General features: G+C 37.1%; 5 protein-coding genes and 1 pseudogene across 10 annotated transcripts; 3 read left to right on the top strand and 3 right to left on the bottom strand.

Annotated features, from left to right (window-relative positions):
- Window positions 1-2724: 2724 nt before the first annotated feature.
- LOC121431896 lies at window positions 2725-15815 on the bottom strand (annotated as a pseudogene).
- Window positions 15816-24214: 8399 nt separating this feature from the next.
- LOC121432178 lies at window positions 24215-32608 on the bottom strand. 2 transcript variants are annotated; one of them, XM_041630035.1, is made up of 5 exons: window positions 32437-32608; window positions 30902-31032; window positions 28605-28652; window positions 25709-25819; window positions 24215-24581 (listed from the first exon to the last, which is right to left on the bottom strand). In XM_041630035.1, the coding sequence occupies exons 2-5, from the start codon at window positions 31001-31003 to the stop codon at window positions 24468-24470; spliced, it is 375 nt and encodes a 124-aa protein (XP_041485969.1). In that variant the 5' UTR covers window positions 31004-31032; window positions 32437-32608; the 3' UTR covers window positions 24215-24467. The 2 variants fall into 2 exon arrangements, with proteins under 2 accessions (XP_041485969.1, XP_041485968.1); XM_041630034.1 differs by having other exon boundaries at window positions 24216-24581; window positions 32486-32605.
- A 3009-nt stretch (window positions 32609-35617) lies between these two features.
- Window positions 35618-46928, top strand: LOC121431806 (40S ribosomal protein S24-like). Of its 4 annotated transcripts, XM_041629519.1 has the most exons (6): window positions 35618-35674; window positions 38975-39040; window positions 39451-39660; window positions 41335-41445; window positions 41928-41982; window positions 46814-46928. In XM_041629519.1, exons 1-5 carry the CDS (start codon window positions 35672-35674, stop codon window positions 41931-41933), a joined length of 396 nt encoding a protein of 131 aa, XP_041485453.1. In that variant the 5' UTR covers window positions 35618-35671; the 3' UTR covers window positions 41934-41982; window positions 46814-46928. The 4 variants fall into 4 exon arrangements, with proteins under 4 accessions (XP_041485453.1, XP_041485454.1, XP_041485451.1 ...); XM_041629520.1 differs by lacking the exon at window positions 41928-41982 and having other exon boundaries at window positions 35621-35674; XM_041629517.1 differs by lacking the exon at window positions 35618-35674 and having other exon boundaries at window positions 38966-39040.
- A 5253-nt stretch (window positions 46929-52181) lies between these two features.
- LOC121431573 (nuclear factor NF-kappa-B p105 subunit-like) lies at window positions 52182-82447 on the bottom strand. Of its 2 annotated transcripts, none has more exons than XM_041629114.1 (20): window positions 81992-82447; window positions 75045-75309; window positions 73340-73438; window positions 67045-67193; window positions 66297-66586; window positions 65676-65875; window positions 65158-65296; window positions 64344-64469; window positions 63624-63716; window positions 63077-63394; window positions 62229-62363; window positions 60847-60997; window positions 60247-60361; window positions 59477-59699; window positions 58621-58709; window positions 57990-58310; window positions 57249-57489; window positions 56341-56516; window positions 55649-55754; window positions 52182-54361 (listed from the first exon to the last, which is right to left on the bottom strand). In XM_041629114.1, the coding sequence occupies exons 2-20, from the start codon at window positions 75261-75263 to the stop codon at window positions 54267-54269; spliced, it is 3285 nt and encodes a 1094-aa protein (XP_041485048.1). In that variant the 5' UTR covers window positions 75264-75309; window positions 81992-82447; the 3' UTR covers window positions 52182-54266. The 2 variants fall into 2 exon arrangements, with proteins under 2 accessions (XP_041485048.1, XP_041485049.1); XM_041629115.1 differs by having other exon boundaries at window positions 81996-82447.
- Window positions 82448-99323: 16876 nt separating this feature from the next.
- Window positions 99324-100580, top strand: LOC121432208 (QRFP-like peptide receptor). The gene has a single exon (XM_041630062.1). The coding sequence runs from the start codon at window positions 99324-99326 to the stop codon at window positions 100578-100580; it is 1257 nt and encodes a 418-aa protein (XP_041485996.1).
- Window positions 100581-113994: 13414 nt separating this feature from the next.
- LOC121431560 (5-hydroxytryptamine receptor 2B-like) lies at window positions 113995-115332 on the top strand. Its single transcript, XM_041629077.1, has one exon. The coding sequence runs from the start codon at window positions 113995-113997 to the stop codon at window positions 115156-115158; it is 1164 nt and encodes a 387-aa protein (XP_041485011.1). The 3' UTR covers window positions 115159-115332.
- The last annotated feature ends 6564 nt before the right edge of the window (window positions 115333-121896 follow it).

Genomic DNA, 121896 nt, shown 5'->3' with positions numbered 1-121896 from the left:
AAAATTACACTATTCAGAATTTTTATCTGAAATTGTGTAAAATATGCAATAAAATGAGGCCGACAGTCTCCCCCTCCCCTCCTTCCCTTTCCCCTCCCCCTTCTCTCTCCCCCTTTCTCCCCCCCCCCCCTCTCTCTCTCTTCAAGACAGACTATACAAGTCCACCCCAACAGGAAGTTGATTTGAATAAAAAGAGAAAAATCCAACAAAAATAACACTGAAAAGTTCATCAAATTTGGTTGTAAAATGAAAAAGTTTTGCCCAATTTCACGCAACAGTTATATGCACGTCCTGGTCGGTATGCAAATGAGGAAACTGATAACATCATCCACTCACTTTTTCTTTTGTATTTTATCATATGAAATATTCGAATTTTCTCCTCATTGTCAAGTGAAACAACGATTAATTCCTCACTGAACCTGTGGAATTTATTAGTAATATATGGTTCAGTCAAGTTGGTCCTTATTGTGAAATACAGTATGTAAAAATGAAAAATTCTATAATTCAAACCATTAAAAACACAGAAGATAGAGTGAGTGAATGACATCATCGACTAAATCATTTGCATTTCACTGAATTGTGCATAATTATTATTAGTTGTTTTTTCAAATAAGCGAAACCTTAAGATGTCACAACTTTCTTATTTTAAATCTGATTTTTGATGAAATTTTTCGCGTTGTGCTAGTTTTTCTCTATTTATTCAAATCAACATTTTCCTGGGGTGGACCTTAGCTTTAAAATACACCCATGACTGTGATTGATACTCTCCTTTCATTCCACTGTGATAGAGAGGACTTGCACCAACTATCAAGCTCTGATGAATTACAACGACTTCAGGAATTATTATTATTCAACACAAAGCCATTTTCCCCTTTATGTATTGTTATTTTTGTAGAATCATCAAGTTAATCAAAATAACTGATCACACGATTCGAGTTCAAATATCTGTCAAACACAATTGATTCTGCGGTATTATTTTCAAGTCTATAATTTGTATTATGTGCAAGAGAATATTGTTTTCCAAGTTTGCATGCAATAGCCATTTTTCGGCACATGAATATAATCTGGGGTGGATCAAAGATTTTCCGAAAGAGGGGGGGGGGTGCTTTAATCTCCCCTCCAAAAAAGGATGATTTATATCAGGAAAAAAATTGACAAGCAAAAAAATAAAGATTCAACTTGAGTATTACCTTTACATATTATGACATATTACTCTTAAAAATAATTGCTATATAAATCTCGAAGGTGGGTGGGCACGGGTCGGCAATGACCAACCTCCACCCCCCCCTAAGAAAAATAAACCACAAAGACAAAATTATCACCGATATGTGTGGCACTTTCTGAACTCCTGGCGTATTTTGACTCTATGATGTTAAATATTTCCCCCTCCAATGTCATTTGAGATTATATATAGGCCTATGCAGTGCGTCCCACAAAAAACGAAACCGAGATTTATCGATAATTTATCATAATTTAATCACAAATAAAATAGATCAAAATAATAATGATCTATCATTGTTAAAGCTTAAGATCTCCTCTTTCATCCTCATACACGCATAAGTGCATGGACAAAAACAATTTGAAGAGGGGACACAAGAAGTCATTTGGCGGGTTGTATCTGGGTTTCAAAAGGAAAACCACATTTTTAAAACTTTCAATCTGCTCTTTGATTTTATACCTCAATTACAGAAAATGGTCAAGAAATAACAAAGTTCTGGTTATTTCAAATAAGGCTTGAATTTCATTCATTTCATATAATGAAGAGGTATAGAGGTTTTATAAGGTAGCGTTCAGACTCACTCGACACTCCGATTTGTTGACAATAGTCTGCACCATCCCGAGTTTTCAAATTAGCGCGCTATTTCTGATCCGGCAAATTATCTCGATCTGAACAATCTCGAGATTATTTGCAATGGAGATGCAATTATCGCGCTAGTTCGTAGGATTAATCTCGAGATTGCAATCCCAGTCAACGTGGGTTTTGCAAAATAGCGCGCTATTTTACGAATTATCTCGCTAATTCGTGGTGCAGACGCACTCGGGATTATTTATCCACGGCGTCAGACCATAATGCATCCATGCCTCGCTCGAGCAGGAATCGCTCTTCTTGCGATGGTGGAGACGGGGTTTCTTGAATCTCGAGATTAATCGCGAAGAGGGCCAATCGGGCTAAAGTCTCGAGATTGAGCAAACTCGGGATGGTGCAGCACCGCCTTTAACAGTAATAGTGCAATAGCTTCTGTGGGAAACCGGTGAAAACACGTTTATTTGATTTGAATTATGGAAATATATTGTTTCAAGGGGACAGAACTTTTTTACTTCTTGACAATTTTCTGTATCAAATAAAAGAGCAGATATTATTTTTTTAGGCATGTGATTTTCTCTTTGAAATTCAGATCCCCCCCCCCCGCCAAATTAGTTTTGGTATCCTTTCTTCAAATTGTTTTTGCTCACTCATGCGTTTATGAGGAATAATCTTCAGATGAAAGAGGAGATCCTAACTAAGCTTTATATTGGTAGGTCATTTGTCTATTGTATTTATGATTCAGATATGATAAATCATCGCTAAATCTCGGTTTCATTTTTTTGTGTGTAACGCGATATATATATATATGTATATACGCGTACATATAGATATATATATATATATATATATATATATATATGTGTGTGTGTGTGTGTGTGTGTGTGTGTGTGTGTATGCGTTCGGGTGTGTGGGTGTACGTAAAGGTGTATGTATGGTTTGAGTGTGTAATGTGGGTGGGGTTTGTGTGTGTGTGTATAAAGATAGAGTCACAAACAAAAATAAAAACATGTTTCATCTGAAATAACCCTTCCCATAAGAGGGCAGCATATCGGAATTGAAATATTTCTGATATATTTCTCGAACGACGCACACCAATAATGGGATCCGGCAAAATCAACGGTGCACATTAATTTTTTTTTATTTGGGCATGGAATGCTACTGGATCTTTCAAGTCTCATGGAAAAGCAGTAATTTGTCAATGCTGGATTTAATGGGAACTTAATTATTTTCCAAAGAAACCCTGTGAGCACTGCGACTGCAACCAAGTTCGCATGTAGTCTGGTTTTGAACCCATGCATGTAGCGCGAAAAATGCTGAGCCCCCTTTTCATATTTTTAGTTTTTGAAGGATATTGGATGAACAACAAAATGATAAAGGTTTAGATGGTGTCATTATCAAGAATCTTGATTCTACCCGTCGTTAACATAGGCGCATGGCCCTGAATAGCAAGGTGCTGCAGGTGCTGAAGCACTCCCAAGATTTTCCTGGGGGTGCTGCGTGTATTATTCTTCAAAGGCAGCCCTCTTTTTTGTATGTCAAATTTCTCATGACAAATGACTTTCATGTTGTAGTGAAACCCTTTTTTTCTTGTCAAATTTACATCAGCTCCCCTTTTAAAAAAATTAATGGAAAAAAATCGTTCCCAGGGCACTGCATGGGCGACAATCCAGATAAGGGGGCACGCCCAAAACACATGGGTGGGAAGATTAACGCCCGTGCACCCGCCCCCCCCCCCAAAAAAAAAAAAAAAAAAAAAAAAATCTAATCAATTTGTAGATTAGAAATCAGTTATGTCGGGAGGAGAGACCCACGGGTCAGTGACATTTCGCTTTTAACCTTCCAGGCACGTCTCGCCAAAACAACTAATGAAGATAAATTAATAATAATGGCAATCATCATAAATCAATGGAAATCCTTCCAATATAATGTTTTATATTTATCCTTGCAGTCGTGTTTTGTGTTTCTTTCGTAGATGTGCAACAAACTCCGGTTCACTCATTCCGAGTCTTTTGCACGTCATGTTGTGTTCTTTCTCTTTCCTTATCACGTACTCTTTTAACCCGATCGGTCCTGACCAATAAGATATATCCCGGATCTTAGTCCCACTCATACATTCTGCTTCATACCTCTGAGTTAGAGCATTCAACTCTGCAATTTCCCTTGCCATGCGCTCACGGCCATACGCCTCAACTTTCTTCCATAACGTCCGATTGAAATGGTCATACAGTTTGAAATCGCCAGCATTCCATTCGTTCAGACGGTCCGTCAACGCGTCCGCTTTTGTCGAATTTGTTTGCGAAGTTTTCGCGCCTTTTTCTTTCCCAAGGGGTACCCGGATTTTACTGTTGAGATGAACGATCGTCCGCAGATCCCAACACATAAGATCCTTGAGGAGAATCACCGACTCTTGGAAGTACTCCGTCAGAAGAACAAGATCCATTTTCTCGTCAAGAAATTTGATATAATTATCCACTTTGATGGGGTTGTACATGTCTTTCTTATTTAAGCCCAGGTCGTAGAGTTCGGGATCCTTTCCACTGAATCGCCCTTTCTTGTTGAGGTCGTACTTCTCGAAATACAATTTGGGATTTCGCGAAAACTCGTCGAGCTCTACTTTGTACTGGCGCTTCATGACACGGTAAGAGTACTGGCTGGAAAAGTGGCTGGCTGCTTCACGGATTAAGGTGACGAACTTGGTGTCCGCAGGCATCACTTTCTTGAAATCTATCAAGCAAATGTGAACAGGGGAGAAAGGATGAAAGGTTAAAGAATAAGGGATTAAGGTCAATGTCTTTACAGTGGATAGCGTTAATGAACACCCGGTTCTTACCGAATTGTTTCAAAACATGCCATCGATTCCCGGGGGGGGGGGGCCACTTCCATTCACGAGTGGATACCAAGGGGTCTCGAAAAGCACCTTAAAACACGTAATATCCATATTCTGAAAATGAACCCCTTAACAAGTATTGGCGTGTGAAACCCTACCCTTAACAAGTATTGGAAACAAAACGAGACTCTTGGCAAATATTCCCTGAAATGAACCCCTAAACAAGTACACGAATGTTTTATTGTTACGGTACCTTCGGTCGTCGGCTTTACCTTATTTGGTTTAGTACGACCCCACTTCTACACCTCGCGCAAATCGGACTCTAAACACGAAGTGTTGGGGCAAAAATGATCCTTCATTTATAAAACATTTTAATTTTGTTTTATCATCCCCGCAAATTAGACCCTAATCACGTAATTTTCCTAGCGAAATAGATACCCTTTTTTTCATTATTTTTGTGTTTTTGACACCCTTATCACGTTACGTACGTAACGTGCCCTATCGTGAAAAAGACATCCTTTTTACGTGTTTTTTTGGTTGCGCATGGTATCCACTCGTCAATGTAAGTGGCCCCTCCGGGATTCGATTAATTCGAACTTATAGAAGCTTAAAAGTGCTACCCAGAAGTTGAGATAACTTTTTGGGGGAAGTTGATGTCTTACTAGCGACAGATCAGATGACGAGATTTTGGATCTCCCATTGACTTCCTTTATGAAATATGTTAGGATGGCATGATGCTTGTCAACTTGCTGTGTATGGTGAAGGAAAATTAGTCGCAATGATAGACTTCAACGAGCTCGTTATCAGTTCATCTCCAAACAATGTCGACATGACGAGCTCTAAGATGTTGTCATCTTCTCGTCCCGGGTTCTCGTCACTTCTAAAGAATAGAGACATGTTGGTGGGATCTGTAATCTGATCATCTCGTGTAAAGATCTAATTCACAGGATGCTGACGTCACGAGACAATATACATCATGTCTGAGGGGCACTTGTAACTACTTCCATACATGACAAATCACGAGGAGACAGCGAATTGGACTTATCTTCCTTTATGTTTTATATGTCATGGCCTGCATCACATTCATTTATCAGTGGTGTCACTGGAAAGCATTAAATTCGAACCCCAACATTACCTGACGCCGAGCCTAGAACTCCAATGACACCCCCTTCAAACTTTGAAGTCTCTTTATGGGCGTTCGTGAGATGAAAACGCTGAGGGGATGTATCCCCCCCCCCCCCCACGGTCCCAAACGTTTGTCTTGTGCACCCCCTTAGAGTGGTACTGCGGGTACGTGCCCCGCATATACGCCACCGTATTTCCAAGATTTCAGTTAAATTATAACAACTGAAGATGACCATTTTTGTCAGTTACTCTGGTTCCCGGATTGCATAGAAAAAAAAGTGTGATTCAAGCTAAAGAATATATGACTCAACTCAAGAGCATCCCAAAAGATTGTCATCTTCCCAAATCCCATATAATTTAAAGAACCAGGTGAGCCTACTGTACCTTCGTAAAAGAATCGTGCATGGTTCGCCAGAATGTTGTATTGTTTTCCCGGGGGGCGGTTTCAGGACTCCCGATGGTTTGAATTTCTCTACTCCATCGATGTAATAATCCCGCACCGGTAGCATGAAGTTCAGATCCTTCTCATCCCCAAAACGATAGAAGATATTCTGAAGGGTGGAACTTGCCGTCTTGTGTACTTTGATGTACACGATGTCACTGGCAGGCGTGCACGTGGACCCATAATGTTGTGACGTCACGGATTCTGAGACACGTTTCGGCGCCATTTCGGGAAGGTCATTTTGGTTGTCGATGTTGGCATCAGAATGCCTATCTAGTGCTAGTGGTTTGATGCTGCGTGATATAAAACAATGTGAATTAAAATGACTTTATATACCACGTATCAAAAAAAATATTTACTGGTGTATAGGCTACATTTGGTAAGCATAAACATGATGATGCAGATATTGCTGCCATGCAGCTCAGTGTACAGGCGTATTCTAAAGTCATTCTTTATCTCCGGGTAGCCAAATGTGGCACAAAATCTATGTCCATTATTGTCGATGCCTTAGTTCGAGCACTGTTGGTTCTCAAAATATCAACAACTTTCTGGGAACGATAAAATCGATTATTTCTATTCTCCATCAAAAGCATGGGAAATTGGTTGATAGCGACCGTGTTTCATAAACATGAACAAAAGATATCTATAGCGACACCGTACATTTGCCGTACCAGGGGCCCGAAATACAAAGCTTAACAATCATGGCAATAATGTCGTAGAACATGTTTCTACGATTGATTACATTGACTAGTGTCAATCATTCAAACATTTATCGCTAACCTTTTGTGTTACGGGTCGTGGGTTCGAATCCCAGCCATGGCGTAATTTCCTTCAGCAAGAAACTGATCCACAATGTGCTGCACTCAACCCAGGTGAGGTAAATGGGTACCGGTAGGAAGTAATTCCTTAAAAAGCTGTGTGCGCTGTGAACGCCTGGCTTAGCCGGGTAATATAGGAGCGCCTTGAGCACCTAACAAGGTGGATTATGTGCGCAATATGAATACCCTTCATTATTATTATTATATGCATGCGTTCAGGGTAGCGGATGATTTTATGCCTAGTTCACACACTGCAAATACTCCGGTGTTGATTTAACACCAGCCCGGAATCTATATGTCCACACTAGAAAATTATTGAAAGAACACCAGTTCGAATCAAACCGATGCTGTTTTAATACTAATTGGTGTGGTATAAACACCTATCTGGTGTTAGACAAAAACGAAACTGGTGTGGACATATAGATTTCGGGCTGGTGTTAAATCAACACTAGAGTTTTTGCAGTGCAGGCAGCAATGCCAATTACACAGTATGAATTGACGCTTCTGATCTTCCTATACAAATTTGATTCAAAGGAATCAATAAGCATTTCATGGAAGGAATTGATCCGACAAGTCCTGTTTTATCCGACAGTTATATTAAAGGTGCTTCTAAGCCAATCAGAATCAAAGAAAAGTTGTCGGATCTGACAACTTGTCGGATGAAAATGTTTATGAAACTCTCCCAGGGTAATGAATTATTCCATACTTGAAATGTTGTGTGAGAGGGGGAAAAATAACAGAATGGTGACGGTTTGAAAGGAATCAAACAAGCAATAAGAAATTCATGGCCGTTTTAAATTGAGATCCATATAAGAGTCCACAGCAAAAAGTTTGGTGTTAACCGGTGAACATAGAGGACCACACCAGTTATTTTACTCCGGTGTTAAATTTACAATGTTATAGTTTAACACCTATAATTATTGTTATTCCAACATCTTTGGTCGTTACATTTACACTCTTTGGTGTTATGTTCAATCTCTAGGGTTTAATAATAATACCTCGGGGTGTGGTCCTCTACAGACATCAAGTGGTGTCAGTTTTAACACCACAGTTTTTTTTATTTACAATGGGCTAACTTTTCCATATACATGATATAGGCAGTAATCTAAATATAACCAAGGCAGCTTGTCGGTTTTTTTTGTCCTCATGAAAGATTTTGATTGACAAAAAACGATATAAATTATAAGAGTAGTCCTTGCCGTGCATTACTATGACATCGACAATACGACCAATTTGAAGTCACCATGTCATGTGTATTTTTACAACTTTAAGAATTCACAAGTTTCCTTTTGTTTGTCCGACACTGATCAACTAGCTGTCACTTATCTACTTGCCTGATTTTTCATGTTCCTCTAAAAACCTTTGTTTATTAATGCTATAATTCTACGAAGTTTGCTTACTAGTTTGGGCTCTTTTCACTCTTGTAGGACTCAATAGAAGCAGCGATGCCGACGTCGTGTCGTATCGTTTCCCTCGAAGATTGACCTTCGGTATCCGTCTTTAGAAGTACCAATAGGTAAACGGCGGCAACGACGAGCAGGGCGATGATTATCTTCCTATACATCGACATTCTGACGTCGCACGGTGGTCACTGACCTTGAAATATCGAATCAATTAAGAGGTGATAAAACGACGATAGCAGGAAATGAAGCTGATTATAACAAAAAAAAATTGATGAATCCTTTATAAAGTTCTATCCGTCGAAATCTCCTATAGGGCGATTCCACACTAGAACTTCAAAAATGTCATAAATTTCAACATGCTTTCAATAAGTCATAAGTAGTGTAATATTTTACTATGATACCTAAATTTTATGAAAATTATGAGTTTTAACCAAAAGTGAAGACAGATATAGTTTTTTTGGGGAGAACAATGGAATTTTAAATTTTCAATAATTTTGCTCATTGAATAGTCAAGTACAAATTCCACCTGAAACAATTATTTGCAAAGCAAGAGAAGATTGAAAATATTGCAGGTCAATAGAATAATATATCATTGATGGTTCCAAATAATATCTACAACATTTTCATGATCCATAATAGGGGCAGCCCTGATTTTTCCGAACCTATTTTTGGCAATGTCCCGTACGACACATGACAATGCAAAAGTTTTTCCTACAATTTTATTTTTGATGATGCAATTTCATAAAATGAGTTTCTCTTTAATTGACCCATGGGTGATCAATTTATCCCATAAGGATCTAATTACTGCCCTTCATTTTTCAATTATTGTCCTATTAAAAAATGTCCCGTACGACACACGCTGTGTCGTACGGGACATGTCCCGTACGACACACAATATAATAATGCATTTAATTGCAGGATTTGAATTCAGAAACCATAAATAGTAGGCATATTTAAATTCATTTAATTGATTTAACATTAAGTGAACTGAAAAAGTACTTTGTTTATCTCCACAGAACATGAAATAGGTGATTCTAAACATTTTAATTGATTTCATGTAGGCTTATTCTTTTGTGAATCCCTTCAGCTAAACTGGTGATTTTCACTGATCAGAGCAGGTTAATTTCTTTTCATTGAGCATGAAAAGAAAACTTTTATAATTATTTCAACCTAGCCGGGAAGATGACTCCCTCTTGCATGCTAATGTGGAATTATTATAAGATGTAAAAAAAAATACATATCAATCATCATGATCATCTATTTGGACTTCCCTTGATGATCACTATTTTTTATATACAGTATTGAAACTCCTTACTTTTTTCAAGTTGTAAAAAAAATCTGGAAAATAAGACAAACCATATGGTTTCATGAAATGCAGATGGGTTTGAAAAAGTAGAACCGCATTTCTTTAGAAAAGAAAATTGTGACCAAAAAAGCAAAAAAAGTGACAGTTGTGACATATATCATGAAGATATACATTTTATATAAAAAATCATAACATCATCATTTTAGCCCCATAATTTATACAAAGTTTCATTCATTTATTGTTTAAATAATGTTTGGATATCATCAATTAGTTCCCTAAAATATAACTTCACACGAAACCTGAAGTTTTTCAGCTCGTAAAAATGCTGTGAACACTTGTTCATTTCCCATCATGAAAAAAATTATAACATATTGCTCCCAATTGTATATATTGAGGTTACTTAATTGTATTGTCCTGAATGACTGCTTATTAAAAGATTATTCATAAATAAGCAAGAATTTAGGGGTAATGCTCCTTCTGATTGATAAAAAGTTCATGTTTATTTATTCAGGCTGCCCAGTACAACACACAAGTGCCTGTACAACACACAAGTGTCCCGTACGACACACATGTGTCCCGTACGACACAGAAGTGTCCTGTACGACACACAATTGTCCCGTACGACACATTATTTTGTTTATGATATATTGACAGAAATATTCACCTAATAGCGGTTTCTAACCTAATGAATGTCTTAGTTTGATGGGATTATCATTATCATCAACCAAATAATGTGATTGAAGAAGTCAAAGTGACATAAAGTAAGAAAGTTTGGCTTCAATTTAGAGATGTCCCGTACGACACATTTTGAATGTCCCGTACGCCACAATGTTCTCGAAAATTATAATTTGCTTTATTTATTCATGAATGTTTATTTTGCTTTCTTTTATAAATGTGTTTGTTCTTGGGTAATTGAGTGTCAATTTGAGTTCAGTTTCTATGAAATTTATCTGCCCAACTCACAGACTTTTGAGTACAAACTTGAGGTTTCTAAAAAAGCCACTTTTTCTGCGTCCGTACGACACATTACTATTTTTAATCTGTATTATACAGGATGTGAATTCAAGTCATGTTAAGTCTTGGTTTTTCTTACACTCTGGTAGTAGTTGATGACCACCTATAGTTACTGGAATATTTTTTGTTTTTTCTTGTCAAAAACTGTCAAATGTTCTCTAAATGTCCCGTACGACACGTATGGAATCACCCTATATTGACAATAGTGAATAAAATGAGGGTTCAGTTGTACAACTCGAGCTGTACACAAAACTCATATATCCTCCTTAATCTCTGAATATGTTGCTTATTTTCTAAATTCAACACATTATGTTACAGTTCGAAATGTTTTGATACTTTAAATCCATCTATTTTTTCATAGAAACATTTTTGGAAAATGTCCGCTCTAATATACTCACAATTTTTGGTTTAGAGTATACCCTATTATATAGACAGACGTTATACTACCGCTATATACAAAACAATTATTCATACTAATCTTGATTAATGCGTCATAAAACACAATAAACAACTAACCCAATCTACATTCTCGAAAAAGCTCAATAAAAATTATTTACCGACCGTCGTCACAATTTCTATCGATTTTTCTATCTTAAAGATAAAGAAAAACGTGGTAATTTAGATATTTAGATTAAAAAAATTATTTGCTCCCGAACGTTTAAGCTAAAAAAAAAAAAAAGCGGTAACAAACACGCCCTTAGTCAGACATGTCAGAGGCGGCGATCCTGGGGCAGGGAACATAGTGCCCCATGCAACTTCTCGAAGCACTACAAAAAGTTTCTACCCAAAATAAAAAGCTTCCTTACAAACGTGTTCAGTGCCAATTTCATAATTCTGAGAGAGGAGACCGTTTTATGAGTTATTAAAGGGATGCTCCAGGCTGTAGATATTTATATCTCAATAATAGAGTAAAATTTACCAAGCAAAATGCTGAAAATTTGATCAAAATCGGATAGCGAATAAGCACGATGCATGTCTTGCCCCGGAGTAGCGAATCGCGGCGGGGACGGATTTTGCAACATAGCAATATCTATCGAAAATGCCCGTCATATCACATTGAACAACGAGAGGTCTTTGTCGAAAATTGGTGATCCGGGACGGCTGATCGTTGCAAGATTCTGAGCAGATGAAAAATTGTAAAAATCTCGTTTGTCCTGAGTCCAGGACGAAACTGCTATTTTGATTCAACGATTTTCGACAAAAGCTACTTTGTCATTGTCATGAACCCGTCATGAAGGGGTTTTTATAACAATAGATTTGCTATGTTGTCGAATCCGTCCCCGTCGCGATTGCGAAACCCCATATTCTTTATCAAGGGCCATCTACTACCGACATCCTCGTAATCAATGTTTTTTTGGAGTGGAGCTTTGTTCTGACACTTTTTCAATAGTGACATCTGCTGTTTCCTATACAGTGCTTAACAAAGAATATTACACCTAGAATCGATTACATTGTTCTCAATTTGAACATGAATAAATTTAGATACATAAAACACATGCTATGAGACAAACCACAAAGTATGTATAAATACAGTCATGTATATAAATTTAAACGGCGATTATTATGAACGCAAAATCCATTTTGATGTTATTTTCTCTCCTATTTTTTTTTCAATTCAATTCAATTCATATCTTTCCATATTCTTTGTCCATCCAAACCGATGCTACAAAAATATACTTAAAGGATATTATAGAAGGAATTATGAGGCTTTTTAAAATCTATTTTAAAAAAATTGTTGGTGCATTGATTGCAATCAAGGATTCAGATTATACTCTGAACAATATAATTAATTATGCATCCCAGTTTTCAAGGAAGCATACACGCGTACCCAAGATATAGAAAAATCAATATCAATCTTTTTAGCTGATAACGTTTGAGACAAAGTTTGCCCCCCCCCCCCCCCCCCCTCTCTCTCTCTCCCTCTACTCCCCTCTCTCTCTTCCTATCCCCTCCCCCCTTTTAGGCTTGGGCATTTTTTTTCAATTTTAAAAGTTTTACACGGGTATCTTCAATTCTTAGTGGTTAGGGTGCACTCTTAAAAAATGTCGGGCAACATACTGTCCACAAAACAATTGGTTCAAACTTTATCAAATTCTGTGTAGTTTTGAACCAATAATGTGTGCTTTGGGTGAAAAATACACAGTATTGGTTGAAAACTATCGAGAGTTGAAATTTTTTCAACCAATTGTTTTGTGGACAGTAAAAACACTAAATAATGAAAAAAGGGTATCGCTTGAAAAGCTACATGTATAGGGTCAAATTTGCAAGGGTATAAAAAGTACACTAAAAAGTTTTTATAAAGGATGTACTACATAACAATTAAGATATCGCTGTACTTGTTTCGAGGTTGAATACAGAGAATACTTGCCAAGGGTGTCGTTTTGTTTCCAATTAATACTTGTTAAGAGTAGGGTTTCACCGCCAATACTTCTTAAGTGGTCCATTAATTTTCAGAATACATGTACTGAAAATACTTCTTTCGGGTGCTTTTCGAGACCCCAAGGTCGCGCGTGGTATCCACTCCCAGGGGGGTATCCACTTGTCAATGGAAGTGCCCCCCAACCGCCGTACTATAATCGGTTGGCCAATTAAGAGTTGGCAACTGCCATGTTATATAGTTTATACACTCTTAATTTTCAATTCTCATTTCTTTTGTATTTATAATACCTGGATAGAAAGAAATAAAGTGATATTCAAAAGGGTGGTAAAATAAACAGGGGCCCGTTGCAGAAAGAGTTGCAATCAATCGCAACTATAAAAATCATGCGCAACTCTAAAAATCATGTGCAACTTGATTTTCAACCAATCAACAGCGCGCATTTTGGACTTGCGATTGATTTTTGGCTTGCGTTTAAACGAAACTCTTTCTGCAACGTGCCCCAGGGCACAACCCATGCGCTTGGTTTGCTTTTAAGCAAACTCCCATCATTTGTTGTTAAGAGGTCATACACACAATGAAAAGTGTGTAAAATTGTGGCGTGTAACGTCGGTAACCGTGAAAATGCACTTAAGTTTCATTTTCAATAAAATTGAGCATGGTTGTTTACTGTAAGTTTAATATAGAAAACGGCGTTGCATAAATTTTAAACATTTTTTACTGTGTGGTTCCTTAATTGTTATCATCATGAACTTGCTTGACAAAATTATGGTTCATTGTGGATATGATGCTAGACGGTACATTATCAGGGGATGATTACACGGGTCACCCCCCCCCCCCCCGAAATAGGCCAATAATTGGGGGTATATACTCCCCGATCCCCGATGGGTAAGCTAACATGATATTGTTAGATCTCGCTATTTCAAAATTAAGCAAGCAACAAGTAAACGTTAACGTAATTAATTCACACTATACAGTATAATTAAGTCAAGATATTTTAATCAGTAATGTTGGTTTAAAACGCATATACCCAGAGCCGACCTTCGGACTTCGCTTTATACACCTATACGGTGTGTATAAAGCCATGGACTTGCTAGTAGGTTCATGATAAAACGAAGACCGGAAAGGTGTAGCATCAGTTTTCTTAAATTTTGTTCATTTATTCATTTATTCAGTTTATTTAAAAACAGGGTAGTCCTTTCAGAACCCAAAGGCATGCTTTACAAAAGAGCTCTGTAGACATAGAAAGATTTACAAAATAAATGAAATACAATCAATATGAAGTAAAATTTAGTACACAATCAAAATTACATGACATCTCAATGCTATCACATTAAATGAAGCAAAACTAAACTTAAAAACATAGATTAAAATCAAAAGACGGTTTAAAAGACGAAGAAAATCATAGAAATAAAAGAAATTGCTTCAAAAACAGGTGACTAAAATTAAACTAAGTAAAATTAATAAATAAGTTATAGAACTGACAATTCAAAAGACAATGAAAATTATTAATACAAAATGGCATAAAGCAGATAGCATAATAAAAATGGGAAATGAAACAAAAAAATACACAAAAGTATCACAAATACATTAAAAAGGGGGGGGGGGCGTCACGATAACATCAGATCAAAAACAAAATGAATTAACCTCATGCCAAAAGACATTATAGATAGGGCCAGTGTTAAAACAATAAAGAGAGTGGCCTGATTTGATCTTTAAACATTTGGAGTGAAGTTGCCGTGCGTCTTTGAGTCTTTAGATTATTGGAGCGATGTAAGAAAAATATCGCTTTTTAAATTCTGTCCTAGGTTTCGGAATAGATAAAGGATTTAAGGTGGAATAAGGAGTAACATAAAAGAGTGGTCGTTTACAGGCAAAACATTATAAATAATGTGGGGCTATTAAGCTTATTGAGTATTTTGAATACGAAAATAGAGTAGTGGTAGTTGATCCGAGTTTCTATACTTTGCCATTGAAGGTAACGTTAATTGTTTAAAAGGATATCCTTTGTGGTACGATAGTCTGCATTGAGGAAAAATCTTGCACATCTGTTTTGCGTCCTCTGTAATTTCAAGGAGCTCCTTGGTTGATTCAATTAATCCTTCTAATGCATTCAATAGCCCGGGTGATTTTACTTGACTCCGGGAAGAGTAAATTTTATAAATCTCTCTTTAATACCGATGAATATTTCCCTCTGAATATGTGTTTCCAGTCTTCGGTCTTCAAACTTCCGTCTCCGTTTTGTGAACACCCCACGAATTTATGATTTTGTGAGTGGGAGAATGTTGAAAAAAAATTTAAAAACGAAAAATATTTCTGGTTGTTATATAGCAAGACGGCAATAAACATCTAAATTGACGGATTTGCAAAATCATTAACAACCAACTGACCAACTTAGCTGTGCGGCTATGATAGAAATCCGTGAACGTTTTTTTTTTCTTACCTTAATCAGTCATGTAGACACCTCAATAAAAAAGAAGAGTTCCGCAGGAATTGCAGTTCTTCCAATTAATCTTATATATTGTCACAACTCCCAACCATACGTTGACGAATCATTGCAAAATATCGACATCCTTGCCAGCGAAGACTCAAGTTTAAAGTGACGAACGACGATATACACCAGTTTCTGCCATTGCATGTATACCAGCCATTATGCCAGCATTCTTACCATTTTATCGATTTGCACAATGTAGGCCTATACAGTGCGTATCAAAAAAAGGTTTATACTTCGAAATAATCCCGTTATTATAGTTGTTATATGCTGAAGCTTTTCCCACATTTAAACATTGATATCGATCTATTAAGGCAAATGACGATAACTAAAACTATCGAAAAATCTTTCCGCTTGAGTAAGCACCACTTACTTTTGAAAATTTCGTAAAAAATGATTTGCGCAGAACTTCATATGACAAAAAGTAGACTTTAATCATGAAGAACACATTGACTTTAGCTAGGAAGATTGATTTGAAGATAGTTTTACCTTTTTAACTTGTAGAGCGTCATTGCACCGCCCCCCTAGAGATATCTAAAAATAAACTTGTTTATAATCAGTTACTTACATGTATGTCCTCAGATCCAGCTGGCACAAAAAAGTAAAGGTTGTGCTTACCTAACATGTTAATTCAGGTGACAAAGTTGTTTTAAAATGTTTAAATGTATCTGTTTTATTTCAATTGGCTAAAATACAAGAGGGATGTTTATGATAATTTGTTCCGCACGGTCAATTAATCAGTTTTGCCTTTTTTCCTGGACACAGCTTCTGCTCAAACCGATTTCTGCGAGCTTTACAAAAATGGACAGTGCTCACTTTAAAAGTGTAACATTCTGTCAAAATGTTTACTTTCATTTGATAGACGAGACCCAAAACCCAAGGATATCACGTGAAAAACTTATCCCCATATAGAACTACTGCATATTTTTCAATTCCCGGGACTTTTTCAGAGTGTAATTTTTTTTATTGATACGCGCTGTATAATCATTGATCATGTTACGTAACTTACAAAAGATTGTGTCGGATCAAAGAGATCGGATATAGATTGAACAGTTTGCCAAGGCGAAGCTTTGCTGCCATTCAAGCACCGGTTACTTCCTAGTCTAGATCTGGACGTAAGTATTTCTTTTTTGTAAAATCCTACATCAGTCCTCCCTTTTCACCTAAGTAAAAGAGGGTGGACTGATGTAGGGTTTAAGAAACAAATAACTGCTAACGTCCAGATCTATAGTTACTTCCCTGCAGACGCTGTTTATCTCTAGAATTACACGCGCCACATGTTATTCTGTCAGAAATTAGATTTAGTGCAGTTATTAGACTAGCCATTTTATGTTGTTCCTGTGCTAGAGCCGTCAAAATGTTGTTTTGTTCTTCAGTAAATTTGCTTGTTTTTTTGCCGTATAAATCAGAATGAAATCTTTTTTTTTTCTTGTTAATGATTCATATCATATAGATTTAACATCTATACATCGGTCTCGACAGTGGTTATCAAAACTAAAGTCTGTTGGCGAATACTTCCCATTATAGCTGATTATTATCATCTTTCACTTACTCGTACAGCTTTTTCACATAAAACAATTATTGTCCCAGGTTTATTAATTTGGAATGATCTACTAACCGACTTTAAAGATTTCAATTCTATATATACATGTACTTTTAAACGTAAATTGAAAACTCATATTTTAAACAAATATCTAAATACCTCGGCTCCCTAGTGTTCCTCTTAACTATTTTCAGTCAACCTCCCTCTGTTTTCTGGGGGGGTTCACTCCTTCTTGTTTCGTTTTTTTTAGGAAATATTTTTTCTCTTTCTCTTTCTTTTCTTGTAACATATTGATATTAAAACAAGTTGACAACTACTTATAATTTTATTAATAGGGAAACTATAAATTACAAGCTTTGCTTTTTAATAGTTTGTCCTTCGTATCTTCATCTTATGGATATATCTGTCTCAAATCTGAACGTTCAATTGTATAACATTTGTCTTATTTATTATGAATAATGGTGATGTATTGTATTGTTTTATCATTAATGATTTACTGTCTTGATTTGATATTTATGAGATATGAAAATAAACCAAACTGAAACTGAAACTGAATTTTCCCCTCGCTCCCTATGCCTCCGGGGGGATAAATTGATGTATTGATGTAAACATAAGTGACAATTTTATTATTTTCAACCCCCCCCCCACGAGTTTTTTCTCTGTTTGGCCCCTAAACAAATTTTGTGTATTTGCTAACAACTTAGCTTATATGGACAAATCTGTATTCATGGGTATTGCATGCCCCCAGTGCAATTAGGATTAAAATACCACAAAGGAATACAATGTTAACACTGTAAATAAGTGTCATCCAAAATTCATCAGGTAATAATCTAAAAAGCCCCGGGAAAAAACATACCCTAAACACGTTTGGCTAGACTTAAAAGAAAAAGCTTTGGAACATAGCCTAAAGAGGTTTGACCCCGCGAGTGACCATTGACCAGTCTTTCAAAACCACTTTTTTTTCGAAAAATCGGTGTTTTCATCCTATACGAGTGCAAGCGCGGCTCGCGTCCAAAACTGAAAAAAAAACTCCCCTATAAACGCGTTTTTGTTTCGTCACGCATGTGTACAATATATTTGACTGCCCCCCCCCCCAGGAGTGACCTCTCCTAGCTTTCCCTCCACTTACTCATCAACTTTACTCCCCCTACACACACTGCCCCTCCTCTCCCCCGCTACCCCTCCTTCAACTTTCCTTCTCATACCTTCAATCACCCCTCCCCCCTCTCTCTCTAGAAATGGGGCGTTAGGGGGAAGTTCACCCTCGCGAAAACGTAATTTTAAAAATACCAGAAAAATAGTTTTAAAATGCTGAAGGTTTGAGTAAAATCCAAGAAATTTATTAGAATTTTATATTTTCTCTGTGACGTCATAGTTGCCCGTAAGTTACATGTTTTGTAATATAAAATGAATAAATTTCAAATTTTCAATGGTTAATGATGCCAAACATTTTTTTTTTCCGGAGTGGGTGTAAAGTGATTTGTCTGTTGATATTCTGAGGGCCAAAATAAACCATTCTCATGTTTAATGACATTTCATTGTTTGTTTTTTTACTATACACGATATAAAATCGGAAAGCTGCTTGCATATACGACGTCACAAATAAACAAAAATCTAGTGACTTTGTGACTTTTTAAATCTATTGTGTTTCCTCAAACCTTCAACAATATATTTTTACTATTTTCTGCTCATATATTTCTACAATGAATTTTTATCAGGGTGAGCTTTCCCTTTCAATTCCAAAGCCAGCGTCAGTCCCCCAATCCAAACATAATTGGGCATTTCAAGAAAGGCGATTTGCAATTAAACTACAAATTCGGGTTTGATTCCGGGATTTGATTGATTTGATTGATTCTCTAACACACCCTCTCTGTCTCACTCACTCACTTCCTCTCTCAGAAACACTATCATATCTGCTTCTATTAAAACAAATGAATTCATTATAATTGGAGATTTGAAAGTTCATCAATCTTAATCAACATTCAATTATGTGTGGACTTTTTTTTGTTCTTCTCTAAAAACAATTTTGATAGCAGGTATTATCAGGCATTTTCATGAAGTTTTAAGACTCAATTAGGCAGTTTGACACTAAAAAGTAGTACAAAGTATTATCAACTTTTAATGATTCAAGAAAGATTCCAAGTGCATAAAACATCACCATTTCTCATCATTCACATCAAAAGCAATATATATATATATATACATATATATATATATATATATAAACCAACAAAACATATGGCTAATTGTTTGCGACCGAACCAGATGATAACATGTAACAATAAGAGTATAAATCAATTTCTTACCATCATTTATACATCTGAAAAAGCCTGGTCATGACAAGCGGCACTACAATGGATTAATGAATAAGTTTTTTTTTTACTAAACTGAGTAAATCAGGTGAACATACTTCGGTGGCTTATAACAATAGTCGGTGAAAAATGACCATGGGTGTAGTCAAAGTGTACGGACCTCCTGCGTGAGAAAGTGAACAAACTGTTTGCAGAGCCACTGGCCCGTATTCTGAAGTCAGGTTTAACTTAGACCATGGTCTAACTCTATGCTAAAATTATGGGAGCTCTTTCCTGATTCATCCATGGTGAAGACAATCATTTATTTATATTTCCTAGACAATTATGAATGATTTGAAAGCCAAATGAGCTGAAATATGATATCCCTACTGTTAGTGATTTATGTAAAAATTGGCTATCCATAATTAAACCACAACTTTAAACCTTGGTTTAAGTTAAACCAGACTTCAGAATACGGGCCAATGCATATAATCAAGAATTAGAGCAAGATACTGCCAATTTAATATAAAACTACATGTTTATTTTTTCATAATGGCATTTTCTTTCTATTGCACAGGAATCTCCAACTGAAATAATGATAATAATAAAAGAACACATCACGACACCTTAACCTGTCCTTCATTTCAAATAAATCTTAGCATTGGTTTTCAAAATCTGGGCAGGTACTCGAACAGTGTGAAATGAAAAAATGTCAGCTTTGATAGTGCTCCTTTGCAAGAATGAAAATAAAAATTATGGAGAATAACTACTTGTTAACTCTATGCTATAAATCATCATATAAAAATCACAATCTTAAAATATAACAGATTCATATTTTATGCATATGTTGCAATATCAATCTTGTGTTGCAGGGCCCCTTTGTACATTAGTTTGCTAACTGAAAGTGCAACCCTGTTAAAATAAAACATGAATAAATAAATACATAATAACGGCAATATTTCTCTATTTCATACAACAATAGAATAAATATTATGAATCATTTGGTTTGTAAGGACAAAATGATAATACTTGAAAATTTGAAAGTCGAAAAAAAAAATGTGCATGTACTACTGAAGGTGGTTTTTATAGATTCATGTCCTAATACGTTATGTGAAGAACATATACCAATAAAAATATAATTTCTTGTTAAATTTAATGACATTAATAACAAAAATATTCCCCTTTATATAGCACTTAATACACCGGAACAACGTCTCTAAGCGCTTTACAGATATTATTACGCCGGTCATCAGATCTTTGCATGCCCGCATAAAATGTATGCACCTTCTCCACTCCCTGGGGAGCATTCCAACAAGAGCTCCAAGACTCAATTGCTGGGCATACTACATAGGCTTTCGCATCCTACCGGGTACCTATTTAACACCTGGGTGGAGAGTGGCAGAGTGTAGATTGACGCCTTGCCAAAGGATGCTAGGCCATGGTGGGATTCGAACACATGACCCTCTGATTACAAGGCAAGAGTCAGAACCGCTACACCACGACATTTCCACATTACAACAACTATTGCACATTGTCACTCCAACGCAAATATGTGTGCTGGTTACACTTCGTAATTCCGAAGGTTCGTAATTCTGAAGCACGCAAATTGCCTATACCTCTATGTTCGTTAATCCGAAAACGTAAAAGGGTTCGTTTATCCGAACATTTGTGGCGTTACTCCTAAGGTTCCTTTTTCCTAAGGTTCGATAGTCCGAAAAATGAAATAAGGTTCAATGGTCCAAAGGTTCGTTAATCCGAAAACGAAATTCAGTTCGTTGTTCCGAAGATTTGTTAATCCGAAAACGAAATAAGGTTAGTTAATCATTTAGTTTTCGGACTAAGGAACCTTCAAAATTACGAACCTCATTTCTTTTTCAAATTAACGAACCTTCGGAATTACGAACCTTCGGAATATCTGAACCGTCTGAATGCGGTAACAAAGCTTTGGAATTACGAATGTATGCAGTGTGTGCCAATGCTGGTGAGCATTGGACAAAAACTGAGGAAGTAGTTTGCTCTGTCGGGGAGATCGGGGTTAGTTGGAGCGCGGGGTAAGTTGAAACAATATAATTTTCTTAATGCCTGAAAAATAAATGTATGCAATACTGCCCTCAATTAATTGCTATTTATAATACAACAGTGGAATGGAATCCCAGTGCCCAGAATATTCAAGGCAATGGAGTCATTGTATTCAGTAAACAATACTTCACACAGACTACAACAGTTTAAAGCCTTACAGAAAAATAAAACTCTTGGAACAAGTTAGCATATATGAAAATATATATATAGTATATGAAAATAGCAAACTCAAAGAATAAGATCGGCAAAAGATTCAGAACAATTGGACAAATGATAAGAAAGCTATGAGCATTTTTAATGTTTGATCACTAATGACATGGGCATCCTTCTATTGACAATGTGGCAAATATTTGATAGGTCACACCCCAATTACTTTTTTAACATAGTTTACTTAAATTGTCACTTTTAACAAGTCCATGCATAGATCAGATTTTTTTTAAACTCTTTCATTGGAGGTTCTGTAATCGAGGTTTTATAACCTCTGTCGGGCAATTCCATGCTAGAAAAATCAGCTATTTTCGCAACATTTTTCAAGCTTTTGTCAAAACAAACAAAGAACTTCAATTTGTTTTGTGGTAATAATAGAGTACTACTGGGTAGACGTATGAAAAAATGACAACCAACAAAAACATACTGTCCATGAGTGAATTAGAGGTGAAAATGTTGCATGTCGTACGGGACATTTCTGAGTCCCGTACGACACACAACATTTTCGCCCTTAATTCAGCCATATTAAAATATTTCTCGTTGGTAATCAGGTTTTTCACATGACTACACACTATAACTTTATTATTGACCAAAAATAATATTTCATTTCTCAAGCAATCAGCTAAGAGACTTGAGATTGTTGACAAAACGTCCCCTACGACGCCCTATCATGGAAAAATAGTTTGTACATAGATATTCGGGTATGTTTTCAATGTGCAAGAGATTTGTACTTGTGTGACATCACACGTTGCCAGTAAGAACTTCTCCATGGTAATAATGATTTTGACATTCAAATGCTCCTAACTTTGATACTGTTGTTCCAATTGTTCTAAATTTGTTCATTGATAGTATTCTTTGATTGTCTGATTTCATACAAGCTAACTTGTTCCAAGAGTTCTATTCTCCTTTAACAAATGTCTCCATTCTCAAATATCATTTTATCATAAAACTTGAAATAAATCTAGTCACTGATCTACATTTCCAAAATATAGATTTTCACTAACATGGGTCCTGTAACACAAAGGTAATAGTGATTAATCACTAAATGTAATGGCCTATTAAGATCACCGTTGCATGTGCATTTTGCTCAGTAGACTGACCAGGAACCAATCAAAATTGTTCTTTCAAAGTAGTGATTAATCGCTAACCTTTGTGTTATGGAGCCCTGATCACTTTCTTTACACAGTCTTTATATAAAAATGACAATTGTGACTAAGTGATTGTGACCAAATATCATTTTTTACATCAGTCTACGTTGGTGTAAAAATAATTTTAAAAAATTTGCAGTGATTTTGTGAACTATCATTCTGCCGACAATTACAAGTATTTCTTATTGGAAATTACTGGTGTTAATGATCATGAAAACAAAGGCAATGTCAAGAGTATAAAGAATAACTTCACCGTTTTTTCTTTGGGGGGGGAGGTGAGGGATAATTCAATACCCATGACAACATGTTTACCAATATTGCCTATTCAAATACAAAACTTTTTCTTGTTTTCTAAATTGCATAAAATTTCAATTAAATGATCTCATGTCTGAAACAACAGTTTGAAGGAAAAGACCACCACAGCAAAAATGTTGTTTTCAATAAATAGAGTACTAAGCATTATGCTGAGAATTTCATTAAAAAGTTGGATGTTAGAATAAAAAGGTCACAACACTTACACACAGTACTGTGCACAACACGGTAATAAACAAATGAGCGATCATATGACGTCAGACAGATAACCAGACATCCATGATTTCTTTTGCATTTTATTATATGAAATATACAATTTTGCAGATTAACAATAAAGGAGCTCTTCAATGAAACACTATAACTTGTCACAATCGCAATAACACATGTTCAGCGAGGAATAAAACCTTATTTCACATCATAGCGAGGAATAAAATGCGATATTCCATATATTTCACATGATCAAATACAAATGAAATGAGTGGGTGACATCACACACGTTACCTCATTATCATACTGACCATGATGTGCATAAATTACTTATGGGGGAGTGTTTCACAAAGATTTAAGTGTAAATTAGAGTTATGTGTAAAGTTTAAACGCTGACGCGGACATGTTATTTAATGGTTGCTTAATATGATTGATAGATATGCAGTAGTATGTATCCCATACGCATGATCTGACCACTGTGGTGATGCGAAGTGTGACTTAAAGTGATTGGTTAACATTGGTTTGACTTTTAAAAAATCTGAGCTAGAAGGTCACACTTGTCACCTGTGTCTGTGACATGTTACAAAAATGAAGCACTGAAAAAATTGCGTTTGAAAATCATTATTTAGTCCTTCAAAAATTGAAATATAAAGTGACCGGAAACACCATCTTAATTTCATCCCATACAGTTATGTGTACTATTTAGGCATCTATAAGATGCCTATTTACAAAATCTGGGTTTGCCTTGTAGTTTTAGCTTTTCATTCTCAATAATGGTTGTTTTCAGGGTTTATTAGTTCTAATACATGCACTTGTACACATGTTTCATCTTGGATTGAGAATTTTTTTAATTGGCTGCTCACAAAGTTAAACAATACCTTTAAGCCACTATATCTATGTGAAACACCCCCATCATGAAACATCTTTAGAAAGGTAAAGTTTTACTAGAAATAAACCATTTCCATATTTTTTTCAATTAAAACTATGAAACAATAAAAGTGGTCTAAAAAATAAGCATAGCTGCCAATTTGAGGAGTAAAGGATCTATGGCATCTGAATGTAGTACGAGTCTAGTTCATTACCAGAATATCTGTAAAAATTGATTCCAGGAGAATGCAGAATCCAAAGAAGTAAAGAAACCATGATTTTTCTTTCACCAAATCCCCTCTTCTCAACATAGGTATCTATAGGAGAGAAATAAACAGAGGAGAGAGATATGATTTATTTAAAAGAAATTGTTGTTCCCTCCTCCTTCTCCATCCTTTTCTACTCCACCTTCTTCTCACTCTCCTCCTTAGTTACCCCTTTCCTTCTTTTCCTCTTACTTCACTTCTCTTCCTCTCCCTTTCTTCTTCCTAATCTGTCCTTCCTTCCATCTGTCTTTCACTACCTTCCTTTTCCCTTTCTCTATCCCCCTTCTTCCTTCTGTTGTTCTTCTCCCTCTTCCTCTTCTCCTTCCCCTACTTCTTTACTTCTTCTTCCCCTCCACCTGTTCCTACGCTATTTCTTATTCTTCTCCTTTTCCTCTCCCTTATTTCCACTGCTTTAGTACCATTAATGAAATAACATATATTTTTTTGTAAATCATCATCAATCTATATCAAAATTATCATCAACATCAACATCATCATAAAAAACATCATCGTCCTCATCCTCCTTGTCATCATCCTCATCTTCACCTTTTGATAGTCACATTTTCTGTGATGGTAAATAATAATTTGATGGTAATAATTTATCTGATAATTATTTATAATTACTCATAATGAATATTATTAAATCAAATTCACTCATGGCATCATTATCAATGAGCATTTTGTTACAAACCTATCATTATCATAATATTCCCTTCTCCCTCTAACCTATGTAGTTACTGCCCCCCCCCCCTTCCTTGTTATTCAAACCTATTTTGCCGTTTTTCATATATGGTCTGGATTGTCTTACTGTACTTTTAATTACTAGTACATACGATTAAGATTACTATAAATTTGTCCTAAGGGACTTACAATTACAAGCTCCGCTTTTTAATAAGTCCCTCATTTTCATTTTCACATGCTAACTTTAATCTATAATTTGTCTAATCATCAAAATGTATCTGGAACAAAAAGAATTGTATATATCCCATCTATTTCCTAAGAATTTGTTAATTAATTATTGAAGTATTCTTATGACCCTTATTCTGTTTTGAACATTCATACATATGTATATATATATATATATATATATATATATGTTTGTTATGTTTATTATCAGAAAATGGAAGTGAAATAAACTAAACTGAAACTAAACTGGATTGTAATCCCATAATACTCACTAGAATGATTTCAGCTGCTACGAGACCAATAAGACAGCAAGCCATTAAGAAATACAGGAAACCATCTCGTTTAGTTCTTGCTCCTTGATAGAAGCATAGAATCAAAGCGACCTGCAGAAATTGTATAAAAAAAATAGGAATAGTCTGAATTGTTGACATGGTAACAGCAAGTGAGAATATGCTACAGCCAAATGTGATGTTCAATCATTTGTTTGACCCAATGTAGTGCTGAGGGCTTGAAAGATCAACTGTCATCTTACCCCCCCCCCAAAAAAATAATAATAATAACAATAATAATCAGTGTGCAAAAGAATGTCCTTATCACAAGTTCTTGATTCAAATAAAAAGAGAAAAATCCAACAAGCAAAACACTGAAAATTTCATCAAAATCGGATGTAAAGTAAAAAAGTTATGACATTTTTAAGTTGTGCTTAATTTCACAAAACAATTATACATGTATGCACATCCTGGTCAGTATGCAAATGAGGGTACTGATGACATTCCTCCCTCACTATTTCTTTTGTATTTTATCATATGAAATGTGAAATATTCTAATTTTCCCCTCTTTGTCCCATGTAATAAAGTTTTATTCTTCAATGAATATGTGGCATTACCATTGTTATAACAGGGCTCCACACTAACCCATTTTTTCTACTGGTCCAACCTATTCATGTCGGACCAGTAGATACCCAGTTTTTCAAATTTTTACTGGTCCGAACCTAAAATCTACTGGTCCCAAAAAATAAAGAAAACATTAAAAAAAGGCGCAAGTTTATTTTTCCAGCCTTACGTTACCCCCCCCCCCCCATGAGCTGAAGGAATGAAGGACAAAAAGAAAGCAAGACAGAAACGAAGAAGGAAAGAAAGAAAGAAAAAAGGAAGGAAGGAAAAGAAAGAAAGAAATAATAAGAGAAAGGAAGGAAGCAAGGGAGGAAAAGAAAGAAAGAATAAAAAAGGAAGGAAGTAAAAAAAGAAAAGGTAAAGAAAGGATAGATGTGAAGGAAGGAAAAAAGAAAGAACTAAAGAAGGAAAGGAAGGAAGGAATAAAGAAGGAACAAAAATAAGAAAGAAAAGAAAAAAAGAAATGAAGGAAAGAAATGACGCAAGCAATACAGAAAGAAAGAACAAATCCAGAAACTAGTAAAGGAAAGAAAGAAGAAGCAATGAAAAAGAAAGGGTTAAAGAAGGAAAGAGAGGAAGGAAGGAAGGATTGAAAGAAGGAAGAAAGGAATTAAGGAAGAAATAAAGGAAAGGTAAAATGATAGATAAAAGCCAAAAGGAAAGAAATAAATAAAGAAAGGAAGGGAAGGAAAGGAAAGAAGCAAGCAATATAAAAAAGAAAAGGTAAAATAGATGAAAGGAATAAAAAAAAGAAAGACTGAGAGACAAAGAAAAGAAGAAATAAAAAAAGGGTAAATAAATGATGGGTGGAAGAAAGAAAGAAACAAAGAAAGTAACGAAGAATGAAGGAAAGAAAGGAAGAAGTGAAGAATAAAGGATGTATGGACTCAAGAATTAAAGAAAGAAAAATATCAAAAAGAAAGGAAAGAAGAAAGAAAGAAAGAAAGAAAGAAAGGAAGGAAGGAGGAAGGAAGAAAGGAAGAAAGAAAGAGAAAAAAATATTTTTTAAAAGGATAGAAAAAATGAAAGAAAGAATTAAGAAAAAAGGGAAAATAAAAAAGAAAAACAGTAACAAAAAAATGAAAGAAGAGAGGGAAGAAACAAAAAAAAGATAGAAGGAAAGAAAGATAGGAAGAAAACAGAGGAAGAAAGCTAAAACTATCATCATAAATAATTTATCAATTTCTTTTTGGCTCAATTAAAATAGCTACGAAAGAAAGTCAGAAACCAAGTGTATCAACACACCCATAAATGCATGTGTGGTGCTAATATGTATTCAGACGATATCACCCAAAACCCGATCTGTTTGAACCAAACAGAAGTGAAAATTTATCCTTTTACTGCTTACAAATGACTGAGTTACTCCAATTTTTAGGAAATATGGACATTATAAGAGCCTTTCATGAGTATGAACCGTGAATTTTGACAGTTCTGTGAGAGATTTCTGCCAGAGTTTAGCCAAGCTTCGTTCGCGCAGCCAGTAAAGAATTTACCACATGGGTTGTGTGGCTGGCTACATGTACACTGTATCTGCTCTAGTAGCAATTACGTGCGAATCATTCTGTGTGTATTCTGTGTGTAACTGACAGAATTCAACGGGGGAAAATGGTTTGCAGTGAATTTGACCATTTCTGGAAAAGTTATTGGCCGAACAATGGGTTTTTATGTCGGACCCTTAAAAGTTAAAACTTGCTATTTTTGGAAAAATTACTGGCCCGACTATCATATTTTTTACTGGCCATGTCGGACCAGTAAATCTTCCTATTTCTGAAAATCTACCGGCCCGACAGCGATTTTTACCGGTCTGGGACCGTCGGACTGCCGCTAGTGTCGAGCCCTGGTTATAACATTTTATGGTTCAATTAAGTTGGTCCTTACTGTCAAATTGGTAAAAATGGAAATATTGTACAATTCAAACAAAAAAAAAAAGAAATACAGAGTGATGAACATCATCGACTCTCTCATTTGCATGTCACTTATTGTGTGTATACGGTATATATATATATATATATATATATAAACATGTTTTGTGAAAAAAAGTGAAACTTTAACATTTCTTATTTTACATCCGATTTTGATCAAATTTTCTGCATTATGCTCATCTGATTTTCCTCTGTTTATTCACATCAACATTTCACTGGGGTAGACTTGACCTTTAAATATGAAAATACTAATCATAATATCTTTCACATTTTCCTTCTTTGTCAAATCATGTTAGATATATGATAACCGTCATGAATTAAATGCATTTTTTTTAATTGCAGGAGATACTCACAAGAACATTGATGATGATGACACCGACAAAACTATACAGGATACATTTCTGTAAAGGAGAACATTTATTAGTTAATTTACGATTCTATTCATTGAACAGTTGAGCATTGTCACAAAAACACTGAGCATTAAGGGACAGCATGGTCTAGTGGTTCATACTCCCACCTTTAATCCAGAGAGTCATGGGTTTAAGTCCAACCCACAGCACGTATTCTGAAGTAAGGTTTACTTACGCCATGGTGTAATGCTGTACATGTTTCCTATGCTTTGTTTCCTTGTATTTTGATGGGGAAGAAAATTATTTCAGTTTCATTCCCAGGCGGTTATGAATGACTTGAATGTCAAAAGTACTGAAAATTGAACCGGGATTCTCACAGATTCGTGTGACCACTGGCTTTCCATAGTCAGACTACAGCTTTAGTCCAGAGTTTAAATGAAACCCGAGTTAAGAGTATGGGATAAAATGTGAATTCCCTTCAACAAGAAATTCTCCTCCATTGGTCAGTGCTGAAACTTTACGAAGTATCTGGCAAGACTCATTCCTTGAATACACTGTGCAATAAAAATGGTAGTATGGATTAAAGCTGGATCAATTCTAAATATCAAAACCTTTAGATAGATAGGATATATGTATATCATGTGATATGGATTGCATGCACTAGAAAGGATCTGTAGATATTATTATCAATTACTGCAACCACTAGCCCATTGACCAACGGTTTCATACAATGTTTCAACAATCTAATATGTTTCATCAAACTCAATTTCTAGAACAGACTGTTGCGGAAAGAGTAGGAGTTCAAATATGTGACCCAGTACCACAAAAAGTTGCACTGTGTGATTTTCAATTGGAGCTAATTAAGAGTATTTTGGTCAGAATGTTCACATTTCAGATTTCAGTGCTTTCTGAAAGAGTATAGTCTCCCCTATTTACTGAAAATTTTTGGATTTACCAATCAAACCTTAAGTGTCATTCTTTAGTGTATATTTGTGTCTTTTTAATTTTGAGCTAATTGTAATAATGTTTTGTTTTCGCAAAAACCTGAAAATTGATCTCTATTTGAACGCTGATAAATTTAAAACAGGATAACTTCTAACATTGATACTTGTTCAAACTAATGGAATAGATTTACCTAATTAGTGTGTGAACTTTGGGGACAAGCTGATAACTCCTTCTATCAAAATTCTATTGAATTTTAAACTTCTTTTTGTCTGCAATACACAATAGTGGAAGAGTAAGTGCTCTTCAATAGTAATTTTTAATCCCCTATTCTAAAAAGAAGCTTTCCATGGTAGTGAATATTCTCCTCTTACTTGTGTGGGTTAGGATCAATCATTGTTCATGAGTAATATTTCATTATAAACCTTAGAATCTCTTCTTTCAGAAGGGATATTGAACTAGAATTAGTTTCTGGTGAATTTTTGTGGTGCCTGGTCAAATATGCAACACAGAATTTGAAATGCATGTATTTTGGTAGACCAAAAGCTTCTGTCTCTGTTTTGATTGTTCCGCTGAACTCTGTTGGCTCCCCTCACCAACTACAGAAATTGAAGTTCTAACTCGATCTGTACAGGGACTCAATGGCCATATGTTTATGTATTAAGTTCGGATAAGCCAGGGAGTAAGTCACTGTTTTTGTTTTCCTTTTAACTTTTTTATTCCCTGATTTGGTGCATTTCAGGCCCAAATAGAATAATAATCTTGATTTTGGTCGAGTTCTTTTTTATATATTTTTATGAAATAAAGACAATAATCAATCCCCGTCGGGGGGATTTTGCATTGTTAATCCCCTAATGGTGGCTGCACCATAGCAAGCCATCTGTGTACGAGGAGAAGTAAAAAAAAATTAATTTTAAAAAGTTCCAAGAAACAGCTGTCTAGTCTTTTAGGTGAAAGTCAGTCGGGATAAAGGAGAAGTGTTTGGTGAGAGGGTCTTGAGTTCAAATCATACCCCAGGCATTAATTTACCGCAGCAAGAAATCCATCCTTATTTTGCTGGGGGCTTGGCTGAGCACTTTTTCCTTGAAACGCTGATCGTGTTAGCAGCAGCTCTGCAAAGGCCGGTTAACTACATGTATGCTGCATTTATCATTGAATGCTTTAAGTTGATTAGAGCACTGTCTAAGCAAGTATTATTATCATGTTTGGAATTTGGTTTGACTGCAATTTTTTTTCTGGAACAGGCCCCAGAACAACCAAATAAAACTTTAAGAAACTAATATTGTTCAGATCCATACACCACTCAATTTACAAAGATTCTTCCTATCCCCTCCTCCTTCAAGCAGACTACAACTTACAGCACGAGGGCTCTGCGTAGAATCGTAATACATGGGTGACTGTGATGGGGCTCCTTCTTCTGCTCCCTTTGGGGCACCAAAGATTGGTTCTTTCTCACTCATGACTGAATCCTCTCAAAGCAAGACAAGCTCTGAAAGCAAAGAATAAACATAACATTGATGTAATGGTGTCAGAAGTGCAAGAATTAATAGAAAGCTATCCCAGAGTAAACTCAACTTCCTTCAAGCTTCTGAACATGCTGATCTACAATAATTGGCATGTAACAAACTTGGCATGTAAGTGTTTATGTAAACATTGGATGGGTGGCAGTTTCCACGACTACAAGGCCCGTATTTGACTTCAAAATGTATATGTGATAGACTGAGAGAAAAATGTTAATTTGATTGGGGATATAATAAAACAATATTGACTGGCCTCGGGGCGATACAACATATTGCCCAAACTAGATTTCTATCGCCCGAGTCCTAAACGAGGTTGATATCAATTTAGTGAGGGCAATATATGTCCTTTCGCCCCCAGGCCAGTCAATATTGCTATTTACCAAATCAGACATCTAGAGCAAAAATCGTCAAAATTTAGATATTTTAAAGCTTAAGAATGAGAATCTAGTTTGTCATGTTGAGCAGACTGGGCCTCTGAAATTTACCATTGTGACATAATTGAAATGACGCGTCCCTGGCCTAGGGACGCAGTATCCAGCATTGTCTCAACTTGATTACCATTATGACGTATAGCACTGCGCAGTTCAAGGATGCGTAGAATCCCCGGATTCTGACAGTTGTCGCGCAACAATATTGATGAAACATCCCCCTGGTTCAGTGGTTGAAGCGGGACATTTTAGCACTTGATTTTGCCGCCCTCTATAAGCGTCACGTAACTAGGTTGCATTAACAATGGATCCAAGATGGCGAAGACAACAAATGTGAGTAAACTCTCTTCTACTTTTATTTCTTCATCCCATTTCTGCAATTTTTTTTCCTTTCAGTAAATTTTTTTATGCCAAACGTTGCCAACCGATATTTTTACCCATGTACAGAAGTGTTAACGTCACTCAGATTCTAAATATATTATAAGGGGCAGTTTGGTGCATTTGTATAGTTGCATTTTCCCTTCCTATGTGGGACCCTATACGTACCCGCGCCAGGCGTTAGGGGGTAAAGGTACGATAGTACTATGATTTTTACTCCCGAACGCCTGCAGGCTAACAAAGTTGACGTTGACAAACATAAAATTAAAAAAAAAAGATTGGGGACTTTGGCTCCTTAACGTTATGTTCAATGCCATGGGCATGGCATTGCCAGCTCTCTCTGTCATCATTCTTTAGCGTTAGCCTCCCCATGCAAAGAATTACTAAACCAAGAACGACTTGAAAAGAAATTTTATATGCGAAGTGATCTAAAAAAAAAAAAGTGAGCCGAACCCACGCGAACATTCATGCGTGGGACTTAGTGGGGAAAGCAGCACGGACGGGAAATTGTCATCAAATAAAATTGACTCTGGCCCTAACTCTCAGAATAATCAACTCTGTGCTTACTATAAGTAGTAGTAGAAATAATGTTAACTTCCGTATTTCATATCCATACCTCACAAATATGCAGACCGTCCGCTGAGCCTGAGTTATCGATCGCGATCTGAGAGTGATAAGAGAGTGGATCTCATAGCTCAACAAGAGTTTGTTTGGGTTCCTCTGCACGCACGTGACACGTCAAAATCACGTGACACAGTTCCGCAATGAGGGGGGCCCAAGGGGGGGTGGCACGGAAATACAAGAAAGGTGCATAAATTCCTTGAGGGGCCCGCGAAAACTTCGTTCAGTGTCAGATCAGTGAATACCCTCTTCTAGTGCAATATGACGCCAGGGATGACACCCTGCTTTAATTTTGTTCATCTCCATGCATTCCGAGCAGCGAAATGAGCCACACTAGGATAAGTTTTGATGGGGCCATGGAATTAGGATGTGGAGCAAGGAATAAAAATCAATAGAAAACAATTTTTTTTTTCAATCGTGAGCGAGCAAAAATTTTGACCCTCATGCGCAGGTAATTTAATTGTAATAGACTTTCTTAATTTTAATTTCTGGATGAGCTCATTGGAGATATTACCGAAAGTTTTGAAAATTAACTGCAATCAAAAGTATGATTTCTTTGTGTAAAAAGTTCACATCAGTTTTATGTTTTATGTCAACCTACATACCTATCGTGCACTGATGGAGTGAATTTGACTAAGTGAAAGATGTATCCACTCGCAGATGTCAGTGGCGGATCAAGAAGGAGGTATCGGGTTTATAAACCCCCACCTCGGGCTCGATCCCTATAATAAAAAGGAGTATGGGATCACTGCGAGAGTCGCGCAGGCAGCTAGAACAGTGGCAGATTTACAGGGAGGAGGGGGGGGGGGCGCATGGCTCTATAAGAAGCAGGGGTGCTGCATTATTTTCCATACGCATATCCCCAGGAATTAGTGAACGGCGTGACAATTAACTTTGGAGAAATTTAACAAAAATAACTTACTTTTTTTTCCTTGTCAAATTTACATCAGCATTCCCAGTGCAAAAAAAGGCGTTCCCAGCTAGTAAGAAGCTGCTACGTCGCGCAGCTCGATCGGGCTCGATCAGATCATCGTTGGGTCAACCAACTTATCCCCCTCTTATATAGCAAACAGCTATATAGATCCAGGGGCAGCGATCCTGGGTGTCCGGGGGCACTATGCAGTGTCCCCCACAAGTTTTCAAGCACTGAAAAAGTGTCCTTTTTATGCAAAAAAATGCCCCTCACGAACGTGTACTTTACCCCTTTCATGAGGTGGACCCATTTTAGGTGTTAATTAGTACCCAGCTCGTATAAGTGCCAATTTTTTATCAAAAATGCCCCCTCTCGAACGTGTTATGCGCCCCTTTCTCCTGAGAGGCCACGTTTTAAGTGCATGTGAACAAGTGCCATTAGTTTTCTCGTATCATTGCAGTGCCTATTTTTACCAACAATGTCAATCCCCTCAAGAACTATGTTCTGTGCCCCTTTCACCTGAGGACCTGTTTTGTGTGTGAGCTATTGCCCATGCACTTGCCATCTTGTAAGTGCCCTTTCTAGAACCAGCTGGTGCCCCTTAAATTTTACCCAATAAAAGCTTGCCCCTCACGAATGTTCTGGGCCCCTTTCACCAGAGAATGTGTTTAATGAGTGCCCCTTTGAAACAAGAAAACAATATTCTCAACCTATAAGAATGATACCTTAAGGTTCACGAGTCATGTGAATGGGGACATTGAAGCAGTTGCGTACAGATGGGGGGGGCTTCCTCCCCCCCCCCCCCAAAAAAAAAGGGAAAATGAAAGAAAAAGAAAGAGAGAAGAGTGAAATACTATTATTTTCTTTTAAATATTAATTTCAAAATCTATCGCAGAATTGGATTTTTGTTATTAAAATGTCAATTTTTGTAATCGGTGATACGCCATAGCCCCCTCATAATTTTTCGGCTCATTACACCACTGTAGATAAGTCATTTTTTTAAGACAGTGCCCTTTTCGAAAGAAAAGGTACGTGCCATTTCCCTGTGCCCCCCCCCTCCCACTTTCAACAGTACTTTGCTCCGCCGCCCCTGACTAGATCCGCCACTGCATGGGGTTTTACGGACACCGTGACGATCTCTTATTTAAAGGAATGGTAAAGTTCAGTTTCAAGGAATGGAAAGTTTATGGAATTGACCTTAGAAAATGGGTTTTGCACGCGAATAATTACAAGACATTTGGGCATGTATTCATTGTTAGTTTCTAGATTGAAAAGGGCTTTTCCAAAAGTTATGGTAAACAAAATAAGAAAAACAGACTACACAGCACTAATCTTGAAATGATTCTGTTCTAGATATTTTGCAATTTCTGCATCTGTATAATACGTAACCGTTAAAACATACGGTGTGCTCCTTGGAAGTGAAGACCCTTTTTGTTGTTGCTTGTTCATAGGTTTTTTTTTCAGTTTTGGACGCGAGCTTCGCGTGCACTCATTAAGGGTATCAAAAACACCAATTTTCAAAACGTTTTGAAAGACTGGTCAATTGTGGTCGATCGCAGGGTCAATAGGACCTATCTTTTTTCTAAGACTAGCCAAACGTGTCATTTTTCCCAAAGCTTTCTCCGCGGGGTCATATTCTGGCGACAACTTGTTTAAGGGGCCACAATGTATAAGCCTGCGAAAAGCTGTTTATTTGGTTATTTTGCATACAAAGAAAAACTCGTTTAGGGGGTGTTTGGAAATGATTTGGCGACGCGTGCGTACAGCAATATTAATTTTGACTGGACCCTGTGATTTTTTCGTGCACGAAATTTCTTTAATTTTGGGTTAAAACCCTTTTTTTGCTTGTCAAATTTTTCCTCGGGCCTACATAATGTTAGAAAAAGATCAATATTGGTCAAAAGTGGATACAGCACCTTTTGATTGGAATCAAGCTCTGATATGTTCACCGTTTTGCCCCCCTTTTTTGTTGCTTTTCTTTCCTTTTGTCATTTTTTTTCTGAATGATTTTTTTTTGGGGGGGGGCATGGCCCCAAAACCCTCATCTACACGAGAGTATCCCCATTCATTATGTTATTTTCGGTTTGGGGGGTAGTGGGAATAATCAAGATGGAAAGTGCGCTATATAAATCTTATGTATTATTATTAAAATTTATTTATTATTAAAATGAAAATGTTAGAGTTCAGTGAAAAAAAAAACAAAAATAAAACGCCCTCTATCGAACAACAAACGACAGTCTCTTTTCGGTCACTCAGATTACCGTGAAAATGGTAAATGAACTCATGAAAATATATCAGTAAAATCACTTGTAATCTTACTACTTAAGTTATGTTTGAAATATCTGTTGTAGAGATAGAAATATCTTGATATATTTTAAGTGGATTTCGTCCAATGTCCGTGCGTTTATGAATTAGAAAAATTCTGGTGATTTTAGTCGCTTTCATTTGACCGAATGATTTATACAGTTCGTGGATCCTAGTCTGTGGGACTAGGCGAGCACATTCGCACATTGCAGCCATTCCAGAATTTAATAATCTAGCGGGATTGTCTTTATTTATTGCACTATGCAGGGTTCACCCTAAGCCTAACAAGCTCGAAGGCATGAAAAGAGATTCTTGAACTTTCGTAATTTTCTTTTGTGTTCGCACCGTCTGAGCTTTGAAAGTTTGGAAGAAGAATTTAACGGGAGAAATCAGTGTCAATTGAATTTGATCGATCATGATGACGGCAGTTTTTTTTTTGTTTTTTTTTTGAGAAACTGCCTGTTTAGTGTTGAGTTGATTAAGTAGTGCACTATGGCAAGTTCTAGACTATTAGCCTTGTCCTTGTCTGCGCATACATGTATTCTGCGTGATTCTAATTTCTACTGACTGTCATCATGAGACATGACTGTTATTGTTAAGTCTGAAGATACGCAACTATCAGTGTATCACAAACTTTAACGTGACTAGATCTAATATTCTAGGCAGTGTATACAGCCACACGCGTGTGTCTTTACCATCCAGCCACACGCGTGTGGTTATATCCAGAACACCTATCTGTGGATACTGCCACACGCCGCCAGTAATAACAGTAAAACACGTGTGTAGGTCTGACCGTCTATATCACGATCAAAATAACCTCATTTCTTCATTAAATTCTTACATTCTAAACCCCTTTGATATCCTTAGATCATTTCAATTTCATTCTCACCGTCTTCTCTCCTTGCTTTTCTTGTCAAACAGTCAAACGGTCGTCTGTTTAACAGCAAATTCTCTTTTTCTACTTGTGTCGATTCTGGCTTCCTTCGCGGTACGGTGGCAGACCCATACAGCGTTAGCGCAGCGCAGTAGACATATACAGTTTGGGTTACGTTTACGTTTGGTATGAATAATTTTCGTACCAAGCGTTAAGCATGCACGAATCCCGAGTTTCGTACGTACGCACGTACACGCACATAGCCTAGAGTCAGTAGAGAATCGACACAAGTAGAAAAAGTGTGGAAATTTGCTATTTAACAGGCGGCCTTTTGTAACGACAAGAAAAGCAAGGAAAGAAGACGGTGAGAATGAAATTGAAACGATTTAAAGAAATCAGAGTGGTTTAGAATGTAAGAATTTAATGAAGAAATGAGGTTATTTTGATCGTGATATAGACGGTCAGACCTACATACGCGTTTTACTGTTATTACTGGCGGCGTGTGGCGGTATCCACAAATAGGTGTTCTGGATATAACCACACGCGTGTGGCTGGATGGTAAAGACACACGCGTGTGGCTGTATACACTGCCAATATTCTAATGCATAGATCTAGTCATAGATAACCGAGGGAGACAATCTCCCATATTGGAAACTTGCTTTGCAAAAGAACAAAAGAAACAACACCAACTAAAGTATGATTTTTTCCACCCAAGGCATAGGCCACTCATTCAATGAACAAGGTTATAATATAACCTTGTTCTCAGTTATATCTCCATGTGTGACAAAATAAGGGTGGCAATGATTGGCTTATTTTCTCTTTATCTTTGGGGCAAATGCTTGATTTTTTTACACTGACAGTTTCCATTAGTCTTGTTAATTCATACTGCTTGGCTCTTATTTAAATTTGATTCTTTATATCATTTTTCTTAATTGAAAATAGAGATCAAAAAATGAAAATTTTCTTGCCATATTACTTTCCACCAATAGAGGGCTTACACAAAAATATGCCCAAAATTCAAGTTTTTGAGCGCTCTGGTGAATAAAAAAATTATTCCCACATTACTAATGATAAATAAATTAAAACTGTATGAAAATTAGTAATTTTGGTCACAAAAGTGATATTTTAATGATTTTTTAGAGTGTGTGCTCTATACAGCATTGGCATACCATAGTCCTACCTGTAGATTCTCCACAGGCCAGATGGTAGCAGTGAACAAGTGGCATAGGCCTACTTTTGTCCCACCGAGGTCAGAAGCCCATTTGTTTTGAGTGTGGATGACAAAAATCCTTATAAAAACAAAAGTAGACGGTGAATTTTTAAAGTAGACGGTGAAAAGGGGTAATATTTCATGAGGAATCTGCTTATCACATTTTTATTTGCCGCCAAGGTAATCCTTTTTAAGCAAATGTAAACAAAGAAAATTGGTCTCCAAAACTGGAGACTGTCTCTGAAATTGGATACCAAAATTCTTTATGAAAGTCCCTGATATTGGAGATAATCTCTCTCATGGGAGACAGTCTCCAATATTGGCCGTGCGCCTCTACTGACTGGTATTCAATTACCAGCATGTCACCTGGCTGATCATTAACCTTGTAAGCATATATGCGAGATGTGTCAACAAATGTTAAAACCTCAAAAACATCAACAAATGATTATTGAAAGTTGACTTACAATGCTTGTGATATAAACCTTTTTATTATTAAAAGCAAAGGAATGTTTGACAATTTTTTCCAGGAAGGTGGGGGGGGGCAATGACTTTTTTAATTCAAATAACTGATCATCAGGATAAGTTTCCCCCAATTTTGGAATTGCACAGTTGCTGAGCAGCATAAGTCAAAACAAAAGCATGCATGTACGGTAAATACAAAATTTAACTTATGTTTTTAAATATCTTAGTGATTTGAAATAAAAAAGAAATCTCAATTTTGGCAATTTCATTTCAAGAAATTATTTTAGTAGACTTTGAATATGTAAGAATAATGAACAACATTTCAGGGATATAAAGTTTATCTTAAGGATTGCAAGATATTGAGGTAGCATGTTGCTGAAAAGAAATAGAACATCATTTTCATAAATTGTAGGTTAGATCTAGTATGAGAAACATTGTTTTTGAGAGGCCTGTCATTTATTAAAGAAGATGAGCTAGATTTTAAAACAAATATGCTGTAGGATTATCCAAAAATTAGATATTGTTAACTCTTTGTGTGCTGGGCCATGAACCCCAATGAAGACTATAGTATATTAAAATTAGTATGAGAAAAGTTAGATTCATAATTACATCAATGTTTTATAAGAATACAGGTATTGGGCAAAGGTGGAAAATCTGGGAGAAGTTGTGATTGGAATTATTGTTGAATCTTTTTGTTTGTATCTTCTCCATTATGCTACAGGGGGAAGCTATCACGATCAGAACAAGGAAGTTTATGACCAACCGCCTTCTCAACAGAAGGCAAATGGTAAGTCGAACTGGAGAATACCGGGGGGGGGGGGGGGGGGGATTCCTCTCTTTTAATTTACACATTGCAGATGTTGATCTATGGATGATGTATCATTTTCTTTGTTAAGCCAGAAGTGTTAAACTATCAACACTTTTTTTTATGGAGCTTTCTTTCCTGGAACCCTAGATATTAATGTAGACATGTACATAAGTCTAGTACTGAGTAAACCACAATACTTTGAGTTCGGTTTGCATACTTGTTGCTACGTCTGGAAGGCTCATGGCAAGTTTTCAGGTTGTCAAAAACAACCTTTGTTTTCAATGATTGCATAAAACCCTAATGTTGATAGAACATTTTGTAATAAGAACATTGTGAAAGTTACCATAATTGTCTTGATGTTTAACGTCCTCCATTGATTGCCTCGATAGGTTGTTGATGTGATCCATCCAGGCCAAGCCACCGTCAAGAAGACGGAGATCCGCGAGCGCCTTGCCCAGGCCTACAAGACCACACCCGATGTCATCTTCGCCTTTGGCTTCAAGACCCAGTTTGGTGGCGGACGCACCTCGGGATTTGCCCTCATCTACGACACCCTGGACTTTGCCAAGAAATATGAACCCAAATACAGATTAGCAAGAGTAAGCTCTTGTTTTTTCACTTGTTTGAGTTAGTTTCAACCTCATACCTTCGCCATGGTGTTCAAAAAGCAGCATAGCTCAGTAGGTTAGAGCGCCTGTTTCGGATAAGATTGTAGATCTCATCATGAGGGGTTAGAGTCCCACTCATGCTGAAACACATCTTACGAAATTATGATGTTCTAGCGTTGTTTGTGAGCATGCCTCATCGCTGAATTGCAGGTGTTATTGTAGTTGGAAAACACTCTGTCCATCGGAAAGAAGGCAGATGTTGGTTGCACGTAAAGGAGAGTTGCAATGTTAAAACCAATACACTATTCATCAAATCGTAGGGTTAGGGTGTTCACCCGGTGTAATGCAACTGCCAGCCCTGGCAAAAATCTGTAGGTCAAGTCAATCTTTCAGTTAAGTTGCCTTAATAATCAATGTAATGGTTGTGGGCATTAAGGGAATGACAGGCAAAACTTTACCCCAAAATGGTACCCATATACAGATGAGCAAGAGGAGCTCTCTTTTCTCACTTGTCTGGTATGAGCTTTCTGAAACAACTTGTGAATTGGGAGTTGACCAAATCTGCAGCCAGTATCCTGCAATTTTAAAGGACATTGCTCGCTGATAGAGTTGTATTCTAGTTTGGAAAAAACCCTGGCACAACTGAAATCCATAAGCTAAATTTAATACCTAGATGTTACAGTGTAAGTGGTTAGGTGTATGCAATCTGGTGGGTGTTTCGTGAAGCTGTTCATAAGTTAAGAGCGACTTTAAGAATGAATGGTGATTCTTTTTAATGGCAAATGGTATATTCATTGGCGATGGTTTAGCGCAAGAAAGGTTCACCAGTTCTTAAAGTCGCTCTTTTTGATCTTGAATGACAATCACAATGTTTGTTTTAGCGCAAGAAAGGTTCACCAGTCGCTCTTAAAGTCGCTCTTAACGTATGAACAACTTTATGAAACAGCCCCCTGATGTGATTTTTTTTAACCCATGTGCTATTTTGACCCACGTTTGTGAATAAGCAAATTCTGACACCCAGAGATTGAAATAACCTGGAGCATCAAATAATATAATTTAAAGAGAAATTCCAGTAGTTGCAGTTAACACTGATTTCATGAGAAAGTCTGTAAAACAAGGCTTAATTGCCAGTATATCATCGAGGATCTAGATCTGGTACAGTTACATTAACTGGACTTTGTGAAATCTACGCTGAAAAATGTTCACTCCGAAAATCCCCAACACAGATAAGCGCACGTGGGACAATGTATAATTATTGCTTAGGGCGTCGGGCCCGACGCCCTACCCGAATCCCGTGCTTATTTGCTGATTTCTCAGCAATTACACAATTTCTTCCAGAATCCTTTGGCACATGCATTTTATTTATACAAACAGACACTTTAGTGGTCATTTCATTGGATTCTGTACGAACTCATTTTGATATCGTTACCAAAACTAGCATTTACCTTTAAGCCATACCTTTGTTATTTTGGATCTTGAACGACAGTCACAATGTTTTGGAGTCCTTATGGGAACTTTATCACTCTTTTGATGTGCTATTTGATTTCCAAACTATTGGACTTGGACCTTTATCATTAAAGTTTTTAATGTAAACAGAAATGGGGAAGGGGACCTGAAGAAACTGTAAAGGCAAATTTTTATTTTCTTTATTTCTCTCTCTGATAGCATGGACTTTACGAGAAGCCCAAGACCTCATCCAAGCAGAGGAAAGAAAGGAAGAACAGACAGAAGAAGGTCCGCGGAACCAAGAAGGCGAAGGTGACGGCAGGCAAGAAGGTATGATTCACACTCCATTGTCATTCTTTATTTCTGAACTTACGGTAAAACTTGATATTTTGAGGAAATTCCTTATTGCCTTGTGAGTAAACTTTTAATTCTGGAATAATTTTGAGTTTTTAATCATTTGTTTCATGTTAAAAAGCTAATATTTTCCAAATGTTACTTTGGGCTCAGTAGTATAATGATGTTTTATAATGTAAGTATACAATTTAGAAAACACATTACAATTGATTGTAAATGTTTATTGATTAATTCGTTTTTCTTATGTTTTTGTGAATTAAGAATTTGTTTTTGTCTGCAATTAGAAATTGAGCATCATGTAATTAATTTAAAGGGAGAATGTAAAACCTGGTAAAACGTAGTAATAGTGAATTACTTTATAATGAACTCTAGCCTTTTCACCTCGTGAAATGTATTCAGTGGTTTTAGTTTTGTGTTAAAGTGAAATTGACAAACTCCCCTTTTCTCTCTTTTTATAGCGTTGATCATTTAACAAAGAATTTTGAATATGATCATGGACCTACTCAACTTCAGGTATAAGTCTACATTTGCATGACAGCTATGGGTGTATAAATACACATTTGAATGTACTATTGTGACAGTGCATCCATACATGTATACCTGCTAATTACTAATGGCACAACTGCATTGCTAGCACCTCAGTTCATGTAACTTAGTAGGGTGGGCATTGATGTAATCGGTTTGGGTGCTTCCCCCCCCCCCCACTGAAGTTTTGTTATCATTTTTGTAGTGAACTCCGTGACAATCGTGTACAGCATACAAGGGCTGATTTTGACACCTTATTTTTGGCCTACACCTAATAAATTGCATTACGATTGGGGTCCGTATCGGTCTGTGTCTTGAAAAGATTACGCTGGGTAGAGGGACGAGAATTGTTCAAAAGAACACTAGAAAATCTCATAAGAGCCCAGAAAAATCCCCATTCACTTTATTGCTAAAACAGGGTTCCCACAGTCATGGAAAATTTGTGGTCATAGAAAGTCAGGGAAAAGTAATAAAATTTGTGAAATGTCATGGAATTGCATTTACCTCTTGGCAATGGCAGCTTTCCAGTTGGTCGTGTCTTGCAACTCTCATAGTCTGCTATTATAATTGGTTTCATGATTTCCATTTTTCTCAGTTTTTTGACATCCCAAATTCTATATAACTCCTGGGATGTCACAGGGAGTGAAGGAAAGCAGCAATTTTGTCATGGAAAAGTCAGGGAATTCCTTTTTAAAAATTTCTGTGGGAATCCTGTAAAAGTTTATCCATCATTTCAAATTCTGGCAGTAGGTTAGGATTAGTAGCCCCTGAAAATAACAAAAAATATATTTTTGCTTGATCCTAGTATGGTGAAATATGTCTTTAAAAGCCCCCCCCCCCCCCCCTCTATCTCAGGTAGACAAGAAAACTGATATGTTTTAGTAGCTAGAGCTAGTCTAATGGCCAGGTTAATTGTGAAATTTATTCAAGGCAAACCAAACCTTTGGTCTTTATAGACTGGTAGTTCTTTCTCTACAGGTGCTTACTGATTTTCAAAATGCAAACTTGTCCACAACACAATGCTGCACAATAACCATGCTGAAGTATTGGCTTGCAATGTGGTGTTTGGCTTTTTAAGCCAAGTATCGAATCAGATTAATACATGTATATTTATTTTGTTCATTATTGCATTAAAAGATTAATACAAGTTTTTATTTCAATATGATTTTATATTTTGTTTAAATTTTGTTTTGTTTTTTGTACTACTGTTAAAGTGAGACCAATACAAAATATGTGCCATTGTGGACTTACAGGCATGAAATCTAGTAATTGGTCTTGTGCTGTAGCCTATGGTAATATTAAAAGTGGTCCTGCATATTAACTTAGCATGCAAAGTGATAAATGCAGTATACATGTACATGTAAGCATGGAGCTACTACGGATGGAGATCTGACTCTCTCGATTGCTTCCCCATGCGCGGCACCACTAATCCCCTCGCACACAGCAGGGTGATCCATCACGGCACTTTCACACTTACAGGCACAGGCTGCTCGTAAATCAGATAGGGAAAGTTGATCGAATGCAATTTAAACACTGATATTCCGGCCCAATGGGTAATATTAATAGAAAGAAAATTTTCAGATCATAATCAACAAAATATCATCAAAGTTATGTTTAGATCTATCTTTTCAAATGCCTCAATTCAATTTTTTTTTAACGGTTTGGAGCTGAGGCCTGTACTGTGTGAATGAGCTGAGCGCGCAAGCTTGGAGCTCTGACATCACACTCACCTTCAACTAACACAATAGGAGAACGTGGGGCACCGGAAGATACTTGACGATTCAACAATTACCCATAGAAATGTCCCGTCTCATGGATAGATTCGTCGTTTCATTTTTAAGACCAAACAAATAATCTTACCATCGAAATCAAGTTTGAAGTATGCTTTTTCCCCTCATTATAATTTCTAAGAGAGGAGCGTACAGGAAAAAGTTTAAATAAAGCAAGAAAGACAGACATGCATAAATGACTAATATCCAACTTTCTTCGTCCATACTGTGGCTTGGTTGAATCAGATTCTTACTTATTTGGCATGTATGCCAGGAAAGGGGATCATCTCAGACGTTCAACCATACATCAAAGACGTACATCAGTTGTCTGTACGAAGCAGGCTCGTACTTGCGCCTGATGGCGCGCCAATTGCTGTTAGATCTCGTTTCTTTGCCTGAAGGAAGCAATAACAAACGATTAACAGAGGAATTGGAAGAAGGATCTCCATCTGTGTTAGCTCCATGGTTTAGGCATTAAAAAGCTTAATGGTTACATGTGTCTTCGAATGCCTTTAATTTTTTTGTGTTATATGTATAAATAACAGCAGGTGCCCATTCGATAAAGAGATCCGACTATGGTAACTTTACCATTATGGCAGCTACTATGGCAACACAGCTCAGCGGTCAATCACAATCAAGATTTCCATGGTAGTTACCATAATGGCAAAGTCACCACAGTTGTAGGTCTTGATGAAACATGGCACAGCAATTAAACTTTTTTTTATTTTGCTCTGCTCTTGACGATGAATATTATGCTTTTTTATTTTGGCTGTGGGTTTTACGCTTCCCTTCCTGTAAACTTCATTTCATTGAATGCATTCTATGATTTTTTTTTCCTTTGTAAATGCATGGTGATGATTTAAACTAACCCCAGGGTAACCAGGGCCTGTATTCAATTTGATACTTCCGCCAGAATTTTAAGTATTTTACTCAGTATTGTGCTTGAATAAATTGCTTAACCCTTTTTTGTATTTTGGCTATCTAGTTTTTTGCTCAAATCAGCCGCCTACCTGGCTAAGTCTGGCGTGTGTGCAGTTTGCAAACTTTGTACAAAAGTATACGCAAAGTCAACCATGCTGTGCACGGCTGGATACATGCATTGTGATTTCTTTGGCTTATGACGTCACAGTAATTCTGCTTAAAAGTTGGCTTGATAAAGAAGTGAATTGAATACGGCTACATGCATTTTGCTTAGCCAAGTAAAATGCTCTTGGAATTGAATACCGGCCCAGGACCACATATATGTTACAAAACTTAGCAAAAGATCATACGTGTATTTAGGGTGCTACATAAGCACTTGCCCGATTGCCCAGGGCAAGTTACGATTGATTTGGGTTAGATTCTGGTAAGTGTTTTGAAGTAAAAACCAAAACTACCTGCCTGAATTGGGCAAGCAAAATTCTCACAGTAGAATGACCAAAATAAAGGTCGATGATATGAGATTGACCCTAATTTTTTGTCATGGCAATTAAGATAAAATCACTTTGGAAAAAATGCAATAACAAGGTAGATCAGTTCATGTCAAAAGAGAGAAAAACGTCAATGGTTTTTAAAACTGCAAAACTTTCTTTTGAAGAGGTAAAACTTTTTTTCAAGGATTTTTCGGGCAAGTGAAATAGATTTTTGGACAAGCATATTCCAACTATTTAAAACTTTACTTGCCGGACTTGGCAAGTGCTTCTAAAAGGGTATGTAGCACCCTGCATGTAGTACTGATTTCTTTTTCTATAATTGATCATTATCAAGCAATTAATTGTTCAAGTATCTAGGAATCAATTGCTAATCTATGTTTTGCAAGACCCTTGAAGGCTTGATCCCGTAGAATAAAGGTTTGTATTTGTAATCAGTTGCAAAATCAATATGGGATTAATTACAAACCCACATTACAGGGCCAAAGCCCAAGGGTGTTGTGCAGTATAACGTTGACATTCACTGGTAAAAGAACTTTTTAAATGTCTAGCAACCCCAAGCTGGTATTTAAGTCTTTAAAGTCCCTGGCATGTGGGGAAATGTAATGCAAAGAAAATGTTGATAAATATAAACATTCACCCCCCCCCAAAAAAAAAAAAATTACACTGATGAAATGTTGTGAAGTCTAAAATATCAAAATCCAGTAGCAGGGCCCATTGAAAAAAAGTACCATGAATAAAATACAACTCAAATTGAACTGGTCAGTTGAAAGCTTGCATTTAACCCTATCTAGGCCGGGGTATTTTGGGAGTTCATATGGCCGGGGGGGGGGCCTCCCAGGCCCCCCCCAAGATCTCGGCCTTCGACCGCGCGATTGGCCGAAAATTGGCATACTGGTTGCCTGGGACATAATCTCCAAGATTGTATAGTAATTTTTTTTGTGCCAGTCGCTATTAAGTGATTATGCTAATTCATGCATAATTAGTATGCGAAATCATACTTTTTCCTCTAACTCCCTAAATAAAGCTCCAAATGTACTAATTTTTGGTATAGAAACTCTTTGTGGTGTTCTTAACAAGTGTACATGAAAAAAATTGCGATATCAAATCATTTTCTTATGTATTTTATTGTTTTTTGCAATTTCTTATGTATTTCTTTGTTTTTTTACCTTATTTTTCATTGTTTTTTCAATGAAATTTGTTGGGGACTCTTCTGTGATCATAAAAAGCATAAAATAAATACATTTAGAGCAGCAAAACTAAAAATAATCATACATTTATGAATTTTGGTTGAAAAACACAATTTGCATTGACTTTGTACACGAAATCACGTTTTTGATCAATTTTCGGTCTGACATGCACTTACATAATGTTGCGTAATTTGGGAACCACGTACCCGGAGGACGCAAAGTTGGTCTCAAAAGTTGCGCAAGACTTGAAAGTAAAAAGTCAGCGAGTGGCGCGGTCAAAAAATTTCGCGCGGCAAAAATATTGCGCGATTTGTTGAGGGGGGGCCTCCGGCCTAGATAGGGTTAAGCACAACCACCCATTTTTTTACTTACCCCTATTTTTACACCTACATGTATTTATATATCAGATGCTTATTATGTATTTTTGTTTCTTTTTCTCTCATTTCTGCAGTAAACTGGCATTCCCCCTTACACATCATGCAGCCGTATTCTGAGATCGACACTACTCACCACACATCACTCAAAATCACTGTGTAACTGTTAATAAATGGATTAACTAGCAGGAATACTTTGTCTTGTTTATGTCTTTTTTACTGTGTATATTGGACTGGGATGTAGTTTTGGCCATATTTGCCGGCCTCGGCCTTGACCCTAGTCACGTAATGTGTACAAAGTCTATGGGAGTAAGTTTTCTCCAGCGGCCACGTGACTTGGAAGTACCGGCCTCAACTACCATCCACGATTATTGGGACTCCCAAGGCCCTGTCTTACAATGAGTTGCACTCAATCTGATCAATCACAACTATGGAAAGCCAGCGATCTCAACATCTAAACCGCATGTTTGTTCAAAATATTTTCCAGATATGATGTATATTTATACATCATTGTTTTCTTGAAAATTCAGTGTGCTTCTCTTCATTTACAAAGGACATTGTGCAAAATTTCCTGTGGTAGAAATAATGACAAGAATGGGTTTCCGTATAGCTGAGGTTGATCGAATCAATTGTAACTCTTTGTAAGACGGGGGCCACAACCACTTGAAATTGTAGTATACATGTAGAGTCAAATGACAGTGCTGCAGAAGTCAAGTCCAGGGGAGTGTTTTCATGAAACATGATTATTACAGATTAATTTGCTGTGAGCCAATCAGATGCTAGGATTGTTTTAGCTTAATCACTGAAAATCACTTTCATGATTCACTTGCCAGATTCAAAACTCTGACCCGGCTGGTCTCAAATCCTTTTATATCAGGAGTTATTTCTGAAGTGGGGCCACAAAATCTGGGATTCAGATGTAGACTTGGACGAGTGATTCACTTTTAAAAATAAGCTGCATTTTCCCTTCTCATTTAAATTTCAGCCCATTTAAATCAACCAAAATCGTTAAATTTTATGAACAGTGCTCATGTTTATGTTTAATGTCCATTGGATGAGTATTCAATGTGAATGATGTGGCATGAGCATCTGCATTCTAAGATTTTCCATGTTTTGATTTGGTCTCTGAGTTTGATGGAAAGGACTTGACCACTGCACTGCGATACTGGATGCTTGGTTTTCTTTTGCTTGTGCCTTATTGTTGAGATTTTTGTTTGACAGCGATAAGAAATTGATTTAGGAATGCATGTGTATGAGCTGCATGTGGGAAGGCGATGATACTGAACATCAATTAAAGAAGACGGAGATGATGTTTGAAGTTTTGGACAGTGGTATGAACAGTGGCATAATTGGTTTACGGTACACCATGTGAAAAGTCCTTGATGGACTGAGATGAAAGTGAAATGAAGAGGTGGGAAAGTGGAAGTTAGGAAGTAGGGTATCTTGTGGACAAGAGTGCAGTCCTAAGGAGGACTGTAAACCAGTAGGAGTGGAAAACTTGAATAGTAGGCAGGGTGAGAGGCTTGACTTGAGTAGAAGGCTGGCTTGAGTCGGGGAATGGAGCTGTAGAGCGGGAGAGGAGACTTGATGTTTCTGGCAGGTTGACTTGTCCGTCTCTTGCGAAACAGACTCTAGACACCAAAATTAATGGTAGACATTCGGTTGGTTTTGGAGTCTTGTCTCGTTGGCTTGACTGTAGCATGAAAATTATGATTCAAGTGGTATGTGTATGAGTGATTGGTGTTGTGTAATGGAACACTTGTGTAAGCTGCTAGCATCAAGGGGGTACTCTGGGCTGAAAACAAATCCAAAAATAAATAAACTGGGCAGTTCTTGATTTTTTAACTTAAAGGACAAGTTCACCCTAATAAAAAGTTTGAATAAAAAGAGAAATACCCAACAAACAATACTAAAATTTCATCAAAATCGGATGCGAAATAAGAAAGTTATGACATTTTTAAGTTTTGCTTAATTTCACAAAACAGTTATATGCACATCTCAGTCAGTATGCAAATAAGGGAACTGATGACATCACAATCTTTTTTTTGTATTTTATCATATGACATAATTTTCTCATTGTCCTTTAGAACAAAGTTTTATTTCCTCAGAACATGTGGAGCTACCATTGTTTAACATTTTATGGTTCAGTCAAGTTGGTCCTTATTTTCGAATCCGTAAAAATTGAAATATTGTGTAATTCAAACAATAAAAAACAGAAATAGTGAGGGGCGTCATTGATTCTCTCATTTGCATGTGACTTAACTGTGCATAACTATGTTGTGAAAAATAAGCGAAACTTCAAAATGTCATAACTTTCTTATGTCCGATTTTGATGAAATTTTCAGCATTATGCTTGTCTGATATTTCTCTACTGAATTGAATCACAATTTTTCTGAAGTGGACTTGACCTTAAAGAAATATTTTGTGAAAACAATCATATACATAGAATATGCCATACATGAGCTGATGATGTCGTGTCCCCACTTTCATTTTTCTAAAGTCATTTATTTATTACACAAAATCGTAATTAATTCATATTTTCATACAAAATAAGTTGTGATTATCTTTCACATTGAATCGATTAATATTTTTCATTCTCGGTAGACAAAATTTGAATATGTATAATTTCATATAAATACAAAAGAATACATGTAAGTGGGGATAGGACGACATCGGCTTGCTCATTGCGTACAGGTCACTCAGACTCGGGAGAAATTCAACTTCAAAAAAGTCTACGTTTTGAATAATCTGGTGGGTGTTTTATAAAGCTGTTCGTAAGTGAAGAGCAACTTTAAGAACGACTAGTGATCCTTATTTTCAGTAAATGGTTTACACCATTGGCGATGGTTTAGCGCGTAAGAAAGATTCACCAGTCGTTCTTAAAATCGCTCTTAACTTACGAACAGCTTTATGAAACGGCCCCCTGGTCTAAACAATTGCCTGACTTGGGCAAATATTTGACTTGCAGAATGTCCACTTTGGTTGAGTTTCCTATATTTGTGAAGACTTGCCTGGAACTATTTAAGCCTAATAATGCAAGACTTTCAAAAAATGCCATTACTTTGTTATTCTCTGTCAACCACACTTCCTCCTTGCATTTTTTTTTTCATTATTTCAGCAACTAAGATCAACGTACTCTCTTCTTTCTACATCTCTTCCCTATGTCATTCTTAAATCCAGGAAGTGGGCCGGCTTCTTTTCTGTTCAATCTCTCGCCCACCCCCCCCCCCCCCAACTTTGGAACAACCTCCCAACATCTCTTCCAAAAACGTTTTAAAAACACACCTGTATAAACATATGTAGAGAACTTTGTATCCTATGGAAAACCAAATTACTATTGATCATTGTCCGATTTCGATAGGCTTTCGGTGTTTGGTTTGTCTGATTTTTCTTTTCAAATCAGATTTTCAGCCTGGAGTACCCCTTCAATTATTAGATTCCATGTATGAGTGGTAAATGGTAGGGGGTGATTCCAGGGGAGATGGGGTACAAAATCTCATGTGAAGGTGGCCCATTAACTGTTGAAAGATGCGTATTGGTGTGCACAGGCAGTCTTGTGGGTTGTGACAACCCCAAAGGAGAGGATGGGGGGAAAGAGGCTTTGTCTTTTTAATTCTTTCTCATTTTAATGTGTTCCCAATAATTTTCAGTGATCTGTATACCTTTACTTTCCATCTTCCTTCTTTATTTCTTCTTTGTTCCATCCCCTGTATGTATTCTCATTCACCCCCAACTTTCTCTCTCTCATTCCGAACCCCAATCTATCTTCCCCCTCTCACTCGCCATCCCCTCTCCCCCCCCCCCCTAATCTATTCAGCCTATTAAATTCAGCAACAAACTGGGTATTTCCCCCTCAAATGTAGTTGTTTCTCAAGCCTTTAATCTCAAGTTACCAAGTATCAACTTTACATATTAGCATAGCTTTCTTTAAAAAAAAATTATCTGATCACATAAAGGAAATACATATACAAATAGACATACACATCCAAGAAAAGCACTCCAAATGTGGATTTATGTGACATGTTAATATGCACTCCTCAGAGAAAATCATCATTTCCACTTCTTTTTAACACATGGCTATTATCAATGTATGTATAAGCCATTTGCATGTTCATCATAAACACTAATGCCCTATTCTGAAATGAACATATTTCTCAAGGTTTCAAAGCAACCTTACCTCATCTCTTAATTTTTTTTCTTAAATAATATTTGTTTTCATGTTATTGTAATTTTAGCCAAACATCAAACTGAATTAGGTGCATCAATAGGATAATAAACCACTAAGGCTTTTTGAAATGTTAATTAAAAAAAATAATGTACACGAATGTCTGAAATCGAGAATGCAATATTTTTATAAAAACACAGCACATAACCATTACTTGTTCGATAGCATGTATGAGTGGAAAAGCATTTAAATGATAAACATTCCATAAAGGCTTACACTGTATTGTATAGATGCTATACAGGAAGGTTCTAGAAACTCAATTTCACTATTTACATAAAACTTCATTTTGAATTTAATTCACACATGCATTCACCGACATATCTTACAAAACCCGGTAAAAGCAAAAATAGTTTGTCCATTTACATGTAAATACAAAGGCATTCAAAAACCAAATTAAACATATTTATACATACAGTGCATCCCACAAAAAAACGAAACCGAGATTTATCGATGATATTTCATAACTTAATCACAAATACAATAGACAAGTGACCTACCATTGTAAAGCTTAGAATCTCCTCTTTCATCTGAAATTACTTAGATTATTTTTCATTCACGCATGAGTGAGCAAAAACAATTTGAAGAGGGGATACCAAAAAGTCATTTGGCGGGCTGTATCTGGGTTTTAAAAAGAAAATCACATTTTTAAAAGTTCAATATCTGCTCTTATTTGATACCTCAACTACAGAAAATGGTCAAGAAATAACAAAGTTCTGGTTATTTGAAATAAGGCTTGAATTTCATTAATTTCATAAAATTAAGAGGTTCTGCAGGCTAGCATTCAAACTCACTTGACACTCCGTTTTGTTGACGATCAGCTATTAAGTCTTTTGTTAACCATGCGATAGCTTCTGTGGGAAACCGGTGAAAACACGTTTATTTCATGAAATTATGGAAATACAAGCATTGTTTCAAGGGAACATAACATTTTTTTCTTGACCATTTTTTGTAATTAAGGTATCAAATAAAAGAGCAGATATTGAACTTTTTAGGCATGTGATTTTCCTTTTGAAATTCAGATACCCCTCGCCAAATAAGTTTTTGGTATCCTTTCTTCAAATTGTTCTTGCTCACTCATGCGTGAATGGGAATAATCTAAGTAATGTCAGATGAAAGAGGAGATTCTAAGCTTTACATTGATAGGTCATTTGTCTACTGTATTTTTGATTAAGTTATGACAAACCATCGCTAAATCTCAGTTTTGTTTTTTCTGGGACGCACTGTATAAATGAATATGTCTTTAATATAAATTCATTAACGTAGATATATTAGCATTATATATCTATGTTGAAAAACACATTCATTCAGTTCCCAAGTTGTCACTGTGCATCTACTTTATAAACAGAAGATTCTCTTGAAGAAAGGCATGTATTCTGGACAATGCAGCTCAGCTCTGGCAGCAGCTCAAGCTAAATCTTGGGTAATAAAAGTGCGGCTTGGATTTTTTTCCCCTCAGTCAAACGGTGGAATATAAATGCCTGATATCATTCATAATGATTATACTATTATTATTATTAATATCAATCAGGAAGGGAAAATGATATAATGCAGCTTTTAATAAACAATATCTCTTATTTGAATTAAAGCAGTTTTCTCTCATATTTTCTTCATACCATCATACACATAGATCATGATTGGAGCTCTAAAAGTACAACTATATACATTGGTTTGTCATTATATACTTCATACATGTATTTCAATCCATAACAAAAAGCAAGCAACAACAAAAGTTGAAATGTACTATACATTACATGACGAAACAAATAAAAACACAGAAAAATAGATTGGAATTTTAACAAGTCTCTCCCAAAACCTAAATAGTACTGCTTAACAATTCATCTTGTAAACGAACGTCAAATCATTCATAATTATTTACATATTTATCACGTATCGGTTGCTATCAGAGCACAACCTTTCAAGATTGATTTACAGGGCTAGGGAGAGTTTTACAATTCTACTCTTCAAAATGTTCTGCATATTACAACATGGGGCATGAAGCAGATAGAGTTGCATCAAAACTTAAACTTTAAATATCAAGCGCAAGCCCCAAAATGCACTATTTGGATTGGTTGGAAATCAATTTGCGAATGATACAATCAATTGCAACTCTTTCTGCCAAAGGGCCTCGAGATAAAATTTTCTTATCTCTCCATGCATTACACAATGTTGAAATATATATGCGATGTAATTTGTTTTGGCAAGTTATTATACATCGATCATCACATTTATCGATTCCCTTCCCTAATATCAAAAAATTAAATGCAATTCTCAAGAAACTGTCTTGAAATTTCCTTTCAACAAATGATACAGATAGTAAACATTACAAACAAAATATCCAATGAAAGTATCAAATGAAGATATACTATCCATTGGATTCTAGAAAGAATTTGTTTCATAACATCTTTTACAAAAATTTAAACATGTCAATAAAGGAGTTTGATCTGCAGCTTAAAGAGAAAATCAAAGAAATTCATACATGGAAATCATCTTACAAATAATTGTTCCCACTCCCAAGCCGTGAAAATGCAAAAAATTGGGGAAAAAATCTTACCAATTTTTCCTAATCGCTTGAGAGCTACAACTTTCCCTATTCTACATGTCTAAAATTTGTGCTACATGTACACTATTAAGCTACATATTATTATAAGCATAAACAGGATAAGATCAATGATTTGCTTTTCCAGTGAATTCTTAAAATCTCTGATAAATTTTCTACAATGTACATTTTCAGTTTTAAAATTTATATTTCCACTATTCAAGTGAACATCACAAGTGAGGTAACGAATGTCTCTTTTACAGCATCCAAAGCACATTTCATTTAATGAGTATGACCAACAAAAAGTCGTCTGCTTAAATTCACAAACTTAGAAATGCCAACCCAGCAAACAAAACAGCAGTATTTTGAACAATAAAAGCAGAAGGTCACCCTGATGATAAGGATGTTCTATCAGAAGCAGAAAAAAAATAAAGGAAATGTATTGCTGATAGTTTGACAAAAATCCTCTACTATCCAATAAAGATAAGACAAACAAAACCGAAAATAGGGGTGATTTCAAATCAAATCATAGAGGTGTCGTCACAATTTTACCATTAGCTGCAAATTCACTTTGCTCCTACCACAGGGCTTGCAGCAAAGCAGAGTCTTGATTTTGGCAATCCTAGCATTATTCAGAACTTCCAGTAATTCCCTTGTTGTACTTTCATAATTCATGCGAAAGGTGATTTGCTATAAAAGAGATTGGGTCGTTTTCTCGGATCGCATATTGTGTAGCAACTCAATTGTAACAGTGGACAGGATGTACATCTCAATGAACGGCTTGATGTTGAAGCTGATGGCCGTCGGATAGATTCATCATTGCCAAAGACTGATGCATTGAACTGTACCTCTGAACCTCTTCAACTGTGAAATCAACATAAGAAGAGATAGATAGATGAGTCAACATACAGTAGGGTGAGGGTCGGGTGGCCGGACAGTTTTATCCTTTTGAAGCCTTCTTTTCTGTCTTTGGATTACACTAAAAATATTAATTCAATACTTGTAATCATCTTTTATTTTGTTCTTTATAATATTTCCTAACATTTTGTACTAAAAATTGATGAAACTTCGCTTGTATTTTCTTCCAAATGACTTTCTAAAATTGATCGTCCGGACACACAACATCTCATTTGCATTGTCCAATTCAATATAGCAGGAATACTGATTTTCTTGCATTCAAATGCTAAACAGTTTTTCTTTTAAATCTACAACCCTTGATATGATGAAACAAATGTGTAAAACTATGCACATAGACTTTTGATTTAAGAGACCCTTATAATATTAATAATATGGACATTTGTAATGCGCCAGTATCTACCACAAGAAAATGTTCATGTCCAAGATGCTCATAGGGCAGTAAAAAAAATATATATCTATCTTGTTCTTACACAAGTTTTTTCCACCATTAGAACTGATCAAAAACTTTTGAAATTATGATAAGACCTCAATTTTTTACATGCTTATGGACCTGAATGATAAACACTATGTCCAAGGTGCACAGAATACAAACTTGGGATTTCAAAATTGATGTAAAGATTTGAAATCTTAAGGAGTAAGAAGAAAACAGGTAAAAAAAATTATCGCAGTTAAAAAAAATACAAAATTGGATATCAGCATTATTGTAAATATTTGGGATCTCGAGGAGGAGTTCGAGGAAGAAAAGTAGGAGATGGAAAAGAGATGAGAAGAGGAAGGAGCAGGGTGAGGAGGAGGAGCAGGAAGATAATAAGATTTCATGTCATTTACTCTGCTTCAAATTCAACACACTAATCGAAGGATCCACTTCAACCCTGGGTTGAACACTAATACCCTACCCTAAGAACCCTACTGCAACCCTAACAAAGACGAAATTAAGCCTGTAACAATTAGCGTATATCCTGCATTTGTTTTTGTAGAGGTTTATCATTACCTTCACAATTTATATTTATTTACTTATTCATGCATGTTCACAATGTACAATGTAAAAGAATACACAGATAATATATAACTATATATAAAACACAAGTAAATAATGAACATACAAAGGTGTTGCAACATAAGCTAAAAGCTTGATTGGTCGAAGCACCTTTAAACTGGTTTTGCATCCAAGAAAACAGGAGCAAATGTTGTGTCACCAATATTGGTATATTCATGAGAATGATCTCTCTTTACCTTTCTCTTGCCTCCAAGAGATGGCCTGATCTAGTAAGGTCACGGCTTCAAAGTGATTCATCGATGACAGGACATCTCGCAGCTCTTTGATTGTTCCGTCCATGGCCTGTATCAAAATAACAATGCAGCTGTTAATAATTATAATTGGATTTATATAGCGCTTTTTCCAGAGGATACAAAGCGCTGTTAATTGCATAAGACAAGTTAAGGTTTATGGTTATATAAGTGTGTTTTGAGATGTTTTTTGAAGAGGTTAAGAGAAGAGAGGTATCGAAGAAATGAAGGGAGTTTGTGCCAAAGACGGGGGGCAAGGGTACTGTTAAGGTGATATCTGATTGCAGACATCATGCGATAAATCCTAGAATTTGGGGGAACAATTTATTAATTTTTTTTTTGAAGGAGGGAGGGTTGTAGAGACCAGTGCTCCCGAGAGATCGCATGATCTTTGTCAATGATCTGTGACGTCAATGATGGAATAGTGCACTTTTTTCATCATTGACGTCATGGAATAGTTAATTTTCTTCAGTGGGCATTTCATTTTCAGCATCATCGCAAAATAGTGAGAATATGTTTGGTCACATGATGTTATTTCAACCAATCATCGTACAGGATTTAATTTATGTAGGATATGATACAACCAATCATCGTACAGGATTTAATTTATGTAGGATATGATACAAACTATTACTTACCTCAAACTGTTTGAAGATAACTGCAGTTGGGCTGGGGACGTGTTTGAGAAAGTCAAGCATGTTCGAGAGCCCGAGTCGATTGGCTAGGGTGAACCAGCTCTGAGTGGTTGGATAGTTCTCATCTAACATGGTCGCAAGCTTCTCAACGGTGGTTTCCGACAACAGGCCAATATCTCCTGCAGAAAACAAATGGAACATTCCTTGGATAAAACTAAATTATTTTTTTGCTTGGCCATGAATAATGCATTGGGGGTGATGCAAGAAAATATTTGCAATCAATTTCAGCTGTGGTAAATCAATTTCCACTCCTTTCTGCAAGAAGCAGGGCCCAATTGCACAAAGTTACTATCATAGTTACTATCATAGGCGGCGGAAGCGGGGGGACGTGTCCCCCCCTAAAATTTAGGTGGGGGGGACTGTCCCCCCCCTAAATTTTTTTTTTTTTTTTTTTTTTTGCTTGTCAATTTTTTTCCCTGCGTCCCCCCTAAATTCATGTGGACCCCCATTGAAACGTGTGTTGTCCCCCCCTGAAATTTAGGTTGATTACTTTTTTTTTTTTTTTTTTGCTTGTCAAAAATTTTTGGAGCACTTGTCCAATTTTTTACATGTGTCCATCCCAAAATTTCAGGTAAGACACCCCCAAAATTTTTTTCCTTCCGCCGCCAATGGTTAGTATGCCATGCAATGGTCACTACCATGGTAGCGATGCTCATCAGCCAATCAGAATCAAGGATTTCAGGGAAGTAACCACTGGATGGCACATTTACTATAATAGTAACTATTGTGCAAGGGAATCCAGATCAGTGACCCGTGTCATATAACTAGTTATAATAACAAATTTGCAGTAACAGTTAAAAGCTATGGAAATCCTTCTGTCTGATGGTAATAAGCCAGTCATAACCAATTACCTTTAGATGTGATCAGCGAGCTTCCTAGCATTCTGCTTTTCACTCTGGGCCATGTTCGCTTCAGTTCCAGGCCTGAGGAGTTGATCTTCTCTGAAAAGTATCCTTGGTCCCAGCTATTGATTTTTACATGGTCCTCGGACTGGATGGACCCGATGGAACTGGTGGTGCTTTGAGTCTCAATGTAGTCATAATCATCTGAGCTTATTTTCCTAGTCGTATGGCCCGACAAGATTTCTTTCATCTATGTTGATAGAAAATAATTAAAAGAAATTTTTAGCTCACCACACCAAAATTGACAAACGAAATAAGTCATTTAAGGCGCAATTTTCACGGGACAGATTTGTAATTATAAAAAAAACGTTGCATAATAGCCACTGCATGCACATTTGCAAGCAAAAATTTTATTTCTCCAATTCATCATTTCATTGTCACTCCCATATGCTTACATGATCCACATATGAAGTCAATCCGTCAAACGGTTCTTGAGTTACTGCAAGAGAGAAACGGGACATATGAACAAACAACCCCTTGAAGAAAACAGACAAATTGCAAGATGAAATGCTGCCCAGTGCTCAGTTGCATAAAAGTAACTATCATGGTAACTTTTTCATGCAATGGTATCTTTTATGGAATCCTTGAATTTGATTGGTTGTTGAGCCATGTTACCATGGTAGTTACCATTAGATGGCAAAGTTATAATAATAGTAACTTTTACGCAACAGGACCTAGATCTCAGGTTACCTTTGCGCTACTAGCCAGCTGATAAGGTGTTTTCCCATGCTTCTCCTCCTCCTCTTTATCCTTCCCCTCGTCCTTTTCATCCTCCTCGCCATCACTGTCATCCTCCATGTCGCCATTCTCCAGCTTAGGGTCGGCTCCTCCTGCTATGAGGAGCGTGGCCATAGCCCGAAGGTCAAGGCTGCTGGCCAGGTGAAGGGCAGAGTCACCGGAGAAAGTGACGGCATCGACGTCAACCTTGGCCTCGATGAGGAGGTACCCCAGGATCAGGAAGCTCTCGACCTCGACGGCGTAGTGGACGGCTGTCCGGCCAGTCTTGCCATCCTGGAAGGCAATCAAGGTCAAGCTTTTATTAAACACCGATTCCAGTTGTGATAACAATTTGAAAATGAGCAAAATTGGGATCCAATAAAATGGCCACCAAGTGTTTCTATGTATTGATAAAATATGTGCCCAAATGACTTTGGAAGAAAATGTGTGTAATTGCTGAGAAATGGACAGGTAAGTGTGGCAGTCTTACCAGATGCCGGGTCTTTTTCCAGGAAATGAAAATATACTGTCCAACATGCGCAATATATATATATATATTATTATAGTATTATTATCAGGAAAAAATGTACAGGAAAGTACTCACAGGTATGTTTACATCTGCCCCTGCAGACACAAGCATCTTAAGAACATCAAAGTTCTTTGAGATGACAGCCAGGTGAATCGGTGCCAGGCCTGAAGAAATGAATGAGACACAAAAACAAATAATTGAATCGATCGCAATGATATGGTCCACAGTTTAGAGTCCCACCACAGCAATGACCTACAACAAAAATACTCTGTATATCACTGGATCACGCAATGCTCCACATGAGTGCTGGATTCCATTATTCGTATATGACTTCATTATACTATAATTTCTGTGATTAAAGTGACCGTTCTTCAAGGGGAATGAAACCTTGGAACAAGTAGGCTTGTGTCAAAACAGAAAAATTGAAGAATAAGAACAAAGAAAGTTTGAGAAAAATCAGACAAATAATGAGAAAGTTATGAGCATTTGAATCTTGCAATCATTAATGCCATGGAGACCCTCCCATTGGCAATGCGACAAGGAGGTGTGATGTCACATGTGAACAACTTTCCCTTTGATGGACTATAAAATACCCCTAAAATGTCTCTTTTTAAGTTTCTTTCCACATTTTTCAGATCTGACAACTTGTCGAATGACAAATGACCGGAGGCCGTAACACAAAGCTTAGCAAATGATCTTGGAATATTTTTCTACGATTGATTCCATCGACTACAATGTGGAATCAATCTTAAAAATCAAACGTATGATTAATCGCTAATATTTGTGATAAGAGGCATTTTAAGTGAAATATATACTAAAGTAATGGGGAAAAATGTTAAAAATGCATCTTTTTCGGACAAATTAGGATTAGACCATGTGGGATGAGACCAAATGGAAAGTAGATTGAGTGGCAATTGACCACACCACATACCATCATAGTTGGTCGGGTTAACATCGGCTTTGATCGGCTGGACAGCTGCCTTGGCCTTGGGGCCGTGAACAAGGAAAGTGATGCCCTCCGTCATACCGGTCCTGGTGGCCAGGTGGAGTGGGGTGTTCCCCTCGTGGTCCCGGAGGTTGGGGTTAGCACCGCACCGCATGAGCACCTCCACCATCTTGGCTTGCTTGGTGAGAACAGCCAGGTGCAGGGGAGTCTGGGAGGGTGAGATAGATGGAAATAATTGTATTACCAAAGCCACAATCATTATCATCAATCAACACTTATCATAATAATCATGGTCATGATCTTTGCCTTCACCAATAACCATCAACACAACACCATCATCGTCACCATGAACACGTCCAGCACGATCACAATCATTGTCAACATCATAATCATCATAACTGTTGCTGCCATCATAATCATCATCACCACCATCATCACCATCATCATCCTCATCATCATCATCCTCATCATCATCATCACCATCATCATCACCATCATCATCATCATCCTCATCATCATCACCATCATCGTCACCACCATCATTATCACCACCATCATCATCATCGTCATCACCACCATCACCACCATCATCATCATCACCACCATCATCACCATCATCATCACCATCATCATCACCACCATCATCACCATCATCATCGTCACCACCATCATCACCATCATCATCACCACCATCATCATCACCACCATCACCACCACCACCATCATCAACATCATCATCATCATTGCTGCCTCACCTGTTTCATATGGTTGGTCTGATTAACAATGGTCTGATCTGGAATCTTGATCACGGCGGACAGGAGTGCATGCGTCACATCATATTTCTTATTGATAATGGCAGCATGAAGAGGTCTAAAGAAGTATTAAATCCAATAAGAATATGCATATGAAATGAAATATAAAGCAAAATAACATTGACCTATTAAAGGGACAAATATCAATATGACTAAAATGTTTTTATTGTCCTTTTAATAATCCCATTCTATTCTTCCACAATCTTATCAAACATTGTATTCTTAATGCAAATTGTGAAGAAAAAAAAACTTCTAAGAATATGGAAAAGGCATTATAAAATTGGTAGATTATAGTTAATAACGATATGGAGTTAAGTTTGAAGGGCAATATATTATTATGTGATTCAATGAATGAACATCTGTTTCACAAAAGTAAAGTCCAAAAAATACATAAAACATGGAACTATTAGTAATACATTCATCTCTTTATCCAGACAAGATGTATGATTTGATTAAACAGTACTTGTAAACGAGACCTATCAGGGTAACACAGTATCTCACAGAATATTCAGAAAGACTATATTTAGTCAATTCTTTACTCACGTGTCGCCATTATCATCCTCGACCGCAATAAGATGTCTCTGTACAGTGAGGATCGTTTTGATGTCACCTGTCGCTGCATAGTCATGAAGAGCATTGGCCGTTACCTGGGCAACATGCCACGCCATTGAATCACTGTCAATTGTGATGTCATCTGAAATGATAAAAGGCATTTTCATTACAATGATATAATCACATAGAAGTGGCCAAGGAGGACTGAGTCAGCATAAAACCTTGATCTATATCAAGGTCAAAGAATACCAGCAAAGTCTATGATTAGACATCAAATACACCGATAGAAGAGGAAAATAGATATGTTGAAATTATAACAATATTGCCAATTCCATAAAGTACATGTGTGAAGATGTATGCCAAACCTATTTATCATCTGGAAGCGCTGTGGTGTAGTGGTTCTGACTCCCGCCTTGTAATCAGAGGGTCGTGTGTTCGAATCCCACCATGGCCTCACGCCCTTTGGCAAGGCGTCAATTCATACGTTGCCACTCTCACCCAGGTGCTAATTGGGTACCGGTTGGAAACAACCGTCATTGTGGTTGGTTTAGCAAGTGTGTGCCTAACAAGCTGCTTGAAATGCTATGAATCCAGTGACCGGGTAATAATAATTGTGAAGCACTTTGAACAGTCGTAGATTGATAAAGCGCTATACAAATGCCAATTATAACTATTATCATTATTATTATTAAACCTCCTGGAAATTATTGGTCTCCGTTTTCTGGTCCGTAAGAAAAGTTGCGATGCTCTCTTAAGGCTCTGTCATATTGTTCCATGCAAGCCTTGCGGGTGACTATTTTTGCTACCCCAGGGTTGCCCGCAGGCATCCCGCATTGACAGTTTCTCACACGTTTCTCGCACGCAGTTGCCCGCAAGCCTGATTTGCGCTCAGAAAATTTTTGAGCATGCTCAAAACTTTGTTGCGGGTGATCGCTCGCAACTCATTCCGCAGGGCTTGCACAGGACGATGTGACAAGGCCTTTACTGTTATGGCTAGTGCATTTCATAGAATAAGGAAGACATTGAGAAAAAACAGGTGTTAGAAGTTGATTATTTTATGGAATAACAGATTTTCATCCCGACTAGGACATTCTGACCAGATGGGTGTGTCATGAAGCTGTTCAAAGGTTAAGAGTTACTTTGAGAACGACTGGTGATCCTTTCTTGTGGTAAATGGTATACACCAAGTTGTTCGACGGCAGCCCATATGGAAGGTTTACCAGTCATTCTCAAAGCCGCTCTAACTTATGAACAACAGGGGGGGCATGTGGCAGAGGGTAACCCCCCCACAAAAAAAATCAAAGTACCATGGAACTTCTGACCATAAAAATAAAACTTATCGCTGAAAGGAAATCTGAAACAAATATTCTCACCAGTTTGGACGTTTTTCTCCTCTGTGTCCTTGGGCCTTGATATACCCTTTGGGATGAGGTCCAAGACAGTGGTATCCTTGAGCTCTGGTGGTGAACCGCAATCATGTACAATGTTGGGATCAAGCTCAAAAGCATCTGAATAATTGAATTCAATAATCCCACATTAATACGCATGCAGCTATTAATGTTACGTACTTGTGGTTGCTCAGTTCAGTTCAGTTATTAACAATTCCATACAAAAAACTCAACATTTTAACATGAATCCACACACAATAGAAAGGCAATGCTTACATTTCTCTATATTCATGGTTTATGATACAAATGATAGCATAAGCATAATAAAGGAATTAGGGAAATGCCAAAAAAGTCAGATGGCTTGTTGAGTTGCCTACCCAATGGTTTCATGAGAAAGTTCTTAAAATCAAGGTTAATGGTCAATGTACCATTATAGATTTAGACCTTGTTCATTTCATACATAAACTTAACTCTGTGAAATCATGAAATCTAAGCTGAAAATGACTGATGATCACCAACACAGATTAGGCTCATATGGTAAAGTGTATTTTTACTGATCTTGAAAAAAGGAGAGACAACCGACTGGAATGCCAGGATCATGCTGTCCATTTAAAAGTAATTACACATTCTCTACCAGAATCATTCAGCACATATTTTATATTCAGAAATATACAAACACTTGGGTGGTCATTTTATTGGAATCTGTTCAAACTCGGTTTAGATTGTTACCAAAACTGTGTTTGATCGTGATAAAACTGGGGTTAAATCATATAACTAGATTGAAAAAACGTTGTTAGGACTGGGGTTAAGTGGTGCCGAGACCGATGACTCACCTGAGCCCATACAGTAATTGTTCTCTCCCTCCATCTTAACATGCTCTCCACTGGACTGGCCTGCCATAGCACCTTGCATCGGTGGCATCTGGAAATCCATCTGAACTGGCATGCTAGCTGGCTGCTGCTGCTGTATTTGTTGCCGGTGTTGCTGCACCTGAAACTGTTGCTGTTGTGTCACTTGGGGTTTCCTCAGTGTTGCTATGCTAGGCAAGGGCTGGTGGTTCTGTGAGCCTGTTGAAGTTGTGTATACCATCTGCTGAGAAGAGTTGCCATTAGCGACAACCCCCGACTGGTGGCTGGGGATTTGTTGCGCCCCTGTGAGTGAACATGAACATTTCATAAAAATCAGATGAAAACAAGCCTTTGACTCGCTGCATTACAGTATAGTCGGAAACGGAGGAAATGCAATCCTGAATAAGCTGAAAGCAAAGAGGTGAGTCATTGGATTGGATTCTGACTTGCTGCATACAGCTTGGTATTTCCATTTATTAACTGTGCATAGTATATTTCCAATGGAAAAAAATAAATGGAAAAATGTCCTCACCTGATTGTGGCTGTGAACTGGAAGTGTTGGTCTGGTTGAATTGATAGTTGGACCCACCATACCCCATATTAGGGTTGTTAAACGGGAATGATGCTGAAAAGATGAATAAAGAGTGAGATCAAATAAATACAGAATGAAAACGAGCTAAGGGTAGATCCATGCCTGGAACAAAACAAATCTATTTCATATTTCATGGAATTGCCCAATAATAATAATAATATAATAATCCGCTTTTATATAGCGCTTAATACATCGGAACGACATTTCTAAGCGCTTTACAGACATTATTACTGAGGTCATCAGATTCAATCAGTCATTCTCCCACACAATGAGTGCACATCCTCCACTTCCTGGGGAGTATTCCAGTCAGTCGCCGGTGAAGCGCACACAGTACTGGACAAGCTACAATAACTTACACATCCTACTGGGTACCCATTTAGCACCTGAGTCGAGAGTGGCAAAGTGTGGATTAACACCTTTCCAAAAGACGCCAGACCATTGTGATATTCGAACACACAACCCTCTGTTTACAAGGCAAGAGTCAGAACCACTACACCCGGCTCCTCCCCAGCAATTAAGCAACCGATTTGCCTGAAATCTCAGGTTCCTGGCTGACCAAAAGGTTTGCAATGATTACAACATAAGCTGCAAGAGATAAAATATTTTTAGATCCCAAATGAATTTCCCAGTAAACAATCCCTTGAAAGGAATACCACTCACTTGATCCTCCTGCTCCTGCTCCTCCCATGCTACTGTTTCCTCCTAAACCACCTTGGTTGTACGAACTGCTGTATTCATTGAAGTGTGCCAAGTGCTTCTTCCGCTTCCGAAGGATCCCTTCTCGATCTGTAATCAAGGAACAAATTCAGTCTCACCTTGAATTTTTTGTTATTTTCAAAGATCAGTCATATGCACTATTAACAAGGTTCCCAGCTTTTCAAGAAAACAGAATTCACTGATTTTTCCCTGATGAAGTTTAAGAATTCCCTGATAATTATTTAAACCCATTCCCAGTTTCGCATGTTTTCTATAAAGTTGTTGCAGTGAATTACATGTATTTGCAGTATAAGCACAATAATGCAAAACTAATTAGTACCACCATAACCAGTCATTCAATGGATGTTGTTTTGATATGCAACAAAATATAACAGAGTCTGACTGACTACCGTGCTTTCAACTTTAGGGCTGATCAAATTTCCTGATTTTTCCCTGATTTGAGGTATTTTTTATCAAATTCCCTGAGTTTTTGCTGACTGGAAAAAAAGTAAAATAATTTTCCCTGATTTCCCTGATGGACTGGGAACCCTAATTAAGGATATTCCAACCTGCTATAACTAATTTGCGACAAATTAGCTTGGTATTTGATTTTGATTGGGATCCTCACCAAAAGAAATTTCATGTAAAATCACTAAAAAATATTTAAAATTTTCATTTTTCAAAGCATAACAGTTTGGGGATTATCATTAACTGGTTGAAACCAGTTGTAACCCGTGGCAGCCAGTTGGAACTGGTTGAAATATGATGCAGCATTTACCTGGAACCTGAGGATGGAAGGTGAATGGTTTGGGATCGCTGGTCTCATTATCCGACCTCCTCTTCAGCTGGACGTGGACATACACTGGCTTATCGATGTTTATATCTTTATAGGCTGGTGTCTTAAATACAATTGCATACTGCAAGGAGAAATGGGGAAAAAACATAGAATATTGAAAAAAAAATCAAAAGTTATGAAAAAGCACATACAATGTAAAAAGGCTTTAATATCTTAATATGCTTTTGTCTGAAATACAATTACATAGATATAGAAAAGAAACAAATTACTTGATGATGATGGTGATAATGAAGATGGTGAGGATGAAGATGAGGATGATGCAATGAGGATGAATACGATGACAAAGAAAATGGCTGATGAAGACAATGATAGTGATTGGGATGTCGATGATATTGATAATGATGATGATAATAATGATGATGATGACGGTGAGATCATCTATCATGAAAATGATGCTGAAGATTGGAAAAGAGAAAAACAACCACAACCTCATCACATACCTGTCTGTGAACATCGGTTGGACCAAACTCGGCCAAACTCTGCCAGACCATCTGTCCGTCCGGCGAGATCTCAAAGAACTTCACCTGGATATCTTCCTTCTGTACTTTATCGCAGAGCAGATAGACCTCCTCTCCCCCTGTACAGCAACCTGCGCTCTTGTCCATGCGACAGATCTTGAGGGTCGTTGCGTTGGGTGCCTCTGAGATGGACAGGGACACAAAGAAATTCACAAAATATGAAGCTTATGCATTGGTAGTGTCTATGTCAATCAGACAAATTTATGCTCTTTTATAGGAAATAAGACTTTTGTTTAATACTTCCTTCCATTTGTCCAAGTAGGGATGTATGGAGATTGATTAGGAACACTATTCTGAAAGTGATGGAATATATGAAAAAAGTTGGTTTGTCAACGGTTCTTTAGTCATGGCGGCAGTGAGCCACTTTCAGGTACAAAGTTTATAATGATTCCTATAATTGACCTGTCAAAGACTGCCACCAAAATTATTGTAACAAAAACTGAAGGGACAGATAAATGATCCAAAAACATCCTGCCTCTGGCAACAACACAAGAACGGTGGAGAGAGGGATACAGAATTGAGAAATATGAAAAGGATTCTTACTGCTATCAAAGACTGGCACCGAAATGACCGGGTCAAGAGGCTGGGTGAAGTGGCCCTTGCTGTCCGGAAGGTATGTCTGAAAGCAGAGACGGACAACGCTAAGGTCCATGTCTTTAGCCATCTCCTTGGCTTTCTTCTCAATCTCCGAGTCCGACGGCTCCATCCAGCGATTCTCTCCTTGGGAGATGTTGATGAGGTCTTTGTAGAGCCGATGCTGGGCAAGGATCCGGGTTTTGAGGGTAGGGACTACGTCCTTGCGCGTCACGTGAAGGATGCCCAAGTTCGGGAAGCTATGTAAGCAGAAAAACAAACAAAAATTATCAGACTGGAATAAACTGCACCAAACTTCTTAGTCGTCTGTCAGGCAGTTGTCTCTAATTCTAATTGTTTTGAAAAAATACAAAATTATTTAATGTTTCTGTTCATCACTGTTGTAAGTTATGTACATAAATTAAACAACCTGTTAATATTTCAATGAGAAAAAGTATCATAACCATGTTACTTTGTTACACCACAATCCCTATTGATTCCTGTCCCAATGATCCCTATTCTTGGGAAAAAGAGGGTCTAGATTATTTGAAATTTCATCATTTTACATTCCAAAAAATTTAAAAACATGAATGTAGACAAAAATGCATGAAAAATCTGGAAGGGAAATACATGATTGTTTGACGTTACATCAAAGACAGAATTTTTTTTTGAAAATTTTTGAAATCTTCCCTGAATATTAATAAGCAGTAGATATTACCTTGCTGTCATATCCTTGGGCCCTACTTGCACTGTGCATAGCCCGTCCTTACAGTGCTTGCCAACCAGAGAATGTGCATGGGGGCGGGGTGTATCTTCATTGGTTACCAGGGAAACAACTATACGGGCGGGTCCTTTGTAATTACAAATCTGGAATGAGAAGGATTAAGATAGAAAGAATAAAAATTGTAAGTGGAATGTCTCTGACAGTCTCGCCTGCATTACGCAATTCGATATCAGCAGTGCTGACTTTGAAAACAGCTATTGAATAATTATCCACATATAAAGAAACATTCATATAACAAATTACTATGTCCAGTGACCCAACATGACCTTTGACCATGATCATGTGACCTATTCAGATGTTTGCAAAACAATCATTCATAATAGTTTACCCTTTTGTCTATGTTTCATGAACTAGATCCATAAACTTTATGCCAATTCAACAAATACCCTCAACAAGGCCAAAATTCATTGATCTTTATACATTTTGTAAATGACCTTTGATCTTGTTCATATGACCTGAAATGCATACAGGATATTCAGGGATACATGGTTGCTCTTATGCCTATGTTTCATGGTCTACAGTGTGTCGATCCATAAACTTTTTAAGGTATGATGAAAATGCTACAAATACCCCCAAAGTTCATTGACCCTAAAGTGACCTTTGATCTTGAATTTGACCAGAATTTTCAGTAATACTTGATTACCCTTTTGTTCAATTTTCAAGAACTAGGTCCACATACTTTTATGTCATCTTTAATGACGACATTTAAAAAGCTTAACCTTAGTTAAAATTTCAATGTTGATTATGCCGCCACCGCCGTCATCGGAAAAGTGGCGCCTACATATTCTCGCTCTGCTACAATGTACAATGTATGCAGTGCGAGACAAAAATGAGATGTAATGTATTAAAATTAGTTATGGGTATTATATGAAATGTTTATCATAAAGTGAGTGCTTTAAAAGTACAGATTTCATGCCCATAGTTTTTAACTCTGTTTTACTGTTTTAATTCAAATTCTGGTCTAAAGTTGTGATTTGTAACTTTCAATGATTCCAATTTTTGTCCCTCAAAAATAAATTGCAAGTTAACAAAAAATAGTGACTAAAGAACATATTCATTTGTTTTTAACAATCATTTTCGGAAGGCCAAAATGCATTCAAAAGTAATATACAAGTCACATAAGATGTACAATGCACTCTACATATTAAAATGTACAAGATCTACATGTACACATCTATTGTACACATATATACATATTACACACTACATGTCATTATTACAGAATGAAACCTCTTAGCAACGAATGATGTCATGAATATGAAACCAACACTTGATACGCTCCCACAAATGCTTAATATAGAACATCAACTACATCTAAAGTGTACTAAGAATCTATAATATGGTACTGTATGGACATGTGCATGTACATGTATATTTTTATGGGTATATATGCATGTATACACCAATAAATAAAGAAATAAATGTAAACTGTTAATGTACTGTATGTTTCTACCACTATGAAAATTTCACCACATATGTCAAGTGTTTCTGGGGTAAACAAAAGTTTATAAAAAAGTGTACATATAAAAAAAGTGTTTTTTAATAATGTAGCTCTGTTGCTGTCACATCATTTGAGCTTTAAAAAGTTATTTATCAAAATAACAGTATGTACCAGATATGCCAACCTCTGGGAATGAAAAACTGTATTCTGTGATAAAAAAAACTGTATTTTCCTCCAAAAAAGTGTATTTCATAATAAAATGTTTGGCGCACACGCTCATCGCGGCGCTCACGCTGCATGCAAGCTAAAATGTGCACTGCTCATGCAGATGAAAAAAAAACACTGAAACATATCTCACCCTGGTCTTAATAACAAAATGATTGAAAAAACAAGTTACCTGAAATTACATCGATCTAATAACCATATTTTTGTACGTTTTATGAAATAGAGAGATACATGTATAGAGATGTTTTTTCTCAATAAATTTTGATTTTGTAAAAAAAAACATACTAAAAACGTATTAAAAATGCCTAAAACGTACTGGTTAGCAGGTCTGTATGTACATGTATATTGAACAATGAACTTTACAGGCAGCAACAACAAAAGAAAATTATGTAAAAAAGCAACCTGTATACTCGGTGCGAAAAAAAAAATATTTGGCGATTCTACGATTAATATGATTTACATACAATTTTTCTCTTTTTTTATATTTAAGGGACTTTTTTCCTTTACAATACACCCTAATGTACATGTAAGCCTTGCCAGGTAAATGCACCCGTTTACACAGACATGCCCATACGTTTTGAAATCATACATTTGAAGTGGACAGTAGTGGTCCTTCAAAACAAACGTGAACTTTGATCTTGGAGCTTCATTCAGATTTTCAAAGAAATGCAAGCAATACTGTCAACTCTCCATCAGGAAATGGCATAGAAATAGTTTTTACTGCAAATTACTGTTGATAGCTACCATGTACATCAAAAATGTACATGTATGTCTATATACTGTACATGTAACTATTGACTAAACTCTTTTGAGTACCATTATTGTACTGTACATCATCATGATGACTTAAACTGGATAGGAGCAAAATGACCCATGCACTGTATACAGCATCAGTGAGGGGGAGTGAACTATGTGTGGTCTCTCATTGATTATAAATACATACATGTAGTCTTAAAATATACGTTTTCAGACAGAGAGTAAATTGACCTACAATTGTATTTGTAGATATAGAGAAACTAAAATGTTTTGAGAAAAAGGTAATTGTTTTGCTACTTGGTAATATTGTGGTATGAATGTATTAAGTAGTTAATTAGCATATAATCATTCAAGTAGGTCTATATACAAGACTACACTAGCATTACGGGTCATGAAACTGGACAGGTATGAGTGGTTGAGGACTCGAGATGGCGCTTTTAGTTCGTATCTGCTTTAACAGGGATCTTTTCAATTCGACTGATTATGATTCTGCCATTGGATGAGCCTTCTTCCAAGCAACAATACTTAAAAGTACACTTGCAGACCTACCAACCTCTGGGAATGAAAAAATGTATTCTGTGATAAAAAAACTGTAATTTTCCCAAAAAAGTGTATTTCATAATAAAATGCTTGGCCCACACGCTCATCGCGGCGCTCAAGCTGCATGCAAGCTAAAATGCACACTGCTCTTGCAGATGAAAAATAGAAAACATTGAAACATGTGTATATCTCACCCTGGTTTTAACAAATTGATTGAAAAAAAAATCAAGTTACCTAAAATTACATTGATCTAATAAGCATATTTGCGTACGTTTTATGAACTAGAGACATACAGAGATGTTTTTTCTCAATAAATTTTGATTTTGTAAAAAAAAAGGATTTTTTTTTACATATTTTTTATACAAAAAACGTGTTGCTGTATTTTGGTTTCAAAAACATACTAAATACGCCTAAAACGTACTGGTTGGCAGATCTGCAATCGCCCATGAAGGTTTATCTGTGTTAGCGATTTTCAGCTTCATACAGAGTACTCTCATTTTGGTTCCAAGACATTTGCTTTGATGGAAGATCTGCACGTACAAATAAAGCCAAATTTTTATAAAAATCTAACCTCCAACACCAAATAAACCCTGATCCTTATCTTCACATTATTCTGAACCAAAAACTCTACAGCGGAATAATTTTGCTTTACCAATTTGAATAGCATTTTTGGTCACAAGAGAAAAGCTCTCAACTAAGTAATGTACAGTCCTATGCAAAAATATGCTATACGAAAGACTTTTTGCATAGCAGTCTTTGAAAAATGTGGAGCAAATTGGGATGCGATACCAGGAAAATCATTCCCTGCTCTAATACAATCCTAACTCTAACCGCATGCCCTCTGAGATATTATGATGATTATGACCAGTGCAAATGTTGCAGGATCAAATGTCGTGTCACTCTGATTTCAGCTTCACAAATCACAATACTAGGCCTACATGTACATGTCATTCTATGAGGATATGGAAACAAATAACCTTGATTTGGAAGATATTCTTTCGAAACCATTGCAAACTGGGACAACTCAAGTCAGTTTTTTTTTAATCAACAAAGAATGAATAAAATGCAGTACAATAAAATCAGTTTCATTTTTCATACATTATAAGAGGGATCTGCTGATAAACACAATGAAATGCAACCAAGAAAATGAACTCCAATATGCTGTCCATCCATATAAGAATCCATATAAGTTAGATAGGCCTACTTGTAGTTTCTGTTTATCGGCTCCATATATATTTTATTATGCACAAATATAAAGAATACACTGTATCACATGTGTACTGTATAGTGTTAACTATTAATACTTTTTAATGGTGTTATGAATACTTGCCTTTAAAAAAATATCAATTTTTTCTCAACATAATAATCCCTATACTATATTAGGGAATTGAGAAGTAATATTTTGTTGAGGAAATGATACTCAAGATTCCTTCATGGACATGAAAAGGAATGAGACAGTTTAATAAACAAATACCATAAATAGAGTTCTCATTTTTCCTGTTCTTGCATAATTTAACTTGTTCTGCTAGCTATTTTATGATGATGATGAAGCTGAGTTCGGCAATGTCACATCAGTTTTAACCCTATCTAGGCCGGGGTATTTTTGGAGTTTATATGGCCGGGGGGGCCCCTTGAGATTTCGGCCGTCGACCGCGCGACCGCGCCGAAAATTGGCACCCAGGTTGCCTGGGACATCATCTACACAATTGTATAGTAATTTATTTCATATGAATCGTTATGTGATTATGCTAATTTATGCATAATTAGTATGCGAAATCATACTTTTTCCTCTAACTCCCTAAATAAAGCTCCAAATGTACTCATATTTGGTATAGGAACTCTTTGTGGTGCTCTCAGCAAGTGTACATGAACAAAATTGCAAGATCAAATCATTTTCTTATGTATTATATTGTTTTTTGCAATTTCTTACGTATTTCTATGTTTTTTTGACCTTTGCGTTTTCATTGTTTTTTTCAATGATATTTGTTGGGGACTCTTCTGAGATCATAAAAAGCATAAAATAAATTCATTTAGACCAGAAAAAATAAAAAATCATACATTTATGAATTTTGGTTGAAAACACAATTTGCATTGACTTTGTACACAAAATCACGTTTTTGAGCCATTTTTTGTCTGACATGCACTTACATGTACATAATGTTGCGTGATTTTGGAACCGCCTACCCGGGCGACGCGAGATTGGTCTCAAAAGTTGCACAAGACTTGAAAGTAAAAAGTCAGTGAGCGGCACGGTCAAAAAAATTTGCACAGCGAAAATATTGCACGATTCGTTGAGGGGGGTCTCCGAGGCCCCCCCCCCCCCCCCGGCCTAGATAGGGTTAATCACCGAGACTATCTAGAAAGAAGCAAGAGCTATCTTTACAATGTACATTAAAAAGTCTGAAAAGCTTCAAATGGGATATTTTTAGGGCCTGATTCCGGGAATCTTCACAACAAAACGGTGAATTTTCAGCAACTTTTCTTTCCTGTATTGCCATTGATTGTTATACCCAGTGGTTGCGTTTCGGGACACATGACTTTTTACTCTCAATTTTGAAAAGTTTGTTTTTTAGCACAAAATGTAAGAAAATATAAAGTACAAATATTGATGGTGATAATAAAGAATTATCCAACATATATTTTTGGCTTATTCCTTGGTTAAAAAAAAAACAAGGCTTCATTTCTGTTAAGTGTCCAGACACCCAACTCCCCATCCTAAAACGATTTTCACCCAACATTACACTGAATTTCAAGAGTTTTACAGTGTATACACTGTACATGTATGTGCTGTACATACAATAAATATCAAGTCTAAAATGCTTGAAAGGGGAAGCTGTTGGGGCCTGAAGACTGGCACCCCTGTGTTAAATGGCATGAATTCAGTAGCTTTGTAATATCTTGCCAATATTGATTAAACAACTTTTACACAACATTGCCCTGAAATTAAAAATGTGTAAAATGTGCTGTACAAAATCTTGACAACAATTTTGAAATGATTCCATTCACTTAAAACAATATATCTTGCTTTAAACAAGTTTTACACAGCAAGGCCAAAATATTCAAGATCGATTAAACAACCAGGATACAGGTACAATGTATGTACCTCAACAGAAGGGAAAGATCTTTTTTCCTCACCAACTGTTCTAGCATTGCACCTCTATAATAAATGGCTCGATTTCAGTATTATTACAGTACATCTTGCCATTGATTAAACAAGTTTTATCCAACATGGCCCTGAAATTTAAGATTGATTAAACAACACTTTACCTCAACGGAAGGGAAAGATCTTTTTCCTCGCTGGCTGTTATGACCTGGTAGACCACCATGAGACGGACCTTCACAGCCATATCGAAATCGAAATCCTCGCTGTAAAAAAAAATAAAAACACATTTGTAAAACTGACCCCCAAAAAATGTGTGCAATAGTTCAAATTTATGTTTCCTACGTGTACACAAAGGAGGAGTGCTGTTTTAACCGAGGGGGGGGGGCACCTTTTCACAACCTACTGGCTCATCTGCAATATGATGGAAGCTTTAACATTGCAGTAAATGGCAATTTTCCAAGGCTCTTTTGGGCAGACACGGGGGAAATAGCCCCTGAGCCTGGGTCAATTTTTCCCAATGGGGGGGGGAGGGGGGGGGGCGGGGGAGGAAGCCAATTTTCGTAAATGTATGTGTACATCTACATGTACAATATCCACAAACATGCCTGCAGTATTTACAGAGCAGGCAGAGGCCGTACTGAATAATACTCTATAATGTATACAACATTAACATTTGGAAAATCTTTAATAATCAAACCCCTATTTAGATAATTAGATTTATTAAATCATTTGAATACCAACCATTAGAAAGTATGATCTATAGTAATTTGATAGATAGTCTACATGAAGTAAAATCATAAACTGTTAATTTCCTTCTTCCTTTTTATAAATTGCGCTGTCGGAAATGAAGTGGGAAAATAACAAATCTGCTAATTATCGTGTCTATGTGTCGTTAAAGAATAGTATACGTGCAAAGAACTGCCCCTGCGTACAGTGACCATCGTATGGAATGCTATCATGTTCATTAATTTCATTATGAGTAAATCAATTATGAGTTATGAGTTTCTATTCTGAATGTTCCCTCTTATTCTCTTCCCGCCTTTCACTTTCCCTTTTCTTTTGATTATCTACACTATTGCTTCCCTTTTCTCATCCTCTTGACCTCTTCCAGTCCTCTCTTCTCTCATTACTTTCATTATCCCTTTTCTTCATTATTGCCCCCCCCCCCACTGCCCCCACTCCGGGTTCAGAGGAAACGCATGCGGTGTTCCTAAAATGTCCGGGAAAGGGGTACTTTTTCGCGGGACAAGTCCGGCCAGGGGATTGGAAAAAAAAGGGGTGTATTTTACTTTTCACCCGGAAAATTCTTTAAAAAGGGGGTGTTTTTTGTGAATTTGTGAATACCGGTAATATCTACTTTTATTATACCCACAGTCATGGGTGGTGGAGCAGAAAATTGTCTTTTCGTGTTGGAGGGGGGAGGCAACAATAGACCCCCCCCCCCCATGAACTAAGGATGATCCTCTGCCCCATTGTCCCATGCCCATATTGAAATTCAAAACTGACCCTCTCATGCTACCTTAAGAAACTAATCATTTCTTGAATATACATACATCTTCCCTTGCATTTTATATTCAAAGGAGCTAATAAGTATTGTAGCATCAGCAAGGCTTTAGCTTTTGGTACTTTCCTACACTCTCTTCAGTTAATGTTATTATGTTGTCAGCTGTATGCATTTATTAAGTTGTATTTTATGTTTCATCTTTTTTAATGTAATATCTTCCCCTCTGATTATTCATTGATCTGTTGATTGCAATGTATCACATACACTGTATCATGTTTTTAAATAAATAAATAAGTAAAATATAATAAGTAAATTTTAGATTATATTTATAATTTGAAAACTTAAAAAGAGCTTTCATCACCCACCTGTCTGGGTTGTTCAAGTATTTTCAGATGTGGCCTGGATTCCTCCTCTTGTAAACCCCTCATGACTGGGAGCTGCATCAGATCGTTGCCGTCAAATTCCCCGTCGCCTCCGATGGGTATGCCCACCTGACCGTTCTGGTTGAGCAGTTGGTTGAACATGTCCGGCGGGATCTCGACGGACTGCATCGAGTCAGACTTCTCCTCCGCCATCGCCGCCATGTCTGTACGCGAACGGTGCACTCCGACTTTATAATGGTATCAGATACTGGTAACAGAGAACAGAAATAGAACAGAGATATATGAACATATTAACCAGTACCGTGTATAGCATGCATGTGCAATACATACTCAGAACTTTGCCAGCCAGGATAAGTTATTGAAAAAAGTGCTGAAATTGAATCCAAGAGCATTGCTGCCTAATACAATGCATGCCCTTAATGTGGATTATATGCCCAGACCATGTGCTACATGTACAGCACAAATGAATTAAACATGTAGGCTTATGCATATGACGTACAATCTTTCTTAACATGGAAACTAGCAATGTTCTGCATCCATGTGCGATGTAGAGTGACAATGTGTGCATGAGTTTGATGCATTGAAGAGAGTGTCTAAAATTAGAAAATACTTACTCCACACACAGTATGATAGGTGAGCAAGCACGTTAATTGAAAGTAGCTAGAGAATATTCTTGGAAGTGCTTGCAAGATGTCTATATTTTTTAAACTCAACAATCCTATCAAATTAATGGACTATCCTAATAACCTAATTAAAGCAACGGTACTTTAGCGAATAAGTTATTGACAGACATGGAATTGAAACCGATTAAATTCAGAGTCAGATTATTCATGTACTGTACATGCACTGAACGTTAAAGGAACACGATGAGAAATAGGCTACATTTTCTAATGGTTGTTTTAATACATGAAACAATGCATTAAAAACTTTGGTCTGCATAATTTGCCTATGGATGCGTACAGCACAAGCACCAAAATCTGTTAAATATAGTCTCATGTAAAATATGCTCTTCAATATGGTACAATATTGTATGGTCTCCACAAATGTGCAAAATGTAGTCAATACATGCAATGCAGAATGCAATCATGCAATGTGCAATGATAATGTACAATAAGCTACATTAAGCCACTTTTCTATGATCAAAATGTTTGATGAAGTGGGGAAACCGTCCTATTAAATGGAGTGTGATATTCGGTCAGTCAATTTTGGGCATATAAATAGAAATACCAGTAATTTTTAATTATAATTATATGGCTTTTTATGTCATTGGATACCAGAAATATTCCACTTGTAGATGTAGGCCAGTATATACAGACAGATTTCAAAGCTCCCTTCCCTTGTATAGAGTGCTACATGTACATGTACTTGTATTAGATTTCAACGACCCTAGGCCAATGATCTTCATAATCAGGAAATTATTTTTTACGTTTGTCAGGAAGAACACTGGGTTGCAGTGATTTTAGAAATGGTAGCAGATGCTGAGGAGTCATTAAGACGAGGTCAGCAGGACTAAAACACAGTATCTATTTCAATTTTTTTTTTCTTGAATGAAATTAAATTTTTAAAAGTTCAAATATTGTTTAATGTTCACTATAACCTATTCTAACACTTAACTGACACAAAAGTACAACATGGAATAACAATGGGTTTTTATAGAAAGCTATTTACATGTATGGAGAAGAAATAAAATATGTATGTGACCGGCCAACCCAAACCAATATTATACATCTACATGTACATGTACATGTATTGTATTAAAGTTATCAACAGTTAATTTCCTAAGCTTTAGAATTAAGATTAGTTAGAATGATAAATCTTAGTTATACTCATCAAATTTGTTTGTCATAGAATGTAGTTCTAAACAATTCAGTGAGAGGTTGAGACCTTTATAGAATAAGGAGATACATGTATAAATGTGTTTGGTGTTCAAACTCTTGTATCTTGTTTTCATCTATTTAACTTTGAAACTAAAAATTTGACAGTCGATATAAGAAATTGTATTTTCAGATATTTATTTTCTCATGTTTACTTTATCATAAGATCAAAAGGTGAATTACTTTTTTGGGGTGGTATTCTGGAACACTGTCATAACTTTTGTCATAAATTTTATCATTTCTCTCCGAGATGCGACACCGCCATGATTGTCACAAATCAGTATTCTGAACATTGTCTTTTCTCTGTCATATCTGTCACAGTTCCATCTTTTCGGAAGCAATCCATCAATATCATCGTTAGATCCCAGTGGGAGCCCTTCTAGCCAATAGGAAGGCCCCATGACAGGTAGGGCGTATCCCCAATTCTGTTGCTGGCATCGCGCAACTACGCGAATAGTGATGCGCTTAATTAGAAAGAGAGACAGGGAGCTGTGAAGGATTTTAGAGGAGAAGTAGAAAAAGAAGGAAAACAGACAAAAAAGGGAGGAATTAATAAGTACATAGCCCTGGCCTAACTAATTGTAGCATGAAAAAATAATTCGAAAAAATGTCATGGATGATGAGTGAAACTAATACCACAATTTAATCTAAATAATATCATTACCGGTATATGCTTGACATTCAGCCGGCAGGGTATCGGAATATTTGATACTAAAAGATATGACAAAATTTATGACTGCTACCCCCTGTCATAAATTTTGTCACATTTTTGTATAAAAGGATTACGCCCATCTAAAGCCACGTATTTTTGGTGAGCGCTAAAAAGATGAGACAAAATTTATGACAATTTTTGTGACAAAAGTTATGACATCCACCAGAATACTGATTTTGTCATATCTCTGAGAAAAGATAAAATATGGAGAAAAGACAATGTTCAGAATACCGCCCGAGGACTTCTCTTGCAATTTATAGTTGGTTCGGAGGTGACATGTCACATACATGTACTATCATCTTGAGTTACCATACAGTATCTTTGAAACATCAAAGAAATGACAGTATTTAATGCTAGTGGCAAATGGCTCCAGGTCCTAAAACTTATTTTAAGATAAAACATAATTTGAATGTCATAAACATGAAGCACAAGCACAATTCCCTTTGGCCGGGGTATCTTGCCTGGAAGTTATGGGGTTAGATTCTCACGGTTGCATATCTGAGAAGTCTATCCTCCAAAAATTTCATGAAATTCTATCTAGGGAGTTGACCAGTATGCAAAGTCTCACCTGCATTTATACAAAATTCAGTGCTGACTTTGAAAACAACCAAGATGTAGGCCTACATGTATAATACCCCCCCCCCAAAAAAAAAAAAAATATAAATGAAATTTTAAAAATTTATAACAAAATAATAAATTGGTTGACCTTTGACCGATTCCCAGTGACCTTATCAATTGTTTTTGATAAGCTCCACCTTTAAAAAAAAAAAAATCCAAGTAAGCACATACATATAGCTCATGATGCCAACTGGTGATTTAGTATACAGTACATATTAAGCACCAGCTGTATTAAAAATGTATGTTCTGGATTTCTTGCTGTACATGTGTATCCATTTTCTATTCAATGAACATCAACATTTCAGGTCACAAGCTTCATTGGTTGTGAATGAATTTGTTTCATTCAAGTGCAATATTTGGGGCCACATCAATTTTTCCTCAAACAACAATATTCTATTTTAAGAACTTCATTTTCATGTATGTCTCTTCATTAACATGTAGCATACACTTCAAGATAATATACATGTAGACTGGGATTAGATACACACACAGAGGGAAAAGCCAGAAGAGGGAAAGAAAAATAAAAGTAAGAGAAGATGAAGGAGATTATGAGAAAAAAAATAAAAATAAGCAAAAGGCAACTGATGGAAGAGGAGAGAGGGGGGAAAAGAAGAAAAAGAATCAGGTGAGATGTGGGAGAAGAAAAAGATGATAAGTGCATAGCAATATCATCTAAAAAATAAATAAATGAAAATTTTGATAACAACAATGAACAGACATACAGACACAGTAGTCTAGAAAGATCTAGGATGTAGCTCTAAATAATAGTTCTACATGTGGCTAGACAATTGCATTCCAATCAGAATCTGTAATGTTTAATTTCAGAATAAAATAATTTGGAAAAATCAAGAAAAAAAACTTAGCTCTACAGGGAGGTTTAACAAAGCAAACAAATGCAATTCCATCTAACGGTCAATTGAAACATTTATTAGAGTCCTTGTTTTGATAAAAATTTTGACAAAATGTATACACTCTACTCAAAATGAATCATATTACAATGTTTTTGTATTCACCAGAGCGATAAAAAACTTGAAACTTCTATTGGTGGAAAGTAAAACTGCAAGAAAAAAGTAATTCCTAAATCTCTTTTCTCAATTTTGAATGAATGATTAAAAGAATATACTTTACTGGTCTTAAGAACCAAGACTAGAATCACTAGATATCCCGTATGTGATCAATAATTGTAATGAAAACTGGGCAATCCTGTACTTTAGGGGTCTAAATTATTTTAGGTTGCTAACTTCAGGCAACAGCTCCACGATTGTTGTTAATGGTAGTTCAGTAGTGCATATATGTGCCGGGCCGTTAATGCCATTATTATAGGACTAGATCTAGGCCTACTAGTATTACCGTGGCGTTGGTTTGACATAATACTCTTCATCCTTCACCCATAAGTGTATTATGCCCCAAATAATAAAATCTCCTAACCAAGGCATGAAGGCATGCTGCATGGCATTCTTCATTGCATACCCCCCCATGACTAGTCCTGGGTCACGTGACAACCCTACGGCTTTAGGTATACCGTTATTCTATTTCTATACCACCCCCCCCCCCCGCCCCTATATATTGCATGATGCCCCATTGGTAAATACAACTTTATATCTCCTACATAGGCATGTAGCTGTATACTAGTAGTCCTATAATGGCATAAACGGCCCACCATACCTGGCACGTACGTACGCACTACTGAACTACTGTTCGGTCGAGGAGCTGTTGCCTGAAGTTAGCAACCTAAAATAATTTAGACCCCTAAAACACAGGATTGCCGAAAACTGAGTGTCAAAAAATCAAGCATTTATCCTCAAGAACAAGAGAAAATACGCCAAACAGTGCCTAGATCTACAGAACTTTACAAAATACACAGGCAATCGCACAGGAATTTTTTTTTTTTCACCACACGCATCCCCTCCCCCACCTTATTTTTTATTTAGTTTCTCTGATGACATCCGTGGGCATGGCAGAAGCATCTCTAAAATCTATACCTCTAACTTATCTGAAGAGCCAAGGTCAAGGAAGATCAAGACAAGTCAATACTCCCCAGTAAACTCGAGACTCACTCACAGTCTCACTCTAAAGTTAACCTATTTTTTCACTTTTCAGTTTGACCACACACGCATAAATCATTGACATTGTCAATGCTTTTTTTTTGGGGGGGGTCGCATCTACCATTTCTGCTAGCCTGGTACTGGAGTCTATTGGAATTTGTCTAAATCTACCCCTTCCCTACCTCAAGTGATTTTTTGTGCAGGCTCCACTCCACTTCACTAGCGCTACACTATGCTTCACCCACTCAAACATCAATCAAGCCCGTGATCCCGGGGGGGGGGGGGGGGGGGGGCACTCGACCAAAAAAGTGGTAGGGGTGTGCAGCGGGTGAGACAAAAAACGGGGGCCTTGGAGCGGGCTTATTGTAAAAAGGAGGGTCCTCAGAACGGGCTTCGGAACGACAAATGTTTGTGAAAACGAGGGTCCTTGGAACGGATCGCCAGCGTGTGAGCGCGAATGCATCCCTACGGAACGGTAATGCGTGCATGATGCAGCTAGCGCGGCCTCCGCCGGGGAGCTCTGCGGCCGCTTTTCACCAAAATTGCAGCTCATTCAACGCGATCGGAGCGGCGTAACGAAAGATATGCGAAGCTTTGGAGCGGATTTCTCTCTTCTTTTTCCTCGATAAGAAGAAAATGCTATGCCTTGGAGCGGCGTTCTTTGTTCTTTTTCTCAACAAGTCAAAAATGCTATGCCTTGGAACGGAAATTTGAGTGTAAAAATGGGGGTCCCCTCTGCGGCACATACCCACTATGCATTATATACTGAGTACCCCCCCCCCCGGCCCGTGATCGCGTGAACTCCAAGTGACAAAGGTGGGAAAAATGCATATTTATTGTAAAAATCCTACAGGCTACACCGAAATGAGCTTTAAAAAAATAAGCTTCTTATTCTTTTTAAGCTCGTTTCGGTGTTGGATTTTTACAATAAATATGCATTTTTCCCACCTTCATCAGTTCATGACCTTTGTTGTCACTAGGAGCATCAGAGCGAGTTCACAGGCTTGATGTTCGGGTAGGTGGAGCGTAGTGTAGCGGTAGTGAGGTGGAGTGGAACCTGCACAAACATCACTTGAGGTACATGTACACTCCCACTTTTTTAGTTTTACCGGTCACAATTCTGACTCACTATTACCATTTACCGGTACCTGTTTTAGCCAGAGAACATCATTCACTGATTCAGTGGACCGAATCTTATACCCTTTTCATAAACCTATCCTCCAATTAGCCGCCTAAGAGTAATGCGGATAATTCAATAAAAATTGCGTTCATAAACTCCGAAAATAAGCCGCATTATTTTTACGAGCGCCTGTCCTGAAAAAGGCGGATAATCACCATGACAACTGGACACGCCCCCTCCGATGCGGTTGTGTTGGAAAAGGGTGACCTTGTGACCGCACCATGGCAATTATCCGCATTATTTGGAAATGCGTTCATAAACTCAAAATCTTATCCCAATGCTGCTATTAACCGGATAATAGCAGCATCAGAGTAATGCGGATAACTCTTGTCCTCCTCCAATTTTTATGACCAAATTATGCTGCTAATAGCCGCCTAATTCATTTTAATTGGGTTTATGAAAGGGGTATAAAGTTCTGAATTGTGATAAAGTTCTGAATTGTGATTCAGCTCAGAATGGCAGTGGCACCCCCTTCCCGGATTTTGTCAATTTTTACTCACTAACTTGTCTTCAAAGTTCAAGCAAAGCCAGAGAGAAGTCACAGATATCAGATTCAGAGACTGACAGTGACACAGTGACAGTGAGACTGAGAGTGAGAGGCTCGACGACAGCGCGGCTTAAGCAGAACTTGGCAAAAAATTCTACTGCACTGTTCTCCACTCCAAAGAAGTCATGTCAGTACCGTCCGTAGTTAGAGAGAGTTGGTAAATTCGTCGTGGCACTCGTCCGGCCAATCCAGATTCACGGCACTGTTCTCGTAATTATCCCTTAAAAATCGCTTGTACTCCAATGTCACTACCGTATATTACTGCAAAGTGTAAGCTTATGAGTGATGAGTCAGTTGAGTTGGTAATCTTGGAGCTTAAAAATTCCCTTTTCTCGCAGGCATGCAGGCAAGTTCGCTAATAATAGCATACGAAATGACCTAATGAGACGCGTCGAGAAAATCGGGACTTTCCACCTTTGCTGAAATAACGGACCGAGAAAAATGATGAGAGTTATGGTAAGGTAGCTGCAATGGGCATTGTTGAGGAAATCATTTTTAAATGGCGAGTCACGGGGGGGTCAAGCTTTGATGCTGGAATTATCGCTGGCGGAGAGGGGGGGGGGAGCAGACAGCAGTAATTTTTTTTAAGATAAAAAGATGGAATATGAGAAAAATGGAGGAAGTAGAGAGAAGGAAGATGGAAGAATAATATAAAAAGTTGCGGTCACCGTGATCTGTACAATGACAGAAACTATTATTTTCCTTCCCCCATCAATATCCTGGCGCCCCGCCCTTGGGAGTGATCTTTGAACAGTCAACTCCCTTCAAGTATCCCTTCAATCTTGCAGTGCGTAAAAAGAAACATGGCAAACTTCTTTATCACCACTTGTATTATGGATGACACTAGAGATTGATCGGGGAGATTATTCTTCCTAATTTTCAAAAAGTGACAAGTCAAAGCGGCAGGGGCTTGAAAATTTTACTTTGAAATAATAAGAAATAAAAATGGAGGGATTTATAACAATAATTTGCAAATTATTTGTGCACTCGTTGAATACATGAAAATGAAAAAGCCTAAAATGACCGTCAACACTTTTTATCGCATATAGAGAACATGTAATCTAGGCAGGGATGGATTTAACTTTTACAAAGCCGGGGGGGTGGCCCGCCTGGCCGTAAAAAAAATTCATTCAATTTCCCCGATTGGCTAAAAGCAAAATTTTGTTGTTCGGTTGTTTTAGGGGTAATCTTGTCAAATAACTAAGTACATCTTAGTTTTATTCTAACAAACATCTCATAAGGGCTAATTAATTATTGCGAGCGTGATTTAAGCTGAGTCTTAAAAAAAATCATGGCCTACTTTCCGACCATGGTATCTTATGAAATAAGCAAAAAGCGAAAGAAAATCATTTTATTTCCTAACCTTAAATGCGTTCAGGGTATTTCATTTTGGAATAAGGGAATTTTTAGTTATTGAAGGGTATTACCCCCCCCCCCCTCTGGATCAGTTTCCTGGATTGAGCATTGTTGTATTGTGTTTAAACACGTGAGGGGCAGAAATACCTATTTAATACAACAATCTATAATTTTGTGATAGCAAAAAAAAAATAAATAAATAAAAAGAAGGGAAGAAAAAGGGAGGAAAAGGGAAAGGAGAGCAAGAAAAGATTTTAAAAGATAAGAAAAGGAAGAGTGAACGAAGAAAGGGGCATCGAAGGGCCCTGATATGAAAAAATTGAAACTTTGATAAAAAAACATCCCCGATCAGTCAAATGAATTGCTGTATACACAGGCGTGGCCAAATTATGTTCAAACATCCCCTAAACGAGTTTTTCTCTGTGTGCAAAATAACCCATAAACATTTTTCCGGGCTTTATTTTACACATCATTTTGGCCCCTGAACAAGTTTTCGCCAGAATATGACCCCGGGGAAAAAGCTTGGGGGAAAAACATACCCTAAACACGTTTGGCTATTCTTAAAAAAAATCTTTGGAAAACAAACATACCCTAAATTTGACCCCGCGATTGATCATTGACCAGTTTTTCAAAACTACCCTTTTTTTTAAATCGGTGTTTTTCATACCCTTGTAACGAGTGCACGCGTGGCCCGCGTCCGAAACTGAAAAAACACCCCGGGGGGGGGCCTTGCGTGCGTACAGCAATATATTTAACTGCCCCCCCCCCCCATCCACCTCTGACTGCACAAATGCATACGAAGTCCCTACGAGCCTTTTGGGATTAATACCATTGCTCAATTAATTTAAACTGGCTTAACGCTTATCATGACTGTGTGCCATATTTGTTGGTGTATTTTTAATACGGTTCGGTAAATACGGGCGTCCCCGGAATAAGCGATAATTTCAATATTATAACGACGACCTTGGTCTAGACTTTAAGCAGGCGTTTCTTTAAACTATTTCATATCCGGTGTTATCTTTTTCAAGTAAAAAATGCTTTAATTGAAATTTTGATCACACATTCTATTTTGAATAAATATTTTGTTGCAATGCTGATAAAACTTTGATTATGAAGACTTTTAATTGCTTATTTTCAAATGATTACAACAACCAGTTGACTGGTGCGAAATTCAATCCGACCAATCTCGGCGCGCGCGAGGAGGGGAAACTTTGGGGGAAACCCCGTCTTGAAGTAAAGCATTCTACCCGTGTTTTCAAAACCAAAATACTGATCTCCAAACATTATAATACATCTCTACAATTAAATATTGTTATTCAGCATGCTGCGTAAAGAACACATTCGCAATTCGTTTTCATATTTCATTTTCAATTTCACTGCATACAGGATGAGGCTTAATGATATCTAGACGTATATCGATTTTCATTTGCTTTTCTCCCCCCCCCCCCTCCGTCTCGCTCCCTCTCTATGTCTGTCTCAATCATAGAGTTTGGTCATAGAGTAAATAGCTATATGGTTTGATAAAGCTCAATTCAGCTTAACCCTAACCAGGCTGGGCTTTTGGATGGTGTTATTGAATCACTTATCAGTCCCCCTGGAGCCGGGCCCTGGTCGGACTGAGCTGGAGACCCCGTCCGCCGATCACGAACCGAAAATTGTCAACAAAATATAGTATGGGATATGATCTGCAAGGCTCTATGGATACTTTTTTCGAAGATAGGATTTTTTATATGAATGAAAAAAAAGGGCTCGATCCTAGAATGCTAGTTTTGAGTGTTGATATTCTTTATACCATTGCTAACAGTAACAAATGAAACAAAAATCTTGCTTGAAATGAATTTCTTATGTATTTCATTGTTTTATGAATTTATAATGTATTTCTTTGTTTTAGACGTATTGTTTTTATATTTCGCCAGATTGATAGTAGAATAATTTTTGCAGCATAATATGGTAAAATCAATTACTTTCAGCCTATAAAAAAATATAATCATATGCCTATGTTTATGAATAAGATGAGAAAACTCAATTTATATTACTTTATACACAAAATCACGTTTTGGAGCAATTTTGAGTCTGACATGCGCTTACGTATATATAATGTTGCGTAATTTTTGTACCGCATCAAAAATTTGGTCTCAAAAGATGCTCAAGACTTCAAACTAAAAAGACTGGCGTGGTCGAAAAACTTCGCGCAGCGAAATGGTCGCGGCGGTTTTAGTGTTAACAGCCTTACATAGAACAATATTAAGTAGGACCCTATACACCGGGCCCTACTCTTTTAATTGATCGTTGATAATCACAATAGATAAGTTGACTGTTCATGTATATTAGAGATTCTCTTAGAATCAGACACACCACTCTTGCACTTCCCTTACTCTTCATAACTATTTCTATTAAAGTTGCACTTGCATCAGCTTCGATCCATCACTTGCCGATAACTACGACTAAACATGTAAGCCTGACTTTTGACTGTACTTCAAATACTTGTGTATTAAAAATTTGAACCATGTATACCTGAATTGGAATTATTTCTACATGTTGACACTGTTTTCATCATCTTTTGTTTTGTTCTGTGCATATACATTGTATCTACATGTGTGTAAACCAGTGGAAAAAATAATTTCCTTTATGGACAATAAAGTCATTAAATTCAATTCAATAATAGGTAAGATAAAGTGCCAGAAAGAACATTCAATTTTATTCACCACATGAATATCAATAAACGCCAAGCGGGAAAAATCAACAATCCGGATGTACGTGACGGGAAATTATTTTCAACAAACAAATATTCTTATCATTATCAATATTTTTATGATGATAGGGTCATAGTAGGTCCACGTACACTAAATGCTGCTTTATTCCAAACCAATGTCATTTTCACCAAACTTTGCAAAGTTGTAGAGAAAGGTATACCTAAGAGGTGCAAACATTAAAAAAATAAGGGTTCACGTGCTTGTTTTCAAACTATTAGACTTTTATTAGAGCAAATATGCTTTTTTAAACACGCCAAAAGATTTGTATCCATGTGAGTCAAAGTTCCAAACCACTCTACCATTTATTCAAACTCGGGGTCATATTCGTCATACTTTGCAGCACTACATAGTAAAGTATTCTTAAATTGTAGAGGAATTTTTTGAAAAATGGTCCATGGAATAATTCCAGTTTATTAGCTTCAATTCAATTCAATTCAATTCTTTTATTTCATTTCCATTCAAAACATAATACAAAGTAATATAAAACAATACAAATCAAATACAATTTTACAGAAGGGCATTCTTACTTCGTAAAAAAAACAGTATAATATAGAGCATAAATGGATATGGAAATGAGGGGATCCACTAAAAAGCAAAGCTTGTAAAATTGTGGATCCCCCTTGGAAAAGAAGAAATTATAGTCGACTTACTATATGCGTACATGCATGTATTACAGGAAAGAAAAAGAGAAAAAGAAATCATATTGACGGAAACATAATAACTGAACAAATGCAAAGCTTTTCACACAAAGAGGTCTTCGTTGTAAAGGATATGTTGCGCAAGACAGGAAAAAAAACAGAGAGAGGGGATGACAAGACAAAACAAGAGACAGGACAGTACAAGACAACTAGTTTTTAAAAAGGAGTAAAACTAATAATTGGAAAGGGCTGACCATGAACCTGCTTGATCTGGTGAAATAACAAAGGATATGACTGGACAATATAGATGAAAAAATAATAAAATAAACGTGAAAAAATGTAAGGATTATAATCAAGATAATGAAGTGTTAGTTCCGTTGCGAAGAATTATAGGAATTAAGCAGGATACGTTTGAGTTTACGTTTGAATGAATTCAAGGAGACACTGTCTTTAACATTATTAGCGAGTGAGTTCCAGAATTTAGGACCGTTGAATAGGAATGTATTTTTGGCCAGTAAAGTTCTGTAAAGTGGGATGTGAAGTTCGTCAGAGTGTCTCGTGGGGTAGTTATGATAAAATTGATTTTTAGGGAACATGGCATCAAAAAATATGGGGAAGTGCATTATTATTATAACTATACATGAAGTGCCCTAACTGTAGTAAATACAGGTCTTTGACTTTCAACAGTTTACTTTCTAGAAAAAGTGGGTCCGTATGAGAACGGAAACATGTACTATGAATAATACGAAGTGCTTTCTTTTGCAAAAGCAACAATTTATCTAATAAATATTGATGGGTATCACCCCAAATAAGAATCCCATAGTTCAAATAAGGCAAGATTAAGGATGAGTAGAGCATGATTAATGATGTGGAGGGAATGCAGAATTTTAGCCTATTAATAATACCAATATTTCGTGAAATTATTTTGGATATATTTTCAATATGATTTTTCCAAGAAAGTTTACTGTCAACTGTTATTCCAAGAAATTTGGTGTAAGGTACCATTTCTAATGGGGTATTATCAAACATAATGTTCATCGGTAACTTGTCTATGGAATTACTAAATAACATGTATTTTGTTTTGTTAAGGTTCAAAGATAATCGATTGGCTCTTATCCACTCAGTAACATTAATAAGTTCAGAATTAATAACATCAACTAAAGTTTGTGGATTCTGATGAGAAAAAAATAAGGTCGAATCATCTGCAAACAAGATAAGGGATAATATTTTGGATGATCTACAGAAATCATTTATATAAATTGTGAAAAGAAGTGGGCCCAATAAGCTACCCTGGGGGACTCCACAGTTAACATATTTCAAATTGGAGTTATGATCTTTAACAAACACGTATTGTTGTCTGTTAAGTAAGTAGCTCCTGAACCACTCCAAGGCCTTCCCTCGCACACCATAGTGAGATATTTTTTTAAGTAGGATTTCATGATTAATGGTATCGAAGGCCTTGGAGTAGTCCAGGAAAATACCCACAAGGTGACTAGATTTGTCTAGAGCATTGACTACTTTGTTGACAAAATTCATCAGGGCATGAGTGGTGTTGTGCTTGTCGCGAAACCCAAATTGAACATCAGATAAAATATTATGCATTGACAAAAAAATTTCTGTTCTGACGTATACTATTCTTTCAAGGATCTTAGAAAATGTGGACAAAAGAGAAATAGGTCGGTAATTACCGACATCCAACTTATCACTTCATAAAAAAACAACTTCATAAAAAAACCAATCGTATTTGCAGTATTTAAGTGATGGGAGAAAAATCAACAGTATCAACTCATACCTACAGCTGATTAATCGCCTGTTCATCCATTGTGACGTAAGCGTGCGGAGTGTAAAATATGAGCAGATCATGATGCGCACAAACATACATGTGGAACGTCCTTAAATGAATGAATAAAGGTATGAAATTGAACATATTATTATGCATAGTAAATTGATGAAATGGACATGCATGTAAAGGGATGAAATAGAACATGCATAGTAAATTTGGTTTTAAATAAGTTTATATTTTATAGGTTAGATGGGATTAAGTGTGTGCGCCCTCCTGCCAGCCGTGCGACGAGTTATCAATCCACTTTTTTTTTAGTTCTAGGGAAATTTTTTTAATAAACCTCATTTCATGTAGTAAAATACGAAAGAACAAGTGGGGATATGACAACAGTTTGCTTATTGAATACGCACGAAGACATGCATGCACAGAACCGTTTCACCGAAATAATGCAAATCTTTAAAATGTCATAACTTTGTTATTCCTTTTCCGATTTTGATGAAAATATTCACTGTTTTGTTTGTCTGATTTTTCTTAGTCTCTTAAAAAAATATGATTTTACTATTTTAAGTAGTGGAAATGGAGATGACGAACGAAGGTGGTGCATGTGACAATGATAAAGATATGCGATAGAGATGATGATATATGGCACTGACGGAGATATCCATTTGGTGATGATTTTATAGACAAAGGAGGAATGATTTCATAATTCAATCCAATGCTTTGTTTAATTAACATTCAAACGTGATACGAATTGATATAATAATGATATATAAATTGATGATATTTACGCGTTGGGGCGCGTCGTGGTCTAATGGTTCTGACTCGCGCCTTTCAAACAGAGGCGGGTCGTGGGTGTTTTCATTCAGCAAGAAATTTATCCACACTTTGCTGCACTCGACCCAGGTGACGTGAATGGGCACCCGGCAGGATTAATTCCTTGATTGCATGAACGCTGAAAGGCAGTTCGAGCTAAAGCTGGGGTAATAATAATAACAACAATGCGACTTGGAATAGATTATTGTTGTTACTATTATTATTAATCATTATTATTATTATCATTGTTATTATTATTATTGTTGTTGTTATTATTATCATTATTATTGTTATTATTATTATCATCATCATTATTGTTGTTGTTGTTATAAATCAGATGAAAATGAACGGAATGACATTTAAAAGACATTGTATAGAGCATGCAGTGGCGTACCGTGGGTCACGGCATTGGGGGGGGGGCACCAGCAAAAATTTCGAGTCACTTAGGGAGCGCGCGAAGCGCGCTCAGTTGTCAGGTATTCTGACCTAATAGAGATATTTTAAGGACATGCAGGATATGTATCTCACTGATTAAATAATGCGAGCGCGAAGCGCGAGCTGAAAATTTTTGATATTCAGAGCTAAAAAGGGACATTATAAGCAATTTTTTTGTAATCATGATATGTAACTGTGTCGCTAAACAAACAATGCGAGCGCGAAGCGCGAGCTAGATTTCTTTATACATGTATATATTGAACCTAAATAGAGAAATTTTAAGGACTATATTTCAAAATCCATTAAGAGTATAAATATCTCACCACAGTCATCTAATGCTAGTGCCATCCTTTGCTGATTTTGTTAGAATTACATCTAAACACAGTCATGAAGCACCTTTTGTAGTCATTGTAATCATGATTATCATACGCATTTTACTAATCAAATACTGCAAGCGCGAAGCGCGATGAAAATTAAGGAAATTTAGACCTGAAGAGGGGCATTCTAAGGCTTGTTTGTATGTATTCCCTAAGACCGTATGTATTTCACTAACCAAATGATGCGAGCGCGAAGCGCGAGCTGACATTTTTTTATTTATTGACCCCAAACATGGATATTTTAAGGACTATGCTTTTTGTGAATCCATTAAGAGTATACCTATCTCACCATAGTCATCTAATGCCAGTGCCAAGCGCTTGCCGATTTTGTTACAATTACATCTAAACACATGAAGTACTTTTTGAAGTCATCATTGTAATCATGCGTATCATACGCATCTCACTAATCAAATACTGCGAGTGCGAAGCGCGAGCTGAAAATTTAGGATATTCCGACCTGAAGAGGGGCATTCTAAGGCTTGTTTGTAGGAATTCACTAAGACCCTACGTATTTCACTAGCCAAATGATGCGAGCGCGAAACGCGAGCTGAAATTTTTTTATATTCAGATCAGAAAAATTGACATTTTAAGAACTGATTTAAGGAGTTCATGAAGAGCAGAAATCTCACCAATTCACTAATGCAAACGTTAGCACGGACAGGAAATTTTTTATATTAAGACCTTAAAATAGGGCAATCACTTTAAGTAATCATGAAAAAGAAGAATATGTCACTACATAAAGCAATAATAACTCGAATTGCGAGGAAATATATTTGTGTATATTGATTTGAAAACGGGAGGTTTTAGTACAACATGATTATATATCTCGTTAAACAGTCTATGCGAGCACCAGGAACAATGAAGCAAATAATGTTTCATAAAGTAATGAAAAAATGCTTCTTATGTAATATAACATACAACATAATATAATATAACATTATAATGAACAATAATCTATTCTTTCCCCACTACGTTTCTCCTCCCTTTTCCCTCTTTTTCTCCCTTTCTCCCTTTCCCCGTTTTTTTTTTGCCAGCCGATTGGGGGGGGGGCACGTGCCCCCCATGCCCCCCGTAGTTACGCCACTGAGAGCATGGATATGAAGAGGGTCCAGTAAAGGCAATGGCTGTAAAGTTTTGGTTCCCCTTCATGCCTTGACTGAAAATTTAAAAAAAATATTAATAGATTTGTGCTTTGGTGTGAAAGTTCCTTATCCTCGCTGTATATGGTTGTCATAAACTGCAAATCTGGCTCGACTTGGCCATGAACCTCATCACATTTTCATAGTGTGGTAAACAGTATCTCGGAAAAGCAGAAAAAAATAATATACACATGACGCCTCAATAACACTTGATCAGAAATAAGAAACTTTTACACCACGTGCACAACCCACTTCAATCTCCCGAACGACTGTCGACTCGGTAGAAATACAATGATATCCGGAACCGGGGGGGGGGGGCACTTCCATTGACGAGTGGATACCATGCGCGGTCTCGTCAGGGGGGCAGGGATACGTCCCTTGCATGGGTTGTGACTCGTCGATGTGGGGAGCAGTCTGCCCCCTCTGCCCCCCCCCCCCTCCGGAGGTACGCTAGTGCCAGGTACATGTACATCATTGGGTACGGCCCCATGTCCCACACCTCGCGCAAATCGTACTCTAAACACGTAGTGTTAACTGTTGGGGCAAAAAGTGCATCCTTATAAAACATTTTAGTCTTTTTTATACCCTCGCAAACTTGACCCTAAACACGTAGCTTTCCTAGCGAAGCAAATACCCTTTTTTTTCATTTTTGTAGTGTTTTAGACACCCTTATTATGTTACGTACGTAGCGTGCACTAACTCGAAAAAGACATCGTTTTTACGTGTTTTGGGGGTCATGCATGTATCCATTCGTCAATGTAAGTGCCCCCCCCCCCGATCCGGAATCAAGCTCATCGTGAACAGCAAGTCACATAGTAGTAACACAATCCTTCATACTAGAGAGTCCGAATACCCCAAATATCTAGAGAACCATTGCCCTACTTTTTGTATCCCAAGCACATTGTTTTGCGATTGTCATTAATGATTAAGGTTAGTGATGGACGATTTTACAACCTCAATGCCATGTTTATGTATAGGGCCTACATAAACAGTATACTCAGTATACTGAGTTTGTACATTTCCTATAAACTACGAAACACCGAAACATTGTTATAATCGATAGCATAAGATTGGTATCGACTTTACGGAAATCTTTTACTCTTCACGCTCGCATCGTTTTGTTTAGCAAGATACCCGTCTTTTTTACGATTATCAAGCGTGAATATACTGCCCCATGTTTATGAATCAATCTAAACAAAAATCACTTCACGCTTTGTAGTTGCAATAATTCGTCAGAATTTTCTTTCTTTATTTCATTTATTTTTATAGGCAATGATTGTCGCCAAGTTTTCTTGTATTTATCAGATACATGATTTCAATTTCATGATGGTGATGATGATGACGTTGGTGATGATGACGGTGATGACGATCATGATGATGGTGATGATGGTGATGATGATGACGTTGGTGTTGATGATGGTGATGATGATGAAGTTGGTGACGATGATGGTGATGACGATGATGATGATGATGATGATGATGATGATGATGATGGTGATGATGATGGTGATGATGATGATGATGATGATGGTGATGGTGATGATGGGGATAATGGTGATGATGATAATGATGTTCATGATGTAGACGTTGGTGATGATGATGATGACGATGATAATGGTGATGATGGTGGTAATGAAGATGATGATGATGATTCTATATAGGAAGCACGAGATATATGAAAAAAATATATAAATAAAACAAGATGAGGAAGAACAAAGAATATTCAAATTCGTAATCAAGAAATACGTTTCACACGAAACAAAGCATACAATAATAAGTTTACACCAGACTTCATATTTTATTGAAAAAAATATTTCTTATTAAGTTATAGGTCTACCAATAATAGAAATAATTAGTTTGTTTTTAAGAAAAGGAAAATAAAATTATTCATTAGTCAAGTGAAGAAGGGAGAACGCAGTTGTATAGATGAATGTTTTTCAAAAGGTTAATATGATATAAATAATTGAAGGTCACTCTTTGCTATCAATGGAAAAATTTGCTGGTAAAATTTGAGCCCCCATCGCGATTGAGAAGAATAATATCAAGCAGTTGATTGGTGAGCGAAATGAAATAATTCATGCAAATGATATTTTTTGTATCTAAAACGGAAGCATACAGAGAAGCAATCGCAAGAAGGAGTGAGAGTATCCAAAGATTGCTACGAGAGCTTGCAGAATATATTCATTGGAGTAATAAAACAGTGGGTGAAGTGATTCTTTAGTCTCACCATGATATCCCGTGCCTTTTATTCACGTTATTTCCTGATATTTTTAAATGGCTCTAGCAACTTAATTTACTATCAGTCATGCAGATATAATTCTTGGATTATATTAATATCAATCAGTATCATATAATCATGCTTTACTTTTTTCAATATTCTGTAAATCAATATAAGTCGTTTTAGATGCCGACGCCCCTACATTTTCTATGCTTTCTGAAAAAAATCTTATTTGTAATATATCATTTGTCTGCATTTTCTGTATTTTGAAAGTCATTCTTTTATGTTGACGCCCTTACTTTTTTCTTTCAGTTTCAATGAAAAGTTTTTTTTCTGTATTAACAATAGTTGCAACGAATCCTCTGTCAATCAAACAGTAAATAGCTGCAATAACTTTTAACAAAATTATTTCATGAGTCAAACTATCTGTGTATTTCTATTCATTACACTGGCATAAAGGTGGCTTGCCCCCCCCCCCTCCAAAAAAAAGAGACAAGAGAGATTTAAAAAAGTATATATATATATATATATATCGCCCTAACTACTAACCAGTCTCTGTGGTCTAGTGGTTAGGGCACCGGCGTTCAAAGCTGGGGGCCCGGGTTCGATTCCCGGCAGAGACATTTTTTCGGCATCACCAATTTTTCCAAAGGGTAGATAGCTCTGGGGAACCTTAATTTAAGCTACGCCTACCATTGTTCTCTTCATCCATTTCTTTACACAATATTCAAAATAAAAGAGTTGCCAAAGCTGTTGTACATGTATAGCTTCACACACATTATATATATATATATATGTATATTATATATATGGGAGAAGAGAGAGAGAGAAAGGTAAATGAAAAGTGCGAAATGTGATATCATTTTTGAAATATATTGTCAAATCTATCACCACAAAAGCTTTTGTGTAGTAATAATGTCAACATATTCTGCTCGCGATTGAATTTTGTAAAATTTTGTTTCACACACCATATTTTTGGCAGTCCCATTTTTATTCTATTTTTACGCTACTGATTTTTTTTTTCTTTCTTTTTTTTTAAATTCATGCATGATAATGACCACCCGTGACAAATTATATGCAACGGTCAGGGAACAGGAGGGCTGTAGGCGACTTCTAATTTTTTCAATACACGTGTTTAAAATGTAAAACTATGTCTTTTTTGTTGTTGATTTTCTCATGGCAAGAACCTCCCTCCCCCCCACCCCCGTCCCACGTTTGGCCGAGGCCTACTTCCACTTTCACTTTCAAAACCGTTCCCCGGTCACAAAAATTCCCAACTGTAGAAGCGTTTATGGAATAAAGACACTTCTCAATGTTCTTTGTTGTGGGAAAATTATGCGTATGCATGCATGAAGAGCGCATGCGTACACAAATCGGCCCAAATTTACAAGCGTGAATTTAAGAAAGTCACTTCTCAATCAAGAAGAACTTCATTGTGGGAAAAGGAATTTTTAACCCCCCAAAATATATACATCGAAACATTGCACGTGTATGCATGACGTGCGCATGCGTACACAAATTAGCCAATTAAAACGAATTAAATTAGCTAGACCTTGATCTTAGAAGGTGGAATTGTATCTTCTCTCAGGATAAAAGATGGAAGCATCAAAGAAGGTTAACCCGTTACTGAGACCGACATTTTCGAAGATTTACAGGATTCTTTTTTTTTCTTCAACATATTCGTTTCATACAGGCACAGGACGGGGTAAGTAGACAATGCACGGTAGGTCTGCCTATACAAATTTCGCAAGATAGTAGGGGTATTTCAAATTTCAAGCTTCGTGATACCTTTGATGTTGTCTCGTAGAACCTTGCGATGACGCTTGGCAAATTTCAAATTTACATTTTGGGGTGGAGGAAATAACATTATCTAGGGAAAATCTGAGTTATCTTATTGTTGCTTGATTTGAGATGATATTTACTTCTTATTTCCGACTTCATCCGATTTTCCTTAAAATATTACATATTTCAGTGCTTTGAAGTGTCAGGCGCGGTTCTAGTGGGAGCTTTGTGGACTGAAGCCCCTCCCCCCCCCCCCAAAAAAAAAAAAGAAGAAGAAAAATGGGTGTTGGACGAAATTGGACGAAATGACAAAAGACCAAAGGGCTATTGGGTGAAGTGGCTTTTTATGAAAATCAATTCGTCGCACGCACCACGAACCGTCCTCTCTGCGCACTTCGATGCGAAAGTTAGTTTGGCAGAAAACGCTTTTAAAGAAAAGCTTTTTTAAAACCAGCAATAAGTGCACCTACAAGGAGAGCAAATTGTTCGTTAGTCCGAAACGAAATAAGGTTCGTTAATCATTACGTTTTCGGACTAACGAACCTTCGGAATTACGAACCTCACTTTGTTTTCGGACTAACGAAATTTCGGAATTACGAACCTCATTTCGTTTTTAGACTTACGAACCTTTGGAAAAACGAACCTTCGGAATAACGAAGCTTCGAAATTACGAATGTATGCGCCCAGTGGCGTACCGTGGGTCACGGCATTGGGGGGGAGGGCATCAGCAAAAATTTTGAGTCACTTAGCGAGCGCGCGAAGCTCGCCCAGATGCCAGGTATACTGACTTAATAGAGACATTTTAAGGACAGTGCCATTAAACGGATATGTATCTCACTTGTCAAATAATGCGAGCGCGAAGTGCGAGCTTAAAATTTTTGATATTCAGACCTAAAAAGGGACATTATAATCAATCTTTTGTAATCATGATACGTACATGTCTCGCTAAATAATGACCCCCAAACAGGAATATTTTAAGGATTATATCTTGGGAATCCAATAAGAGTATACTCATCTCACCATAGTCATCCAATGCGATTGCCAATAAGCGCTTGCTGATTTTGTTAGAATTATATCTAAACATGCACATAAAGCACTTGTAATCATGATTAACATGCCCATCTCACTAATCAAATCTTGCGAGCGCGAGCTGAAAATTTAGGAAATTCAGACCTGAAGAGGGGCATTTTAAGTCTTGTTTGTAGGAATTCACGGAGACCACGTAGTTCACTAACCAAATGATGCATGCGCGAAGCTCGAGCTGAAATTTTGTTATATTCAGATCAGAAAAGGGAAAATTTAAGGACTGACTGTAGGAATTCTTGGAGAGCAGACATATTTCACCAATCCACTACTGCGAACGTAATCACGGACAGGAAATGTTTTACATACTATTGTACATAAAACAATAATAACTCGAAGTGCGAGGAAATATATATTGGCAGTTTGGTGTATATTGACTTGAAAACGGGAGGTTTTAGTATAACAGGATTATATATCTTGGTAAACAGACAATGCAAGCACCAGGAACAATGAAGACATAGGCCCTGAGCAAATTATGTTTCATTAAGTTATGAAAAAATGTTTCTTATGTAATATAACATAGCATAATTATGATATAATATAACATTATAATGAACAATGATGTCTTCTTTCCCCGGCCACGACGTTTCTCTTCCCTTCTTCCTCTTTTTTTCCCTTTTCTCCGTTTTTTTTTGTCAGCCGATGGGGGGGGGGCAGAGGCTGAATACTTCAGAAAATTAGACAATGATCATGACAATGGTACAATGCTCCTCCGTGTATTATAACGTGGGGTATGAGTCATATTTTTTCAAAGCTAGACTACATTATTAAAGGTCAAGTTCACCCCAGACAAATGATGAGTTGAATGAATAGAGAAATAAAATTAAAAAAACAACTCTTAAATTTCATCAAAATTTTATGTAAAATAAGAAAGTTATGACACTTTAAAGTCGATCTCCTGGCTTCAAAATTCAATACTTACAAGCAGCTTTTCTTGGAAAGAGTTTCATCGGTAACTTTAAAGGACAAGTCCACCCCTAATATAAGTTGATTTTAATAACAGGAGAAAATCCAACAAGCATAACACTGAAAATTTCATCAAAATCGGATGTAAAATAAGAAAGTTATGACACTTTAAAGTTTCGCTTATTTTTCACAAAACCCTTATATGCACAGTTCACTGATATGCAAATGAGGGAGTTGATGATGTCCATCACTCACTATTTCTTTTCTTTTTTATTGCTTTAATTAAACAATTTTTTAATTTTGACAGATTTAACGATAAGGACCTACTTTACTTAACAATAAATGTTAAAACAATGGTAATACCACATGTTCAGAGAGAAAGAAAGAATTGTTTCACAGGAGAATGGGGTAAACATTAAAATATTTTATAATTCATATAATAGTATACAAAAGAAATAGTGAGTGGATGACTTCATCAGTCCCCTCATTTGCATGCCGACTAAGATGTACATAAGTGAAATTAAATTAAGCAACACTTCAAAATGTCATAACTTTCTTATTTTACATCCGATTTTGATGAAATTTTCATTCTTAGATGGATTTTCTCCTGTTATTCACATCAACTTTTATTAGGGATGGACTAGTCCTATAAAGTTACTGATGAAACTCTTTCCAAGAAAAATCTGCTTTTAAAGGACAAGTCCACCCCAACAAAAACTCGATTTGAATAAAAAGTGAAAAATTCAACAAGCATAACACTGAAAATTTCATCAAAATCGGATGTAAAATAAGAAAGTTATGGCATTTTAAAGTTTCGCTTATTTTCAACAAAATAGTTATATGAACGAGCCAGTTACATCCAAATGAGAGAGTTGATGACATCACTCACTCACTATTTCTTTTGTATTTTATTATTAGAAATATGAAATATTTTTATTTTCTCATCATTGTCATGTGAAATGAAGTTTCATTCCTCCCTGAACACGTGGAATTCCATTATTTTAACATTTTGTGCTTCAGACAAGGAGGTCCAAATCGTCAAATTCGTAAAAGTTGAAATATTGTATAATTCAAACAATAAAGAACAAAAGAAATAGTGAGTGAGTGACATCATCGACTCTCTCATTTGGATGTAGCTGGCTCGTTCACATAACTATTTTGTTGAAAATAAGCGAAACTTTGAAATGTCATAACTTTCTTATTTTACATCCGATTTTGATGAAATTTTCAGGATTGTGCTTGTCTGATTTTTCTCTATTGATTCAAATCAACATTTTTCTGAGGTGGACTTGACCTTTAAGTATTGAATTGAAAAAAAGGAGATCGATATGGGATTAAGAAATGCTTGGCTCATTGTTCTAAAGAGGAGTATGCAGTATATAGAGTCAGACTTTCTTGGAACCATGGCAACTGCACTGTTGATCATGTATTAACGAAATAGCACTGTACAAGAAGGAGAAAAATATGTAAGTATCTAATCATAATATGGCCCACTGATTAAAATGTTTTTATATTAGCAATTCTCAATAAAAAAAAAATGGCCCCTTGATGAAATTGTTAACCTCTTGCCCATGATAGCTCCCGATATATTTTCAGATAAGGAATATGAAAGCTGCAAATGAAATTTCGTTTTAAGATGAAGAAATCAATGAAGGACCTGAAAGCCTTTCCAAGAGACACACTTGTATCAAAACATAGTATGACTGATGACATCGGCGCTCTGCTTTAGTCTAAATAATACATGGAAGAAAATTACATCGACGATAAATATTGATTTTTTTTTAAGAACTCGAATCAATTACAGAGACATCATCAAGGGGAAAAGCAAACCTATACGAGTAAGGTCAATGCCTGATATATCTTGTCTAATTATTATTTTTGTCTGTTTTGTGCCAGATCAGAAGGGTGTTGTTGATTTTATTTTCTTCTCAAGATTCGACATGGTCGCATTGATCAGACTGTTCTTTTATTTTCCTCCAGGTTTCTTCGTTGACCAAAGACCATGGACCTCTTGAGGAAGGTGCAGCTGCTATGCCTAGCTCTCCGCTTGGCGATGTTCCTTGGAACGTCCAATGCCGTCTCCGTATCGTCCTCGACACCAAGCACTGTCATGACTACAGAGGAGAGTAATGGGACACGCGCCATCTCTTTGGAGGATCCTGATGCCACCGAATGGTTCACCCTTGAAGATGACAATGATGTTTTCCTAAGTGACTTGAATCAATCGCTTATTGAAGAACTTGGCAAGGAAATAACAAGTTCTGATTATGTTGGCGGTAATGTCGACAGAATCGCTGCATGGTCTTGGTTTTCAATTCGCTGGACATGGGTTGTGATCTCAGAACTAGTTGTTGGAGTCGTCGGAATCATCGGAAACCTCTTGGTAATCACTGTTCTCTTTCAGCGGCGTGCTAATAGCCGATCTACCGATACCCTCATAGGCGCACTCGCTGCGGCGGATCTCTTTACTTCAATTGCGTTGCTCCCTGTAAGGTCCGCCAAGACTGTCCCACCCACTTGGCTTGGACAGATCTATTGTAGAGTGATCTGGCAGGCCCTTTACATGTGGGTTTGGGCCATCATGTCAGGATTTCTGCTGACTGCCATCTCTGTTGAGCGTTACATCGCGGTCACTCACCCGATCTACTTCAACAGGATCTTGACCAGACGGAGAGTATCTGAGGTGGTTGTCATTTTGTGGATTTGCGCAGTGATAGCCACTGTCCCTTCTTACTTTGTAATCGAAGTAGACAATGTCCGTCATCGATGCACCGTTACAAAAAGTTTAAGGTCACCTGCAATTCAGACAGCTTACGGTGTCTACGTTACATCCATTCAGCTGTTCATACCAGCAACCATCATGGCCATTACTCAAACCTTAATCGCCATCAGGCTCAATGCCCATTCAAAGCAATTTGAAGGTTCTAAATCGTACCATCTTGCCGCTAGTAGAGCCGTCATCAAAATGATGCTTGTCGTCATCATCGCATACGTGGCCTGTTGGACGCCGAATCGATTGCTCTTCTTGCTAACTAGGCTTCTCCGTATTCGTACCGACGTGAAAAGTCAGATTTCTGAGGCCTTCTTCATCCTTGCTGCTGTCAACTCCAGTATCAACCCAATCATCTACAGCATCCGTTACCAGGAGTTCCGCAATGCTGTCAAGGATTTGTTTGCAGGAGGGAAAGTTCGAAGTAAAGCGATGTTCGATGCTCCTGTTGAAGTTAATACCGAGCTTACAAATGACGGAACTGCATAAACGAATGGATGTCGCGCCACAAGGGGCAGGGGCGACATATGCCCCCGAATTAAGAAAAAAGCTCTCAGAAAAAATGGGGAAATGAGGAAGAAAAAAAGTAGAAATGACGTCATTAAAGCCTATCTTTAGTTTAGGTAAATCTCCCAGAAGTGCTTGTCATTTCAATAATTGAATACTAGATAACTGTTTTTGTCCAAAAACGGTTGTGGTGTGAAGAAAGTGTACTGATTTTACATCAAACTTTAATTCTATCGGTTGCCTGAACAAAATGAAATATTTGCATATTTGTATCTTGTTTGACACCTTCTCAAGCATTGAACGGGCTGAAAATATCAGGATATATTTTGTAGTAGCTGTCTAATATCCATCTACTATCTGCAAAGAAAGTGCTCAACCTGGAATTTGTGATAAAAATAAAAACATTGCAGAGAGAGGGCGCTAGATTTAAAATCAAATCCTAACAACTACCTGAAAATGCCATATAAAAAACAATAAATGATAATAATATAGGATTTGTATAGCATACGTTTTCGCACAGCTTTTTGAGGATTACTTCCTGCCGGTACACATTTACCTCACCTGGGTCGAGTGCAGCACAGTGTGGATAAATTTCTTGCTGAACGAAAACACGCCATGGCCGGCATTCGAACCCACGACCCTTTGTTTGAAAGGCGAGAGTCAGTGACATGAAAATCTATCGTTCGAAATAAAAATCTGAAACAGAAATAATCCGAAATTCGTTTTGCCCAATGTGATAGTGGGCCCGGCAGCCAATGTGCAGTGTCTGATCGACGTTGTTCTGAATCGCTGAACGCCAAACGGGATAACAGCCACTTCCTTCTTTTAACCTTTTTCTTTGTCTGACGCGGCGGGGCTTTGAACCCCCGACCTCCCGGTTGTGAGGCGGACGTTCTACCATAGTAGGTCCATGGTTCTACCAACTGAGTCAACACGCCGGTATATATTTGAATTTCAATAGGTCAAGAGGAGTTCAATAATAACTACTGCGCTTTTGCAGTATTACAATGTATAATGATAGACGAATATAATTCAGATAATTCACATGACCTTTCACCAAAGCTTTCGGCAGGCATTAAAGCTTGTGTATAGTTTTGGTAAATCCACCAAAATGCACCTATCACTATTCCAATTCATTGCTAGCTAATATGAATGGATATGTCCTATAACAGTTATGATGTGGAGGATATGAAATGAAATGTGTTTTAAATGATAAATTTTTGCGATTTTACAAGGAAATTTAACTTGATCGGGTTACCCGATCAAATTAAAATATCTGTGTGTTTTTGTCTTTCAATTAAATCCTATTCCTAATCATGAAATGGGCTGAAACTTTCAAGATATGTTCTTTGTCTGTAACTTTTGGATATCTAATCACTAAATTTATAAGATAAGTGCTTGAATGCCCATTTTTTAAATTTAAAACAAGCATCGCCGAGAGAGGGCGCTATATACCCAAGATTTGAATATTTGAAATTTTCTCAGAGAAGTGCAGTTGGAAAAATATATAACGGTCTCTACGCTTCAGTAAGACTGTCATATTAGATGATATTCAATTATCAATCACATTATTGACCCTTTACCAAAGCTATACACAGGCTTTAAAAGAGAGGTTGGGCCTTTTAATTCGATCAACCTATATTATAATTATATGAATGAGAAAATGACGTCGTCTTTGGAACGACCCCCTTCAAATATCATTGCACCACCCCTGCTCTCAACAATGTTTAAGGTAACTCTGGTTTAACTTCTATCTACCAATCGTTTCTGAAGTAACTGTTGCCAACACTTTTACCTAATTACATGCGAAACTTTAAAGTTTGCATTCGATTCACAGACAAAATTGTCAGCATTCTATTTGCCTTTTCTCTTTTTATTCACACCTTTTTAGGGATGGGGTTGGGGTAGACTTGATGACCTTTAACTTCAGCAAATTTGTAAGAAATGAAATGTCACAAAATTTCATCATTATGCATATTTGCGATCAAGATTAGCTTATTGGTATAAATGCCCGCAATGATCAGATGTACCCAATTCTTTTGTGTATATTGCTCGACCTAATTTGCATTTCATGCCATATTAGGCAAGGTCTATCCGGTATACTTTATCATTCTGAAATGAGAAAAATCATTACTCGGAGATCTTTCTTTTCTTCACAAAACAGAATATAGGCATATTGTGTATACACACAAAATATATTGGCTTTATTTTATGATATGCTTGAAGCTTACTCTTATGATAACCTTAAAGAGCATCCACAAATTTATGTTGAGTTGGCCTCGATGAACTCCTGGAAGTTTTATATATGATTTCTGGGCGCAAGACGGATTTCTTTTTGACAGTAATTTAATCGCATAATAATGTTACTTTCATAAATATCACGAGCTTTGATGTCGCACTTAAGTACTTATATGTGTCGTTTGGGAAGGCCATACTTAAAATAATTTTGGACAGTTATAGTGCCGCTTCTAATTGCACAAATTAGCTAATTAGTGTTTGATGATGTGTGAAGAAATACAAAAGATATTTGTATGTAGAGAAGATAAACGGTATTTCAACATTTTTTTTTCTCTTTTTTTCAAATCTGATGATCTTTCAAAACTGATGAAATTTAAAAGCTGCCATGTTCGTGATATCGGTAGAAAATTTGTCCTTGCTCCATCCACTTCAATCCCTCATGTAACATGACCACTACATTAATTCAAAAGCCGATGGGAAGACCATAAGGACATAAATGATGCACAGAGTCCTACGGCGTACAATAACCTTTTTACGATTCTTTACATAAATGGTAAAGGGTAGGGTAGGCTTTTTATGGTAAAGCTTTACCTAGGTTAGGACATAATATTGGGGAATATAACTAGCCTTGGCTAACCATTAACAAAGTATTTTTGTCCTGATTGCGACCATTGTTGCATAAAATTTAGCAAGCTTGTAATAGACGCCATCCACCCGTCCTTTACCCTTTCTCAATCCTCGGCAGCCCGGTCGTGTTATTAAGTTCTTCTCTTTGTTTCTTGTCTATTTTCTTCATATTCTGATTTTTCAACTTAGCCTTTGGCTCTATCTTTATTTCCCCGTTTCCTTTTGCCTCTTTCTCCCATCTTCTCGCCATTCTTGCCCATGTCATTGAGTCATATCTTGAATTTATATCCCCCTCTTGCTAATCATGCTAATGTATATAGGCTTATTAGTATTTCATGATATTTTGTACTTCCTCACATGTTGTTCTTTCCTTCCTTTTCCCACTTTCCTTCCATTTTCCCTATTTAATGTTCTTTCTTTCTTTTCTTTTTTTCTTTCTTTCTTTCTTTCTTTCTTTTTTTTTCTTTCTTTCTTTTTTTTCTTTCTTTCTTTCGTTATTTCTTTCCTTCTCTCTCTTTCTTTCTTTCTTTCTTTCTTTCCCTTTCGTATCATTTTTCCCCTTTCCCTTGCCCTTTCTCTCTTTCTCCCTTTTCTCTTTTTCCATTTTTTTATTTTCCCGATGAAATCCGCCAGGGGGGGGCAACTTGCCCCCCCTGTCCCCGTCTGTTACGCCACTGGGCTACACATAAAAAACTGTGGTGTTAACCGGTGTACATAGAGGACCACACCAGTTATTTCACACCGGTGTTAAATTGTTGGTGTTAGTTTTACACCTGTAGGTGTTATTACAACACCATTGGTTGTTACATTTACACTCTTTGGTGTTATGTTCAATCTTTAGGGTGTAATTTTAACACCTCAGGGTGTGGTCCTCTATTAATACCAATTGGTGTCAGTTTTAACACAACAGTTTTTACAGTGTAGCAGTCGAAGAAGAGAGCGGCAAAGCAGAGAGGGTAAGTGGATAGCTCGTTCAGCAGGCTTTGAGCGAGTAATATTTTTTGTTACTAGTCGTTCGTCATATCAGACACGGGGCTTTGTCTCAAGGTTGGAGGGGATGGCATCGCAGGTGCCTATGCGTCCCGGGGGGGGGGGCCACTTATATTGACGAGTGGATACCATGCGCGACCAAAAAAACACGTAAAAAGGATGTCCTTTTCACGATAGGGCACGTTACGTACGTAACGTGATAAGGGTGTCAAAAACACCAAAATAATGAAAAAAGGGTATCTATTTCGCTAGGAAATTACGTGTTTAGGGTCGAATTTGCGGGGATGATAAAACAAAATTAAAATGTTTTATAAAGGATGTCCTTTTTGCCCCAACACTACGTGTTTAGAGTCCTATTTGGGCGAGGTGTATAAGGTGGGGTCGTACTAAACCAAAGGTATATAAGGTAAAGCCGACGACCGAAGGACCCGTAACAATAAAACATTCCTGTACTTGTTTAGGGGTTCATTTCAGGGAATATTTGCCAAGAGTATCGTTTTGTTTCCAATTCTTGTTAAGGGTAGGGTTTCACACGCCAATACTTCTTAAGGGGTGCATTTTCAGAATATGGAAATTACGTGTTTAGGGTGCTTTTCGAGACCCCATGGTCGCGCATGGTATCCACTTGTGAATGGAAGTGGCCCCCCCCCCCCCCCCGGGCTATGCGTGGCAAAGGTAAGAGCCAGAATCCTATTTTTAGACATAACAATGTTCGATGTATAGACTCCCTCCATATCTTCTTTGGACTGTCGACGCGTCACAGTGCCACTTCAAGGACGAAAAGAAAATAACTGATGAAATACATGACAAATAAAAGACACTGAAAACGTTTATAAGGGGGCATTTGGAAGAAGAAATTAAATGTTTTCTTGAATTGGATTGATTTTTTTCTTTGGTAAAAAGGGACGATATTTAAATGCTTCAAAAAGTGAGGGCAGAGTGCCTCCTCCCCCCCCCCCCCCCCCGATCGTTGCCCCTATAATAACGCCTTCTACATAGGTAAACGGGCTGTATGCTTATGATTTCCGAAAAAATATCAAGGTTTTTTTTAAGAGGCTACGATGCAGATGCTAAAAGGGAGTCCGTTATGAAATCGTTCGATATTCCCAGATCTATACTCAGGAGCAGCTTGTTTCCCACATAAAGACAATGATACGAAACATACAAGGACTCAGGCCTCCCAGTAAAAACGCTAAAAAATGAAGAAAAAAATAATTAAATTCGAAAAATTTCCATTCAATAAATGCACAAGGAACGCGAGCCATAAGTGATTTCTTCTTTCGTTGCCCCCATGCACCCCTATTCTCTATCTCAATATGAAATGACCGAAAAAAAACTTGAAGGAGAATGAAACCTTTGGAACCAAATAGGCTTGTGTAGAAACAGAAAAATCAAAGAATAAGAATAAAGAAAGTTTGAGAAAAATCGGACAAACAGTGAGAAAGTTATGAGCATTTGAATATAGCAATCACTAATGCTATGGTGATCCTCACTTTGGCAATGCGACAAGGATGTGTGATGTCACTGATGAACAACTTTCCCTTTAGTGGACTATAAAATACCCTCAAAATATCTCTTTTTGCTTTTTCTTATGATGATACAAACTCTTTATCCATGATGTATTCTTAAAAAATATGTATTACATGCCCTCATGTAAACAGAACACATTATTTATGGATAGATGTGATAAAAGAGGCAATTCTAGTGAAATATATACCAAAAGTAATGGGAGAGTTGTTCACAAGTGTGTTACGATACTGCAACAAATAACAAGTAAATTTGATTTTTAATTTTCTCTTTTTTTATTACAGGAGATAATTATACATAAGTAAAACAAATAATGATCTTACATAAATCTCTTGAAGTGTCCGATGTAAAATCCCGAAGTGATGATGCTATATCCAAGTAATAGTCCAAATGATAAAATCCCAGTTGACTGGCGAAAATTCACAATGATGGCGATGATGAAACTGATGTTGAAGTCCGATGAATAATAAGAGTCACTGCGACGAGTTGAAATGTCCGTGAAGACGATGTTGATGATGATTAACAGTCAATTTCAGCAATCCATGGGTTGAAGCGTGTTCATTGAACAGGTTGATGATCTCGATGAGAACTGATAATTTCTCTCTCAAAATAACTGCAAACAGTTCATTGATGCATAAACTGCTCTGATCTGATCTGGTGAAGTGATCTCATATGATGTGATGTGATCTCCTGCTCTCATATGATGTGATGATCAAGTGATCTAATATGATGTGTTGGTGTGTTGATCATCTTGAAAAATCTGCAGCTTTATACTAATTACAAGTGTTCTAGAATTCACTATAATGGAAAGTTCTAGCATTGCTTTCCAAAAGAACTTTCTCCTTTCAGGAGCAGTCAAAATCCAGAACACTCCTGAATGACCTCATTGAAATCAAGAGTGTCAATAACATAGCTAAGCCTATTGTTCCTAATCTCTATTCAGAAATAACAATACAACTCCTTGGCCTTTTAAATAGGCAAGGCCTGCATAATAAAAAGACATTCTTGAATGTTCTTTACAATTCTTGGCTAACCTTAAAGGGAAATAACTAATAGATGAATGTAATTGCTTTTACAATTCTTCTAAAATTATTCTTATATGTAACACCTCCCCCACCGGGAAAAGAAAGCTTTACCGTAGTAAAGGTTTCTTTAAGATTACTTTTTCTTTTAACTGTTCAAAGTCATCTTGATAAATCATTTACATTTATCGTGTACAAAAATATAGTACTTAACGAACATGTTAAAATAAATGAACATCAAAGATGTTTTCTTCAAATGACACACTTGGTCAAAATCATGAATAATTTCACTTTTTATACTCTTGATAGAGCATCAGCAATTACATTATTCTTTCCCTTTATGTGTACAATTTTCAAAGGGAATGGTTGGAGCATTAGGCTCCATCTATACAGTCTTTGATTCTTTGTTTTAAATTTCTCCAAAAACACAAGAGGATTGTGATCTGTATAGACTGTAATCTCTCCATTGGTTAGATACACCTCAAACTGCTGAAGGGCTAGTACGAGACTCAGGGCCTCTTTTTCAATAGTTGAGTATTTCTTTTGAAACCGATTGAGTTTCTTAGAGAAGTAGCACACTGGTTTTTCGATGCCTTCTTCATCTTCTTGGAGCAATACTGCTCCTACTCCAACATCACATGCATCAATTGCTACTTTGAATGGCTTTGTGAAGTTTGGAGCTGCCAAAATAGGCTCATTCACCAAAATGGCCTTTAATTTCTCAAATGATCTTTGACCTGTGTTGTACCTATTGGCTGACTAGCCTCTCGCTCAAAGTATTCTTTCAACATGTTTACATGACAAACTCTTTGAGACTTTCTTCGATCAGGGTACTGATCACATAGTTGACATCATTCAATTTCTTTTTGACTATGTAGGGACCACTAAACCTAGCTTTCAAGGGCTCACCTTGCAAAGGCAACAACACTAACACTTTGTCTCCAGGCTTGAAACTTCGCTCTTTTGCATTTTTATCAGCTTGAGCTTTCATTTTTCCCTGCGACTCTTTCAAGTGTTCCTTAGCCACATCACAAGCTTTTGAGAGCCTTTCTCTAAACTTTGACACATAGTCTAGAAGGTTTACATCATCATTCTGAACCATAAACCTCTCTTTGATAAGCTTTAGAGGACCCCTAACCTCATGACCATAGACCAATTCAAATGGACTGAAACCTGTGGACTCATTCGGGGAATCCCTAGTTGCAAACAGTAGGAATGAGATCCCTTTATCCCAGTCATCGGGATAGTCTTCACAATAAGCCCTAATCATGGTCTTCAAAGTCTGATGATAGCGTTCTAACGCTCCTTGGGACTGTGGGTGATAAGCAGAGGACTTGATCTGCTTTATTCCCAACTCCTTCATAACTTGCTGAAATATTCCTGACATGAAATTTGACCCTTGATCAGATTGAATTTCCTTCGGCAGACCGTACCTAGTGAAAAACTGCACTAACGCCTGCACCACTGTCTTTGCAGTGATACTCCTCAAAGGTATCGCCTCTGGAAACCGTGTAGACAAGTCCATAATCGTCAGGAGAAATCTGTGACCCGACCTCGTTCTGGGTAAGGGTCCGACACAATCAACAAGAACCCTAGTAAAAGGTTCATCAAATGCAGGAATGGGTATTAATGGAGCAGGCTTGATAGAAGGCTGTGCCTTACCAATAATCTGACATGTGTGACATGTCTTACAGAAATGCACAACATCTTTGTGCATCTTAGGCCAATAGAAATGCCTCATAATTCTATCTTCTGTCTTCCGAATACCGACATGACCTGCCATAGGTAACTCATGAGCCATTTTCAGAATATCTGTGCGGTAACAAGGAGGAACTACAACCTGGTGAATTATACACCAATCTTCATCAGCTGGTCTCCGGGGAGGTCTCCATTTCCTCATCAAAATGTCATCTTTGACATAAAAGCACTCAGGAACCTTATCAGCCTCAGCCTCAGAACATGCTTTCTGTGACAAGCTTTTTAATTCTGGGTCTGCCTGTTGTGCCTGTACTAGGGAGGATTTACTAAACAAACTATCATTGTTAGCAACAGAGCCTTCAACACTATCCCCATTCAAATCCTTGAAAAAGGTTTCAGCTAACCAGACATCAGTACTCTCCTCTACATCAGCAGATTCCGCATCATCCTTTTCAGCTCTACGAGTCTGAGACCTAGTAACAACACAATCCGGGAAAATCCCTGGAAAATCTTCCTGCAACAATTCAGTTTCAGCTACCTCAACGGGCTTTTCCAAAACCACTGGAGATGCAACAACTTTATCTCCAGCCAAGTCGTTACCTAACAAGAAATCAACACCTTTCATGGGTAATTCTGGAACGACACCAACAGTCACAGGACCACTAACTAGGTCACACTTTAAGTCGACCTTATGCAAAGGAACCGACATGAAATTTGGGCCAATACCTTGAACTAAGACGTTGGCATTCTCTGAACTCTCCGGAGGAAGAGCCGAATCCCCTGGCACCATCAGGGACTGTGCAGCCCCTGTATCCCTAAGGATCACCACTGACCTACCAGCAGCACCAGTCGAACAAGGGGATACTTCACCATCATGCAAAAAACTTCTAAAAGTTTCATCAACCTGTTTGACTTTATCAGCAAATACCAGAGAAACACTCTCAACATCTTGATTGGGCTCTGATGGAACAAACTCCATCGAGGGAACACTTGTTTGCTTGACAAAACCCATGTCTTTCTTAGTTTTGGTTGGCATTCCAACCAATTTCCAACATGATTCTTTCAAATGTCCCGATTTATGACAATGAGTACAAATTTTGGAACTACGACTCTCAGACCTTTTGGTTGATTCTGTGCCCCCACTAGCCTGATTCTTGTTAGCGTCTTTGTCCTTGCTTGCATATTTTCCCTCACTAGGTTTATTGTGGGATTCAAATGACCCTTTACCTTTCTTTTTCCAATAATTCTTGAAAGGAGGCCTATCTCCACTACCTTTATGTGTGACCTCAAATTCATCAGCTACTATGGCTGCTTTACTGACTTCAGTAACTCTATGGTCATCTAAGTGAGATTTAATGCCAAAAGGAAGACTCTTTTTGAATTCTTCTAGGAGGACAACTTCCCTAAGGTGAACAAAATCTTTGTCAACTTTCAGTGATCTGTACCACTTATCGAACATCATTTCTTGTTCCCTAGCAAATTCAACATACGTCTGGCCTGTTTGTCTTTGCATGTTCCTAAATTTATGTCTGTACGCTTCTGGTACCAACTCATATGCATTGAGAATTGTTTCTTTCACTGTAGCATAGTCACATGATTGCGTTTCAGAGAGCGAAGAATAGACTTTTGCAGCCTTTCCAACAAAAACACTTTGGAGGAGAAGAGTCCAGTATTCCTCGGGCCAATTCAGTCTCTTGGCCACTTTTTCAAATGACACAAAATATTTATCAACTCCCTCTTCATCAAATTTTGGCACAAGGCGAATATTTTTCGCCACATCAAAGCCTTGGGGAGATTTATCTTTAACAGAGTTAGTATTAGTATTTGCATGAGCTAACTCCATTTCTTTCAACTTTAACTGGTACTCCAATCTCATTTTCTCCATTTCAATGTTTTCTCTGATTCTTTCCTTTTCAATGTTTATTTTCTCCTTTTCAAGGTTGATTTTCTCCTTTTCCAATTCAATGTTTGCTAGTTGGATCTGAGCATCATCTGAAATATTGATAGAAGTTTCAGATTCCTCTGTAAGCTTCATGTGACTAGCTAACAAGTCAATTATCTCTGCCTTCTTTAAACCTGGGGCTAGAGATACACCCAAATGATCACAAACTGTTATCAAATCATCTTTCTTCAGTGACTTCAAATGATCATATGACAATTCTGTCATTGCAAGAAATTCTTCAACATCAAATGTAGCCATAGTGAATATACACAAATACAAGCAAGTAATAACACAGTACAGTATATTCTAGAACTTTCCAAAAATTTCCAAAATGTTTCCAATTCAAATTGGCTTTTGTTTCCTGAAAAACTGGTTTTAATTTCAAATTGGCTTTAAATTTGGTTTTCGTTTCAAATTGCCTTGGCTTGTACAAATTTGGTTTTCGTCTCCCGGACAAGCCCCCAAAATTATTTGTTACGATACTGCAACAAATAACAAGTAAATTTGATTTTTAATTTTCTCTTTTTTTATTACAGGAGATAATTATACATAAGTAAAACAAATAATGATCTTACATAAATCTCTTGAAGTGTCCGATGTAAAATCCCGAAGTGATGATGCTATATCCAAGTAATAGTCCAAATGATAAAATCCCAGTTGACTGGCGAAAATTCACAATGATGGCGATGATGAAACTGATGTTGAAGTCCGATGAATAATAAGAGTCACTGCGACGAGTTGAAATGTCCGTGAAGACGATGTTGATGATGATTAACAGTCAATTTCAGCAATCCATGGGTTGAAGCGTGTTCATTGAACAGGTTGATGATCTCGATGAGAACTGATAATTTCTCTCTCAAAATAACTGCAAACAGTTCATTGATGCATAAACTGCTCTGATCTGATCTGGTGAAGTGATCTCATATGATGTGATGTGATCTCCTGCTCTCATATGATGTGATGATCAAGTGATCTAATATGATGTGATGGTGTGTTGATCATCTTGAAAAATCTGCAGCTTTATACTAATTACAAGTGTTCTAGAATTCACTATAATGGAAAGTTCTAGCATTGCTTTCCAAAAGAACTTTCTCCTTTCAGGAGCAGTCAAAATCCAGAACACTCCTGAATGACCTCATTGAAATCAAGAGTGTCAATAACATAGCTAAGCCTATTGTTCCTAATCTCTATTCAGAAATAACAATACAACTCCTTGGCCTTTTAAATAGGCAAGGCCTGCATAATAAAAAGACATTCTTGAATGTTCTTTACAATTCTTGGCTAGCCTTAAAGGGAAATAACTAATAGATGAATGTAATTGCTTTTACAATTCTTCTAAAATTATTCTTATATGTAACAAGTGACATCACACATCTTTGTCGCATTGCCAATTTGCTATCTCCATAGCATTAGTGATCGCAATATTCAAATGCTCATAACTTTCTCATTATTTTTCCGATTTTTCTCAGACTTTCGTTGATCTGTTTCTTTGATTTTTCTGTTTTCACACAAGCTATCTTGTTTAAATGGTTTCATTCTCCTTTAAACATTGATACAAGAGTAGCGTGTGCGCATATGCGGATTTTTTTTTTGTGATGACCGCCGACAGGATGCTGTGCGTGCAAAATTAAAACTAATCTCCGACTGGCTCCAGGCTTGTATACGTGCGCGTGCGCAGATAATCGGCCAATCAAAATTTCCTCAATCGGATCAGAGTTATGTAATAGCTTAACCTTACCAGGTAGTTCTTTAGATGATAAATATGTGGAAAAATAGGAACGCCGGCATTATCATTATTATGTTAGAATATTCTTCAGTTCTTCAGACTCTCTCACTATCGAGCCCTCCTCACTCTTCTACGCCGCGGTAAGTTCTTCAGTTACCTTTTTTGTATCTATTTTAGACTTAATCTATCAAGGAATGGTTGATTGAAGTAATACTCGAGTTAAGCTGAAATAATGTTTAGCCTATACCATATAAGTAAATGGTGTCATAGTTGGTGTATAAGTTGTGGTAAAATTTTGTCCGAAGACGTTTACCATAAATGGTAGGATGGTAGGTAATCATGATATTTCAGAGCTGACATACGGGTTAAATTCACACTAATAATGTCTGAATTTAAAATAATGGCTCTAGACCTTTTTTTGCGAGCATGGAATTGGGAGAACGGATTGCGACCAATTCGAAGAGTATTATCTGTAGTATTTACTCTTTAATTCATGTGGCGTAGTTTCAAGACACCTTTCAAATAACAGTTTCTTTTGAACTTTGACAGACGATTGTCTCTGAAAGAAAAATATGTAGTTGAAATTTAATTGATATTATACAAATAATGCATGGAGCCGAGTGCGTTAGTGGATGCAGAGCGCGCGAGGTTTCTTTAGATAGGTGCCGCACTGTTCACGAGCCGCTGGCGGCGAGTACGCAGTGTGCACCAACTGAAGAAACCGAGCTTTCTCTGCATCTACTTTTACGCACGACAGAGCAAGTGCATTATTTGTTTTATAAAATAGCAACACAGAAAAGTTACAGTACAGTTTGTTGGACTTCTCCTGGAACTTCTACCGCACTGGTCTGCTTGAGCGTGAATGTCAATTTTCGTTGCGCACCTTTTGCTCTGCCGTGCAACGCACAAGAAAATTTGGATGTCATGTGACGCGTATTGGAAAATCGCGATGCTTGAAATAATACACCTATTTTATATAAAAAAAATATCTCCATTATTTTTGCTCGCCCCCCGCCCCACCTTTCCAAGGCCAAAGAAAGACCTAAAATTTTCAAGGTCTTCCAGCATGCCCAGTGGTTTCTATTTTCACTGAGTTTTATGGTCTTTGTAGAATGGCTCCAAAACCCCCTAAAAGAACTTCTGAAGACTGACTGATACTTCTTGTCTTGTTGAGCAGTAAAAATAGTGATGTTTCAATGTTCTTTCAATATCATTTATATGTTCTTTCAGAGATCTTTGATGAAAAAAAACCTTTCGGCAATCGATTGAAAGATTTTCACTCGTCTTCCAATGATCCCGCAACGGTTTTCAGTGATCTGTGAAGATAAGATGTAGAGAGATTGTCGAAAGATCATGGAAAAATTAGACCATTGAAAATCACTGGAAAAACAATGAAAGATTATTTCCTGAAAGACCGCTGTATAACTATTTGAACCATTTCAAAAAGCTTTGGAGACCACGAATGCCATTGAAAGTTCAATTCAGAATCATGTAAGACCTATCTCTCCCTCTCTCTCTCTCTCTCATAGGTTTCTTAACATATCGTTAAGAATGGATGTATCTAGGGTGGTGAAATTGCTCTGTATAACAATGATGATGTATCTTGAAATCTCTACGGTCGTTTCCATGTCGTCCTCGACGTCTGATGCGGTCATTACGAACACGGTGACGACCGAGGATAGTTTGGGGGTCTCCGACGTGACCGAAGGGTTCACACTTGAAGATGACAACGAGGTTTTCGTAGGTGAACTGAATCAATCGTTGCTTGAAGAATTTGACGAAGAAACAACAAGAAGTTATGATTATGTTGGCGGTGATGCCGATAGGATGGTTGTATGGTCTTGGTTTCCAATTCGCTGGACATGGGTTGTGATCTCAGAACTAGTTGTTGGGGTCGTCGGCGTCATCGGAAACTTCTTTGTAATCATCGTTCTCTTTCAGCGTCGTGCTAATAGCCGATCTACCGATACCCTCATAGGCGCACTCGCTGCGGCCGATCTCTTTACTTCAATTGCGTTGCTCCCTGTAAGGTCCGCCAAGACTGTCCCATCCACTTGGCTTGGACAGATCTATTGTAGAGTGATCTGGCAGGCCCTTTACATGTGGATTTGGGCCATCATGTCAGGATTTCTGCTGACTGCTATCTCTGTTGAGCGTTACATCGCGGTCACTCACCCGATCTACTTCAACAGGATCTTGACCAGACGGCGAGTATCTGTTGTAGTTGTCATTTTGTGGATCTGCGCAGTGATAGCCACTGTCCCTTCTTTCTTTGTTATCGAAGTAGACAATGTCCGTCATCGATGCACCGTGGCTAAAAGTTTACGGTCACCTGCGATTCAGACAGCTTACGGTGTCTACGTTACATCCATTCAGCTGTTCATACCAGCAACCATCATGGCCATTACTCAAACCCTAATCGCCATCAAGCTCAAGAACCAGTCAAAGCGATTTGAAGGTTCTAAATCGTATCATCTCGCCGCTAGTAGAGCCGTCATCAAAATGATGCTCGTCGTCATCATCGCATACGTGGCCTGCTGGACGCCGAATCGATTGCTCTTCTTGCTAACTAGGCTTCTCCGTATTCGTACCGAGGTGAAAAGTCAGATTTCCGAGGCCTTTTTCATCCTTGCTGCTGTCAACTCCAGCATCAACCCAGTCATCTATAGCATCCGTTACGAGGAGTTCCGCAAGGCTGTCAAGGGATTGTTCACCGGGCAGAAAGGTCAAAGCAAGGCGATGTTTGAAACTAGTGACAAAACTAAATCTAAGGATAAGGTTACTGCCTAAAACCGATGCAACAAATCACTTTGCACTTGAAACATGATAATTTGAAGGTAAAAAAATGCAAATGCGGTTCCCTTGGGTATACTTCAAATACACCCCGACCCGTCGAAATGCACCTGGACCTCTTTGAAAATTCTAACTTGTAGTAGTCAAGTTTTACCCTCGAAGTGTACCAGTATATGTAGGATGAAATGGATTATACTCTAGTAGTGCAAGGAATGAAAAGCATGGGTTTGTTTGCAGTCCCTTGCAGTAACCTGGAGCATAGGTTGATTAAATGATAAGTTTATTATCTAGGGTCTCTAGCACAACGGGTCTCTGACGTACAGATTGGGGAAGGGGCTTGGAGCCATGGAACCTCACAAATTTTCACGACCAAGGAATAAAAGGGAAAAGGAAAGGAAAGGGGGATATGATATTATTTACTAAATACTATGTCAAAATCTATCATAAAATTTGATTTTTGTATAAAAAAAGGTCACACAAATTGTCGATTGCTTCCCTACGTAGCAGATTTTGATTTTTTTCTTGTCCCACATGCCATTTCTGCTGAACTTATTTTGGCACGAAATATTTTTGTGAATAATATTTAAAAGAGCACCATAATTCTTGATAATTTGCTAATTCAAAGTATTATAATGACATATTAAATGTAAACTCTTCCGATACGAATTTACATTAATCAAAACAACATTTCCTTTAAGTATTAAAATGAAGAATACTTGCTTCGTGGCTTTGGATTTTTCACACAAATTTCCTGTTTTGCCTTCGCCAAGCTACAACATATCAATGATTGGGAGAGCTTTCGGAAAGAACAGATAAATAACATACCATTTTCTTACCAAAGAAGCTTTTTTCTTCGCCCTTTTTCCAATTTTATTTTGGGAGGGGGTGGGGATGGTGGGGGAAATATATTTGCAACCCTCCTTTGACAGGGGGCGACTCCTTTGATTTAATCATAATTATGTTTTTTCTCTATCACATAGCAATAAACAAAATGGATGACAAAGAATACTTACACATCCCCCAAAAAAATATTTGAAAAACGCTGTTAAGACTTTTTTATGCACGCTAATTAAGCCCGTCACTCTAACAACATGTTTTCTTTATTTTTAAGTTATAAATTTCATTTCAAATTACCTTTTACAAACTTCAATAAGTGACGGGCTAAAGCAGCGTGCTTACATTTTTAAATATCGTTTTTACAGTATCCTCACGGGGCTGATTAGTAAAAGTCCCATCTTATGATCCATGTCAGATGGGACTCTTGGTTATGTTCTTACGGACTTGATGGCTCAGTGGTAGAGCGTACGTGAACGGGAGGTCGTAGGTTCGATTCCAGGTTGAGTCAGCCCCCAAAAAATAAAAATGGGACTTTCCACCTTTATTTTGTCAGGCGCTCGATATATATATTCATGCAGGGCCCGCCTGGAGATCATCAGAGCTGACGTGGCTACCATGGGTAAAAATATAAATTATTATCATTATTACTGTACTACTACTACTACTACTACTACTACTACTACTACTACTACTACTACTACTACTACTACTACTACTACTACTACTACTACCACCACCACCACCACCACCACCACTACTACTACTACTACTACTACTACTACCACCACCACCACCACCACCACCACTACTACTACTACTACTACCACCACCACCACCACCACCACTACTACTACTACTACTACCACCACCACCACCACCACCACTACTACTACTACTACTACCACCACCACCACCACCACCACCACCACCACTACTACTACTACTACTACTACTACTACTACTACTACTACTACTACTACTACCACCACCACCACCACCACCACCACTACTACTACTACTACTACTACCACCACCACCACCACCACTACTACTACTACTACCACCATCACCACCACCACCACTACTACTACTACTACCACCACCACCATCACCACCACCACCACTACCACTACTACTACTATTATCATTATTATTTTTGTTATTATTACTATTATTATTACTACTATTACTACTATTATTTTGATTATTATTGTTATTATTATTCGTTAATATTTTGTCAATATTACGTGTTTGTATATATTTTTGTGGTCTTAAGAAGAATGTTTGAGATGTCGTGTATATCAACTTAGTGTTACGGTGATTCGAGGAAACGAAGGAGGTGATTCGGTAAAGAGCAAAAGGTAAAGGCCTGGTCACACCACCCGAATGGTCAAAATTGGGGGGAAAATCGAAAACATAAAAAAAACAATCGAAATCGAAAATGGTGAACGGTAGCGAGCGGTGATGATTTTTTGTCTCTCCGCTCCACGACCGCTTCAACAACGCTCGGGTGGTGTGACCATGCCTTTAATATAAGAAAATTGCCCCCGAGTCTATTAGTGTCATTATTAGTGCGGTGTTTGTTGTTTATTCTATGCAGTTAAAACACTGTTAAAACGCACTCGATATCATCTGTTGTGTTGTTATTCCGCGAATGCGTGACAAAATTATACATAAAATCAAATAAATACAAAAATAATAATGCGAATACGAATCATATTTCAAAAGGGATTGAAAATTCGTACAAAACAGAAAATGATAAAATAGAAATCAAACAAAATGTAAAATTTCTGAACAAGTGGAAGGATTTGTACCGATATGGTTTACAAGTACAGTACATTGTTTGCAATGTTGTGCAAAGTATCCACAATAAAAAAAAGCTGCACCGTATTCATACTTTATGTGTATATAAAAAAGATTGCTTGATTTGAAATGTTGTCAGTCATGCTTGTTTGGGAAATGATGATCATGATGAAGGTGATGATGGAGAGGATGCATGATGGTGGTGATGATGATGATGACGATGATGATGACAATGGTGATGATGATTAAGATGCCAATGATGGTGATGACAATGGTGATGATGACGATGATGGTGATGATGATGATGATGATGATGGTGATTATGATGGCGATGATGGTGATGGTGGTGAAGATGATGATGATGATAATATTGGTGTCGATATGATGATGTTGGTGTCAATGATTACGATGGCAATGATGGTGATAATGATGGTGATGATGATGATAATGATGAATTGATGATGACAATGATGATGGCGATGATGATAATGAAGATGGTGATAATGATGATAACGATGACAGCGTCTTTAATGGTGATGTTGACTACGTCAATGATGATGATGGTGATAATCATGATAATGAGCGTGTCGGTAATGAATGGAGATGACTATTACTGATGCTCGTAGGGGTAGTGGTAATGACAAAGATGGTGGTAGAAGTGGTGGTGGTGATGGAGGTGTAGGTGGTGGTGATGGTGGTGGTTGGGGTGATGGAGGTGGTGGTGGTGGTGGTGATGGTGGTAGTGGTGATGATGGTGGACGTGATGTTGGTGGTGGTGGTGATGGAGGTGGTGGTGGTGATGGTGGTGGTGGTTGCAAAAGAGGTGGTGATTATGGTGATGGAGGTGGTGATAGAGGTGGTGATGATGGAGGACGGTGATGGAGGTGGTGATGATGGAGGACGGTGGTGGTGGTGATGGTGGTATGGAATTGGTGGTAATAGTGGTCACGGTGGTAATGAAGTTGGTGGTATGGAGGTGGTAGAGGTTGTAGTTGTGGTGCACATGTGGTGGCAGAGAATGATGAAGATGATTATGATGGAAGTGTAGAAAGGAAGTACAGAAGTAGTATAGGGGAACATATAGCGTCTTGATAAACCCTTTTATTCTAACCAATAGAAATATGAATTACGATACGATTCTTAATATCAATCCAATTATAAAGCAAAAAAAATATAAAATATGGATAATAAATTTATGGATAAATTCAAAACAGTAGAAATGTAGATTAGATGTAAAAAAAACCAATATAAATATGGATTATATAGTAGCATGTACACTACTGGAAGAAGAAAAATGAATAGTTGTGTAACTGAATTCTCCATCTGAGATGTCAAAGTACAAGCGTTTACCCCCCCCAAAAAAAAAAAATAATAATAATAATAAATGGAAGGGTGTGCATTGCAGACATTGACGGAAATGTTATATCGATGTAAAGAGATTCTGATAATTGTTTTCAAAATTATGCACAAAAATAGTTTAAAAAGTGGAAAATTAGTCCTCATGACCTCGGCAGTTTTATTGTAAAAACACACAAACTAGAGAAATCACGACACAGAAGATAATTAAACTAACCTTTGTGAGTTCACGCGATGGTTGTTACCGAGTCACGATTCGTTTTTATTATCTTGATTTTGCTCGCCGTAATTATTTTGATTCTTAAATCTTGATATGATAGGCCCTACGTGTAAATTCCGAGTCAATGCTCAGGATGAAGCTAAATATGACTCGGAATGACCATGAAGCGAGAGTGAAGAGCTCTTTGGCCCTAATTATCCCTCTATTATTCTGACCAGTCAACTGATGTTGTCATGGTTTCAGGGCAATGTGAATGATTTATTATGCGGGGATACTGAAGTAAAAAAAAGGTTTCCCTTCCAAAATGTAAGTCGCTTTTGTCCCAGGTAATTTGACAAGTAAAAAAAAAGGGCTTCAACACAAAATGTTATCATTTTCCATACATTTCTCCAATTTTACACACCTACCAGAATTCCAAGGGGTGCAGTGCTGCCTATGGAAAATAATACACGCAGTACCCCTGGGAAGATATATGCACCCCCGCTTCCCAGGGCCATGGTTTGTACCAGTGACGTGAGAGGGCACGTCCCTGTTTGTACCAATACGTTCTGGGGAATCAGATGTTTTTAGTTTTTATTTGTGTACCCATATATATTGTTAAGTCATATAGTTTACATCCGATTTTGTGCAGGAAGTAGTATATTATTGTAGAGATTCTTATAACATATATATATATGTTATAAAAGCTGTAGTACGTGTATAACTTCACACATTTGCATACTTTCTCCCATACGTGTACTGTATCAAAGCGATAGCTTTGTTCCAGCTGAGGCATGGCGGCTTGTCATTGTTCAAACCCCAACTTCACCCGACAAAGGAAATTATAATTGGTATGGTGTCGAAAATCTGTCTATCTGACGGTCAATCGGATCGGGTTCGCCGTAGCCACTAACCCGTCTCTGTGGTCTAGTGGTTAAGGCACCGGCGTTCAAAGCTGGGGGCCCGGGTTCGATTCCCGGCAGGGACATTTTTTCGGCATCACCATAGCTCTGGGGAACCTTGATTTAAACTGTGCCTACCTTTGCTGTGTGTGCGTGCGCGTGTGTGAGAAATACATGTACAACAGCTTTGGCAACTCTTACATAATGTTGTGGAAGAAATGAATGAAGAGAAGAAGGGTATAGTCATCTTTGGGAAACCTTAATGATTTAAGCTACGCCTACCACTGTTCTATTTATTCATTTCTTTCTTTCTCCCTCTCTCTATTATATATATATATATATACTTGGTCGGCTTTTATTTTTTCTTTTGTCTTTATAATCTTCAGGGGTGTGTCCACTCGATGCCAATGAATTAGACTGGGATTTCTGCGATATCTTAACTAAACTGTAGCTCATCTGGTCCCTCATCATACTCCTCTCGGAATGAGATGAGGGACCAGTCGTTTAGGAGTGGGTTTGCATCTTTTGAGAGTGCATTCTAGCTCCTTCTGGAGGGGAAAATGTCTAAGAATATACACTTTTCACTCCAGAGAAGCTATAATGCACTCTGAACAGATTTAAATGCTACTCCAAATGACTGGTGCCTCATCTCACTCTGAGATGAATATGATTAGCGATCATTATTATATAGCTCTTTTACATTTAAATTATCATACTAAAATTATATCCACATTTCATTTGAAAAATGTCTAATTTTTTCCTTAAGACACTATTGCAACCTGTACAACCAATGTGTGAAAAATGTTTAATGCATTATTCATTTTTTATTTATTTATTACGTCTTATTTTACCAGGGTGTCTCTGTCAGTGGTTCAAACACTGTTAAACTTAGAGGCCCAATACACAATATGTATTTACTTACTTTTATTCACGTGTGTATACATGTACAGTATATGCCTATTTTTAAGACGGTGCAGACTGCAGAGTTCTGGGCATCTGGTATTCAGGGGAACCTTACTATGAATCACATCCCTCTTTCAAATTTTCTTCTTTTTAAAGAGCTTCCCCTCGTCTGCCGGGTGCTCTCTCCCCTTGCTATGCCTGTCCGTCCGTCAACAACAAAATTATGTGTTATACAGTGCGTATAAAAAAAGTTTACACTTTGAAAAAGCCCTGGGAATGAAAAAATACACAACATGTGGGTAAATTTTTCACATATAATTTTGAGTTTGGGTCTCATCTATCCAATGAAAGTAAATTTTTTGTCAGAATGTTACACTTGAGTGAGCGCTGTCCATTTTGTAAAGCTCGCAGAAATCTGTTTGCGCAGAAATGCTCATTTTCACGCTGTGTCAAGGGGGAAGGTCGAAATCAAACTTGCCCTGCGAAACATTTCTCATACATTTCCCTTGCACTTTAGTCAATTGAAATAAAACGGATACATTCAAGCATTTTGTAAAATTTTGCCACCCAAATTGAAATTTCAACACTTAGTAAGCACAACCGTTACCCTCATTATGTGCCAGCTGGATCTGAGGACATAACTTAATCTGAACAAAAGTTTATATCAGACATCTCCAGCATTTTTTCACGAAGTTTTTATCATTGAAAGTTTACGTTTCATTTGTCATTTAACAC

The sequence above is a fragment of the Lytechinus variegatus genome, chromosome 18 (genome assembly GCF_018143015.1).
Source record: "Lytechinus variegatus isolate NC3 chromosome 18, Lvar_3.0, whole genome shotgun sequence".
NCBI classification, from domain to species: Eukaryota; Metazoa; Echinodermata; class Echinoidea; order Temnopleuroida; family Toxopneustidae; genus Lytechinus; species Lytechinus variegatus.
This window is presented reverse-complemented; position numbering and strand designations above follow the sequence as displayed.

Coding starts and splice junctions, on each gene's coding strand:
- LOC121431573 (XM_041629114.1), bottom strand. CDS start 75,263: ATGGCGGCGATGGCGGAGGAGAAGTCTGACTCGATGCAGTCCGTCGAG. Junction 65,876..66,296: donor GGTGCCAGTCTTTGATAGCA/GTAAGAATCCTT, acceptor TGTCCATCTCAG/AGGCACCCAACGCAACGACC. Junction 59,700..60,246: donor AGACCAACCATATGAAACAG/GTGAGGCAGCAA, acceptor TCACCCTCCCAG/ACTCCCCTGCACCTGGCTGT.
- LOC121432208 (XM_041630062.1), top strand. CDS start 99,324: ATGGACCTCTTGAGGAAGGTGCAGCTGCTATGCCTAGCTCTCCGCTTG.
- LOC121432178 (XM_041630035.1), bottom strand. CDS start 31,003: ATGAGTGAGAAAGAACCAATCTTTGGTGCCCCAAAGGGAGCAGAAGAA. Junction 28,653..30,901: donor CTACGCAGAGCCCTCGTGCT/GTAAGTTGTAGT, acceptor TCTCCTTTACAG/AAATGTATCCTGTATAGTTT. Junction 24,582..25,708: donor TAGCAGCTGAAATCATTCTA/GTGAGTATTATG, acceptor TCTCTCCTATAG/ATACCTATGTTGAGAAGAGG.
- LOC121431560 (XM_041629077.1), top strand. CDS start 113,995: ATGTCGTCCTCGACGTCTGATGCGGTCATTACGAACACGGTGACGACC.
- LOC121431806 (XM_041629517.1), top strand. CDS start 38,966: ATGCTACAGGGGGAAGCTATCACGATCAGAACAAGGAAGTTTATGACC. Junction 39,041..39,450: donor TTCTCAACAGAAGGCAAATG/GTAAGTCGAACT, acceptor TTGCCTCGATAG/GTTGTTGATGTGATCCATCC. Junction 39,661..41,334: donor CCAAATACAGATTAGCAAGA/GTAAGCTCTTGT, acceptor TCTCTCTGATAG/CATGGACTTTACGAGAAGCC.